Source organism: Anopheles darlingi, chromosome 2 (assembly GCF_943734745.1).
Source record: "Anopheles darlingi chromosome 2, idAnoDarlMG_H_01, whole genome shotgun sequence".
NCBI lineage: Eukaryota > Metazoa > Arthropoda > Insecta > Diptera > Culicidae > Anopheles > Anopheles darlingi.
The window spans coordinates 94,802,116-94,939,693 of NC_064874.1; the positions used below are offsets into that span (position 1 = coordinate 94,802,116).

A 137,578-nucleotide genomic window follows, 5' to 3' on the forward strand; every position below is an offset into this window, starting at 1 on the left:
GTTTTCGGGCAATTGCGATGTATACCTGCAAAGGATATGTCTGTTAGGTGTATTGTTTTCCTTCCTGTAGTGTCATGGATAGAATTCCAACACCCATAGCCGCTTAAGTGATCTTCATATCAATTGGTGCGTATGAAAATTTAACTCAACATGCTAATGAAGCGCCCAAAATTTACTGCAAATACATGCTAAAAGCACCACGATAGAATCCTGAACGATCGCTAATAATAATCATAAAATGATGATTACATGATAGTGGTTCATTGGGAATTAGGAGATAGAAAACTACTATCGGACTCCCGTCTTTTACATCTTCGCGGAGAGTTTCTGTTACACCCTAAGATGAACCCTAAGAGAACCAAAGACAAGGGTCCACTCTCAAGAAACCGCGGTTACGATGCCATGGTACGAAAACTGAATTGCGGGCTTTGGTAGGGCCCGAATTTAAATAACGCTTGCTGTTCTGTCGATACCACATTTTCACTGACCAACTCTACCGAATCTGGTGGTCAACGATCGATGGTCGAGGATTCGCCACGTAATCACCTCCAACATCATCGGCAGCGGGTGGCCCCAGCAGCTCAAGATTGGGAAAGGATTTTTTAATTTGATTTTTTGGTTGAACACAACCTCTCCGGTTGATCACGAGTTCGTCTAGATCGATTTCTTCTGGTTTCGGTAGTGCCCGCATGTGGTATTCATGAGCCCCATGATCGTGCTGTACCTGATTAATAATCAGCTACATAATCGTATACACATGCCGCTCGATATCAACGACACGGTGATATAGGATTGGAGAATATTCAATTTAAAGAATTTTGAGAAAAAAAATAGGAAAAATAACGAAATTTCACATTTACCCTTTCAGTTTATAACATTTTAAGAAATTAGCCAAAGCTTTGCGCATACACATTTTTCGCAACTGTCAATAGATGATCAAATATAACATTGACTATTCTTTATCATCTTAATTTTTCATGTGTGTTTTGGCTTGTGCAATCAATATACCAGGATACCATGAACTAAAATGGGGGGTCAGCAAAGTTTATCCATTACCTCTCACACATTTTGAACCGACTCTTCACCAAATCACGCTCATCACCTCCGCCGTCTCATGCAGTCAGTAAGTGCGGAAATCAACCTGTTCGTGGCCAATGACGAGCAGCAATCATTCGCAATGACGATGAGGAAGAGAAAAAACTGAAATTATGCTCGATCAACACAGTTCAACAAACAGTCCATTTTTGTCCAGCCTCAATGAGGGATAGTGCAATTGCCAGTCATAATGCTTAGGTAATGAGATAATTTTGAAATGATCAACAAATTATCTATCGTCTTTAGTTTTCCTTTTCCTCATTTGTTTCTTGATGCGTACCTATCGAACACAGAGTGGTATTTTCTCTCAATTTTCCACTCTCCGTTCTTTCGTCCTCAACGATTCTTCCGATTAGCAAGGCAAAGAGTTCCCATGAAGACTGAAAAATTGACGATCCACAATTCACTGACCTCACGCAATGCCGTCACGCACCGCAATCGGGTCGAGCGGTAACCTTTGAGACATCTTACCTGTGTGTGGTACACTTACGTTACTCCGAGATGTGTGTTCCCTTCTACTCCAAGACGTGTGGTCGATTGTCACGTAAGTGAGCTCTCTTTTTGGCGGTCAAAACAGCAATCAAACAATACCTGGCATTCGAGACGATGACCGAAATAATTTATCATAATTTTCTTTTTTGATTCAATTTTACGCCTTTTTGCTTTGTATGTGGTTTTGATTGGTACACACGCAACCTGTCACCTGAGGCATCCATTTTCTCGGCGAAGTGTCGCCGGATGCAAGATTTATGAACATTTAAGCTAGACAGCAACCAGAATACCCAAGATTGAGATGAACAGTTTTTTTTTAATTTTGGGATGTTTTTGTTCAAAATCGTATCCGAAAAGAAGAGCTTGAAAGTTATAATCATCATTATTTAGTCTTTAGTTAACCGTTTTACATATTGTTTACCTTATTTAACGAATTTTTATTTCTTGGTTCATGACAATCGGCCAAAGGCGATGTGAATATTATCTAATTGCTTTCAGGTTAGAACCCAAAGATAACAATCTAAAAATAACGTCGCCCACCAGTGCAACTCATGATTTGAGAGATTCAAACTGAAAATATGTGCGGCTGCTTCATATTCCCAGTTCTTGAGCAGTGCGAGTTGCACTCTGAAGAATGTGACTTTTTATATGACACGCAGAGAACGCATAAATAATACGCCAAATCAATCGTGCTATATACTTGATAAAATCAAACATTTGATAAACCAAATCCCAAGCAATTAGTTAAATCAATTTTTTAAAATCACATGATGAAGAATGAATGATTCCCAATAATGTTCCCAAAAAGACTGATCAAATTTGAATTCTGATTTATTTAAATATACAAGCTCAAATGTTTCTAATCATCACATTTGCGAGTAAATGCGATACGTGAAAGAGAAGTACTTTGTTAGATTATGTGTATATTGCTCTTTCTGCATAATTCAACATCGGTCACTGATTGAGCTCCCGAAATGAACTTTTGGGATTTATTGGGATTGTGGCAGTGGACCGGGAAAGGTCTTGTCTACGAAAAGGCCGCTCCATACAAAAATCCTTTCTTCCGAACCTGAGGTTACTATTGCTTAAATAGTCGATCAAAGGCCCGCTCACTCTAATTAAATTGTTTCTCTAACTCGCAATAGGATCACATCAACGGACGCTTCAGATCCAACCATGTGCTTGGTGAATGGCCTACCCCTTGCGATGTGCAAATGGTTGCTTTGGCTAATCATATTTCAGTTCCAAATTAGTATGCCTACACTAGCCCCTACCTAATTTCTCAACAGTGGATTTCCAAAAATGCGAAAGGTGAAATTAGTTTTGCTACACATCGTACAAGACCTGTCGTCGATGAACGCGATCGCTAGATGTAGACATTGTAATGGATTTGAAGGCTCAGACAGAAGTTGTTTCATTGTGGCCGTCGATTTATATTTACGTTTCGTTCGATACTTGGCCCGAGATAATGATCTCCAAAAACACCAAACAGAGGGAACGATCTGATCACCAGTGTACTGACTGTTCAGTTGTTTCAGTAATAACTTGTTCCGCCAATGATAGAAAAAAGCGTCTCAACCAAGTATTCCTGCATTGAGAAAACAAACAACTGAGTGAAGGTTTTATCAAATCTACCAGTGATTTGATTTAATGAAATGCATACAGCATACACAACTGGCTTCGGTTCCATCAGAATAGATAAGTTTGTTTTTAAACATATATGAGACTTGGCCTGTGTTTTGTGAAATGTTTTTACCTCTAAGATGGGAGCCAAGGTTTAAAAATAGGCAAGCCTGTGCCATTGGTCATGTAAGGCGGCAGCTATTCACACAGACTCACGCATTGAATCGCGATCGTCATTTATCACGATTTATAGACAGTTTAAATGTGATTTAGCATTTTTGACAATTGCTCCTTTACTTAGGGGTTCTACCAACCAACACTTTTCAATAGAGACCAAAAGACTGCTGCAAATCGACTTCACCGGAAGATTCAGACAAAAGCCGACGATCTGGTTGGACTTCATGGTAATTACATTAGAAACTCCAATCGTCTATTGAGTTGCCTTCTCAGGTGCTTGGTGTCGGAGCACACATTGTAACGGTTCAGTTCAGATTCACCGATGGGACTACGTAGCAGTCGGGTGTCTCGTACCTCGCTTATGCAAGCAATCAAACTGAATCAGCTGTTTCGTCCGAAAATTGTAGGTCCATGTCGGGCCACCCTAAAACATCAGTTTGCAATAGACGCCCGTAACAAGTAGATTGCAGGTTTGGCACCCCACCGTGACTGTCGAACCAGCTGAGCTGAAAGCAGAGCAAAGAATGTGAAAGGTCGAAAGGTCTCGGCGTTTTCGTAGCCTCCATGAACAGTATAACGGTTCCCGCGCTCAATTACCAACCAATCACCTACATTGGCGGCGAAATTTTCGGCAGATGGAAGAAAGTTGCATTCTTAATTAAACCTGCCATCGCGAGAATGCGTGTAGATGCAAAAAAACTAATACAATTTTTTTTGGGATTTCTAAATTTGGTTATGAGAAAATTATTTTATACACGAGAAGTTAATAAATTTTCCGTTATGATTATTCACTCCTTTTCGATTTACAATACAAAAGTTTTCTAGATATCGTGTACATATACGTCTTCTAGGTATCTTGAACATATACGCATTCCCCATTTTTACATCTAAAGTAATCTTAGTTGCAAAATGTAATTTTATACTTTCAAATCCGATAAATCTATATATATAAAAATGAATGTGTCTGTCCGGATGTCCGGTATAGACTCCGAAACTACTGGACCGATTGACTCCAAATTTGGTATGGGGGGGTTTTTGGGGCCGGTGAGTGCTATAGGCATGGTAAGAAACCCCCCGCTACCTTCCTTCATGCCCTTCTCTAACACTTGATTGTTAAAAACATTCATTACTCCGCAAGTTATGAACCGAATACCATTAAAACTTGCACAATTGTTGATGGTCATCTGAGAAACTATGGGACAAAATTTGGTCTACATCGGATGAGAGGAAAGGGGAGCTTCCATACAACCCCAATCCTTAAAATACGTCCTAGGGCAATATGGGTATCGTTTCCTAGGTTTTGATGGTCTCTAAATCGATTGGATTCACTTAATACTCTTTTACTTGCTTCTTTCACCTATCCACCATCACCACCCTCCATTCCGTACATCTTGCAGAGCAGAGTGAGGGGTGGGAAGGTTAGATAGTTGCATTTAACGTATCGGATTATGAATGGTAAACGATCGGAATTGCATGCACAAACATATAAAGCAGCAGTGACCGAATAGTTATAGAAAGCAATACCAACATATCCTATCTATCAAGAACAACTTGCGATTGGAATGATCACCGAGAATGTCGAGAGAAAAGAAAGACGTTGATTTGTAGTGCGGTGCTTTTAGTTATGATCTACCATGTGACTATTTAAATCATCGTAAACTGAATACCGGAAAAATGGATCAAGTGTGTCGTATTGTAATGCCGTTAAATACACAGCATTTGAACTTAACGAGCTATGTGCAAGCCGAATACTAAAGTCAAACTTTTTTTAAAAATACTTGGGAAAATATAATTCGTTGTTCCAAATGACGTCATTTAGCCCGAAAGGCAAAGCCTTAAAACTCAAACATCATGTTAACTGTCCAGCTCATATTTACAAGCACGTCGCATCTCTATTTCCAACATCACTAACGTACCTAGCTCTTTATTTGGTTCATTGATAAATCTAATACTACCAAATTATGGAATAGATAAAATTATATCTACTGAAATTTTAAAGTTCCTGTTTACGATAAGCCCACGAACGATCAAAGACAGTACGAAGTCTGTCGGGGCAGCTAGTATCGAATAAAACCTAATCTTTTTTTTAAATCTGAGGCAGTGAATAATCGAAAGTGCAAGAGGCAAAACAAATCAAAAACAAAAATAACCAAAATCAACGAAAGCTCTGTTCTTTGATTGGTCCACCATCTAAAACATTCGACAATCAGGGACGGTCACTGAATTAGGCGATCGCCGGCAAGCTATATGTAATATATGCCACTTCGCCACCGTGCACTATCGCTGGTCGCACATCAACGTCAACCTCTTTAGAGGACTATCACGATTCCAATTCTTCACAAGCTAAACACACCTACGCGTAAAAGTGTGGTGTTTGAGGATACACCCGTGCTGCAAAGTTAGCTAAACATTTCTATGCTAAATCTTACTTTCATCCGATTTGACTAAGCATAGAAGGCAAAGGGCGCGTAAATCGTGATGATCGTAAACTAAAATAAATGATCAAAAACGCAGCACGGGAGCTGTGTTTTGTTTCATATGAATTTATTGAAATAATATTTGAAACACGAACTGTGATCTCCACTGCGATAGTCACATCGCATATGCTCTGGACAAAGTCTAGCCAAGAGAAACAAACTTTAATATGTTAAATTCAATCTCCTTGCCTAGGCACATATTCACTATACACTCTCGTCAATCTCTTGAGGTCTGCCTCAATTCTTACCTAGTAGGTTTTTAATACTCATCCTATGAAAACCAAACATACATCAAGCAAATGCTTCTTAATAGGGAAACTTTATTCAACTAGACAAAAACACTGTTATAGTATGAGGTGAAACTCCTAGAATATGAAACAATGTGGTAGATTAATAACAAATATCTACATCTTTCAGATCGCTGTGCGTTAAAGTAAAACCAAAAAATAGGAAGAGAATTTTAAATTAAAGAACCCAACATATGTCAAACAACTATCACATATTGTGTTCACATGTTGGTAATCTTTGATATTCCCATCCCATAAAACAATCACATCCCATGGTCCTGGTGTTTGCTAAATTCCCTGAAACATTCATAGAAACATCTATCAGCATGATTCATGATTAATTTCTAGCATCTCATGTAGTTACCTCCTTACCGCAGCAGTAATATGTTACTGCGGGTATGCCCGATGACACCTGCGAAAGCCAAAACATTGAAAGGATCTATCGATAAATGGAAGATCAGTTTCATTCAGACCTTTTCAGTTCCTGTGCCAATTTCAGGAGCATTTTGCTACCGGCATTACCACCATGCATTGAAGTTCTGCTGTAAAATGATATGCTCGTTGTTTTCCGAATCTTTTTCCATTTTTTTTTTCTTTCCGACTGAGCGCTGACAACAACTGATCGAGGATGATTCTACACTAATTGTATCTCGTCGTTAATGCAGTCAACCTCTCAAACAACCTAAAAGCCGGTTTAAAAAGAGAGAACAGAATGAAATCAGACCAACCTGTGGATGTCAGCCTGACAGGGTCTTTGGCGCTTTAACTGCAAAATCATACGTCGGCAATGGCTTGGGTAATGTCTTATTTACTTTAAACGTCTTATTTAATTAAACAACGACGGTAACATGCGAATAAGCACCACAATTAAGCAAACAAAGATCCAGATTAAACTGGAACACTCCTTCTGCTGCGAGTAGTGATTCGAGTCAAACCCTCCAAAACCAGCCGTAATCAATTCATTCAATCAAAAGCATGTACTCGTCTTCGTCTTGGACGAGCAAATGTTACATTATTGTACATTGTTAATTCACCCACTCCGTCATTTTAATTAAGAGGTTAACATGTTCAATGAAAAGCAAATATACGAGCCAAATCTTTAAAACACAACCCACACTTTGAGTATGCAAAACCAAACTACAATACCCTATCCCTCTGCATACTACCCGCAGACCGATGCCGGATGGATTTTAGTTAAACATTTTTGGTGTGCCTGGCATATTTGATTAGGTGCAGTCCTTTTCATATCGCATTACCAAGAACCAACGACACGAATAATAAATCCATAGCACACTCAGCACGAAATAAAATGAGCAAGTAATGTTGAATCTGTCAAAATATTTAAAAAAAAACATAACTGACCCACTGCCTTATTTTGGTAATGGATGGATAGGATATGAATTTCAAGTGTCCCTTAAATAACGAATGATCTTATAAGATGAATAACAAAAGACAAAGATGAAGAATTCGAGAACCGCTATGTGTACCAGTGCATCCCCAGTTCAGTCTATTTGTATCCTACAGACGTGTATGGTAAATAAATCACAATAAAAAAAGACTTACATACAACAAATATACAAATAATAAAATATATTGGCACTATGATAGCAGTAGTAGTAACTAATGAAACAGCATGTTGGTCATATTTTTACAGTATGAAGAAGTTTCAAAAAATTCAAGGCAAAGTATTTGAATGCTTTGCTGTACCAATGAGTTGCACGCTCAAATAAAAATCAATATTATTCATCCTTTTTTTATCCTTTTAACCCTTTTAATTTTTATTATTGTACGGCTGTACCGAAACATTGAAAGATAATATAATTGCAGATCATCGTCTCCCAATAAGGTACTTGTTATTGCATCTTAACAACCAAACCTGTAGAAAACATTGACGGTACGCGATAAGATGTCGCCTATACTTAACTGGATACAGATAATCAATTAGCTTTGCTATGTCATAATCCCATACACAAACTATGTGATTTCTGCGTTGCTATCATCTATCATCTTTAATTTTTCTTGCGGAATGATCAATTGGGCTCATGCTTAATTCGGTGACAAAAAAATTTAAGTAGGTTTTAACACTTGATGAACAAAGTCGGTAGCTTTCATAAAGACTTCACACATATCTGCCTTCGTAAATTGTGCCTACCGCCCGATTACGTTATCGAATTCGATTCTCTGAATTCAAAAAAATCATCAAACGAATCATTTTTTTAAGCACAGCTAACCTCCACATTCCATTCACACTTTTTATACATTTTTACCCGCAAACCGTAAAAAAATTTCACGCCTTTTAGATAAATCTCTTAATTTAATTTATCTTTCCTCTTGACTCCGTAAGTTCCAGGCATCCACTCTCCACGTTAAATTGATGCGCACGAAAACAGCTAGATCATTTTATTCGGCTTCCGTACTGTTGGCTGCCATCAATCGACATTAGATCGGTATAAAAACCCAACCCTCTTCTTTTACGATATATTCAATTTAGCACACCAGCTAATGCTGATCCGGCGAATATTGCCACTGAATGGCCGAACATCGAATCGAAGACACCGCGAGCCGTGTTTAACTGTGAGGAGAGAAACTAAAACCACACCACCAGACCGCGGTGCGTTATCTTCTATATATATAAAAATCTCGTGTCACATTTTTTTGTGTCCAAACTCCTCCGAAACGGCTGAACCGATTCGAACCAAACTTTGTGTGTATCTTCTGTAGGTATCAGAATCGGATGTAAACTATATTTCATTCCCATTACTTAAGTTATTCAAAAAATAGAAAAATTATTTTCCGTAACTTTCTGTTAACCTTTGATTTGATATTTTTCTTAGATTTTTCATACAAAAAAACTAATACTCTCAAATTTTCATAGCCCTAGCTCAAACAGTTATTTTTTAATGATTTTTTGAAAATCCACTAAATCACCGAACTGTAGTTGCAATACTGAACGCCAGGGAGCGATGACAGCGCGAATTAATTCAATTGATGAAATTTTTATCCTAGAAGGCTTAGCTCAGACCGGTTTAAGCATACTCCGGCAATGTGCATAGTTAGAATTTTCGAAATTTCATCAAAGATCAAAAAATTATGTATAAAAATTTAAAATGTGCACACACATTACTAACAGCTCAGGATGTACTCGATTGCTCTTTTAGTAGGAGGTAAAAAAAATCCGCACTTTCCCTAAAGAACAATGATAATTGAAGTGCAATATGAAAAGTCCAGATATTTTCAATCGTCGAGTCAGATACCGATATCCGGCCGTATCGATGAAACCACGAAACATTCATATTCATGTTGAATTCTATAGTTTATTTGCAAGCATTATCATAAGTGCTGTTGCGCGGAGTCCAAACTCCAGGCGGTAACGTTAGAAGCTCAACTCAGTTATTGGAAAAATGAGTCATTACGTGTGTTCCCTAGAAGGACACCGGCAGACCCGGGCTGTAAAAGGGCAGGGGACTTGCGAATAAAGGGGAATCTGATTAGAAAACTCCTTTTTCGTCAGATTCCTTGCGAGACCAATAGTATCCCAAAAGCGAAGAGACCTCATTCCGAGGGCCTAGAACCCACGACAATAAACCTGAGCTCGATAGTCCCTCAAAAGCGAGGAGGAATTAAAGGCGACGGGATTACGTACCAGCCAGCCAAAAGGGAAACGTTCCAGCCGAGTATCAACTGCCAATGATAGTTTAGTAATTAACCTTGCTGATCAATCCATGAAATTCAAAAATACGCTCAAACCCATGGTTGGCGATCATGTAATCAAGGATGAAACATCGGCAAATATTAACAACCATCATAACACACAAAGTACAAACTCAAAGAAATAGAACATATCAGTAAAACCTAATCTTCTACGCGTAGCGACGCACGCGGGTCATGCTAGTCTATATATATAAAAATCTCGTGTCACATTTTTTTGTGTCCAAACTCCTCCGAAACGGCTGAACCGATTCGAACCAAACTTTGTGTGTATCTTCTGTAGGTATCAGAATCGGATGTAAACTATATTTCAATCCCATTACTTAAGTTATTCAAAAAATAGAAAAATTATTTTCCATAACTTTCTGTTAACCTTTGATTTGATATTTTTCTTAGATTTTTAATACAAAAAAACTAATACTCTCAAATTTTCATAGCCCTAGCTCAAACAGTTATTTTTTAATGATTTTTTGAAAATCCACTAAATCACCGAACAGTAGTTGCAATACTGAGCGCCAGGGAGCGTTGACAGCGCGAATTAATTTAATTGATGAGAATTTTATCCTAGAAGGCTTAGTTAAAACCGGTTTAAGCATACTGGGGCAATATGCACAATTCGAATTTTCGAAATTTCATCAAAGATAAAAAAAATTATGTATAAAAATTCAAAATGTGCACACACACATTACTAACACCTCATTAACATTTCCATGGGGGCTTTTGCGCGGGGTCCTAACTCCAGGTGGTAGCATTAGGAGCTCAACACAGTTATGGGAGAAATGAGCCGTTATGGGATGTATGTTCCGAAGAGGGATACCGTCCGATCCGGGGTGTAAAAGGGCAGGATATTTGCGAATAAAGGGCAATCTGAACAGAAAATTCCTCTTTTCGGTTAAATTCTTTGCGACGCCAAAAGTCTTCTAAAAACGAGGTGACTCCCTTCCGAAGGCATAGCACCCAAATCTCAAAGAAAAGAAATCCGAGCGCGAGCACCCCCCTCCCCCCCAAAAGCGAGGGGCAACTAAAGGCGACGGTATTGCATTCGAAACGAATCGTCCCCGTTACTCTGTACGCAGCAAAGCTGCCGATCCTTTGCGCACAAAACAGAAGCGTTTCATCCAAGTATTAAATGCTGATGATAATTTAGTAATTCTCCTCGCTGGCCAATCCATGAAATTCAAAAATAAGCTCAGAACCATGGTTGGTGTTCATGTAACCAATGTAAAATCCTCAGCAAATATTAACAACAATCATCACACACAAAGCAACAACTCAAAAAACATCTAATTTCAAATAACCATCCTCTTTTAAGCGTAGCGACGCACGCTGGGTCATGCTAGTAATAAAATAAGCCGCTTAGCAACGCCGCACAAGTGCCACTCGACGTCGCAGTGACCAATCTAAGCCACCAGCTTCCGAAGGCAGCATTTTGGCACTTGACCATCTCGATTCACCATGACCGACGTAGCAAACGGCATTTTGCGAGGCTGGACGTTTTATGATACACACGACATCGATGGTTTCCTCTTTGCTATCTCCGTATCTGTTTTCAGAAATTCAAGATATTTGCACAAAATTCACCGGCTTGGCTGGAAGTTTCATAAAATTAAATTATTATTAAATTAGCAAGGAAAATCTGATAGTAAACAGTTCACTCGTACCAATCGTAATTTGAGCTGTAATATTATCTTACACTAGATCAGCTATAGTCAAATCCCATTGTTTTCCAATGGTTCTACCAATAAAGTCTTCTTATGCCATGTGGATGGTGCATAGTTGGTCCAACTTATGTAGAATTGATGGAATGCCCACGTCACCGTATGGACAAATTCGTTTTTGTTATTCATTTTTGGACATGAATCTGAACAATTGTGAGGAGCAATGACATGTAAAGCGAAAATTCTAAATGTATATTCACAAAATTTAACACACAAAAGGATGTTTACTGTATATCGGTAATGATCAATAAATATACCGTTCTTCGCGTCATCATTCGTTTGAATTCGTAAGATTCGTTTGAAGATTTTGTTTCAACCGTCTTCAATCCAACAGATTCCAGACTACACGCATTGCATCGATCATCTTCTTTGAATGTTGGCATTTTACGACCTCACCACTCTTACCACCTCTCCTAAAAGAAAAGAAAAATCCCAAAAACTGTTTTGGACCCCTGCCTACTGCCATCAACAGCATCATCTGATCTGTAGTTCTACGGACACTCACGTTTGCTCTCCAGCCCATGAACGTTTATGCGTCTGGGCCGTGTGCAGAACAAGGTAATGTTGTAGCCATTTAACGGGATGTCGACCGAGACCATCATAACCTCCTCCAATTGGCAGCGGAACGGTAGCCAAACAGATCGACATCAACCAGTGCTTCATAACGTGGCGAGATGTAATCGCACAAATCAACAAAGTCTAGGCCTCAAATTATGCCATCGCATCTTCTGCCGTGGGCGTTAGAGGTGCTGGTCGAACAAAGACAGGCGTGTAACACACATGCACGGTGCACGCACGTGGGCACAATCGATAATTTGATTTTTTTTTATCTTCCGTTGGTGCAACCCAAACACACACACGATCGTCAAGACAGGTGACCGCTGTCGACCGGTTCGAATCGAAAGGACGATATCTACCTTCAACCGGGTGTGTAGGGCATGGTCTAACAATTATCATAATTTGTCCCCTTTGGAGCTTCTGTCCAACTAGATGCGATTGAATGGCTTCTACAGAAATGAAGCTTTTTGAGACACTGATTGCTGATCAGCAGAGATAATCTCACATTTTCATCAAAAGCTGTATACTCGAATGTCCAGGCAACTTATTTCACTTTTGTTGTTGCCGTCTCGAATTGGCAACATTTGGTGCCCACTAATGGATAATCTGAACTGCTTTTGCAAAGCAATTCAATAATAGAAGATGGTTGTGCAATCATACTAGTAATAAGTTTGACCTATTCAAATTCTTCATTTTTCCAAATTCACCGTTTTGGTGGTGAACGGTATGTTCACATACATATGTTCATTGTGAACATACATATGTGAACATACCGTTTATCATGTATGTTAAAAGTACTTAAAACATATTTTTCTCTCGGAGAATGTCAGAATTACTAACGACTCTTAACGATTCCTGAAACTAAATTATTCGACATGCACCGCTTGTTAGTTGAAAACAGCGAAACCTGACCTGCCAAGCACGAAGAAAGCATCAGGATTTGGAATCGCAACTAAAATTTAACAACGCGAATTTGCATGTAAATCAATATTGTTGTCTATTGTCGTGAGAGCAGCCTCTCAACGACATCGCCGGTGGTCGTCTCGACAATCGGTCATCATGGGAAGCAAATGGAAAAGTCTGATTCTCTCATGGTTAGTGAGAAAGATGACGCCTTTTTTGAGAAAAAGTGGCTTAGGCCAGGGTTATAGCCTTATAATGCTAGCGTGCCGATGCGATCTTAAAATGTCTGATCTTCGAGCAGGACTATTCCTCTAAGAAAGGCTGATCTCTGTACTTTCAGTCGGAGATCAAATGGCTTGCCACTATACCTTTCTAGTAAAGTTTTGGTCAAAGTTACGAAGCCTAAGACCAAACCCAGTTGCTCACAACTGAATGGAGTACTGTGGGAAATCCGTGGGAGATGTAGCAACAAATTCGTTTAAAGTTCATCTAGAAATTACACGGATTTGGGCAGCTACAATTTTATCGATTAAATTTCCCTTTCTGATGCTAACGATATATTGATGAGACCCGTCAATTACAATTCAAATCGTCTACTCAAATTGAACCCATTAAGTGATCCCAGCCCACGATATTCTTCGTCTGTGATGATGCTCTTTGGTGATGCTAATGAGCTTGGACTATAGACCACTTGCAGTACAGTCCACTCATCGATACCGTTGCTGAATTCTATTTATTATACGATGGCATAGTAAGTTTAAACAATTCATTTATGTTGCTGTTTAATAACATTGCCTTAAATCAAACACTGAATTTGTAGGAATACCTAAATTTTAAAATGGATATAAAATAATATTAGTAAATATACAATAACAGAATTAGAATATTTTGAATAGAGAAAATATTGTGAAGAGTTGGAAGAAGCTGTAAAATAGAGACAAAGGCTTCATATGGTAAGACTTTTCACCGATATAACTACTTTGGAATTAATGACAAAAATTTATGTGTATACATTATTCAAGATCAAATGGAAATTAATTTCAATAACTTCAAAAGCTGAATTCATTTATCTACGAAAAGTGTATTTTGTAATTACACATCGTATAGTGCATTGGTAACAAACAGTAGTGCAGCATCTCGTTTTGCATCGTCACTATTTTTTGCTTAACGATGACCATTCCCTACCACGTGGCGACTATTTAATTGAGCAAAGATAAGCTCGACCATGCCAGAAGTGCAAAGAATGGCACGACGATGTTCGTGCCCTACGTCGTCGTTTTTGTACCATCTGAGAAGTGACAGAGACAAGTAGGATAGACCATCATTCCAGAAAGGCAATAATTCCAATCCGCCAAACCATGGTGATCGGGTATTACACAGTCACACCATTCGCAGCACCACTTAGGTCACCGTCATCTTTCTGCAAACCTTGCCCACTAGTCCGTGAAGTTAACCGAGCGAACCTTTCGAAGGCTATGAAATCTCTTGACCTTGAACTATTTCGATGTCACCAACGAAGCCAGCGCAGAAGAACCGTCAATCTTGCGCTTCGGAGGTCTACCACCCATACGATCGAGATTAGCTACAGCAACAACGCAATCCGCATTAGACGGTCAACTTTGACTGCCACCCATCTTGAGTACGTTAAACTCCACCTTTTTGCTTCTATGCCTTCGTGGCCTGATCGGATAGTCTCGTAATCACTGCTTGAAAACGCTACATATGTGCTCCGTTTAACCTGCGAAGATCGCAACTATCGATAAAACGCCCCCAATAACCCAGAATACGGGAGTTTAAATTCATTAGAACCGTTTCTCAACTATCCTTCGGGACTCGATGGTGTCGATTAGCTACCAAGCAAAACCGACATACATGTTTTCATTGGCACCTCACTTCCCATACAGGCCCATATAAAATGTCTTTAAAGGAAGTTCGATTGAAAAGGGGTTAGAAGTCAACTACTATGCATTCGCGTCTCCGTTGTGGCACCTTCTTCACTTCTAGGAGGGCTTAGTCATTGAAGAAGCAGTGTTTATGTGGGAGAGTTGACTAAGTGAATAATATATACAGATCAATTGATCGCTTTTGTGTCGATCGATTGTTGGTTAACAGATAACCTAGGGAAACGGTGTTGTAACAATCACTGCCAGCGACAACACACACCACCACTTCCAAACAGAACACAAGATTACAATCAATTACTGTACATTGAATTAATTGAAATACAACCGACTCATTCAAAACGATTTGATCCCTGAATTGTTATTTACTGCAAGTAAAATGGCGATTCCTAAGATCAATTTGCAAGGGTAGTTCATTCGCTGCAGATAACCCATTCTACCCTGACCTATCCGTTATCCTACACGGTTAACGGTACACGATACACCTATCCTACACGGTTGGTCTAGCATTATATAACGCCTGTGATATAAATATGTGTTGTTGATCAACACACTAGTACATGTTATTTGATGGATGAGAATTTATGTCTAAAATCGATCATTAAAATCATAATGAAACTAGAATTGTTGATTGAAAATTAGTGCATTTCTCTTATACGATGCATCTTAAGTGCTTTACTTCTGCATTCTTCTTCGCTTTGAAGGAAGTGATGACCTCTCCTCTGAAACGTCACATCGTTCAACGTGACATCGTCTCATGCCGTTCTACTACATTTGTTCTCTACACTTGGATGCCCAAACGCGATTGTCATCATACATCACCAAGCCTTCAGCATCGTTCAGCCACCCTATTAGGTTTAGCAACCTGCTACCAAACAGCACACCCAACCAGCTGACCCATCTCGATGAAAATCATTCTTTGTCTCCTTAGCCTTCTCGAGAAACTCTTGCCAATTATTTTAAATTGTTTTACCATTAAAAATAAAGTATCCATGAACTATATTGTATACCAGCAAGGTTATGTGGATCGAAATAACAGCCCACCAGAAACCACTCAGCGACGTGACCATTTTTATTGCTATGCTTGTGGTGTATCATATATTGTATGATAGTATAATAACATGAAAGGGACCACTGTTTACGATGAGCAACTGTCAACCAACCACTGTATGAATCCTTTACGCAGTAAGCGCTTATCGAACTATCAAAAAGTTGGACCGTTGTCATTACAATTGAACTTCTTACAGGCCATTCATTTTTGTTGATGTCGGTCCCAGGTTGTGTGCTCGATATCAATTTGCATCGGTAGCTACCATGTACCAGTATGTTGTTTTTAAATGTAATAAAATGCAAGGGACAGTGTGCCATATTAGGCAATTTTCGAACAGAAACCATACGAAGCAACCAAATGAGGGAACAAAGAAGGCAATGTTTAACCATGCAATCAGTCGTTCATTTCATCATTTTACTTGCATAGATGGCAGCATATTTCAGCTACATGATCACAGTACCTACAGAATAAAATCGCTAAAAATAAGGTCATACTACTTTAATCATACTCCCCGCCCGTCAGTTATCAATAAAAAAAAATACTTTAATCAGACTACGGAAATCTTATATCAAATCTATTGCCCGATTTTTCACCGCATGACGGACGATTCTTCCATCAGCGATGTATTGCTTGATTTTTATTAACTTCAACGACATCGAGCATCTCTTTTGTTTTGGGAAAGAAAATCACTTTCTTCTGTAAAGTATACAAGCCATTTATCAAATAGAGAGCATAGTTCAACCTTTCACACATGCACCTTTACAGGCTAGTAAGAAAAACAATCAACCAGCCATTATGACCCACTCAAACGATGCACTTCGGCGTTGACTTTCGATCTTGATATAAATTGCATCGAGTATTACGTTCCCTTAAAATGCTTTGACGCGTGACGAGAATGGATGGGAACAATGTCGTTTATGAAGATCACGATCACAACACACTGGTTCGCTAAACATTCGCGTGGGTGCGCTTAGTGAATTGCAATTGCTGTACGTATGCTATACTACAAACACTATTCTGTTACTCTAGGACTTAAACGTCTGCAACTAACGTGGTCCGTTCAAACAATCTTTTTTCTGGAGCAAGATAAAAGATATCTAAGTCCCACTACCATTGCTAAATGCCTGATAGGCTCTGATTGTGAGACTCGATTATTCCGTGTCGTCTAACCTTTCAGACTAATACAACCGTGGGTTGTGCTACTCCTTCTTTTGTTCTGTAGAATACATAATCATTGCTCCTTACTTGCCTGGAAAATAATTATTTGCCAATTCATTTTCATTTGGATTTGGTCTAACTACAACTAGCCAATATCGTCTCATGATTTTTTCATCCCTTCACATTAAGCATATAGCCCCCCTACTGGAAGCGTGAAACCTAGCGTAAAAGCAAAGTGTAATGCCAAATCGTTTACGCTCCTGTTCTTTCTATGATTTATATCGACAGTATGTGTTCATTGTGAGTGTGTTTAAGTCTTTTCCTCCTCCAAAATATTATAACTTTGCGGGAAAGTCGCAAAACAAGAACAGATTTCGGTGTAAAACATTTTATATTTCAAGTCCGCCACACAAAACGTAATCGATTTGGTATTACACTTTGCTTTTACGCAAGGTTTTACGGTTTGAGTTACTCTTTTCCATAATGCTTTAGGAATGGAAAGGACAGGAAAAAAGAGCAAAATCTATAAACATAAACTTTATTTTGTGTATTTTAATAAAACATCGTTCAAACACAGGCAACTAGAATCGGGTAGCTGATAGACAGAGGTAATAAAATAGAATTATTGTATAAGAACACAACAGCCCAGCGACAACGGCGTTCAGGCGTGGATCCATTCTTTCCGTTCACGAGACCGCAGCCAACCAGTCTATATATGAAAGGGTGCAGAAAAAATGTATTCAAATATTATACGTTTGATAGTTCCCCACCCATATTGCTCAGTGCAAGTTCAATGGATGTACTGAGTCAAATTATAATGGAAAAACTAAGACAAGCTTGTTTGTCTGCCGCAGCAGGGTTTGTCGGAGGGAATTCTTATACCCCGTCGATTATAGGAGTACACGGAACAACAGGTTTACCAAACGGGGAGGCACTGAATCTCACGGGGTAGGTCACCTACTTGGGAGCGGTTGATTCAGCTCATTAGATCATAATCGGTACAATACGTGCAGCCAACAGGTCGAAGAAAACCGACATAGCAAAGAACGCCAACTCATGTGTGACACTGGAAGATGGGTTCACCATTTATGATTCAATGGGTTCTTCTCTCTTCGTCATTCCGCCTTTATTTCTCAAAAATTTTACCGCAATGCGACAACAATAGGTTCTCATTTTTATGCATCAACGAACAGGTTGATGCGATCGCGAGATGTGAATGAGAATGCTACGGTTCGAGTGCTCCAAGGTGATTTTATATCTTGAATGTGAAGCTTTAGCCGGGCAGCTGTTGGGTTTTGTGTGTAATATGTAAGAAATGATCAGGGTGATCACAAACAGACGCAATTATGAGTTCCGGAAGTGCACTCCGTTGGGTGCATGATTGAAGGGTCTTATGTCATACCTTCATCGTCGAGGGTTGAACGAACCACATCCTCATGGCAAGAATATGGTGGTATCCAGAGAAGACTTGATTTGCTTTTAAATGAAGATCTCCAAATTTTATCATACCTTTATGAGGTACACTGAAATTGGCTGTTTGGTGTAGCTATGCTTAATAAAGTCTGTATTATGTGCTATTAAAAATAATCATTCAGTAGTGACACATTAATAAATGAACTACGATCAGAAAAAAAAATTAAAACGTTTAAAAGCATAGCTTCAATTGTCAGTCGGATGCAATAGAATCAATACATATTTGATTAAATGCACATCTATCGCCCACTTCATCCTATGCTTGTAACTGGCAGGTCGATTACCCTAACTCATTTTTCATAACAGCATTTTTTTTTTTCATTGATTCCCACACTTTCTTTCCTTTATCAATCTGCTATACCCTGCCACACTACTTACCAGTCATGCCTTCACTGATCGAGATTCAGGCACGCTGATTTAGCGCTAACATGCCGGCGCCACCACCTGACCTTTCAATCAACGATTATCGACGAGCGGGAATCAACGGCCAACGGTACATTTTAATCGAGCTCCGGGAGTCCTTACGCAGGACCATGGTAAACAGCTTCCAAGCACAAGCTTCGGCTACCCATGCGGTAGAGACGATCTCGGTGGTGATGATGACTTAATTAGTTGCGCTTTGCCGATGCCGCCACCATCGGAACCATCGAAAAAAAAACCGGAACCGTGATGCGCAGAACACCTATCCTAGAGGTATGCATAGGGGCGACCTGTCCATTTCGCATTTTGCTTTTCACTCTGCAAGTCTAGCCAGCAAATCAAGCAGCGAGTCATAATTAAAACACATTCAAATTAGATTCAAATTAAGATATCTTCTTCGGGCAAGAAGTAGACAGCACCTTCCTCTATTCCGCTACTGTTGGATTCCCAAAAATAGGTAAAAGAAATATTTTACTCGTTACCGCTAGCGGTAGCTGTCGATCGCTAAGTTTTACGATCATCAGGAGCAGCTTCAGTAGCACTCCTGGATAGCGCGCGCGGTCGCCTGCGTAACTGGTTAGACCGGGGCCAGCAGGAAAGCAACAAACCATGATACCCACATGATAGCGTGCTGGTTGCATGACTCGCTTGTTGGCTGGATGTGAAGAGCGAGGAAATATCGATTACACTAAAGATTCATTAATCAAGTCTTATTTCTTCGTCCGCTCAATCTGTCTTTCCCTGCTACAGGATACCGCGTACAACCCTTTAAATCTCCACACCATACCATGTAGAGTTTGGCCGGATTATCTCATTCACCGAGCTAATGATGAAACTCGGATGTTTCGTTCCTCATGGCCGGAGTTTGCAGCTTCCTAGCATCAACATGCGGCCGTCCAAGCGCATTGAAATCGAAAACCAAAGAAAAATAACGTTGGAAATTCTCCGACGATCGATCCTTGAGGTCAGAAAGGGAAAAGCGACCTGTTAAAATTAACGTTTTATCCAGATAAATAGAAACAAGAAACGCAGGTTATGATTGTGTGGTAGATTTTCTAATTTCGTGAATTAAGGCAAAATAATTCTACGTGTTGATAGACAACACTTTCTATTTCGTCCCCTGTTCCTCAATTTATCAAAAAGTTAAAAATGATCAACAGACTACAAATCGAACGAATGCGCATGAATCTGTTCGACCAAAATCAAGATTTATCTTAATTCTTTAGTGTACATAGCGTAACAATGTTTGCCCGACTCATTCACCGGTGAGGCCTGGTAAAGCAGATTAAACCTGTTAATAATTATCACTCGTTAAACGATCGCCTACGGTGATATGAATTTCATAATGAATTTTTAATGAGACGTGCAATGGCCTTTCCCGCCCTTGGCCACGTCCTGACTTTGGGTGAAGAGCAAACTAACTATTAGTATAATGTGCCGTCCATACGACATGGTGTCAAAGCGGCCAATGCTTTAACTGAAAAAGGTCCGTGAATTAGATCTGAAAAAAGGAACTGAAAAAAGGCGGATAAGGAACAACAGAGAGACAGAGAACGTAAGAGAGAGATAAAAGGGAGAAAGAAAGAGAGTGTTGGATGATGTGAAGGGTTACTAATCCTTCTTTCCACTTTTGGTCAACCGCCCATAGCTGATGGTGTTTCAGGTGCTTCCATGCGGTCAGATGACTTCGATGGCAACGAAGGAAGCGACATAAACCCTGTTAATAGCTGTCAATTTGTAAAGTCACACAAAATCGGCCCCTCCTCACTTCTACCCTTCTAAGATCGCTCAGTGATCGGTTACGGTGGCCGTTGGCGATTTGCTTCATCTGTTGTTTTCTTGTGTGTCCTGCTTTCCGCTACCTCTAGCAAAATCCCCAACCGTTGTGGGCTTTATTTTACTCCTCTCGATGACCGCCTCCACTTTAGTTGCTTGATTTCAAATCGACAGTCCACCCACACCACGACTCGCGTTCGAGGCGCAATAACGGTTCCACGGCTTGGGATCCGGGAAGCCGTCCGTTCCAACATTCACAGCCTAATTCGGAAGACTTCAAGTGACCCCCACATTCTCCAAAGTCGGGAATCAAAAGTCAGGTGCTTCAGACCACCTGCGACTCTGATCGATTCTGCTTGATACTCTCAATCAACTGACCTGATTATCCATTGGTACTTGATTTGATGTTTGATTGGCTTGGGTTCGTTCGTTTTGTTCACTGGTGCGAGTCAATCAAAACTGCGAAATCTTTAAAAATCGCTGTATGGGCCACTTTGCGTCATATACAATTCTTGGTTTGGCCTGCGTGTTTGCGTTAGGCATGTGCCGCAGCAGTGTATCAAGCTTTCGTTTCGATTTCTTTTCTTTTAGCGAGCAGTGACCAAAGAAGCGACAGAGAGTCATCCGACATGGTTTGATGATGCCACTCCCAGATCTGGTCGCGGTTGAGGTTTCACGCCCGGTCATAAGTGCCACCCAAGCGTAGCGAAGCCGTCAGTAGCTGTTCCGAGTGGGAGCCAAAGCGACGATGGCGAATGGCTGAGATCAGAGTGTGGCCCATCGTGCACCAACCCCCTTAGCCTGTGAAGGTGCACAAAATGGAATCCGCTGCAAGTGGATTGCTTTGAGACCCCTTTGCTTGGAAATGGAAAATGGCTTAGCCTTCCGATACGCATGAATCTTGATTTAAAAAAATCAATGAGATTCGTACTATCTACGAGTTACTACTTTTCAACTTCATGTTTCAATTGTATGCCAGATTCTTACCGAAAAAGCTCTTTTGGCGAGTCTCATGGTTAAGGTTTTCGCAACAAATAATTTACAGAACCCTGCAAATAACTTCCATTCCTTTTCTTACTTTAATTTGACTAAAAAGACTGCTTTTTCTTCGGCATTATCACGTCCAACTATTTTTTGAGAATATTAATTAGTAGTTTTAAGGAAAACCCAGAAGTAATATATGATTAGTCTATCTATATATAAAGATATAGTTATAGATATATGAAGATTCGAACCAAACTTTGTGTGTATCTTCTGTAGGTATCAGAATAGGATGTAAACTTAATTTCGTCCCCATCACTTAAGTTATTCAAAAACTAGGACAATTATGTTGCGTAACTTTCTGTTAAACTATTATTTGATATTTTTCTTAGATTTTTCATACAAAAAAACTAATAATCCCACATTTTCAAAGTCCCAGCTCAAACAGTTATTTTTTAATGATTTTTTAAAAATCCGCTAAATCACCGAACAGTAGTTGCAATACTGAGCGCCAAGAGGCGTTGTGAGCGCGAATTAATTTAATTGATGAGAATTTTATCCTAGAAGGCTTAGCTCAGACCGGTTTAAGCATACTCAGGCAATATGCATAGTTCGAATTTTCGAAATTTCGTCAAAGACAAATGAGCTTAAATGAGTCTCACAAAAAGTTATGTATAAAAATTCAAAATGTGCACACACATTACTAACAGTTCAGGATGTACTCGATTGCACTTTTAGTAGGAGGTAAAAAAATCCGCCCTTTCCCTAAACTGCGTAACAATCAATGATGATGATTGAAGCGCGATATAAAAAAAGCCAATTATTTTCAATCGTTGAGTCTGATACCGAGATCTGGCCGTATCGGGGAAAACACGGAACATTCATATTTATGTTGCATTCTTTAGGTAATTTGCAAGCATTAACTACATGATTAGCTAAAAAATAGCATTCATGTGGAATCTTTACTGAAAGGTAATATATACCAAATATTAACATTTATAAAGAGCTGTTGGAAGGGTCCTAACTCCGGGGGGTAGCATTAGGAGCTCAGCTCAGTTATGGGAGAAATGATCGTTATGGGATGGGATGCGTGAATTCAATCTGATTAGAAAACTCCTCTTTTTGGTCAATTTCTTTGCGACGCCAAAAATCTCCCAAAAGCGAATCAAAGGCGACCTGAGGTGAGGTGAGGGGTCTGAGGACTGCTTGATTTTACCAACAAAATCACTTGTCTTTAATAACGTTCTGGATTACTGGAGTTCATGGTTCGCATAACTTCTAGTAACGGACACTTCGTGATTGCAGTACACGATGTTTTAATTCATGCAGCTACGGAATGCACCAATAATGTTTACATTCTCTAGGGCTAAGAAAAGTAAGTCCTAGAGAAAGGCAAAGAAAAAGAAAGTAGAAGATCCTATTGAAATAAACCATAATATTCGTAACAGTAGTGTCGTTTTCTTTTTCGTTGATCGCAATTGATACAAAACAACAAACAAAACTCACCTAAAGGAAACTAATCAATTCTTGGTTCATAAGCATTATTAACTGAAATGGTCATCATGTTGGAGACACATAACTATACTGGTAACATGTAACATACGCTGGCCTATATCAACAAATAAACTGAAACCAGTATGCCCTCATCCAACCTCATACACTATCCGCTTAAATTCCCACATTCTGAGTATTTAATTGATACTTGATACTAGCACTTCAACCACAAAGGAAACCGTTTCCTACGTATGGATTTTGTTCAATTGATCGTGAACGATCCTATACTACTCACCGTTCATTGTGCTTCTCCAAAACAGACTCGTTTTCGTTGGGATGGAATACCTGGAATAACTTGAAAATGGAAATTTAAATGGATTTTTTTTAATGGAAACTTAAATAAAATCTAATCAGGATTTTAGCAAACATGTTTGCAGCATGGCTATTAGCAATGTAAAACATCCCATACTGCAATTGGGCGGGTACCCTACCCGTTCCCCCATACATTATATTTTACATTTTATTCCACAATCATCCACTCGTATGTTTTGTGACAATAGACAAATCTGTAATAGGAAATGGGAATCCTTAGGCAAAGGTTAGAAATCTACAGAAAATAAGTTGAATGTATTTTCCAACTAAACTGTCTACCAAAAATAGTGAAAGATACTTTATATATTGCTGTAACATGCGTTTTAAGGAGATATTCGAGTGAACCATTGTATCATTACGGTTCGAATGACTTACTGTTTTATTCTAAAGTTTGCCATGAACCGTCAAAGGAGATTAGAAAAACCGAGGCATACGAATCATTTCTGAATAGTACGAGAGTATGTGTACATGAAATACAATTGTTTCAGAATGCTTTATTTATAACTAATCTTAAAACTTAGGTAATAAATTACCTCACTAGATATCTTAAGTTATTATTGCCCTTCATAAAAGTATATTCTTCTTAATACTATTAAAAAGCGTCTAGCTCTTTGTCAATCATTCATAGCCCTTACATATGACCACTAACCTACACTTTTTGGTATTCTTTATCATTTCTCTCAAATCGGCGCAGGTGTTACGTAATACATTCCCATATCGTTCATAGCTTGTTGCGGGACATGACTATAGAATGTAGGCTGATGCCCGGGAACAACAACTGATGAAGGATAATGAGGCTGAGGAATGGTAACCGAATACTGTAAATGGTGAGGATGATGATCTATATTGGAGTACTTTAGCGGCAGATAGTCGGACATAGTAGATGTTGGAAGCACTTGATGATTTACTGTCGTAGGGTTGTGCCGCGCGGGATGGTAGTTCTTACCTGTAGACCGAGATGTCTTGCTTGGTGAGCTCTTTTTACAACGATCCGGAAACTTGCGAGACAACTTCTGACAGAACAGGAGCCAGAGTGGGGTTGAGGAGGCCGCGATTGGGGGTGTCGGTTCCCGTCGTGGTAAAACCGTGCCCGGGTAGTTGGCTGATGATGCATAGTGATGCGAGTTCCCTTGATGCAGATAACCGGATGGCCCATGAGTAACTGTTGGATAAACCATCGGCAGGTAATGCTGATGTGGCGGTTTTTGCTGCAGTGTATAGTAGTAATTGGCCGGGTAGTAATGGTAAGGCGTTTGGCCAACTTGCTGAACATATTCGCCACTCCCCATAGGCATATGTTGAGGTAACTGATATTGCGCCTGGCCACATAATGACCCAGGCGATGTAACACCTACTGCTTCACACTTGTGATTACCATGACCACAGGCAAGATTCACACTGTAACCACTGATTTGCTGCTGGTGTGGCTGACATATTCTGTAGATTTCCTGCTGATGCTGTTGCATATACTGTTGATATGGTGTAGGTGGATTGAGGGTGGCCTGATTCAGTAGTTGATGCTCATGCCCATAACCCACGATGGGATAGTAGTACTGACGCATCCAAACCTGTGGTACTGGTGGATGTTTTTCCATCATCTTCTGCTTGATGTCCTCGGGCTTCGCGTACGTAAATGCCGGAAACCAGAAGGGAGTGCTGTTGCCGGATACCGCTTCCGGAATCTTCGCAATATACTGCGGCCGTACGCTTGGATTTTCTAGATCACGCTTCCATCGAGAATAGTACGGTCCGTCTTCCGGCTTATCTCCAACGTACAAGCAGCAGCGTTCTCGATGGTCGTGATCGCAGTGGAAACAGTACGCTGGACTCGGAGTGGAGCACCGAGACATCGGAATATTCTGGTTCAGACCAAGCATCAAACTCTCCATTCGCAGATTTTCCTCTACCCGTCGGATGTCACTGATGCGAGCATTCGTGGTTTGGACGGTCCCATCAACGTACGAATTGTGCAGGCGGGAATCCCCAAACGATGACCGATGTCTCGAGCGGGATTGTCGCATCGAAGCGTCTGAGAGCATCAACTGTTGACTCTGCCAGTTGTGGCCACTACCAGTGCAGTAGCCACTGAAGGCCTCACTAACGGGAACCGTACAAGAGGTAACGGCTCTGGAGAACATTTCCGTGACCTGTGGCTCAAACACCTCACCATTCGTCATGACGGCGTTATCGACGTGTCCTTCACTGTGAACTGGAAACTGATTACTTGCACACTTCACCACTGAACTGTTTCCAATGCCCATCTATGATTGATGGAAAACACAGATGAGAGTTGAAACTCGAACTGCAACACGTTGCGCGCGACACAATCACTGGACGAATGATGCTGTTCTTCGCTAGAACGTTCCCCTTTAAAACAAACAGATCATTCGACTACCTTAAAGACCCCGTACCTGTTCCGTCCTGTTTCAAGTTACATACCTTGGTCATGGAGGTAGATCAAGCTCCACAGTGACCTAGTCTTCTCGTTACCTGCCTTACGCAGCAAAGTGAGTTTTCCATCTACCAAGAATAACCAAAAGGGAGGTGTATTATCTCCGTTCTGCATCGTTACTAGCACACCCTCTGCGTCGCAAACTCATAAACGGTGATAAACAAGTTGCCAAATATTTGTCATTTTCTCTTCACTTGTGCCTATTCTCCAACAATGAAATATGCTTTCGGATCCTTCAACTTAGTGGGGGCGTTCCTTGGCATTAAAGTGACAATATTGAAAAAAGCTCATAACCAAAGGATTCGGCATGCTAATTGTGGGTTATTTTGTACATTTTTACTCTCGAATCGTTTTGTCGTTGGTTTATGGCACGGAGAAGTGGTGAATGATCGTTGTTACTGTTAGCGTCTGAATGCAAGCGTGTAGCCAGCACCACAAAGAACATTCGAAATCGGCACAGGTAGCTCTACACATTTCGGGGTCGTTCTATAATGGGACGAGAACGAATTTTAATGTAATAATCATGACATGCTTACTGAATATGAATACATACATGCTCTCCATGTTTTCTATTCCACAATTACCATGCTCGTTCCAGCCCCAACAGTACACATGTCCGCTGCTCGATAAAGCTACGCCATGCTCCGATCCCAGGCTTATGTCGGAAACTGCCTTCACATCCTGTATTTCTAATGGAAGCGGTTTAGACGAAGCTTCCCCAGAGCGTCCTAACTGGCCATGGTTATTCCGTCCCCACAATCGCACTTCGCCGCTACGCGATAGAAAGCCGGAATGAGTCCAACCGGATTCCAGTTTTAAAAGATCTTGTGCAGCGATGGGCCAAGGCTCGTCTATACACTGACTATGCTTATTGGATCCGAGACAAACTATACGGTTTGTCGCCAGCAATAGTACCAGATGATTCTCGCCGCTAGCAACATCTACGATCGAACCCTGGTCATCCACGCAACGTATCGTTTGATGACTACCATCGACTATCGGGTATTGCCCATCTAAGAATTTACACTTTCCCAGCACCCATAACTGGCCGGATTCCATCAAAACTGCCATATACTGGAGACCGAAGACAACCTTTTGCACAAGACCTTTGCAGGGTAGAGTCAATTTCTGTGGCTGTATTACCAATTTGACCTTTGGCTCCGCAATCTGCTGCCATACATTAGAGCCCCATACGAACAGCTCGCCTTGTCCGTTTATTCCTGCCGATACATCCCAGCCAGCAGCAAGACTAACAAACTCATACTCTCCAATCCGGCCGAATCGTGTGACATCCTGTGTGTGCTCCATTCCAAGCTGGCCCCGATTATTCCAGCCGCAGCCATACAATCGCCCATCGCTTAGCCCCAACAAGGTGTGTCCACCACCGGCGGCAAAGCAACGCAAGTCGCGAATCTCTCTGAAAGGCACATCGGCCACGAATTGTGGCGTTTGCTGCTCCGATGAATAGCCCAGTCCAAGTTGACCGTGACTATTGGCACCCTGAAACGGAAGAGGTTAGATTCACAATACCACCCATAATAAGCCGAGCATCGAGGACTTACCCAAGCAAACATTAACACGCGGATAATTTGAAACAAGGTGCAGGTGTAGTAATCCCAAGCATTGCCGAAAGTGCCGAAAGTGCCGAAAATGTTAAGGATTTCCCACTTTCCCCCCACAACGAAGAAAAATAGCAAAACAAGAATCGAGATCTGTTTATAATGCTCGATTCGTCGTTCGATTTTTTCTCGGATCAGATAATTTATAATAATTTTCAGTTATTGGTGTAGTTGGTTGGATAAATTTAGCATCTTCGTTTCCAGGACCTGCGGTTTGCCAAATGCGTTGCTTGTTTGAAGGATGCGAAAAACACGAATCCCTCCCAAGCAAAGGCCAAGGTGCGGTACGCTATTTCCCTTTTCCGGTGACGGATTACGCCTGCGATCGGCTGAGACAACTGGCACAAAAGCGGTTGTTCTGGTGGTGTCGAATATGTGGCGTTGATCAGACGCGAATACTGCATCCATTGTCGGTTTGCTCCAAACACTTCCTCAAAGGTAAATCATGAATATGGAATAATTTAAAAGCCATTAATCTGCCGACTTCCATCAACAGGTTTCTGCGCACCGCTATGGGATGTATTCGATCCCGATTGGATCCCGAGTTTATACATACCAGCAGGCGGCGCCGGTACGAAACGTTCCATACCATCGGCTAACAAGCTTAACGGGAACGATTTCATTGAAAACGAAAAAATGACCGTCGAAAGGATCACCAATCCATTTTGGAAAACGAGTCCCGATGCCACTACCATACGGAATGAACTGATCGATGAGATCATTTCCTATCCCATAGGTCGAGTCTATAGCATGTTAGATGAACAGAGTGATCTGCACAGAAACTATGGAGCCGCTTATGATGTTACTCATCTTCCGGACGAACTGAGAAATTGTCTTTCCCGCCACTCATCCTTACCGGGTGCAGCTCCGGAACTGTTTTCCTGCAATGCTAGGGCTGTAACACTTGTCAACCTGGCGATGCAACCAGTCTGGGAAACTGAGCGGATTATCATGAAATTACAGCACAGCGTTCTTGAGCTCATAAACCTGATGAATGAATGATGTTCAATCACTTTTTGTTTTGAAATCGAATTTCTTTATTTCACTATAAGTAAATTAATGAAAAATGCGAAAAAGCGTGAGTATTCATTTGTGCTCCATTCAACGAGTTGTTGCGCTACCGGGAGTATCGTAGTGTCCACAGTCAATAGATATTTAAGGTGGCTGGAATCTGCAAAGACGAACAACCATATGGTAAAAGCTCCCTAACGGAACCACTCATACACAAATGTACGCTAGCACAATCCGCCTACTCCAGCTATAAGAATCGGACGGTTTGGTCACACTGGTATGTTGATGGCAAGAGCACCTCCCAACCAAAGAGGCGAATCATATGAGAGCGGATCGGTGACCGTCTTAGAATACTTTCAATACACCACCCATCAACATTCGTTGGCTAGATCAAGACGCAACCTTTTCTCTTCGGGCTCAATAGGCTCTTCCTTTTTAATTTGTAGAGATAAAACCGTTTCCAGCGTTGCACCGTCGTCAGTCAGTTCGAAATCTGAATCGACAATCGGGTCCACTGGTTCTTGCTTTATCTCAGTTTCTGAAAGAGGCTCCATCTTCACGATTAACGTTTGTTGTTCCGCCGGAGCCAATTGACACTGGAGCTGACCATTCGTCTCGGCCGAAAGCCTTTTTTCCGCTCTTTCAAATGCTGCACTTTTGCCAGAAGATCTCGGAGTGATACTATACTTAAGAGTAAATCCAGCTTCCGGATTTCGTTGCCCATCACACAGCAATACACCGTCGAGAGATGCACTTTTCCTACCAATGCCAGCACTTCCATTTCGCTCGAGAATATCGCTTACATCGAGCGCTTCGTAGAAGCTATCATCCAGCGTCATGGTGCTCTCCTCAATCGGTGGGGAGCGATTTATGTTGATACTAGGCTCAATGTTTGCAATGTCCAGAAACTTTTCGTGCTCCAGCTTGTGCAGCTTCAAGCAGTCGTGGGAATAGAACAACTTCTCGCAGACTTCGCACTTGCCCACCGGTTCTTTCTTTACCTTGTACTTCATAGTGTACGTCTTCTCGCACTTGGTCCGGTCGAACGTGATGTCGAAGATGTCTTCGCCCTCCTCTACTGTACAGTCTAGCTGTACGATATGCTCCTCCTCGCCGTCCTCGTCGCCCTCGTCGCAGTCATCTTCAAAGTCTCCCACAAACCAAGCGTTCTGCTTCAGGTTCACTCTCTGCTTGCCCGATGCCGGTGTCTCCTGTCGCAGATCGATGTCACCTCCTCTACGAGGTTCCAGGTGAGATTCTTCGTGCATCTCAAGAAACTCTGGGTTCGCGAAACAGCTGCCGCAGTCGTAACACTTATAGCGTAATACATAACTCTTCTTTAGTCGAAGCTTCACTGCGTAAGTACGAACTTTCGTCCGGTCGATGCCTGTTTCATTGGCGGACTTTTGCATCGAAGCAATCTTCGCCAGTACTTCTGCCAATTTCTGGAGCAAGAAGTAGAGAGAAGCGGATCAAAATTTAGGAAGTACAAAGCAGACAAAATCCTGGACATTTCTCACCTCTTCGCCTGTTTTCAGCGTACGGTTACGGTTATTACGATACACGCGAATCGGGTTGACGAGCGGTTCGAAGCTCTCGAGCGATTCCATCCTCGAGCCGTCGTCTGGGATTATTTTCCGTTAACAAAAGTCCAAAAGTTGTTTAACGCCGCGGTGTTGTAATTCCCCGCCGTCTCTTGCTAGGAACAGCTCGGGGTCGATCACCATTTATCACAGACTTAAATCCCTATATATTGAAATTAATGAGAACGACACCGGGAACTGTTTACTGAGATGGCACGTCAACACCCAAAATGGTAATATCGTAAGAAATGTTGATTATTTTCCACTTTTTGAGGTTTTTTTTACAGATTTTACGGATTTTTCTCCCAACCAAAACAAAGACGGAAGACCCATGCAGCATACTACCCATGCAGCAGCGACTTCCACAAACTTCACTTCGCGTGCTGTTTACGAGACTTGCTTAAAGTGTTTGATTTTGCTGCGATTCTTCGGAAAAATCTTTTTTGCATTTCTGCGATCATCAAGACGAATAAAATCGAAACCGCATTTTGGGGTAAGTACCGAGAACGTGGAAACTAGAAATTGTGTGGAAGAGATCCAGAAAGAACTTGGGATATCGACAGAGAAGAAATTGTACAAAATCGTACATCTGCAAACTAGAGAAATTTGCAGGTTGCAGGTTGCAGGTTACCGCGCCTCATCGCAAAATGCCGGACTAGGTGGTTGATTTTATTTTTAATTACCGCCACTCAAACCTGCCGAGAATCATGAGCGGAAAATGAATCGCTTAAAAACGATGATCGCATCGGGCTATAAATTTTGTCTGTCCTTTATCGGACAACCTGAAAATGCGTTCGTTTCTTTTCGGCCTGGTCTCTACGCTCCGGATAATACTAACGGTATAGTACGGGCGCCATGACCGAGTTTCGGAGAAATCCGAAAAGAGACGCACTGCATTGATGCGTAAACCTTCCATTCGCACCCGCTTCGTACCGGTTGGTTAACTTTTTACTTATCTAATTCAATCATACAAATAATACTTTCACAGAAATGCTCTCTCTCAAGCGGTCCTAGTAACTCCAATTCCTCGATTGAAGATTCTACAAACGATTACCATCCTCGCGCAGCGCAGCACCAACAACTTACCACGTACCACGTTGTAAGTACGGTTGATCGCATCGGATCTAATGAGATTGATTAATTTGTAGTTTGGTTGGTTACAGGTAAAACTGGAGCAGCGGCAAGTTGCTTTAGATTCAGAAATATGAATGTAAATCGGTACCAAGCGGCCAAAAATTTGCAGCCGGCGCGATCGCTACGCACCCCAAATCTCAATTCGAACCGAAACGCTCTCGGGGACTATGGTTACGCGCCGCATCTAGCAGAACCATACCGTCCACAACAACCCCCTTCACGTGACGGTAGCAACTATGCCAACGGCAATCTAGCAGGATCCGCCCATCCCCCACGATCGAGCAGCCAATCCCGAAAACATGACGTTCTACGGACACCGGTTTCCGGAAATGTAAACTCAGGTGCGCCAGGATCATTGGCAGGCCGATCTACACCCACACTCGTAGCCACCGGGAGTCTCACGTTTAACGCGAGCTCATTATCCGTCGGTGCGAATTACGATGTTACCGTGTCCTATATCCAGAATGGACCAAAACAGTTCATGGTACAACAGCGATCAGCTGACGTTGCTCTGAAACAGATGATGAGCGCCTTAGCTCGCGTCCCTCTTCGAACCATCACCCGTAAGATGCAGCTCGGCATGCCTTGTCTAGGACGATACACTCCCAACTTAACAATCTACCGAGCACTAATAACGGCTATCGGTCGCGACGGTTTGTGCACCATTTCGTACGTCGATTATGGCCACACCGAAACGGTTCATCCGGCTAATCTCTACGAGATACCACCAGAATTCTTACGTTATGAGATTTTTTCGACGCGCTTTGCGTTGGCTGGCGTTCGGAAACTGGAGGATATCAATGCAGATGTTGCAGGTCTTTTCTCGCGCGTTGTGGCCGGTAAGCCATTGACTCTACGAGTGATGCCCCCGGATGGAGCTGCCTTCGTTTCGTACTGTGAGCTATACGACAATGGTGACAATGTATTCAATCGCCTACAGGCGCTGTGTCAAGCGAATTTGTACCGTTTTCCGGCTCCGGGAAGCTTGGTACGGGGAGCTAGTTATCCGGTTGTCATACGCTACATCGAATCTTGTGCGCAATTCTACGTTCACATGCTTGACAATGTCCACGCGTTCGATAAGATGATGGATGATCTGGCCGCCTATTGTCATAACGGTGGACATGGAACTGGTGGCGGTTCTCTGATCCCATCTGTAGTGGACATAGGAGACGCCGTAATTGTGGAGCTCGGTACAGATGATGTATATCGAGCGGTTGTAGTGGAAATTAGCCCTGTCCTTAAGGTGCGACTGATAGACTACGGTAACAGCCTGAAAATCGAACGTGGAATGCTACGACGTCTATCGCCTGCCTTTACACACCAGCGCCCTGAAGCATTTGAATGCTGTTTGGAAGGATTTGAAGGATCCATAGGGGATTCCTCGTCGCGTGAGGAGACCATTAACCTGTCTACGAAACAGCTCGAAATGTTATCGGAAGCAGCAGACAGCGAACGCAAACCATTCAAGTTGATCGTCTGTGATATACGTGAGGGCCTTACAATTGTCAATCTGTTCGACGAATCTCAAACGCCAGTGGCCAACATATCAAAAACACTTTTGAAACTGAAAAATCCCATCAAATTCAACAAAGAGTTGCAGAGCAGTCACCAAAAGTACCCGAAGCAGCAGCAAGTCAGTGTTTCCAACAGTCTTAACACAAAACTGTCTAACAGTGGCGAATCAGCTAAACTATTCTCCTCCAGCGGTGTATCATCGTCGGCAATAGCCAGTGACTACATCGATCTCACGACCGAAGAGTGGATTGGGCCTGTTCCAGGTAACCAAAGCTCCGGTTATGAGCAACAATTGCTTCAACCGCAACAGACGACTACGATAGCTAGTAATGAACTCTCACAGAGGAAGAATCGCGGTGGTGATAGTAACCGTAGCAGTGATAGTCGCGAATCGTCTTCAAGCGCAAACACAGGCAAACAGCAACCACCAGATATTTCTAAACAGATTTCAGTCAATGAATACACGCCAGCCTCCCAAACAGTAGCACGTAATGACATTCCAAGGTTCAGCAAGGAACGGTATGCCGAATGTAGACCACGTTACCTAGAAGCCTAGAATGTGTAATCAATGTTATTTCCTCATTTCTCCTCAGAATCCAAACCCCGTACTACTATGAGCATGATGATCGTGGCGGGCAGGAATCCGGTAGCGGAATCCAATCAAAGCATAAAGAAAAGTTGCAACCAGAAATTTTATTCGGGTCACTGTCTGATTCTGCTCAAATACATGCATCACCTGAGTTAGCCACCAACCACGAACAACAAAACATCGCTCCATCAGAAATCATCGAAAGGTGAGTTTGTTGCAATGTTACACATTTTGACAGTTTATTACATTATATGTTGCACCGTTTGTGGAGAAAAATATTTAAAAATTTATTCCTTCCTATCTTTTTTCCTAGCTATAAAGCGCCATCGGATGAATACTTACCATACAATAGTGCATTGCCAGAACAAATCGTCCCTTTAAACTGCAAGTTGGAGGTGATACTCTCATGGTGGCACTCACCGGAACAATTTTACGTGCGTTTGCGCATTGACGAGGAGCGTTATCAAGATCTCATGAAACAGCTACAGAAGCACTACCGCAACAAAAGTAACCAGCAACAGCACCATCAGAAACTGTTGCAAAACCAGCAACCAGACCCGAGGACATCGAAACTGCCCACCGGGTCTTTGGTGGTTGTACGACACCCAAAGCACAATACATACTATAGAGGACGCGTGCTGAAATACAACGAATCGAATCAGCGATACAAAGTAGAGGTCGTGGACGGTGGCAACAAACTCATCGTTTCACCGAGCGATCTCTGGATGGTGGAACGTCGCTTTGGGCGTTTGGCGCCATTAGCGATTTCATGTGCACTACCCGAAGTGCGGTTGCAGTGTGAGGTGAAGGAACTTCAGAACCGCATCGATAATTACCTGAACAATGATCAGTCGATCGAGGCTGTGTTTCTAGAGTTACGAGAAACCAAATATCACTGCAAGCTAAAATCCAAGGGCAACGACCTCAAGATGCAACTTATAAGCGATGGTTTACTTTCGCAAGTATTAATCGGTTGGTATTAAAATAACTGTTAAATCATTAACGCAACTACATTGAAAATGTATGAACACATTCTTATAATCTATTTACAGATGTTGATCTCTATCGCTTGAAAGGACAAACATTGAAGGTGCAGCTGATAGAATTAAAGAGCTTAACTAACTTCCGAGTGAAATTATGTGGCCATGATGCTATTTTCAATTGTCGTCAGGATGGCTGTGATGTTCACGCAGACGTTTCCAATATCGAGGATGAATTGCAAAGCATATACAAATACTGCACGGCCCAGGTGATTGATGTAACCAATGAAGAAAAGTAAGTTTATTTTAAATCCAAAAAAGGAAATCAATTGAAAGCTAACCATTCCATTTTTAAAGGTTGGTACTTTCGCTGCTTGTACCTTCACTAACGAGTCAAGCGCTTCCTACGATAACGCAAATGCCTATCCTGCTGAGCGAGTTCAATGTCTATGTTACTCACGTTGAATCATCCAACTGTCTCCATGTTCAGAATGTGCTGTGGAACGATCGTGTGACTAAGCTGATAGATGATCTATATGAGTATTACGAGTGTCAGCAACCGTCTGTTCCGTTAGCCGAACTTACTATGGGTGAAGTTTGTGCTTCACGGTCGCAGCATGATGGAAACTGGTACCGAGCAAAAATTGTCTCACTTCAGGATATCGAACAAATCGAAGTCCTGCTAGTAGATTATGGATCGCGTGAACATGTGAAGCATAGTGATCTTAAACGGTTGGCACCGCAGTTTTTAGAGTATAGTGCATTCGCTCATCGGATTTACTTACCGATGGCAGCTATTGCCGGTGTGGATGAGGAGCGAATCAAGCTAGAGATCACGCAGTTAACGGAAGGGTTCGAGTTGACTCTTAAGGTGATGGAGTTTCGAAATGATATTTGGATTGTGGACATTACGTCGAACGATTACAGCATCGTAAGCGTGCTGAAAGACAAGCAACTTGTCGCAGATTTGGAATACGAAAGCATATTTAATCAGCGTCAGACGGCCACACCAGTTCAAGGAGCTGTAGTGCGACCATCGGTCGAGGATCATGAGGGTAACACTCAAAAAAATCGCGCTCGTATTTGTCACGTGGATAATCCATGTCAATTGTTCATCCAGGTAGGCATGCACCCAAGAGACCATGCCAGCACAATGTTCAAAGCATTAATCAATGTTGTATTTTTGCAGCTCGAAAGTGACATGCGGGATTTGAATCAGCTACAGGAGACTCTTCAAATCATTTCCTCCTCCTTGCCGCCTTTGCGTGATTTTTCTGCTGATCGCTACTGCATTGCACAGTATTCCGTGGACGATCTATGGTACCGGGCTTTGATCATCGACAGTCATGACGATCTTATCATACAATTCGTTGATTATGGCCACACAGATATAGTAACAAGCAACAAAAAGAGCTCGCTACGCGATATAAATGATGATCTGATGCGTTGGAAAGTGTACGCCAAGCAGTGTGCTTTGCTCGTACAGCCAATGAGCCTAGAGTCCATGGCAGAAACGGGACGAAAGAAGAATACTTCATGGAAAGAGGTTGCGACAACAATCTTGCGCTCGTTGGAAGAAGTAGAGGTACAGTTCCTCGCAGAAGCGCAGGGTGTGCATTACATCAGCGTGCGATGCGGTGAAAAGGACATCGCGGAAATGTTGGTTGAGAAGAAATTGGCCGTACGCATGTACTACGTCCCATCCGGCCAGCTCTGCTTCACAAGTCACATCGACTCAATTTCCGAATTCTATCTACAGCTTGAGCGCGATATATATCCACTGGATACGATGTCCAATTATCTCTCAGATGTGAGCAAATTTCCTGATGTTGATCAACCACAAATTGGGATGATTTGCATTGCAGAATATCAAGACGATGAGCTGTGGTATCGCGCGAAGTTACTCTCTATTCCTCGTCCCGGAGAGTATGAGGTATTCTTCCTCGACTACGGCAACACATCAACCGTACGCAAACTAAAAGGGCTGGATTCATCGATTGCTGAATTGGCTAGACTTTGCACCAAGTGTAGCCTTCGTTTGCCAGAAAACGTTCGCAGATGGTCACCTGAAGCCGAGGAAAAGTTCCTGGAGCTTGCTGCTATGGGTCAAACCGTGTTCACTGTTCAGTTGTACAGCCCGGGACCGATCGCAGCCACTGTGGAATTGTTCCTCAATGGGCGTAACATTGTTGACCAGCTGGTAACATTATGTGAGAAAGGAAATCCCAATGGGGCCAGTGGTACGGATTCAATGAACTCCAGTTTCTATTTGCTATGTGAGGAAAACCGGCTTGATGATAGCTATCAACTTGATGATCAAGCCCATATTAGTCACGTAATCTCACCAGCCGAATTCTACATTCAAATCACAAACTGCTTCGATGCTCTGCGAAATATGGAAGAGTTGCTCGCGACTAAGGCGGCTCAGTGTGAGGTGATCACTGGTGAAGAAATCCATAATGGATTATTTTGTTTGGCTCAGCTGGCCACCAGTGGAAAGTATTGTCGGGGCCTAGTGCTCTCGGAAGTAAATGGTGGCCATTCAAAATACCACCAAGTACTACTGGTCGATTACGGCAACCGTGCTACGGCAATTGAGCTTCGTCGGATGCCTGAAGGCATCGAAGAAATCTCAAGATTGGCCAAAAAGTGTTGCCTCGAGCACTATTTGCCGACGGACGAGGAGGCACTAGGAACTAAGCGTTGGGCTCGTATTCGTAACCGTTTCATCGAGCTGACCGATTCGGGAAAGCAAGTGTTCTCATTCCAAATCGTACGCAATGATTGCGATCCAATGATTGTACGACTGTTCACATCATCCGGTGTCAATGTGGAGGATCACATAAAAGAAGGAGAAAGCACCGAGATGATGGATGCTTCTGTGGTGAATGTGTCCTCTGAGGATAATTCACTCAAGCGCCATAAACCCAAGCAAGCTTTCTTCCGAACTAATAGCGATTTGGATTTTTTGGAACACTGAAGCTTGGAGTCAATATCTTATGAAACGATCATAAACTCGTTCAATGTTTTTCGTGTTTTCTAAACGTACCGTACTTACGATGAACAAGAATGAAAGGGAAACGATACTTGACCGCCCATCAAACAAACGAATTATCGCTCATCTCATAGAACAGCAATTTTCATTATTCATGCTCCTTATTCAATGATTCAATTACATTGCTCTAGTGCTGTACAGTCGATTAATTTTCACCATGGTTTGCCACGCGAGCAATGTAAGCTAATTTATCAACAACAAAAACTTTAAGAACTTTTAGGGAAATAACTGATATCTTTAATTCTCTCTGGCGGTGCACTAAATAATGAAATCCTTAGAAAACTATTTTTATTACTTTCACTAATTGAATATTTGCAAGAATGGGGTGAGTGAGGGGTTTTTTTTCACTTTCCCCTGGTTTCGGTGATTTCGTGCGCCATTCATCAAAATCACTAAAGATTGCAAAAAGGGTAATAGAAGGAAAATACGAATTTAAATACAGGAATTTATTTTTCTCTGGTAATAATGGTTGTGCCTTTAAACAGCAGAAATGAAACTGATAGATTCAAGGGATATAATCCATACACATTCATCTAATACAATGGGATAATAGAAAAATTAATATTACCGTTTCGGGAAACCCTATTTCAAGCAATAGCCCAAAAAATACGAGTAAGAAAAGAGCGAATGTTAAAGAATTTATCAACGAGAGCAAGGGTTACTATATTTTTACACACCATAAAACGTTCACCAGTGTTTATCCAATAGAAATAAATGATAACATAGAGCAAATAAATCTCGCGATCTGTCGTTGAATATGAGACTATAGCTTTATTTACACAAAGACAAAGTTCTATGTAAGATTTTCCTATTACCATTCATCTTCGAAGTGAATGAGGGAGAGAATGGAATTGGCAAATAATAGCATCTCTGTCTATGCACATAAAATGTCTCAAATTTACTTTACTATAATTTATAAATGTGTTGCCTTTTTCGGGTTTGTCAATATCGTATTCTCGGTGCGTTTTTTTTTTTTTGTGTAAAAAGTCTAATTTGCGTTAACCTTACTCCTCACTGCCGTTCCTGAGGTTATAGAGGTTGCTGTGCTTAGTATCGTCCGTTTCAAGAGCCATTCGAATTGGCTACTCCGAGTGATCACTACCTTCTTCCTCCTCCTCATCACTATCCTCGAGTTCAGGCATTGGAAAACGAAGGATTGCCGCCACGCCGGTTAACTGTGCAAGTTCTGTAAGAAGAAAAATGCATAAATAAATTATTACGATGAGAATCCAGGTCCAGAACATCAAGAACTTACGTTCCCCAGAGACGTGCATACTGGAGAATATTTTGACTTCACCGCCGGAATCACGCACGGAATCAACGAGATGAACATATTCCTTACGTGCACCCACATCCTGGCATCTATGATATTTAATTGAAATGTATAATATTTATTCACACAGAATGTCGACATAACATCAATAAAGAGATGTTTTGGGCATCACTATAATCATTGTTAATGCCATTATGCCTAAACACTGTCTGTTGAGACTGCCGACAAGCATTTTATTAATAGACCAGTGGGACAAAGTTTCCACTACCGTTGCTTTCAACAAATCGCAGCCCGGCGATGTCGTTGAGATGATTCACGGTGCGTCGTTTTACTCGCACCGCGTACTTCAGTGAATAGGACGCCAAGAGGCAGCCAATGCATTTGAATTTAGGGTATGGAATTATGGAACATAGTGAAGTGTAATCACAATATTATTGTGTGAAAGCGGATCAAAATGTTAATACTATCTCCATCCTTCTATTCGTTTTTTAAAGATACTGATAACACAAATGTGTTGCAGCATGCCCACAATGCCCGCTAATGTTTATGCTCTTCCTACAGTATTAGAATTAGAATTCTTTAGTTGGACCAGGACCTCGTGAAGATTTATGCATCGTAAGAGAGAGGGATGGAACGACAGGATTCTATTTATAAAGATCAGCACTACTGGTGGCACTGATTTCGATCTCGGGTTTCGTTTTGACTGCTTTGCTGAAACCAAGAGACCATGGCATTATGGTATTATGCTAACCACTATTTAAATAGGAACAGTCGCACCACCATCTGCGGTAAGCAACTTCCAAATTGTGCATTCTCCGTCCATGGAATTGCACGAACAAATGGCAGAATCAACTACAGATCTTGAGAACGGGGCAGAGGAATATTTTGTTTACACTGAACTTTGATCAGTTATGTTATCGAGTGTAATGGAATTGACTGTAACCACATGCTGTTCAATGTTCCTTATAGATCAGCAAAATAGCACTCAAAGACAGACACTGAACATAATACTGAACTCATTTCCTCTTTTGTTGGTGACGATGAATAACGTTTCTCCAATCCGTAGGCGGGCAATTGACAAAAATGAACAATATTTTAAATGATATTTAAAAGACATGATATTGCATTAATCGAGGAATCGGTGTTTCGTTATTATTTATAGCGTGCCATCCATTTGAGCCATTCCTTGCGATCCTCAATCATTTCCGATCTTCATCAGATGACCATTTGACGAATCCTTACAACACGCGGCATACTGTATCATACCAATAGAAGTAACTCAATAATAAAAAGGTTCTTTGAGAAAGAAATGAGTTGTGCTTTGAAATTATCAACATGTTAACAAATATCCAACCAATAACATAAAGGCTTTGGATACCAAAATTCAGCCACGAATGCTAGAGGCCGAGCGAAAAAGAGAATGGGAGAGAAACAAATAAGTGCTCTCGAAGCGTGGAGAGTTCTCCGCTCGTTTAAATCGTGGAATAGTTTAACGGTTAATAAACGGAACCGTGGCGATTGCTACCAACATTTCGTGCCGAGTCGTCTTAAGAGCAGCATTAACGTTTGCTCCCTTGCTTTAGGTGGAAAACCGAATCACAGCATCCTCTGCATGGTTCCAAGCCCTTTCCAAACTATCTCTCCCTCTCTTTCGTTGTAGTAAAACCGGCTCAAAACAAGCCTAACCATTGTGTACGTCTGTAGAAAGTGTCGGCTTTTTGCCTTATCGCCTGTGAATACAAACTGAAAGTCGCGAGTGAAACACGATCGGGAATATTTCATTACGGTAAACAAAAAATATAAATCCGTTCTTTCGCTCTTCGATGAGCAACAGCACCCTACATAAGATGGAATCGCCCACAATCGTTGTCTTGAGTGAAAGTAGTCAAGTTCTGATGTTTTGTTTGTTGTTTTGTTTTGTTCTGAAGCTGGGAGGGTTGCTTAATATTATTCGAAATGTGTTGTGGTACGTGCTTAAATGACTCTCAAAGATGTCACAATGCGGAGCAAATGTTGATGTTTTATGTTGATGCAAGAGGGATGAAAGTCGCCTGCGCGACTGACTTGCATGGTTTGTCAAATATTTAATTGAAGAAGATTTTCTACAGGCCATATTTCATCTAAATGGTTCTTTACATTTCCTTTTGGCGCGTCTTAACATGAGGAATGTTTCAGTTGGGTAAAGACAAACAGTCTGCGAATAAAACAAAAAGTATGTCAAGAGATAAAGTGCACGTTTTGCGACAGATACGGTGCTTTACACCGGGTTTTAAAAAGACAGGATGTTTAAAAGAAGATAAAATGAAACGAGATCGTTTTCACCCTCCATTCGCCAAACGGTCGGCTACGCGTGTTTTGATGGATCATTATGGAGTGATCTGTATAGCGATGGATACAGATAACATAGCTAGCGGCTAGACCTGGAGGAGCTCAAATAAATTATTATGTGGCTGAGAAGGTGATCGATGGCAAAGAAATCCAGTTTCCATCGGTTTTGTTCGATACAAACTAAAAAGAGTAATGGCATGAAGGTGAAATGTGCCACGGTAACGGTAGGGCTATAAACTAGAATAGATTAATATTAGATTCATCTGTAAGTGTGCAGGTGCATAAACTACAATTGCTACTCAGAATTCAATCTTTTAGAAAACATTGCATCTTAGTAGGTATGGCTTTCAGAATTCTCGTGATGGATCACGATTCACAAAATGAATGTAATACGATCTCGCTGCTCTTATTTTTTTGCATTTTGCACCCGTGATCCGGTTTCGTCACCCACATACAACTGAGACAAGAGATCGAGATTATAGCAGAAAACCTGCTTGTATGAGTCCTCGATGCGTTGGTTGGAGAAAACCGACTGTCATCGAAACAAAGATGGATCTGAATTCCTATCCCGTGTAGCGGCCGTCAAGGTGTCCATTCACAGCATTGCTGAGTACTGAAAATTCCTCTTCCAACATTTCAGCTACTGGATAGTGAAAACTGCTGGTTAAAGCGGAGAAATAGTTGTGCAATAAATACATCCCCAGCCTATTCGGCAGGATCCGAATGTTTTAAATCGTTTGAACCATTCCGATAAACAGAAATGAAGAATTCCATTGCATACTGTCTATTACTGGATATATGCTATTAATGTATGATTGAAATTTTTTCGCAATGACGAATTTTTCGAAATAACGAAACGTTTTCCGTTTAAAGGAAAAATGCCTAGAATGTTACCCTCGTTGAAATTTTAAATCTTCAAGCTTTTCATTCTGTTTTTATCATAGTGTGTGTGCTTCCCGATAGAAGCACCTTAAAACAGAACTGAGGAATCGTTCTGGTCTTAGACCAACGCTCCCGTGGTGTGCCATCACGTAGAACACAGCAGCAGCAAGTCGATGACCTTGAGAAGAGTAGCAGTTACCAGAACAAAAAGCGAAAAGCAAACGTCTTGTGGAACCATTTGAATTTTTGCCGATCGATAACTGGATCTATGAACTGTGATGCTGGAACGAAAACCTGACTACTTCATAGGATCAAATGGGACCCCCGCTATGGAAACTCGCTGGAATAAGTCATCGACACATCGTTCACCAACTATTTCCAACAAGACATACTTTGCAGAAATGGGAATGAAAAACTACAAAACCGTGAAATGTGTAAGCAACATGGCAATCCAAAACGGACGACACATCCATAGCTCGATATCTCAAGCTCCCTCCAGTAGCAACCCCGGTAATAGCAGTATCATAACAACCGATAGCAGACGTTGGCATAATGCCAATGTATGTGATATAACATCAATCACCTCGACAAAGATCAAATTTGCAACCCATCGTAGTCCAGTACTATTGAAAACACCTTCACCAGTGTTACTTCGTCATCGAGCGAACAAACCACTTAATCACCGAAGTACTTCAACATCTTCCAGTCCGATGCACCGTAATACTGGAAACCTTCTAGTGCCGATTCCGTCCAAGTAAGTCATTCTGGTCCTAGTTCTTACCAATTTCTATAGAACAATTACAAAGACATTGGCCATCTAGGTCATTCAACAATTTAATTTTAAAAAAAATTCTAAAATAGAGGCTTGAAAATAAAACAATGATAAGTATAAAAGATTTGGGCTGTTGTAACACAGCACAACATTGCTGAGTATTGAAAATCACTTAAATACTGGCTCTGTTGTGACTATACCATGCAAATAGGTCAGTAAAGGGTGGTGTTGTCAGAGCGGTTGTTTAAAATGCCAGTTTTGCAAATTTCATATCGCATTAACTCTTTCTATTATTTTTTTTTATGTGTGGATTTTTTATATTTTTAGTCTACAATTTTTACTTTGAGCATTTAGTTTAGCGACACAAATAATAGCTATATATTTATATTTCTATATATTAATGAAGAATTCTTGTGTTGCTGTGAATGATCTTTTTTGATAAATGAAATCAGTCTTGTATGAAGTTGTGAATATAATATATCTGAACGCTGTGCTGATTGCTATAAGTACATCGACGTAATTTGTTGGCTAAATGTGAACAGTATTCAAATTACACGTGCGGGACATGCCTGTCCAATCACTGTTTGATTGATTAATGTGTACACCCCAGAAGATCAAAGTTCAATAACAGCCTCTAGCTCCATGTGTCGTTAAATAATTTAAAGCCACGCGATGCAGGGATGGCTGATATAGAATAGGAATTTCTATTTTGGAGGAGAAATCGCATTGCTTCCTTTTAAGGTCGTCGCTCAAGACAGTCAAAGAACAAGCGAAGGTGTCAAACGAAGAGTTGATAGCTCAAACTATTGTTAATACATTGTGGCTTGAATAACAATTGACATACCGCTAGGTTGGTACGCAAACAATAGTTACTTTTTGATAGTTCGTCTTACGCTAGTTCGTCGAATACGCTTAACGCAAGCTTTCACAAAACAATTGATGAAACGAAAGCAAAGCAGCACCACTTTTTCACATTCATAAAAACAACACCAATCAAATACCATTCCCACGATAGGACAGGCAGTGAACAAAGGCCAGTGACCGTATGTGCCAGATTGAAAATGTAGACAACCAGCAACCGCGTGTAGGTACCGCTAAACCACGGAAGGTCTTCACCATTCCCAAACCGTGGAAACCATAATCCGCCCATAATACTACGTTCGTAGTAATCTATCAATTAAACTAAACGGCCACTTCGGGCATCAGCTCTTCAAGAATCGGGGCAATCGCTGCATCGTTCGAATAGCGATAGATAAGTGTCAAATTACAGAGAAACAAAGTCGCTCGTCTATTTTCCGTAGAAATATTTTACGATTAATTACAATATTTTATTGCTCTCTCCCCCTAGGTGCTCCAAACCACACGCGCAATTAGATAATCGACTATCTAATCAACGAACTTATGATCGCCATGTTTTTGGTTTTTCTCAACAATCAGAGCAATTCGTGCTGCCTCCATTGCCCACTTGATTCATTTTGATTATACTTTCCTGTACGGTCATTCACCATTTCAAATAAGTTGTTATTATAAGTTCTCCAAACATGATTTGCCCGTGGTCGTGATAAAAAAAACCGATATCAATAAATAAATTTTATAAATTGTAATACCTCACTGATGACTTAAAAAAAAATAACTTACCTGAACAGATTGTCCGAAATCAGCAGAGTTTCTATCGCTTGAGCATCGGCTGCCTTGAGGATGTGTTTCCTTCCGTAGAATGCTTTTGCCGGTTCCAGTTGTAAAGTGGTGTAAAAGTTTTCAAGCGCTTTAACCTCGCCAGCTGCTTTCGTATCGGACATCTTCACTATCACAGCCGGATCTTGTAGAACCTCTACATATGAAAAGAAACAAATAGAGGATTAACAATCATGTTTGGAATCAACTGATATACAAATCTCACCTTTGAGCGAATGTTTGAAGCCCGAGGAAGCATGGACGAGCATAAATTTGCTTTTATTTTCTATCAGCACCTACCGTGAAATATAGACACCAATTTAAAATGCAAATAAGATCGATAAAGGAGTCCACTATACCTTGTTATCCGTTTTAACGGCCTGCTGGAACATGTATTCGTAGAACTGATCCTTCACGAAACCAGGGGATGCCACGAGGATGCATTTTACCACGTCAAAGTTCACGTGCCGTAGGATGCCTTGCATGACGGCTTCATAAAATTTGGTCAGTCCTTTTTCGTGTTGCTGTACAAATCCCTTTCGCTTACGTGGGATGGTCATATCGATCTTGCTGCGTACAAGCGTCATACTGGCCGTGATGAGGCAAACATGAGCAAGTCCATCCTGCATGATTACGGCGGCGACATCGGCATTCTGCGTCACGTCGCATGCCATCTCGATGCGCTCGAGAGCGATCGAATCCCATTCGGGTTTCATGAGCGTAAACGCGCGGTTCATTTCAAGATCAATCGTATGATAAGCACCCATCTGAAAGGGAAGTTTAATAAACGACCTGTACAGTTTTCACGCCGTCGCAAATATCTCACTTTCACAAATTGATTTTCCTCGATGTTGCGACCCTTGACACGTAGCATCTGAGCCTGTGTGTCGAAATCGATTGCCTCAACACTAATAGTAAGCGTGGTCCGAACTCGGCTACTGCTGGATGAGCCCGTCGAGGATTCATTTTGAACCTGAGCGAAATATAGCGTATAATATGATGATGCGATAACTGCTCAGTGTGCCTGTTTGTGGGATACTTTACGGGTTCGTCAACTCTATCCATATCAACCATACCATCGGCAGTGGCCAGTTGAAGATCACAACTCACCTTTCGGATGGTGCTTCCGCGCACTTGATCACCCTCGGCGATCAGATTGTAGGCGTGCCAAATATCTTCGGGTTGTTCGGGAACCAAGGTTACACTCCTGCAAGTGATGAAATTGATACCTTAATGGGACCGGCTTGGAAGTTCTGGTCTTCTTGCCCCTCACCCATCATTCTAGACTTACCCTTCTCCTGTTTTATCAACGTTTTTCCGCACCAGTTTCATGTCTGCGGCTTCTTCCTACGGAGCAATCCTGAGAGTCCGACGAAGCTCACTTTTTGGGCTCACATACGTTCAAGGTATTCTTCGCGCAAATTGGACATGATTTTTATCAGATCTTTGTGGTTTCTGATTTTTGTGGACAAATATGACAGGCAATTAATGCTGCTTGGACGAAGCGCAACCAGAATACAACCCTGGAAACTAGGCCGAGTCCACACCCGTAAGCAGGCTGCGTTCGAAGAATAAATTTCTAATGAGCTGCAACAAGCTCAAAATTGCCAACTAATTTTTATTTACAATTTTAAGATTTTTGGAGAATAGAAAACTTGGAATGGCATCAAAATGATCGCGACCAAAACCTCTGTGTAGCGAAAAATGTAATCTAACAATTTAACGGCTAGGAATCCCTTATTTGTAAAATATTGATGATCCTCGGTAAACTTTTCTATATAGTGCAGGAACCATAGCAGAATACGCGCCTTTTTGGCGGTTCGTTCGTTGCCGTTTTTAGCATTCGTCTGCGTGCGATCACCACTTTCGATTTGAATGTTTTTAAAAGGTCCGTGTTTTGTTTGAATGTTGCTGGCAACGTAGATGAGACTCCTTTTGTATAATTTTGAACCATTTTCGTCTGCACTGGACGGCAGCCGGGAAATCGGAATCCAAATAGTGCGCGCGGTTCCTGCGTAGTGTTAAAGGACGGTGATAAACGTTTCGGTTGAAGTTCTTCAAAGCAATCCGAATGCATTAAATGCGTTCTCTCTATACGACTGTTTGTACACGGTACTATTTTTAGTACGACTTTCGCCACCACTTTGTAGCATGTTTTCGCTGCTATGATCTTCAGTCTTCGCCGGTCGTACTTACGATATAATTTTTCAATGATTTCTATAAGTGAAGAAATACATTACGTAATGAATGTGATTAATATTTTCCAGCCGACACCACTTACGTTCGTAACTAAATAGAAACGGTTCCAGACTATCGCCACAAATATCACTCAGATATTCATAGAAAAAGATATCGGAACGACCGTTAAGAAATATACCAGCAGTCTGGAAAGAAAAACATTTTCTGTGGTTATTTGTTTAGTCAAATCGAAAACCAAACCTCCTATACGACTTACACTGAAGTGAGGCACTAAAGATTCCGGGATCGTTTGACTATCGATCTGGTAGAAGTAAGGTAGCAATTCGCGGAACGCATACTCACCAACAGCCCATAATCCTCGAAGGACTCGCAACAACCAATTCATATCGATCGATACCGTTTTACGTTCCTGGAAGTATCGCTGTAAGCGCTCGACCAACAGAAAGGTACATTCTTGTTCCACGAAACCCCACTTCCCAGCACACAGTCCAATAACACGACACACATCCTCAACCAGGTAATCGTCGCAGATCAGAGTGGTAATGTTTTCGCTTTCTAGCGTTGTAGAGTTGGGGTTGATAACCTCCTCTACTCCATCGCTGCTCTCGGACATGGGCTGGCTAATGTTTTCCTCGGGATCAACATCAAGCAGTGTCGGTGTGGGCCGAAGTGGATGTATCTCTTGCTTAGTTCTGTCTTCTATTCTAAGCGCACCACTGTTCAACATATCGTTAGTAAGCAAAGAATTAGGAACTGCATGCTCTCCATCTGGTATTGTCGCGACTGGTGTTGATTGTGGTAGTGATTGTTGTTGCGTCTGTTGAGCTATGAAATTTCCGGTCCCGGCCGTATCGTACGTATCTGGATCAAACGGGGGTTTTCTTTGGAACTGGTCGACAATGTTCGTCCCAGAAGTCACAGATTCAACCGGCCCCTCTTCCTGTTTGCCTAATCCTTGGACCATCGAAAACAAAGCCTCGTACTCGTCCTTAATGTTGATGTCAATTCCGTCAGCACCATGTTTAATATTTTCGATGCTTCGCAAAAGTTCCTCTGTAGCGTTCGAGTTAGAATTGTTAGAATCGTCTGCAGAAGGCAGATTATTCTCCAGTATGGCCATCGATTGATTAAACAGTGGCGAAATCGTTTCCAGCACTTGCTGTTGGTGTTGCTGATTAATAGACGATTCCATGCCGCCAGGTGTTTGTGTTCCTACCAGATCAGCGGCTGATGGAATTACTTTCGAGTGGACATAACCAACTGGTCCAAGCAGCAGATTGACGAATAATTGACTGAGCAAGCTTAGTTCAAGCGTAAGATCCGAATGAGCAACGTGGTAGTTCTCAACCAACGCTTCCAGATACTCCAACGTACGACGCAAAGTGTCCTCGGTGTACTCGAAGCCAAGCATTTCGATCGCCTTCGTAAGCAGCAGCTTCATCAGCGAGGGTATATGGTGATGACAGCGCAAAATATTGATTGCCATGTTGAAACAGTCCTCATCGCCTATAAAGATAGCTGTGAGGAACCATTCAAAGATTTATACAACTGAAAGAAGTAGCATTGCATGTTGACTTTTCTTACCATCGCAGACGTTATTATGCATTCCAATCAGATCCTCGGCAATTTCCGTTTCTGCCATCCAGGTGGTAGAAAGCAGACTAACATTGCACTGCTCCATTGTCACATCCTTAATGTACTCCTCGCGAAGGTCCAGAACCTCGTCCTATTTTGGAAAAATGGTATTATGACACTCTGGGTGATTGTTGGGACGCTGAAAAACGAACCGTATTGAAGAAGTAGGCCCCATCGTACTCTATCTTATCCCACGGTTGGCAGCTAGCACCAACGATTGGTGGAACATCGGAGTCCTTCAACACTTCATTCACCAGATCGTATGTAATTCGTCCGCTCGAATGCCGGCTGTAGGTTTTTATGTTCTGAAAACCAAAAAACACAAATTTATCATTTTTCGTACGTTCATTGAGCAAAGATCTTACGTTAACAAGCTCCCATAGTTTATAGGTTGTATCTTCAGCCAGCTTTTCGTACACTTCGGCAGATACTTCGGTTTCTTGCTTATCGTGCTGCTCCCAAGCAGTTCGCACGGAACGAGTGCTGAATCCAGCGTACGATTTGAAGGATGGCTACAAGGAGTGAGATATAATTAATGTAGGTATACTACGGGGCAGTTTGCTACCAAATACCTTCTCTTTGGGATCATTTCCAGATGAATCGCTGTGTGGAGCCGTTTGTTTTGGATGCAAGGATTGCAAAGTTTGTTGGAAATTATGGCAAGATCCTGCAGACACGGGATGTTGCTGATGCGTGCTATGACTATTATTGCTGTTGCTACTAGACGATTTCGTCCGTTGCTTCGCTTTTGATGACGATTTCTTCGGGCTTGGCTTCATGGTTTTTTCACTTTTACGATCGATCGAGGAAGAATACCTCTTCTTCTTCTTCTTCAAAGGAGGATTTACCCTAGTACGGCGAACAATACCTCCGGTGGACCGGATTTAACCCTTGAAGAGCTGTAAAAAATGTAAACAAAGCGATGTCATTCGATGTTCAAGGCTACTATTGCCAGGGTTAATACCGCCAATTAGAAGTGCTCGTTCTCCGGAATCGTCCTTCATTCATACCGAAACGGCATTGCTCTTAATGCTTCCACGAAGATTTTTATCAAAAAAGTGTATCGTTCCCACCGGTGCGAGTTACGACGCATAAAAATTGACCCCGGAGATCTGTGTTCACCGTACAAGTCGTCATGAGTGCCCGCGATCGAAGCTCCTCCAACGACCGGTCCAGACGAGATTCGAAGGAACGATCTTCCAGCAAATATCGTCGTAGGTCACCCTCCCGGCCGCCATCCCGACAGTCCCCACTTATACAAGGGGACCGTGAATCTAGAAATCGGAACTCCGATTGGAATGCCAGGTCCTTCAATTCACGCTGGGACAACCCCAATCCATCCAGTTCCAGATTCAGTAGCTCCGATTCCTACAGACGGAAAAATGGAAGGGAGTGCGTAGGCAGTAGCTTGAACGACCCGATAAACTCTACACAGTATGCATCTGGTAGTTACAACAATAGCAGCTTTGCAACAGGGTCGGTGGCGTAAGTTTTGCAAGGAACTAGTCTGATTTACACAACGGCCATGTCCGATCAATTTACGGTTCTTTCGCTTATTTATAGTACGCAACCAGGACTATTTCACCCACAGTATTATGATTTTGCGGCAGATTCTACGATGTTTCCGTTTCCCGGATCTTTCATGGTAAGCAGAATTCTGACAGAGGGGCCAAATGAGTGGTGATCCTTTCATTATCTTTTCAGAACTATGCGGATTCGTCAAAGAATGCTGTGTCCACGTGTACAAACGAGCTGATCGATCGGCTTATAATGGATGAAGCATACAGAATGATTTCGAATGCTGCCCGCCCGATGCAACCAACTTTGTACCCGTACCCTCCACCGAATATTGACCACATCCAGCCGCAGTCTCGGATAGCGGAAGTGGCGGAAAGAACTAGTACACCGCCTTCGAATATACCATCAATTGAAGTAGCTGAAAAACATGATAATGATTGTATTTCTACAGAGAAACCTGTAGTACCAAACACATCAGCCACTGATTTGTCGTTGAGTGCACCATCAACGATCGGTGAACGGTCAAGAGTTTTATTAGAACGGAGTGCTGAACAGGTTACTCGCAAACTAATTGATCAGCTAGCGACGATGAACAAATCAAACCTAAAGGAGATGATAAATAATCCTGGCAGTAAGTATGAAACGGCGCTAAAAAACCATGCCCGCAATAAGCTGCGAGCAGAGATCCGTCGCCAACTGAAGAACATTAATTTGACAACGACCTCCCGACCGGATGATGAAGTCGGAAATTTTCGACCCGACGAATCAATCGATGCTGACAAGATACCAGACGCGCTATTGCAACAGATTGGACAGGTGTTGGACTTTGAGTTTTTTAATCAGCTCGACCCAGAAACGGAAGAAACGGGGAACGATCATACACCGATAGTCATCGACATCTCGGATACGGTGGACAAGATCGATAATAAGCCCAAAACGCTGTGTGCAGAAGTCGACGATATGACTAATAGTCCGAAATCTAGTTATGGTTTTGTTCATCTGCTCAGTGATTCCGATGTCGATATGGATAATACCGCCGATAAAGCACTTGCTTTACCATCAGTCGAAGCAAACGTAGTATCTCGTCCAAATGGAATTAATAATCTTATGTCAAGCCACGCTCTACAATCAGTGACCCTATCATCTGAACTATTGTCAGAAATTATTTCCACGGCGAAAATTGTTGGATGCACATCCAATTCCAAAATGCAAGTACATCCAACACAATCCGCGCAGAACGTCGAGGCCCACAACGAGACCATTTCATTGTTATCTGACAAACAGCAGAACTTAAAAAAGATTAAAGATCCTATATGTACACAATCCCAAAACGAATACAGTAGCATGGCATTCGAAAGCGATATTCCTCCATTGTTAACACCAGACGCAAACCAGACGAAAACTGGTCAAAAGCTTAATAGTAAAAAAACACTCAAAGTGAAAAAAGGGATATTAAGAAATGATGAATCCAGTACAATCGCGGATATAAATGGTTCAGAAACAAATAATCGCAGGAAAATCTTACCTAACCCTACGAAAGATGAAGCACCATCAGCTCACACCATATGCCCCTTAACAAACGATGCGAATATCTTTTCGGTGACACCTCACAAGGACAATGAGTTGCGAACGAAATCACCTACCGCTGTGCCGATATTATGCGTTTCAACGAACCCTTCTAAAGCAGCGGTTGGCAGCAAAAACGGTTCCCGTGGAATTCTACAAGTTAAACCGAATCTTGCATCACGAAAAAGAACAGCACCATTCAATCGCAAACCTTCCGTCAGTAGCATACCTACGTCAACGCATGATAGTGAACTTAGAACAAAATCACCAACACCAGTAGCTATCTCTTCGCTGTCCACGCGGGAAACCATTCCGGAATTTAATTCAAATTTAAGACCGTGGGACCGGCATAACTCAAGACACTCATGGAGCCGCTATCCGGGATGGCGTAACAATGAGACAATGATCACGGACCCACCAAGATCATCAGTAGCTGGCTTTTTATCAACGAATGATAAACGACTTGATGCACGGGTTGGTGATCAATATATGTCTCTCGGTGGTTTCTCGCTAACGTACGAACATCAGTCTTCGGATAGACCAATCCGCGGTAAAACACGACATCCATGGATAGTGAAACCTAGTGATATTAGAGCATATCATCGCAATATTGTACCGAGCATTAACGGAAGCGATGCGGAGAGCATTTCCTCTGATCAATCTCGTCTTGCAGTTCATCAAGGTGTGTCAGAAATTTCCACCAATCATGCCGAATCATCTGATACTTCTAGTTTAAATGCAATACACTGTTTGCATTCAAACAATCCAATAGAAGGTGTAACTGGTTCTACAAACGGAACTAGAAAGCTTCCATCGAAAGCTGTACTACCTATCGTCGACGATGAACCATTGGCAAAAGAAATGAAGAATATTATAAAAGAGAAGTTACTTACCAGGCGCGACAAACTGCAATCTCATTCCCCCTCGCCAAAGACGGCTTATGTGCTTGCTCCATCGGACTCTCTTCTTCCGATAGAATCAGACCAATCGTCTTCTCCGGTAGAAGATGTACAGAAGGTTAAAATAATGCAAGTTGTGCAAACAAATAGGCAAAACAGGCACAGTTGCTCTGCACCAGAAGAACCACTGAGTCAGCGAAAAAGAGAAGAAGTTTTGCCTACTGACTCTAGCGCAGGAATTCAACGTATGACTCTAGAGCAGGAATTCAATGAACCAGTTCCAACCCCACAAAGCGATCATCAGCTACCAAATGAGCAGTGCTCAATGAAATTGAGAAATCAAATATATCAGCAGCCTAATGATATCGATGCTCTGACGCCAAGGGATTTAGATGTATCGCCGAGGGTAATTAACGAACCTTCGGCAATCGATGTGGGCGATAGCCACAATGATACCGAAACCTTTTCGTGTAGTATTTCGATTGATGATAATAGAAAGCAACAACCGCGAGGTACTGCAGCCGATAATCTATCTTACGGAAATGATATCAACATGTTAGAAAGAGCAGGTGTTGGAAAAGAAGTTGGGGTTGTTCCTAAAGATTCTAGTTTAACTGAAGATGCAGAAGAAGTAAGCCAAGTGCAGACTAGATTGTTCGAAAACGTGCAGGAAAATACTCCCCATTTGCGAACTGTTCCACTAGCCAGCCTTACCATAAATGAAACCAATATTCAAGAAAACACACAGCAGATGTGCAACGACTATCCGATGGTGTGTGTCCACTCCTGGGCTACGGAACAAGATTCACATCTGAGCCAAGAAACGGTTTCTTCGCAACGTGGTATAAACTCGCCATCTCCACCACGACCCATAATGGCTGACAATTCAAAGGAATCAGGTGAAATTGACTCCGAATCACCATATAGAATGCCACATAAGCTAACGCAATCCATAGCATCCTCACTGGATGGCATAGAATCGATCGATATGGAAACAATGGTGCTGCTTAGACGCAAGATGGATATCGATGCTGAGATCATGAAGCTAGATGCCGAGAGAATGAGCATTGATCAGCAGCTTATAAAGAAGCATAACGAACGCAGTAGGCAAATGAATCGGCTAAGAATGGCATTATTCACCTCGATTGAAGGGGACAATTGTCCCACAAATGGGACGGATAAGCAGATGCTAGCTTGTAAGGACGATGCGAATTCCCCACCTATCTGTACAAAATTGGGGGAAAGATCAATGCAAGTGGAAGATACTTCAGCCGGTCTCCAAGAAGCCCATCTAGCAGGCAGTGGTCAGGAGCGAACTATTAGACGTATTACACGACTCAGTGAGAACAGTGAGCTAATGCGAATCTTCAAGCGACGTCGACTATTATCAGAGCGGTCGTCTGATGATAATCCACTGACCGAGGATGGTTTGCTAATCGAGCAATGATCGGACAGATCACTAAGACAAATCCGTTTCAATGTGTCATTGCATTGCATTATAAAGAGTGATACAGTTATGAATTCTAGTGAACCGATGCCAGAGTTTAGATTTTAATTTTAACTAAGTAATTTGCATAGTACAATGTGTAACATAATAAAACTGTTCCAGCATTTTCTTACCAAAAGTATTCAATTTAAGTGTACTGTTTCACCACACTTATCAAATAAAATTTAGATTAGATGCTTCGTCCCATTTTAGTACGATTACGTTGCAGTGATAGTCAGTATAACGGAATTTTTTGCAGTAAATATGTGTTATTTAGATGGGTACCCCACGATGTCGCATCTCATCTGCACCATCTTAACTAACGAACAGCGGATCGATGTGCCGATTCTAGAGCCCGATTTTGCTGCCGTGCTGTGTATGTCTTCAAAGATGCACCGATTAAGCTGTAAGTAACTAAATCCTCTTCGGCTTCTAGACAAGAATGACCGAGCTCTTTTCTTATTCAGTAGAAGCAAACGAATGATCTCCGAATCAATTGAAATGTTGGTGCGTTCCAACGACCTGCTGAGTACAAATCAGAACATTCAACCGTTGTGTCATTGAGTTACGCCGAGCCTCGCAACCAGTCTCTTACTGCACAACAACTTACCTGTTTTATGATACTACTACTCAAGCACTAACCGTTCGATATAGTAGCATGGTTAAGCTACGCCGAAGATATCAATAGATGGCCTCACTATCTATCGGTGGAGAGCATAGAACATCAGATCCAAAACCAACAATTTATTTGCCGAGGGTTTGCTGGAATACTATGAAGCAATAATTGGATATGAGGGCTTTGTTTTTGGTTTTATTTTTCTCTTGCAAATCATCCTAGTGCCATAGTACAGACTTCTGCGTTTCTAGTGATATTTGTTTTATTTCGAGTAACATTAAATACTAATAAAAAGTTTGCGATTTACAAAGATAATCATCCTCCATTAAATCATCTCTTCATTCATTTTGCCCAATGCGATCGAGGAATGTGCGAAAGATCATCTGCTCCTCTTCCGGAACAACCTGTTGGTCAAGTGCCATACGGAGAGCATACCGACAGCTCTGCACATTGTATGTCGGTTTGTAGGGTTCTTCGCTCTTGAGCAACCCGAGCTGTATTAAAATAAAGTCCCGCAGTTTCGTCATTTTTTGGTTGGCCCTAGCGTAGTCAAATGCATCATGGTATAGTGCGATCGCAACCGCCAAAGCCTTTGGATGTTGTTCAGCCAACTCTGAGCATTTCAAAATCGTGAATGCCACGTGTGTCAGATAGTCATTATTCTGCGCTGTGGCCTCAGCAAGATATTCTCGAAACCCGGCTGCCAGATCGGTATCAGGAAGGCTAAGAAACATCGTTTCCGTGGGGAAATTGACGTGACAGAACGATTCAATGGTATTGGGTATCGTTGCATCCAGGTCGATAGAAACAGTCGATGTATCGTTGACGGTGTGATCTCGTCGGCGAATCAATAATGACTCCTCATCTTCGTCTTCGTGAGGTTGTTCATCATCATATCCTTCGGCAGTTTCCTCATCGGTCTCATCATTATCCTCGTCTTCGTTCGGCTCTTCTTCCTCCTCCTCTTCTTCGCTGACCTCTTCATCTTCGTCTTCATCATCTTCTTCATTATCTCCTGCATCTTCATCAAGCGGCCCGAAAGCATCCGCTCGCCCATAGTCGTCCATTAATTCTATCATTTGTTCGCAACATTCATCGCCGAATGCATTCCCATTTAAAACAATCGATCGAAGCCTTTCCTTGTTGGCGGCAGCGTTCACTAACGCCAGTCCACCTTCTGGTCCTATCTCATTGAAACCGAAGTCTAGAAGCTCGATCTGCAAATGTTCTTCGTGAAGAGCTTCTCCGATCAGTAGGGCACCTCGCGTTTTCAGCAAACAATCGCCGAAATTTATCTCTCGTAGTTGCTGCAGGTACACCAAGGCATCGGCTAGTGCAGCCGCACCACGCGGTCCGATGGTGTTGTCGTTCAAATTTAAAATACGAAGATTCGGATTCCCTTTGAACGCTTCCGATAGGGCCGTGATGCCCGGGTGGTAAATTCCGTTTTGTGGCATTTCAATTTGCTCGAGCGTTCCAATTGTGGCGAACATTTCTGACAGTGCTTTTGCTCCAGCATTCTCCAACCGGTTACGGCCTGCAATGAACACCTTGAGAGCTAGTGGTTTACCGGTAGCCTTGCTACCGGCATGTCCTTCAAGTAAGGCCTTTGCCAGCATGGTGCCGCCCTCGATGCCCAAGCCGCAATTGTTCAACTTCAGTTCCTACGGACAGGTATGACACATCATGTTGTTTAAACAGAAAGTTCGTAGCAGCATGAAACTACACGGAACAAACCTTTAGCGAATAGCAAGTGGCGCTCTTGAGTAGATCTACTAAACCGACCATCCCATTCGGACCAAGTGCGTTGTCCGAGCAATCGAGCACGGTTAGCTGTGCACCCGCTGTTATCATTCCCTGTCCAAGTGCCTTCAGGGCGATCGGAATCTCTTCCTTCATGCGTCCTGTGAACAGATCTTTCCAGAGTGCTTGCTGCAGCTCCGGATGCTTTTCCAACGCTTTGGCGATTGCGCCAGCGGCTTCAACGCCAAGTGTGTTTCCTTCGAGATTCAGGAAGCGAAGAATTTTACAACGATCGATGGCATCGATAAGGCCTTGGGCTGCGGAGAATCGCAAAATACGAAATAACAATAAAAATCTTTGCGATTGGAACGGCTTTTTTACACACAGCTTACCTTCGGCGGCAGTTCCCCATTTCGACGCCTTTCCAACCCAACGGACGCCGGACTGATCAAGATCGGAAAGTACATTTGTAATCGAACCGAAATCGAAGGCTAAGGCCATTTTTCCCCTTTAAATACCGGGCGAACTGTGAAAACCGCGAAAAAATCTGTGAAAACCGTGGATCTGTAAAAACCGCGGAAGAGCAGCGGCGCGCCAAACCAAACAAAAAAGAGGAGGTTATGTTGTTACGTTACGTGTGTTACAGAAATGTTTGTCCAATTGTACTCACATCTCGCCCACCGTGCCTACAAGGAACGGTGGGATTTCTTTGGTGAAATTTTTGGTGAAAATCAGTGATTTTTTAAGTAACGCAAATATATTTTTGGCCAGACTGCCACCTCGTCCACCGTGCCAAGCCACGTTTTCTGAAAAACGACCGGGTGCAGAAGGAAAAAGTTTCATCATCTTTATTTAAAGAATCCTCCGTGGTTTGTGAAAAATGGTGCTAGACCTCGATTTGTTCCGCAGCGACAAGGGTCACGATCCGGCCAAGATACGCGAGAACCAAACGCGCCGCTTCAAAGATGTAGCCCTGGTTGAGACGGTCATCGAGCAGGACAAGAAGTGGCGTGCCTGCCGTTTCAACATGGATAACTACAACAAGCTGAAAAACTTGTGCAGCAAGGAGATTGGCGAAAAGATGAAAAAGAAGGAACCGCAGGGTGACGAAGCAGAACCGCTGCCAGAGGAGGTGGAGAAGGAGCTGCGTGATCTTCAGCTTACTTCCCTAAAGTCACTGACAGTGCAGCAAATTAAGAAGGTTCGCTCTCGCATCGATGAAGCCGTACTGCAGAACGAGCAGCTCATGCGGGAGGCAGAAGCAAACCGGAACACGGCTCTACGTGAGGTTGGCAATCATCTGCACGAAAGCGTTCCGGTTAGCAACGATGAAGACGAGAACCGCGTAGAGCGCACGTTCGGAAATTGTGAACAACGTCAGCGGTACTCACACGTCGACCTGATAGTTATGATCGACGGCATGAACGGGGATAAGGGCGCAGTAGTTTCCGGTGGACGCGGATACTTCCTCACCGGCCCGGCCGTATTCCTCGAGCAAGCACTTATACAGCACGCTCTTCACAGTCTGTACACGAAGGACTACACACCTCTCTACACACCGTTCTTTATGCGGAAGGAAGTGATGCAGGAGGTTGCTCAATTGTCCCAGTTCGACGAGGAACTGTACAAGGTGGTTGGAAAGAGCAGCGGAGAGGAGGGAGCGACGGATGAGAAGTACTTGATTGCTACCTCGGAGCAACCGATTGCGGCCTACCATCGCGATGAATGGATCGCGGAGAGTACTCTGCCGATCAAATACGCTGGACTTTCAACCTGCTTCCGGCAGGAGGTGGGATCGCATGGGCGTGATACGCGCGGCATCTTTCGAGTGCATCAGTTTGAGAAGGTAGAACAATTTGTGCTTACCTCTCCGCATGACAACAAATCATGGGAGATGATGGACGAGATGATCGGTAATGCTGAGGCCTTCTGTCAATCGCTCGGCATTCCGTACCGCGTTGTAAATATAGTGTCCGGGGCGCTAAACCATGCGGCTGCAAAAAAGCTCGATCTCGAAGCGTGGTTCGCCGGTTCCGGCGCGTTCCGAGAACTCGTTTCATGCAGCAACTGTCTCGATTATCAGGCTCGTCGTCTACTTGTACGCTATGGACAGACCAAGAAGATGAATGCGGCAGTCGACTATGTGCACATGCTAAACGCGACGATGTGCGCGACAACACGCGTTATCTGTGCGATCCTGGAAACGCACCAAACGGAAACTGGCATTAAAGTAAGCGTAGTGCGTTTGGCGATCGCCTTGTATCAAATTAATTTTCCCCTTTCTGTATACTTAGGTTCCGGAAGTGTTGCAGAAGTACATGCCGGAGAAATACCGAGAAGAAATTCCGTTCGTTAAACCAGCACCAATCGACGTCGAACAGGCTGCAGCTGAAGCAAAGAAAGCTGCTGGCAGCAAGAAAAGCGGCGATAACAAGAAGTCTGGAAACGCCGCATAAGTTAAAGCGTTCAACAGAGGTAACAGCAGCTTCACAGTATACTACTCTCCCGTATGCTCGCTGACGAAGCAGTCGAAATGACGTCGTCTAATTTATTGTCTAATGTTTTTTCCACTTATATTATTGCAAGAAAGACATTGGCCCAGATGCATTTATAGATCAATGGTGCATTTTATCGCTATAGGGCGTTTAATAAAGATGCTTCACATCGTGTTCCACATATCGCGTGGAACGTCTGATTGATTAGCTTATTCGACAAGCAAAGCAAGAAATGACGATATATTGTGTATATAATTTATTTATTACAGTTTATCTTATTTCCCAATTTGCACTTTTGCGTAGCAATTGATACTAAGATGAAATGTGAAGATTCTATATAAATTTTATGGATTGCTACAGAGCTTGGAACAATTGTAGGGCCGACTCTTGATTTCTCGTGCACTGTAACTCATCAGCACTGATAATGAGTGAACTGTTGCTGGTTAGAAATACCCAGGCCTATTGAACAAGTACAGACGAACTTGTCTTACCAAGAATATCAAAACGAGTTTTGCTGCTTTCATGATAAGCGACATTTGGGTCCAATATTTTCGACATAATGACTCATAGCTTTCTGCATTCAGAATGTCGTTCACTGGAACACTGCATTCGCTGAATGTTGTTCACTGGAATTACCGCGAAACGTTAATTGTTAAAAAGAATAGTGTACATGATGCAAGCCATCAGTCAGTCGTCAAAAAGTTGCGAAACCAGTTTACCTCACGAGAACAAGAGAATGTTGGAAAACATTTGCATTATCGTACATGCCAAGTGACACATGGTACAGGTACAGTTTACGACGCTTATTCATCATTCTTTGAACAAATGAAAACGTGGTGCCATCCAATCTCATATTGAGGTTTATTTATAAATTAATAACTTTTGCTACCTTTCGCTATGACGGCGTGACAGTCGTCACGCGTAGTCCTCTCCTAGACCAATGTGCATCCGAAGTGTGCTGCAATCGAAACCAACTTGTACAACAATGTGTGCACGTTTTGTTGATTTGTTTTGCAGCGGACGGCTCTCAAAACTGATAAGAGCAGGGTTCAACATTATGATGGATCGAAGATCGCACCGTAAAAGAGCAGCATTTTTGTGGGATCGTGGCGGATTGCGATGAGAAACGGACCTTTCACACGGAAATTTACAGGTGGCAGGGATCGCTCCATCGCGGTGATCGTCACCGCACCCCCCTCGGTACCGCGCTCGTTCACTTCCAGATCGATCTTGTGCAGCATATCAGTGACGTATAGATTAGCATCGGTCTCGGGTACCGTCTTATCTGGCAGCAACGCTCGCAAATTGCTCTTTGAGCGATTGAACAACGTCCTCAATCCTAGCTGTTGTAGTACTAACTTCAAATCGTAGCTGTTGGTCACGTGTAGGCGGGGAAACTGAACGATAGCTTTTTGTAGTCGCATTTGTCCGATCAATCGATCAAGACTGGCGGAGTCGAGGCGGGTCTGGAGTTGGCGCAACTTGGCTCGATCGGACGAGTTCGGTAGAATTACATACATCGATGTAGTGCGGTTGCGATAAGGGAATCCCATTATCCTAGCATCCAGCTCGGTCGTGCTATGATATGGGAAGCAACCTGCCGTAAACATGGTGGGCACCATCACGGACGAACTTTGCTCGCCGTCCGGGAAGAACGGTTGTGGGCGAGTGTACTGTGGCTCATTGAAGAATGTCTCCCAGGTAGCTTTGAAATAAAGGGCATTTGCTATCACCATCTGGGTTGTCCGGTCGAAGGTATCTACGATTATCTCTTCGATTCGACCGCGTGTAGTCTCGTTAACCCATTGGTTAATAATATTGCGTGCCTCTTCTGGCTGCTCACGATAGTTTACATACGCCATTTGTGCTTGATATAGCTCTTTGGCCATTCGGACGAAGGTGGAGTTGTTCACCAGACCCTGCTGCAAAAATATTCCATTCGCCAACTGCACTACGTTCGGTTGGATCGGAGGATCGTCTAGAAATCTGAAGGGGATTGCTGAGTGTTAGACATAATCCTTGGACCTTAATCGCTTGAAGATCTGTCCTACAAAACATACTCATCATCATCATCGGTGTAATCGGGATCATCATCAATCATGGGATTACAGCTGCGGGTCGCCTGCCATGCCGGCACGTCAAGTAATATGCCTGGACCGGCAATATCGTGCGTAAATTCCTTCAACAAACGTCCAAAATTTTTAGCAATTGCACTGCCGCCAGCACGCTTACGATACGCTGATAACTGTAACGTATTGAAAAGCTCATCGCGCGTACCACGCTTTGAGGCACGTAAAAGCAGCAACATCATGCTGCCGATGCTGACCGGAGATAGCAATTCCGTCTTACTGGCAGGCGTTGCCAGTTTCTCACAAAGCAATTTGGCCAGATTATTAATCGACGCAACCACATCCTCACTCACAGTCTTTGACGGAGCACTTTGGGCGTATACTGATGGTGCACACTTTCCTATAAGCAGGGCGAGGCCAAGCAACAACAGGAACACGTAGCGGGTACGGCTCCTAAACGATTCTCTTTGCATTCTCTTGGCCGAGAACTCTGTCGAATTCACCGTGCACTGTAAGCTATCAGTAGCACCAGTTGCTTCACGGATCAGATCACAAATGAAACTTGGAGCTTTTGAAGAGAATCGATTCCAGCACTACCACTTAGAACATAAACTTAAGACGCCAACGTAGCGCTATTTCCAGTCAAGCGTTCCATACATTAACGACGTTAAAAGCAAACGCTATCGAACCAGGCGGTTGTTGATGTTGCTGCTACCAATGGATGAAGGTCGGGGAAGTTCAGCCTGTTGCTGATAATAACAATCACAATTCTGATGGTTGTAGTATGGTGTTTCACTTTTCGAGTTTTGGAACGGAATAACAACGCCTCGGGTCCCTTAGTTCTGTTCGCTTTAGCTACTGCTGCGGGTTGGAATAGTGGTGGGTCGATCTCGGAACTGGTTTGATCTCACGTTCCACTAAAGCAGCTGATGATGACCATGTGTTTGTGTTGTTTGCTTGCGTCGCCATCTTCATACGGAAAGGGGTGGAGAAGGTCTCTCTCTCTCGGATGATCTTTCACGTTAAAGCCGATCGTGACCGATCGCTTTGCGCTTGGAAACCGAAACACGTGGTGGTTCGGTTGCTGGATCTATTGGTATTGGAAAAGACGTTTGTTCTGTTTGTGGGATATATCTATGCTGTTTATTTATTTGCCATAACATGTTACTATTTCAATCATATTATACCCGGCATCCCCATAGCGAACTCGCAATCCGAACTAAATGCATGTCTTTCTGAATTAGACATTGAAAAAGAATAGACACCATATTTTATTTTATACTTCGAAGAGAAAATTGATAGTCTATTCAGCTGTTCCGAAATACTTCGGAGTGTGTCGAAGTGTCGTGTAAAATCATTTTGGAGTGGAGTGGAGTTTGTGTAAATTCATATTTGAGCAACTCTTTAATTTTTTATATTAAAGCTTATTATACGTGTTTATAACGTCCAAATATGTCGGGATCAAAGCCATTGTTTCCCACATCTGCAATTTAAAATTTATTGTAGGCATTTTTTTTTTAATTTGGTTTTCTTTTTCAATGATGCAGCACCCTAATATTCCAGTTGATAATATCTGGATTCCAGATGAGCTATAGAAGAAGCTTGTCTGGACAAGTAATTACGACCTGGTCGGGTATTTCCACCACTTCAGCGTTTTGTATGTCCATATCTGTTCTACGTTCATCTTCGGGAAGTAGGCGTGAATGCTGGGGGCATGTTTGTCGAACGGCTGTTAGCGAGCATTAGATATCTACTTAAATCATAAAATTTACCCATCATACTTGCTCATAACTGCTCTAACGCCTTCCAATTTTTTAAGAGACTTCGATGGATTTATACAATCGTTAATTGTATGTTGAGAAAAATTGATATATTCCCCTTTTTTTATAGCTAAACAAGCTTTTTTTTTTGGGCCTGTCTGAAACGGCTTTGCTGAAGTATTCTGATTTCTAAACCTGGTTTTTGCTAGAATGCTGCTGATCTTAAGATATAGTGTTTGGGATTTTTTCCGATTGTGAAAGAATTATTCGAATCAGAAGAACGACTACGATTAACGTTAAACCATCTGCTTTCTTGGGGGATTTGTTCCCGTTGGTATATTTAGGAGGAGCGTAAGAGTTGCGTCATTTGGAGGGTGGGGAAGAACTGGTTGAGTCAACACCAAGAAACAACTCATATCACTGTTCAAACGAAAGCGATCATTACATCTGCTGCGAATCAGATTTTTCATAATCTTCAAACAAACTTGGCATGCACTCAACAAAAAACACAACAATCAGTGGTTTTGTTTTCTTTTGGGTTCATTTTATTTGCTTTTAAAATAGATTTCTCACATTTCTGAGTCTCAATATCTGAGTGGTTTGTGCAACTTTCAAAGCGCCTTACAATTAAACATAAAATAACGTTATTTTGTGCTACATACGATCTGGAGGGTCTCGTCGATGATCTTTAGCTATCTACTATCAACCTGCGGTTGGGCTATGAAAGAGTTTCGACTTGGAGGATTTGCCAACTTATTCTTCAAGATGCTCCAGAATCCAGTCAACGTATTTATCCACCCGTGTATACACACCTGGAGCGCTTTTTTTGCCACAGGTGTTCAACCCAAATGACACGACGCCATATTGTACGAACTGTGCACTTTGACTGATCGTTTTTAGTGGTCCACCTGAGTCTCCGGAACAATTGTCACTCAGATTTGCTCCGATCGCGCACATTTGGCTATCCTCTACCTTAACATATGGATCCTCAAGACGCAGACGTTGCAAACACTGATCGTTAGGCATCAAAGTTAAAATAGCAAATTGTAGCTTGGATGAATAGTCGGCATTGTGGGTGCTACCCCAGCCCGCGACAAAATAGTTTTTCTGAGTGGTTCGCATCAGCGGTCCGACGGGTAAACAGATAGGCTTTACATCTATTGGAGGTATAAAAGTAAAGAATTTAGTCCTCCATCAAGCAGTTAGAGTCTATCTTTCATACTTACTGTCATTCAATGATGCCTTTTCTGCAAGTCGAATCAAGGCAATATCGTTACGCTTGAATCGACTGCTGTAGTTATCATGTATAATTACACGCTCAACAGGAATGTCTTGCACAGGTTGAGCACAATCTTGCCCACCCTTATCACAGTCGATCGTCTTGTTCAGATCGTACTCACCCAACCGCACCGAAACACTAAATTAAAGAACAACAAAACGAAAGATTATGGTTTTCCATCATCTGTTTCTAAACCATTCTAACTTACATGTTTTCATCGCGGACACAGTGGGCTGCCGTCAGCACGTATCGCTCGGCAATCAGTGTCGCTCCACACGGGAACTTCCCAATGTTGTTTTCCAAGAGAGCCATCCAAGGAAACATGTACAGTTTGGCGGTCTTCCCGTGCGCTATTCGGTCATCGGAGATTGAGCCACAGTCCTGAGTATTCAGCAGGTCCATGCCACGCCGACCACTAGTTCCACCACTATCACCGAGGTTTGTTGAATCCGAAGGACAGCAAACCTTAAATTTCTATGATACATTCGACGACACCACCGTTTATCTAAGATTCCAGCATCAATTTCATATGATTGCCGATACTTACATTACCACCATTCACTGACTCGCGTTTGCACACTCGTTTACCGAATTCAAACTTGAGATTGTCGGCCCACTTGGCTGGCTCCGTGAAATGTGGCCCAAACATGGCGCATTCTCGGATATCGATACAGTCTTTCTCCCTGGCGCACTGTTTAAACTCTGAAGATTTTCAATAAAAACATGTTAGCAATTTTGCTTATTACAATATTATTCTGTATCTTACGTCCAGTAACCGGCCGACAACAGGCCGCTGCCAGCACTATGATGATTGCGGATAGACAACGGATCGCGTTCATCGTTAAGAAGATCTGGTTCTTGTCTCCGCCTGACTTTATATTCACTGCCACAAAAAAGATCTTCCGATCGTGACTCGTCGTTTGTTGTGCGAGCACTTGATACCGTAGCAGCTACTTTTATAATCGAGCACGCGAACACAGAGAGAAGAACCGAGCCCGCGGGGACAAACCTGCTTCGGACATTCGGGGACCCCTGAGCCGGCGCAGCGACAGGCAGATGTATGTCGGTGTTTGTGGGTTTATCACAAAGCCTACGATTTAAAAAAAAACAAGCAACACTCGCACCACGATTCCCCTGAGTCGGCCAGCACTAATACTATATGGCTGGAATAGTTTACACTCTCTTTCTAATTAAGTACAAAACGTTAATGAACTATCTAACCCACAAGCCTCTGTACTCTTGGGTATATTCTTGGTATGGTTGTGTGGAGCAATTGAGACACTCCCTCGCAAAACTTTTAGCATTATAAGAACGAAGTAGTTCGTCGACTGCAACTTCGTGCTTCTCAAAAGACCCGATTAACGATCGATGGTTTGACAACCTGCTCACAGAGCATTAACGATTCAACTGACCGGAAATATGCAACAGGAATGTTTTAAGAGACCTAACGATTGACGGAGCGTACGCTTCTGGAGGATGACCGCCCATCGCCATCGTTATCTAGCCGCTCTCTCGCTCTCCACTCAAGTTCCATCACAATATAGTAGTGCGTTTGGCGTTGTTAATATAATAGCAGTTTGAAAAGACTAGACCACAAGAAGTTGACCGTGAAACGCAGAGGAGCTACGCAACACGGAAACGTGTTTGACAAGTTTTGTATCGACGCAGTTGTGGAGTTCATGCGATTTCCATAACGGAAGCACATGAAGACGCGACGTTAATGTTGTGGTAGTGTGGTTGTAATCATATGAGGTGCGTTATACGATAACATGTACGAGAAAGTATATCCATTGTAGATGTCCATTGGACTGAATATCGCATAAAGATGACTGTTTCTTGAAAGACCAGTTTACAAGTAGTCAGCTCGTTACCTCCGGAACCCGACCGGCCCACTTTCGTCTTTGCCGCTGACAAGATTTCGGTTGGTAAAACCCTCGCATCGTAAAACAGTTAATGATCCACTGGACTTCCGATGCTATCTGAATTTACAGTAGAGTCAAGTGCACGTATCCACGGGATTCATTAACGCAAGACTTGCGTTTGTCAAAAGGTTACCAATACATCTTAGCTACAGCTCTACGCGGGGAGAACTTATTGCTATGCTGTCGAATAATTTTAAGGAATTTCTAATGGCATAATTTATAATTCTAATGAACTTCTGCTTTGTTCTAACACAACTAATGGATTCGATCTTTGAAATAACAAGGTTGACTGGTTTGCTGTTGAATATTTATTTATTTTTAACAGATATAGCCTTTAGTTTAACCTAAAGTAAAAGTAGGGAAAAAAGTTTTCTTTTTTATGGAAAATCCAATCACGCAGTCCTTCCTCTTCAATTGACTTCAACATATTATTGAGCAGTGTTTCCTTTAAGCTTTTAAAAATAATTAAACAATACCTCCAAGAGCCATGAAATGACTGCACTCAACTCAATTGGTTAGTATTACAATCGTTTTGATGGAGAATACATGACTAAATTGGGCATTAAGATCTTCTTTCTTCAAGTCTTCATACTTCTCCGCAACACTTAACAAGTGTGAGTGATAACATTTGTCTAGACATTTGTTGTGTATAACGGCTTAGTTTCACTATAGATTTGTTTATTGAATGTTGTAAATTAAGAAACAGTACCGTTTTTACTAATCTTTTACTAATATCACAAAACTCACATTATCGATGATTTTTGTTTGATGGAGGCGCCTAGTAAGCGGTATATATATATATATATATATATATATATATATATATATATATATATATATATATATATATATATATATATATATATATATATATATATATATATATATATATAGGTTGATTAAAGATAGCATCTATAGATCTAAACACATCTATAGGGTGTTTAAAAATGCACATAATGTGATCAGAATTCTGAACCATCAAGGGAAGAAGAGCTTGATCAAAGAGTATGCACAATATATGTACATATTCTATGTTATTATGTACATACTATATGTTGCATAATTACATGCAGTGGTGTACTCTTTTATGTAGCGGAACAAAACATAAAATGGTTTGGCGCACTTTCGAGTCTACATGCTAGTCTTTACTGTCATCGGTAGGGGATTTTCTGGCCATCGGAATTACAAGTTTTCTCCATTTTTTTAGCGTCAAACATCCTCTTGGAAAAAATCAGAAACTCAAAAATCTAGACATTGCTAAGAGAGCGGCAAATGTCTTTAACTGTAGCATCGCCGCGCATTCATTAGCAGTTTGCTATTGATTTGTGGTTTTTCCCATGATCAGGATTCCTACCTGAAACTGGTAGCCCACCTTATGGCCGGTACTTTCCCAGCCCGCACTACCAACACACTTACTGTACCGGCATTTGTTAATGTATGTCTGCTCCGAAATACACCGGGGCCACATCGACCGACCCGACTGACCGGCGATGTCAGAAGGGTGTCTGCTAAACACTTAGCACCACCATTAACAGCATGATCGCTACGACAGGGCATATGAATCACCGAGATTCGTCTCAACCACGATTTCATTCACTGCACCGACACTAGCGCGAGGAGACGTTTTGTTCGCTCGGTTGTTCACCTACACGCCCAGAAGATTGTTTATCTCGTGGGTTCACCGTGTATATTTCAATCGGGGGTTGGATTCGCGAAACACCATTCCCGTGGTGGGGATTACTTGCTATTGAGCGTACCCGATTGTCGCTTAGCCTCACTCATACCCGATCTATCAAACGATCTCGTTCTCTTCGCTCAGTTCTGATCAGTTGTGTTGTTGCGGTGATATGGGGAAAGAACGCTCTCTTACCGAATACACCAGTTTGCTCTGGTAGACGAACAGTAAAAAGCAAAACAAACGTACCAAATCAACGTTCCACTCAAGGTAGAGTTTTTGCTAAAACGTCAACTCTTCGCCCTTTCGTAAATCCATCGATCGTTTCCAAAAGAGGAAGCATCGGAAGGAGGAGGGATCGAGGTTTTCGTCGTCACGTTTCGCTTGCAGTGTGCGTGTTAAGAGAACAAGCCAAAGCGGGTGTTGTTGGGTGGTTATAAAAGAGCACACCCTAGACACTGTTAAGTTCAGTGTGGTTGTGTATGTTGATCGTGCCGGATCGCGACTTGATCTGTGTTGTCTTGTTTTAGTAGAAATAAGCGATCCTTGTTACACGAAGATGGAAAGGAAAAGGCATTACCGATGTCTCAGTGTATCACGCGCAGTCATTAACGTTGGGGTGATGAGCTTATTGTTGCTGCAACCGTTCGCTTGTCAAGGCCAAACGTATCAGCCACAAGCCCAACAGACTTTAGAACGTGAACTGATCAGCGGCCAACAACAGCAGCAACGGCTACAACAGCAACCTCAAATGCCGCTTCAGCAACGACAGCAGGCAATATCTAGTCGGAGAACAGTATCTCGTGTAACAACTCCGGCAGCACAGCCGCCTGTGTCCGGTAATGTGCAGGGTAGGATATCATTCTCCTACAACCCAGCGTCGGCCGCCGTGACTGAGCTGGCACGAGTAATCGGTGCTATCATGGGTCAACAGAGCAATGCGGGAGTCTTTTCACCCGTCAGCATTGCTTGTGCTCTTTCATTAATGCTGATCGGCGCCGAAGGCGAGACAAAGCGTGAGCTGGTGCGAGTACTAGGTTTCCAGCAGTTCGAGAATAACCTGCAAAACATGCACCAACTTTACAGCCAGATGCTAAACGACCTAGCGAAGACACAGTTTGATGTGTATCCACCATACTGGCGAACTGCTAATCCGTGTTACGATGGCGATGATGAGGGTGGCACCGACTATGATGATGGGAGTTATGAACCGCCTGCTAAAGACATCATTCGAGTCACAAATGCCGTTTTCGTGCAGGATGGAGTGCAGCTAGATGGCAACTTTGGCTACTTCTCCAAACACTACTATAATAGTACAGCAGACAATGTACCGTTCGCCACAGATCCAGGCCGGGCAGCGAACTTAATCAATGGCTGGGCTGCTCGTAGTACCGAAGGTAAAATACGTGAAATTGTGTCGACATCATTTGCGGCCGAAACAGAGATGGTAGTAGCAAGTGCGCTCTACTTCAAGGGCCTCTGGTCGGAGATGTTCGAGAAGGAAGCAACCGAACTGAAGCCGTTCTATCCAGATGGGCACGAAAGACCTGCGAAACCGGTTCTAACGATGGCGGCCGTCGGATGCTTTCCGTACTACGATGCGACACGCGAGTTCGATGCGAAGATCGTTGGCCTGTCGTACCAGGGCAACAAATCGGCCCTGTACATTATCATGCCGAATAACTCGACCCGTCAACGAATGCAAGAATTCCAGCGTAATCTTACACCGGCCATGATCGGTGAGATGGTAATAAAAATGACGACACGCAAAATGTATCTACAGCTGCCCAAGATGCGCATCTCGAATACAATCAATCTGCGCGATGTGCTACAGCGACTCGGACTTCGAACGATCTTCAATGCTGGACAAAGCGATTTATCGGGCATGATCGCACGGCCTGTACCATTGAATATCTACGAAACACGGTTTGGAGGCTCCACACCAGACCCATCGTCAGTGGTGTTTCCGATTGATGACTATTATCCTCCGAATCCAACAGAAGGGCGCCGTGGCAGCGCAAATGCTGGCAACCAACCCTATGGGGCTCGTCCTATTACGGATAATATCCAGCCATCTAACATTTTCCGTGAATCCGCCAACGGGGTGAAACCGCAATCGGTCAAGACAGAAAAGCAATTGCATGTTAGTGAATTCATTCACAAAGTAGAGCTAGACATCAATGAGAAGGGTACAGAGGGTGGAGCGATTACAACGTCCACCATCTTCCGATCACTTCCATCAATACATTTCCGAGCGGATGCACCATTCCTATTACTACTTGGACACGATGAAACAAGACTTCCGCTATTCTACGGTTCAATATACGATCCTTCTCCTTAGAGAAAAGCAAATAGTCAAGATTCGGATCATTTGAACTACGGTTTTGTGTTAAGCTAATTTGCTGTAACTTGAGACACTACTATAGGCTGATCCTGTAATCAACTGAAACGCTACTCCAGACTGCTGATACATGATGTAGATAGATTTCACATGGCGCCATAGGCACCCGAGCTATACAGCATAGTATCCTGAATTGATGAGAGTCATCTGATGAGAAAAATCGCTGTATGCTTAGTTGTGGCTGCAACAAGCCCCGATCGTAATTTCCAGTAAAGACAAATTCAGCAAATGACGTTAGTTGGATCAACAGGTGTTCAATTGTGTTACACATTGAGCTCGTGTAACTTATTTATTGCGCTGGCAGCAGCGGTGCCCCCACAATGAATCTCTTCTTCAGGTTAAACTATACTGTGGTCGAGAAGACGAGTGTATCGAAAAGTACTCATACCGAACACTTTTCTAAAGTGTACCCTATTAAAAACTTAAGAAGAATAAACTCTATGTTACATATAACTGGCTTTCGATATGCTTTGTAGTGGTTCAATGTCTCGTATTATATCTATACTATCCCCTCGGTCTGTAATCTCTGAGTATAAATGTATAATATGTGTAGACCGAAACACACAAATGATTTACGCGAGACATGAAATTTAAAAAACAATTTAAAAATATTTCTTAGCAATGCATTTTTATTTCTATAGATGCTATATTTCATGAAAATTTGTGAAGATACGGACTTGCTTTCTTGGTTTTCTACGAGAGCCTCTCAGAATGTGCCTCTTTTAAATTCAAGCAATATCTAAAGAACAGGAGAATGGATCGCCGGAAAAAATAACTATTGGAATCAATAATTATACCTTCGGTGTACATAAAATTAAATATGATCTTATTAATTAATTTTTCGATAAAATCATTGTTCTATATCCAATTTTTTTTTCATCCTAGTCAAGTTTTGTACGTACGGGTGACGATCAATAGCAAGCATAACAAATCTGGCTGGAAGGAAAACATTTATTATCTATATCTCTAAGTTTGAATGAATTGACCAGGGAAACGATACGTAGGGTAAAAATAAAGTTAAGATGATTGACTGTTTGTCTTCTTCTAAATCAAACTTGAAAATTAGATTAATTTAAGATTGTTTGTAATAGCAATGAGTTAAAAAGGAATTGTTAAGGTCAGCGAGGCAACCAACCCCGCAAAAAAGATCGTACTTGAATGCAATTTGTTTTTAACAGTATGCAAGTTGAATGGGAATTATTCTCTGTGTCCGCACGGGACGCGATTACAGTCTCGTGTAAATACACGGATTTGATTTTCTCAAAACATTTTAATGTGAAGAAAAATTATTGAATAATTTTACTCATTTTGCTGAAGCCATGATAGCCGAGCCTAAAGCCGAGATACTAAAATTACATAAAATGTTATCAAGTGAAGTTAGAATTCGAAACAACGCTGCACTTCGCTGCAAGAACGTACATTTAAACAACTCAAGTGTACAGAAACCCTTAATTATACATAGTTCATCAATATACAATATATACGATGTATAACGCAATATTTCGCAAAATGTGGTAGCAAACAGCGAACGCACAGTTGTTTTTTTTTTTTTTCAAAATATGAATTGAAACTCAAAGAGCGAAGATAGTCCTGAACAGTTGCAAATGACAATTTTATACCTTTTTAATATTTCTATGCAGCTAGAAGCAGCTAGAGACAGAATTTCTGCACCAAAATAACCATTATTACAGAAAATGAGTTTACTATGCAATAAACTATGTTACAGACGTTCCGCAAAAGTAGCGATCGAAAAAGCGGTGCTCTATTGCCAAGATCCGCGCCATTATCCTTCGTTGTATGCTCGCTTGATTTGTTTTATTTTACAGTGTAGAAAATTAAACTGCTGTTACTGCATATTACTGTACTGTGTAAAATTTGAAAAAGAATGCGTCATCAATCAAATATAAAAGATAATTCATTTTTCGGAGAGCACTAATTCTAAATTTGAAATACAAAAATGTGTCACACTCCGCTCCTCTGATAATCAGTAAAATACAATCATCTACCAAACAGATGGTGGTGCGTCACTAAGAAACAAACACATTTCAGTTTTCTGTCATCTAAATGTGTTTGTCGTTCTGCTTGAGATACGTAAATATGACTCCGCTATGGTTTGACAAAAAACTTGAAAATTAGATTAATTTAAGATTGTTTGTAATAGCAATGAGTTAAAAAGGAATTGTTAAGGTCAGCGAGGCAACCAACCCCGCAAAAAAGATCGTACTTGAATGCAATTTGTTTTTAACAGTATGCAAGTTGAATGGGAATTATTCTCTGTGTCCGCACGGGACGCGATTACAGTCTCGTGTAAATACACGGATTTGATTTTCTCAAAACATTTTAATGTGAAGAAAAATTATTGAATAATTTTACTCATTTTGCTGAAGCCATGATAGCCGAGCCTAAAGCCGAGATACTAAAATTACATAAAATGTTATCAAGTGAAGTTAGAATTCGAAACAACGCTGCACTTCGCTGCAAGAACGTACATTTAAACAACTCAAGTGTACAGAAACCCTTAATTATACATAGTTCATCAATATACAATATATACGATGTATAACGCAATATTTCGCAAAATGTGGTAGCAAACAGCGAACGCACAGTTGTTTTTTTTTTTTTCAAAATATGAATTGAAACTCAAAGAGCGAAGATAGTCCTGAACAGTTGCAAATGACAATTTTATACCTTTTTAATATTTCTATGCAGCTAGAAGCAGCTAGAGACAGAATTTCTGCACCAAAATAACCATTATTACAGAAAATGAGTTTACTATGCAATAAACTATGTTACAGACGTTCCGCAAAAGTAGCGATCGAAAAAGCGGTGCTCTATTGCCAAGATCCGCGCCATTATCCTTCGTTGTATGCTCGCTTGATTTGTTTTATTTTACAGTGTAGAAAATTAAACTGCTGTTACTGCATATTACTGTACTGTGTAAAATTTGAAAAAGAATGCGTCATCAATCAAATATAAAAGATAATTCATTTTTCGGAGAGCACTAATTCTAAATTTGAAATACAAAAATGTGTCACACTCCGCTCCTCTGATAATCAGTAAAATACAATCATCTACCAAACAGATGGTGGTGCGTCACTAAGAAACAAACACATTTCAGTTTTCTGTCATCTAAATGTGTTTGTCGTTCTGCTTGAGATACGTAAATATGACTCCGCTATGGTTTGACAAATTATGATTTAGCTGGTGTGCGATGACTCAATTGATCGAACAATTAATTTTGCTGTCGTTGCTCAGAAGAGAAATATTCTTAACAATCATGTGGAAAGTCCATAACGAAGAGCGCTTCAAGATTCAATCGTTATAATTCATTGGTTATCATAAATTAGGGCAAATTACTTCTAATGAACCGTGGACAATGAAAACCGCCCCAATTATTCGTGTACATCTGTTGACGTTGTTGCTGAACCCCCAGCATGACTCATGACTTCATCTTAAAACTGTATTTGGCGATACCCTTTGCTGCAGTTTCTGTTCGGTTCCGCTCGTACTGGCACTGCATGACGATGGGATCTCAAAGTCCATTGGCGTCGTGCTGTTAGCTCACGATCCCCGTAGATGTTGCATGCTTTAAACATTTTTCGATGGCGTCATATTTGGTGGCGATTGTTCATCATTCACATTAATGAATGGATCATGTGGGAAGATGCTTCGTTGAAAGTGAAATTTCATATGTTCGTCACGTCATTATTAAATGATGTTGAGGATCGAATCCTGCGTTCGGTACAAGCTGAACTGGGTTTTCCTTTAATTGAACATCTAACCAGCATCTCAATCGTTCCCCAGTGCCGTAAGTTTGAAAAAAAAACACTTATGACGATGACAATGCAAAGTCATACTTCCGGAACGGTGTAAATCAGTAAGCTATTGCAATCCCTAACCCCTTTGCCTTGTCTCTTAAGACTATTAATAGATGACAGGAAACAGGAAAGCACTTAAGTTAGTTTCAACTTTACCTCTGAAATGTAGTTTTAAACCTTTTGTTTGACAAAGAGCTGATAAGTAGTAACATCTTTAAAGGATAATGTGCATTACTTACATATTAATTATACTTACAATTTCTAAAGTAAAAAAAATACTTGTTCACGGACACATTATACATCATATATGTTGTGATTGTGTTTTCCTAATTAAAAATCAGTATGGAAAGCTTTACTGGTAAATCCGAACGTGCTTATCGGTAATTAATTGTCGACTCAAAGGCGCAATTACAAATGGGTCATTCAGAGGCTCTTTTTTCTTCTGAATGCTTTATATTCTATTATGTTCTTCTCTCGTTCTTATCTCTACGTGCCATCAATTCTTTAACTCACATTCTTTCGCACTTCTTTAACTACAATAATACGTTGCATTAGTCTAAATTACAGAATTGAGCTAATAATGTTATCTATGTTTTAATTTATTTTTCTTGGAAGAAAATTACTACTACTACCACAAGTTGAATAACTATCGATGAAATATCTTCGAGCCGCAACTGTGAGGAGAATTGGCATTGTTATTTTTAGTAATATTCATTGCTATGTTTCCTTTTTCTTGGCGTTGCGATAATCTTACTACATCGGGTGCATCATCTTTTCACGATGACGTTATGAGAATAAAAGATAAAGCTTTTATCTTTTTACAACGTTGACCGGCGTTACCGACATCATGAGCCTCGGTGTAGAATACCATTATGCCGTAGAAGCTTATCAATGCAAATAGAGGAACCGCAATTACGTTCGAATGACTGCATCTGACGATGCTTAAGGTGACGGCTGTGTAAACGGGGTCTAGGGCACATTTTTGTACATAATTGGCGGCTTGAAATATGAGTCATCCTCCGCTACTAGTCGCTAAAAAATGGATTTGACAAAAAGTTTTGTTTTTAAAGAAAACTGAAAACAATAGAAAAAAGATATTTTTCTATAAATGAATTTCTTTCATTAAATTTTGTTGAAAAAGCTTTTAAATACATATTTTGTATACATTCAACTATAGCTTCACTGTTTAAACCAAGAGCGCGTCCGCAACAAACCCCTATGACATCATGAATGAGAGAATATGATATTCACACCAGTCTTCGTCTGATGTGTGACCCTACAAGAGGTCAACAACGCTAAAAGTCGGTGATCTACAAGAAATCTTGTCCACCTTAAAGATCAAATGGATTTTCCCTGGTTGACTGGAACCTATCAAGGAGATCAAACACTTCCGAGTATCCGGTCAAGGATATGAGAGCAAACCACGTTGATACCATGCGCTCTAATAGCCTAGCATTCCATAGACAGTTAATAACGTATCAGACGTAAGTCCTTTCATAACCTGAGACTACTATTGGGCTTCTATTGTTAGATCTTCTATCTCTCTGTATTGGATTTTTATTGTTGGATCTTTTATCTCTCTGGATTTGAGGGGATAAGTACGAAGCAACGCCGTGCGAGCAATCGCGCTTTGCGCGACACGGCGTCTGGCAAGTATAAGTGTACGAGCGAACCGCATTTCAGCATCAGTTGTAAGGCACAGCTTCAGCGTGATAGACACGCGGTCGCAGCATAAAACAAACTTTCCAACTCAGTGAGTGATCAAGTGCGGTTCTACAGACACACAGGAGCAGAATTGTTGTTAACTTGCCCTGGTGAGTTGCTTCTCGGTGTACCGGAGGGAAGCTAGCGCAAAGCTGCATTTGTGTGCGCATCGTACAATGGAACCTTGAATTACTGTGAGCCTGTTAAGTGCGCTTTTCAATTAATAGTTAATGAAAGCTGCTTTGTGATAGATTGCAATAACCTCAGGGTTATGGTGATAGTTCAAGTGACATCGGCTGGGCTCAGTAACGTTCGAATACCCATTATGTTGTAGGATTAGATCATTGCTCTATGTTATCAGTTTTCCAATAATAGAAACACATTTCATTAAGTGCACGATGAAACCATTCGCGCGGTCAATGGGCATGGGTTTTTGGTGACGGGTAGTGAGTAATTTCGAATCCATACCCAACCGCTTTTCCGGTTAGGGTTGGTTTGAACTGCGTCGCGTGCCTTTACGTTCTGGTCGTTTCTCATGAGTTGTATGCGAACAATAAGTAGTGATCAACAAAACTGTAGACTATTATGGCGCGTAGATTTAGTGAATTTTGTTAGTTGTTGAAATTAGTTTTTGAAATCAAACAGGAATCAGCAAAACCATGGCATGCTGCGCAGACAAGGCACCTATTTTGTCGTTATTTAAGTCGCTTCGCAAATTATCACCATTAACCGAGCAATTCACTTTCAAGGTCAGTGCTAAGAATAGTGCATTGAATATCATCACTAACGTCAGTCACATCTCTTGCTACACTGGGCATTTTTATACAGCGCTGATCGTGTTCGATCGTTTCATTGGTAATGCTTGTGGCGATCAAAGCATTTATTAATTACCAGGCCTACAATAAAATAAGTACGACTGGAAACTGAAACACGTTACTTCCCGATTGTAGATGAAACACGTTCTCAAGCCAATCGTGTTCAACATATCGTACATTTGATGCAAGTATCGATGTTATTGAATCCGTGAAGCAAACTATAGATTTGTTCTAGATTGCCTATTAACCTCACGACATCGACAACGTGTTATCAGATTTATTGTGGAAAGTTTTAGTATTGATTAGCTGGCTTGGCTACAACTGGTACGTTATCGATGATCATTTAGTATGTTTGAGGCATGTGTGTTGAGGTGTTTAAAGAGGATAAATACCACTTGAACAGTAACAATAATCAACAGAATCATAACAGGCATTAATATAACACCATGCTGCCTGTGAAAACATGAGCGCTGGGAAAACAAATCATTCCAAAGATACCACCAGAAAGATACTATATTAACGAAAACTATTTTAAAGGATTGAAGAATTGCATTTGCATAGTCTAATGCTTTACTGATGATCCAACTGCACATTGTTTGGCTGTTTGTGTGCCATGGTTCTCCACAATGAGGCTTCACACTAACTCACACGTTCCGAGACAAACAAAACCATAAAACTGGATCCATCCCGAGTGCGAGATCATTCACTTAGCGCTTCGTTTAAAAATGTGCATCAAATTATAGCTTAACACGTTTGCTACGTGCACGAAGTGTCTGTTTTGCCTCCATATGTTAAGGTGTTAGACAATTTAAAGCTGTTCAATGAAGGTTGGTTTTACGAAGAAAGCACGCTCGTTCTAGTGGTCGCTCATAAAACAATGGTTTTTAATTAAAAAGATTGTTTTAAATCATACACTTCATTCAATCTAGAACCATCTTTTAAAATGTCGATTCTGTACTTTGTCATGTTTATCTATAAAGTCATTTTATTAAAAACTGTGATATGTCCGTACTGATGACGATTTTTATCTAGAACTCTAATTTAATTAAACGAAAATTTCTCTCACGCAATTCGAAGACGTGATGAGTACTAACTATTAAGGAAAGAAATATATGTGAACAATTGTGATTTATATCAGCTGTTGTCATCCACCGATCACGATTCTCGCTATGGCCGTTATTCGTTAGGCGATTTATTTGTAGGCAAGCACCACAACCGCCAACCCTTTCGGCGTGTGGAAGTCGTGTATTTTCCAAGTTTTTTGGAATTTCCAACTCCCGATCACAATACCAGTTTGACGTAGACTATGTAACTGGAACGAGAGTGTTGTGAGTGGTGCGAGCATTGTCCATGCAGTTGATCACGATCGCAACATTACGTACAGGGTTATCGCTGCCGCTTATGTGGCCTGTGTTTACTTCTTCTTATGGTGGGTCGGTACTGGTTAGTGTTTGAAACTAACGCGTATTAATTTTTCTCCTTTTTTCAGCCAATATGAAGCTCTCTCCGACAACGTTTTTAGCAATATGCATGCTCTCAGTAGCAGTGATTCAATGCCAATGGACTCGACGCTACACAACTTCAGGCTACACCCCTATGGTACGGCAGACATCGCGTTTCGCGTCGAGACTAGGAGTCGATGCAGCTTCGAGCACAACGGCACCGGCCAAAGAACAGCCAGCCAGAAGCTTCGCTCAACCACCCCAAAATGATCCACGAGTTGCACAATCCGTCGTGGATTTAATGCTACGACTTAGCAATACGATGGTGCAGCAGCAGAGCAAAACGGAATTATTTTCCCCTCTCAGCATTTCAATGGTAGCCAATTTGTTGTTTTTGGGTTCAAAGGGAATCACGCACAGTGAGTTTAACAAGTTGTTGACACCGGCCGGTATGGATTGGAAGCAATTACATCGTAATTACGGAGGAGTACTGGCCAATATGATGGCAACGACGCCAATCGATAACCGGCGTGAACCTTGGCGTCGCCAGACGTGCCATGAGGAAGACGACTATGAAGATGATGTTGGGCAGTCGACAGTAGTTCAAAAGTAAGTTGCGGCAAAAAATGCTATGTAGACTGTGTGGATAACATTTTTCTCGTTTTGATTTTTTTATGCAATAGTAATCAGATCATACGAGTGGCCAATGCAATTTTCTACCATAACAACCTTCCCATCAGCCAGCAGTATGTTAAACTAGCTCGTGAATTGTATGGTTCATTGGTGTACCCATTGGATCTAAACGCAGACTCTTCAGCCGGTGTCATCAATCGATGGGTAAATGACATGACTGCCGGCAAGATTAGTAGAATGATCGAAGGACCGATAAGCAGCAGTGCTGGCATGGTGGTTGCCAATGCACTTTACTTCAAAGCTGATTGGAGAAGACAGTTCGATGGATACTCAACACGGGATGCAGCTTTCTTTTCGGACGGAATGGATAGATTGTCGTACAGCGTGAAAATGATGTTCCTCAGCGCTTGTCTTCCCTTCTATCGCACATATGATGCATCCGATGTAACCATTGTCGGGCTTCCGTATCGAGATAACATCACAACAATGTACCTGATCCAACCTGCAAACTCCAGCCGGACGACACTCCGTCGACTACAGGAAACACTGAACGTCAAAACGCTGGAAACTTGGATTGGACGTATGAAGCTGCAGAAAACAAGTGTTCGTTTGCCAAAAATGCACTTGCGCAGTAATTTAGACTTGTCGCAGTCTTTCCAAAGGCTTGGTTTCAATTCGATCTTTAGTCCAGCCAAGAGCGATTTCTCTAATATGTTTCCAGCCAACAGCGGTGGCCAAAAGCCGTATGTGAATCAAATAGTCCACAAACTGGACCTCACAATCGACGAGTCAGGTACTGAAGGCGCTGCTGCCACTGCGGCATTAATCGATCGTATTGGGTCGCCTGCATTTTTCAATGGCAACACACCGTTCCTGATATATTTAAGACACGAGCCTACCGGTTTGCCGTTGTTCTACGGTCCCGTGTTTGACCCAAGATAAACAGTATTTTGTTTAAGTACTATGTCTTTTAGGGCGTAGACCAAAGAAAGTATACATTATCATGTAGCATTAGGATCCCTTCTGTGTATTTATTTTATAACAATTTGGATGTTAGGCCAAGGCAGTTTGTCTTTTGTCATCGTTAATCCTAAGCTCTAACTTCTATTAACATAAAGAAATATGTTTTTAAAAAATGAGTTTCATTTTGATTGCAGTGTTGAACATGTAATGCGCTCTTCGAAATCAAATTAACATATTCAAGCACCCTCATTCCATTCCAGGTATCGGTTGTTCAGGTAAATATTTATTCTTACTACCAAATTTTCGTTTGATAAATTTTTGTAGAGTAGGATGGTAAATCAATTATATTAAATTAAATTTCGAATCACATTGTAATTGTACCTTGATTATATCACTCTAATACAGCTGTTTCAGCATAAATGACTACGAATAGCAATGAGCTATCGATTCTGATTTCCATTTCAAACCTGCTTTATAAGAATACTTTTGCAAGATATTCATGTGCGTGGCAGGGGAACAAATAATCCGCTTTGGTCTCGTCTAAACATACCAACGAGGTGAGTACAGACAGGCTGAACAAATATTACTGAATATCGTACATTGTTATGCATAACTCTACCGCGAGCAATCGACGGGTAAAACTGATTTGCCGCTTTACGAGAGTTTGAAGTTCAGTTAATGGTGACATGTTTCCAGTGAAACATTCCAGAGTGATGAGGATGGTAAAGATCGCATGGCAAGATCAACTGTTCGGTAAGGTGTAAGGGAGATGTAATGATAACGTTTTAACGAAAAGTCAATTCGGGTAATCCCCGAAGGGCATGTTTTGGACATAGAATGATCCTTGAAAGACGTCCACGGATCTGGTCAACTCAGTTCGGATCTCTTCGATCTCGGCACAGGTGCTGCTTGTTGAGCATACCGGCCAATCAAGACAATAGGATGGAATTTAGTGTGCTGTTTGTTGCACTCTTTGCATCATTTGCTGGGTTGGTTTGTAACAACTGTTGACAGTGGTAACCAGTATGGAACCTTTTCTGCCTTGAAGGTATCGAATAATTGTAAGGTTTATTATATCAGCTGTTTTTCGTGAATGTGTGGATCGCCAAAGCTGTGTACAAATTGCTCTTTGTGGTCAGTATTTACATGGTGAACGAACCACCAAAGAATTGGCCTCCTAGTGTTCGGCAAAAGGCGTTAATGCGATTATGCGACACACAAAAGAGCGTCAATGGTTCCAAGGTATGCGTCTTTTTATTGGGCCATGGTGTTAATCGTGCGACCCATTACGAATGCCATTAATTTTCAGATTTATTACATATGCTGCGAGCGAGAGGAGATCACGTGCGGTGTATCTAGAGTACAGTTGATCGCTTACGAACAGGAGACCAAGCCTTATGCATTTCCCTGGATGGCGCTATTGGAATCAACTATCAATGAGGAGCTTCCTTGTGGAGGAAGTCTCATTAGTGACCGCCATGTACTTACTGCCGCACACTGTGTAAAAGGGCGTAAAATGTAGGATTGTGAATAATCGTGCATTAAAAATAGTACCTCTAAGCAGTTTTCTTAATTACATCTGTGCAGTTTAAGCATACGTCTTGGAGTTCACAACCTAAATCGTGATCAATACTGTGATGAACAGCGCATTGGTTTTAAAGACAGCAACGAAGATGATTATTTGTCTAACTGTGGACCACCGGCTCAGCGCATCCCCGTTCAATCAATTTCCACGCACCCCAAGTACAGTCCCCGATTGAAACGCAACGATTTGGCAGTATTGCGACTCCGGTATCCTGCGGTCATCGGTTACAGTGAGTGTGTGGTAACGTGGTTTGAAATTCAATTCGTATCAAATGGTGTATTTTTCCAACAGGCATTACACCGATTTGTTTACCATTAACGGACGAACTGAGAATGTATCTACCGACGGATTCATTTGTTACCGGCTGGGGCATGACAGAGCAAGGGCACAGGTCATCGATTTTGCGTTATGCCGTTTTACCAACTGTACCCTCCGCCCAATGTGTAATGCTAATCAAAGAACTCGATCGAATGATTGTTCTTGATAAGGGACACCTTTGTACCGGTGGTAATAACAAAACGGCACGCTGCAATGGAGATTCTGGCGGTCCTTTACAGTATATATCGGACTCTAATCGTTTCGTTCTGCAAGGTGTCGTATCATTCGGCGTGAAAACATGTGGTACCAAAGTGGTACCGGGTGTATTCGCGAACGTGAGTAATTATATTGATTGGATTGTTGCAGAAGGCAAGCCACTTCCCTAGCAGACGCATAGAATAAATAAACTCATGTAACCACTGCTGTGTTGATGCCATTTAAAGTAAATTCAAGTAAGGTAGAAATGTTGTTTTGGGGTATTAAAAATGTACTTCAATATAGGACAGCGACGCCTTTACCTGGCACACTTTGTGCCAAATGAACGCTTTCAATTTTAAATTGGTGCAATGTATTTATACTTTTTTATATTAAATCTGATTTTGAAAATGTTGATTTAGGGAAAACCACTTCAAAGTTTTATTTAGCAAAATAATGCTAATTTATTTCACATGCTCTCGAAAGTGTCGGCATTCAGCGGAACCGGAAATCGCGGGCCGCGTGGTCGTCGCGATCGTGCGCGGTCCGTTTAGTATTTGGAACCACGGACGATGCTCTCACGGGACTGGGCGTTCATTTTTCCAGCTTCTCTTTGGCTCTCGCACGTACGCTTTCCTTCTGGCAAACAGTCCGCTGCGCTTCTGCTAAAATGTTCTGTTTTGCGTTGCTGTTTGCCGCCATAAAATAATGTTGAAAACTCCTTAGGTGGTGCCAGACGGAGCGTAAATTTACAAATTAATGCCAAAACGTTTACGCTTCGATATGTTTACGTGGCTGGGTTGAGGAAATTAAAATCGTTTTGTGGAAGAAAAGGATTGAACACACTAGCAATGATCACTATCTATCAATGTAAACCACAAATAGAACATATTGCGAGCCCTTCCGTTTGCAAACAGCTTTTACTCTAGGTTTTACGCTCCACGGACCTATAATCGTTTGACAGCATGTAAACGGCAAGCGTAAATGTTTTGCATCAGTTTATCAGGCTCTTTTTTCCAAAACCACTTGCAACGTTCTTCGTTTTGAAGCAAAACAATGACTCGAGGTTGTAGCCCACTTTTCACATCATTCCTGATTCTGATGAAAGTGTTTCTTTATTTGGGGCAAAATGCTCATGTTCTTTCGTGGATTTATCACGGATTAATCAGTTTATCAGGCTCTTTTTTCCAAAACCACTTGCAACTCTTTTCGTTTTACAGCAAAACAATGACACAGGATTGTAGCCCACTTTTCACATCATTCCTGATTCTGATGAAAGTGTTTCTTTATTTGGGGCAAAATGCTCATGTTCTTTCGTGGATTAATCACAGATTAATCAGTTTATCCGGCTCTTTTTCCCAAAACCACTTGCAACGTTCTTCGTTTTGAAGCAAAACAATGACACAGGATTGTAGCCCACTTTTCACATCATTCCTGATTCTGATGAAAGTGTTTCTTTATTTGGGGCAAAATGCTCATGTTCTTTCGTGGATTTATCACGGATTAATCAGTTTATCAGGCTCTTTTTTCCAAAACCACTTGCAACTCTTTTCGTTTTACAGCAAAACAATGACACAGGATTGTAGCCCACTTTTCACATCATTCCTGATTCTGATGAAAGTGTTTCTTTGTTTGGGGCAAAATGCTCATGTTCTTTCGTGGATTTATCACAGATTAATCAGTTTATCCGGCTCTTTTTTCCAAAACCACTTGCAACGCTCTTCGTTTTGAAGCAAAACAATGACACAGGGTTGTAGCCCATTTTTCGCATCATTCCTGATTCTAATGAAAGTGTTTCTTTGTTTGGGGCAAAATGCTCATGTTCTTTCGTGGATTTATCACAGATTAATCAGTTTATCAGGCTCTTTTTTCCAAAACCACTTGCAACCAAGGTACTTTAAAAAGACAGGTAGCATCTTAACCGCTTTGACAGGTCACCATTTTCAATTTGTTTGACATTCATAGCAGGGCGCTTTTTATCAACAAAACCACGTGAGTTTCAAGAAGAAGAAGAAGAAGATGTGGGCAAGTTTGATGGTTTTATCAGGGAAAGTACTTGATTTCACTCTTTTTCGAATGTTTAAATGATTCAGCTCTCTATTTAAGATCATTCGAGCGACCGAGTTATGTTTTACAGCGAGTGAGCACGGTCCAGGAACGCTAGCTAGCTCTTGTTCTAGGCCGGGTGGCAAGACCTACAGACCGATACCATATTGAAACACTAGGAAGAATTTTGAGAATATTTGCATAAACTTCAACTTTCGTGCCACTTTTCGTGAATTTGAACTGTCGTAATACCACAGAAAAGCGAAAACACCTCCGAAAAGAGCGTTCCCGAAGTAAACATCCCACCATCCCGTGAATGTCAAACTCTGAAGTTTTTTCTAAAATACGATCGAGGATTTGTTCTGGATAAAGCTACCTGTCTTTTTAAAGTACCTTGCTTGCAACGCTCTTCGTTTTGAAGCAAAACAATGACACAGGGTTGTAGCCCATTTTTCGCATCATTCCTGATTCTAATGAAAGTGTTTCTTTGTTTGGGGCAAAATGCTCATGTTCTTTCCTGGATTTATCACAGATTAATCAGTTTATCCGGCTCTTTTTTCCAAAACCACTTGCAACGCTCTTCGTTTTGAAGCAAAACAATGACACAGGGTTGTAGCCCATTTTTCGCATCATTCCTGATTCTAATGAAAGTGTTTCTTTGTTTGGGGCAAAATGCTCATGTTCTTTCGTGGATTTATCACAGATTAATCAGTTTATCAGGCTCTTTTTTCCAAAACCACTTGCAACTCTTTTCGTTTTACAGCAAAACAATGACACAGGATTGTAGCCCACTTTTCACATCATTCCTGATTCTGATGAAAGTGTTTCTTTATTTGGGGCAAAATGCTCATGTTCTTTCGTGGATTTATCACGGATTAATCAGTTTATCAGGCTCTTTTTTCCAAAACCACTTGCAACTCTTTTCGTTTTACAGCAAAACAATGACACAGGGTTGTAGCCCATTTTTCGCATCATTCCTGATTCTAATGAAAGTGTTTCTTTGTTTGGGGCAAAATGCTCATGTTCTTTCGTGGATTTATCACAGATTAATCAGTTTATCCGGCTCTTTTTTCCAAAACCACTTGCAACGCTCTTCGTTTCGCAGCAAAACAATGACACAGGGTTGTAGCCCATTTTTCGCATCATTCCTGATTCTAATGAAAGTGTTTCTTTGTTTGGGGCAAAATGCTCATGTTCTTTCCTGGATTTATCACAGATTAATCAGTTTATCGGGTTCTTTTTTCCAAAACCACTTGCAATGCTCTTCGTTTTGCAGCAAAACAACGACTCAAGGTTGTAGCCCATTTTTCGCATCAATCTTGATTCTGATGAAAGTGTTTCTATATTTGGGGCAGAATGCTCATGTTCTACCGTGGATTTACCACAGATTAATCAGTTTATCGGCCTATTTTTTCCAAAATCACTTGCAACGTTCTTCGTTTTGAAACAAAACAATTACTCAAGGTTGTAGCCCATTTTTCACATCAATCTTGATTCTGATGAAAGTGTTTCTATATTTGGGGCAGAATGCTCATGTTCTACCGTGGATTTACCACAGATTAATCAGTTTATCGGCCTATTTTTTCCAAAAATTGAGAAAATTTTGGAAAAAGTTCAAATTTTGACTTTCAACAACTTTAACTTTTTGATTTCAGTTGATGAACTCTCGGAAAAAGTACAAACTTGGGCTTGCACGCGATTTTCTGATTTCAAATAGATGCTGCCACACGGAGCGAAAATTTGCGCGCAAATTTGCACATTAATGCCAAAATGTTTTCGCTTCGTGTGGCAGGGGTAAAAACCCGAAAATTTATGCCGAAATGTCAAACGTATTGTTTTCATCTGTGTTTTGGCCGCTGAAGTTGATTTCCGAATAAATTTTGCAGTTTTTAACGATATTGTTGCTGTTGCTGTTATATTTATATTAAAAATGCAAAAACAATACGAAAAGAACCTACATTTTCGTAAATAAAGCGTTCGATAGCGTCAAGGGTTCAGCGAAAAAGTCCGCGGACGTATAAAAGTTTGACAGCGTGTAAGGGTTAAGCGAAACCGTTTTGACATTAATTTTTTCGTTTGCGCTAGAGTTTTCGCCCCGTGTGGCCACGGCTAATGAGTTAGAAAAAGTTCAAATTTTGGATTGCACGCGATTTTCTGATTTCAGATGAGTTGAGGAAATTTTGGAAAAAGTTCAAATTTGGGCCTGCAAGCGATTTTCTGCTTCCAGTTTAATGACCTGACAAACTTCAGTTTAATTGAGTAACTTTTGGAAAAAGTTCAAATTTTGGCTTTTAACAACTTCAACTTTTTTATTTCAGTTGATGAATTTTTGGAAAAAGTTCAAATTTTGGCTTGCAAGCGATTTTCTGATCTTAGTTGAGTTGAGGAAGTTTTAGAAAAAGTTCAAATTTGGGCTTGCACGCGATTTTCTGATCATAGTAGAGTTGAGGAAGTTTTGGAAAAAGTTCAAATTTTGGCTTTCAACAAGTTTAACCTTTTGATTTTGGGTGATGAATTTTTGAAAAAAAGTTCAAATTTTGGATTGCACGAGATTTTCTGATTTCAGATGAGTTGAGGAAATTTTGGAAAAAGTTCAAATTGGGGCCTGCAAGCGATTTTCTGCTTCCAGTTTAATTGAGAAATTTTTATTAAAAGTTCAAATTTGGGCTTGCACGCGATTTTCTGATCTTAGTTGAGTTGAAGAAACTTTAGAAAAAGTTCAAATTTTGGCTTCAACAACTTCAACATTCTGATTTCAGTTGATGAATTTTCGGAAAAAGTTCAAACTTTGGCTTGCAAGCGATTTTCTGATCTTAGTTGAGTTAAAGAAGTTTTAGAAAAATTTCAAATTTGGGCTTGCGTGCAATTTTCTGATCATAGTGAGTTGAGGAAGTTTTGGAAAATGTTCAAATTTTGGCTTTCAACAACTTCAACTTTTTGATTTCAGTTGATGAATTTTTGGAAAAAGTTCAAAGTTTGGCTTGCGTGCGATATTTTGATTTCAGTTGAGTTGACGAAGTTTTGGAAAAAAATCAAATTCGAGCTTGCTCGCGATTTTCTGACTTCAGTTTAATTGAGTATGTTTTGGAAAAAGTTCAAATTTTGGCTTTTAACAACTTCAACATTTTGATTTCAGTTGAGGAATTTTTGAAAGAAGTTCAAATTTTGGCTTGCAAGCGATTTTCTGATCTTAGTTGAGTTGAAGAAGTTTTAGAAAAAGTTCAAGATTTGGCCTTCAACAACTTCAACATTTTGATTTCAGATGATAAATTTTCGGAAAAAGTTCAAAGTTTGGCTTGCGTGCGATTTTTCGATTTCAGTTGAGTTGACGAAGTTTTGGAAAAAGTTCAAATTTTGGCTTTTAACACCTTCAACTTTTTGATTTCAGTTGAGTTGACGAAGTTTTGGAAAAAGTTCAAATTTTGGCTTGCGTGCGATTTTCTGATCTTAGTTGAGTTGGAGAAGTTTTAGAAAAAGTTCAAGTTTTGGCTTCAACAACTTCAACATTTTGATTTCAGTTGATGAATTTTCGGAAAAAGTTTAAAGTTTGGCTTGCGTGCGATTTTTTGATTTCAGTTGAGTTGACGAAGTTTTGGAAAAAGTTCAAATTTGGGCTTGCACGCGATTTTCTTATTTCAGTCGAGTTAAGGAAGTTTTGGAAATAGTTCAAATTTTGGCTTGCGCGCGATTTTCTGATTTCAGTTGAGTTAACGAAGTTTTGAAAAAAGTTCAAATTTGGGCCTGAACGCGATTTTCTGTTCTTAGTTGAGTTGAGGATTTTTTTCGAAAAAGTTCAAATTTGGGCTTGCCAGCGATTCTCTGATCTTGGTTGAGTTGAGGAAGTTTTGAAAAAAGTTTAAATGTTGACTCTCAACAAATTTTGGCTGTTAACAACTTCAACATTTTGATTTCAGTTGTTGAATTTTCGGAAAAAGTTCAAACTTTGGCTTGCAAGCGATTTTCTGATCTTAGTTGAGTTGAAGAAGTTTTAGAAAAATTTCAAATTTGGGCTTGCGTGCGATTTTCTGATAATAGTGAGTTGAGGAAGTTTTGGAAAATGTTCAAATTTTGGCTTTCAACAACTTCAACTTTTTGATTTCAGTTGATGAATTTTTGGAAAAAGTTCAAAGTTTGGCTTGCGTGCGATATTTTGATTTCAGTTGAGTTGACGAAGTTTTGGAAAAAAATCAAATTTGAGCTTGCTCGCGATTTACTGACTTCAGTTTAATTGAGTATGTTTTGGAAACAGTTCAAATTTTGGCTTTTAACAACTTCAACATTTTGATTTCAGTTGAGGAATTTTTGAAAGAAGTTCAAATTTGGGCTTGCAAGCGATTTTCTGATCTTAGTTGAGTTGAAGAAGTTTTAGAAAAAGTTCAAATTTTGGCTTCAACAACTTCAACATTTTGATTTCAGTTGATGAATTTTCGGAAAAAGTATAAAGTTTGGCTTGCATGCGGTTTTTTGATTTCAGTTGAGTTGACGAAGTTTTGGAAAAAGTTCAAATTTGAGCTTGCTCGCAATTTTCTGACTTCAGTTTAACTGAGTATGTTTTGGAAAAAGTTCAAATTTTGGCTTTTAACAACTACAACTTTTTGATTTCAGTTGATGAATGTTTGGAAAAAGTTCAAATTTCGGCTTGCAAGCGATTTTCTGATCTTAGTTGAGTTGAAGAAGTTTTAGAAAAAGTTCAAATTTTGGCTTCAACAACTTCAACATTTTGATTTCAGTTGATGAATTTTCGGAAAAAGTATAAAGTTTGGCTTGCTTGCGATTTTTTGATTTCAGTTGAGTTGACGAAGTTTTGGAAAAAGTTCAAATTTGGGTTTGCTCGCAATTTTCTGACTTCAGTTTAACTGAGTAAGTTTTGGAAAAAGCTCAAATTTTGGCTTTTAACAACTTCAACATTTTGATCTCAGTTGATGAGTTTTTGGAAAAAGTTCAAATTTTGGCTTGCAAGCGATTTTCTGATCTTAGTTGAGTTGAAGAAGTTTTAGAAAAAGTTCAAATTTTGGCTTCAACAACTTCAACATTTTGATTTCAGTTGATGAATTTTCGGAAAAAGTATAAAGTTTGGCTTGCGTGCGATTTTTTTATTTCAGTTAATTTGAGGAAGTTTTGGAAAAAGTTCAAATTTGGGCTTGCACGCGATTTTCTGACATTAGTCTTATTTAGTAAGTTTTGGAAAAAGTTCAAATTCTGGCTTTTAACAACTTCAACATTTTGATCTCAGTTGATGAGTTTTTGGAAAAAGTTCAAATTTTGGCTTGCAAGCGATTTTCTGATCTTAGTTGAGTTGAAGAAGTTTTAGAAAAAGTTCAAATTTTGGCTTCAACAACTTCAACATTTGGAAAAAATTCAAAGTTTGGCTTGCAAGCGATTTTCTGATCTTAGTTGAGTTGAAGAAGTTTTAGAAAAAGTTCAAATTTTGGCTTCAACAACTTCAACATTTTGATTTCAGTTGATGAATTTTCGGAAAAAGTATAAAGTTTGGCTTGCATGCGGTTTTTTGATTTCAGTTGAGTTGACGAAGTTTTGGAAAAAGTTCAAATTTGAGCTTGCTCGCAATTTTCTGACTTCAGTTTAACTGAGTATGTTTTGGAAAAAGTTCAAATTTTGGCTTTTAACAACTTCAACTTTTTGATTTCAGTTGATGAATGTTTGGAAAAAGTTCAAATTTCGGCTTGCAAGCGATTTTCTGATCTTAGTTGAGTTGAAGAAGTTTTAGAAAAAGTTCAAATTTTGGCTTCAACAACTTCAACTTTTTGATTTCAGTTGATAAATTTTTGGAAAAAGTTCAAATTTGGGCTTGCAATCGATTTTCTGAACTTAGTTGAGTTGAAGAAGTTTTAGAAAAAGTTCAAATTTTGGCTTCAACAACTTCAACATTTTGATTTCAGTTGATGAATTTTCGGAAAAAGTATAAAGTTTGGCTTGCTTGCGATTTTTTGATTTCAGTTAAGTTGACGAAGTTTTGGAAAAAGTTCAAATTCGAGCTTGCTCGGGATTTTCTGACTTCAGTTTAATTGAGTAAGTTCTGGAAAAAGTTCAAATTTGGGCTTGCAAGCGATTTTCTGATCTTAGTTGAGTTGAAGAAGTTTTAGAAAAAGTTCAAATTTTGGCTTCAACAACTTCAACATTTTGATTTCAGTTGATGAATTTTCGGAAAAAGTTCAAAGTTTGGCTTGCGTGCGATTTTCTGATTTCAGTTGAGTTGACGAAGTTTTGGAAAAAGTTCAAATTCGAGCTTACTCGCGATTTTCTGACTTCAGTTTAATTGAGTAAGTTTTGGAAAAAGTTCAAATTTTGGCTTTTAACAACTCAACATTTTGATTTCAGTTGATGAATTTTCGGAAAAAGTTCAAAGTTTGGCTTGCGTGCGGTTTTTTGATTTCAGTTGAGTTGACGAAGTTTTGGAAAAAGTTCAAATTTGAGCTTGCTCGCAATTTTCTGACTTCAGTTTAACTGAGTATGTTTTGGAAAAAGCTCAAATTTTGGCTTTTAACAACTTCAACATTTTGATTTCAGTTGAGGAATTTTTGAAAGAAGTTCAAATTTTGGCTTGCAAGCGATTTTCTGATCTTAGTTGAGTTGAAGAAGTTTTAGAAAAAGTTCAAATTTTGGCTTCAACAACTTCAACATTTTGATTTCAGTTGATGAATTTTCGAAAAAAGTATAAAGTTTGGCTTGCTTGCGATTTTTTTATTTCAGTTAATTTGAGGAAGTTTTGGAAAAAGTTCAAATTTGGGCTTTTAACAACTTCAACATTTTGATTTCAGTTGATGAATTTTTGAAAAAAAATTCATTTTTGATTTCAGTTGATGAATTTTTGGAAAAAGTTCAAAGTTTGGCTTGCGTGCGATTTTTTGATTTCAGTTGAGTTGACGAAGTTTTGAAAAAAGTTCAAATTCGAGCTTGCTCGCGATTTTCTGACTTCAGTTTAATTGAGAAATTTTTATAAAAAGTTCAAATTTGGGCTTGCAAGCGATTTTCTGATCTTAGTTGAGTTGAAGAAGTTTTAGAAAAAGTTCAAATTTTGGCTTCAACAACTTCAACATTTTGATTTCAGTTGATGAATTTTCGGAAAAAGTTCAAAGTTTGGCTTGCGTGCGATTTTCTGATTTCAGTTGAGTTGACGAAGTTTTGGAAAAAGTTCAAATTCGAGCTTACTCGCGATTTTCTGACTTCAGTTTAATTGAGTAAGTTTTGGAAAAAGTTCAAATTTTGGCTTTTAACAACTCAACATTTTGATTTCAGTTGATGAATTTTTCGAAAAAGTTCAAAGTTTGGCTTGCGCAATTTTCTGATCTTACTGTAGTTGAGGAAGTTTTGGAAAATTTTCAAATTTTGGCTTTCAACAACTTCAACTTTTTGATTTCAGTTGATGAATTTTTGGAAAAAGTTCAAAGTTTGGCTTGCGTGCGATTTTTTGATTTCAGTTGAGTTGACGAAGTTTTGGAAAAAGTTCAAATTCGAGCTTGCTCGCGATTTTCTGACTTCAGTTTAATTGAGTAAGTTTTGGAAAAAGTTCAAATTTTGGCTTATAATAACTTCAACATTTTGATTTCAGTTGATGAATTTTTGGAAAATGTTAAAATTTTGGCTTGCAAGCGACTTTCTGATCTTAGTGAGTTGAAGAAGTTTTAGAAAAAGTTCAAATTTTGGCTTCAACAACTTCAACATTTTGATTTCAAATGATGAATTTTCGGAAAAAGTATAAAATTTGGCTTGCGTGCGATTTTTTGATTCCAGTTGAGTTGACGAAGTTTTGGAAAAAGTTCAAATTTTGGCTTTCAACACCTTCAACTTTTTGATTTCAGTTGATGAATTTTTGGAAAAAGTTCAAATTTGGGCTTGCAAGCGATTTTCTGATCTTAGTTGAGTTGAAGAAGTTTAAGAAAAGTTCAAATTTTGGCTTCAACAACTTCAACATTTTGATTTCAGTTGATGAATTTTCAAAAAAGTTCAAAGTTCGGCTTGCGTGCGATTTTTTGATTTCAATTGAGTTGACAAAGTTTTTGAAAAGTTCAAATTTGGGCTTGCACGCGTTTTTTTGACTTCAGTTTAATTGAGTAAGTTTTAGAAAAAGTTCAAATTTTGGCTTTTAACAACTTCAACTTTTTGATTTCAGTTGATAAATTTTTGGAAAAAGTTCAAATTTTGGATTGCAAGCGATTTTTTGAAAAATGTTCAAATTTTGGCTTGCAAGCGATTTTCTGATCTTAGTTGAGTTGAAGAAGTTTTAGAAAAAGTTCAAATTTTGGCTTCAACAACTTCAACATTTTGATTTCAGATGATGAATTTTCGGAAAAAGTATAAAGTTTTGCTTGCGTGCGATTTTTTGATTTCAGTTGAGTTGACGAAGTTTAGGAAAAAGTTCAAATTTTGGCTTTCAACACCTTTAACTTTTTGATTTCAGTTGATAAATTTTTGGAAAAAGTTCAAATTCGAGCTTGCAATCGATTTTCTGATCTTAGTTGAGTTGAAGAAGTTTTAGAAAAAGTTCAAATTTTGGCTTCAACAACTTCAACCTTTTGATTTCAGTTGATGAATTTTCAGAAAAAGTTCAAAGTTTGGCTTGCGTGCGATTTTTTGATTTCAATTGAGTTGACGAAGTTTTGGAAAAAGTTCAAATTTGGGCTTTCAACAACTTCAACTTTTTGATTTCAGTTGATTAATTTTTAGAAAAAGTTCAAATTTGGGCCTGCAAGCGATTTTCTGATCTTAGTTGTGTTGAGGAAGTTTTAGAAAAAGTTCAAATTTGGGCTTGCACGCGATTTTCTGACTTCAGTTTAATTGAGTAAGTTTTGGAAAAAGTTCAAATTTTGGCTTTTAACAACTTCAACATTTTAATTTCAGATGATGAATTTTCGGAAAAAGTTCAAAGTTTGGCTTGCGTGCGATTTTTTGATTTCAGTTGAGTTGAGGAAGTTTTAGAAAAAGTTCAAATTTGGGCTTGCACGCGATTTTCTGACTTCAGTTTAACTTAGTAGCCGTGGCCACACGGGGCGAAAACTCTAGCGCAAACGAAAAAATTAATGCCAAAACGTTTACGCTTGCCGTTTACATGCTGTCAAACGATTATTGGTCCGTGGAGCGTAAAACCTAGCGTAAAAGCTTTTTGCAAACGGTAGGGCTCACAATATGTTCTTTTTGTGGTTTACATCGACAGTGAGTGATCATTGCTAGTGTATTCAATCCTTTTCTTCAAAAAAACGATTTTAATTTCCTCAACCCGGCCATGTAAACATGTCGAAGCGTAAAAGTTTTGGCATTAATTTTTTCGTTTGCGCTAGAGTTTTTGCCCCGTGTGGCCACGGCTAGTAAGTTTTGGAAAAAGTTCAAATTTTGGCTTTTAACAACTTCAACATTTTGATTTCAGATGAAGAAATTTTCGGAAAAAGTTCAAAGTTTGGCTTGCGTGCGATTTTTTGATTTCAGTTGAGTTGACGAAGCGATTTTCTGCTTCCAGTTTAATTGAGAAATTTTTATAAAAAGTTCAAATTTGGGCTTGCACGCGATTTCTGATCTTAGTTGAGTTGAAGAAGTTTCAGAAAAAGTTTAAATTTTGGCTTCAACAACTTCAACTTTTTGATTTCAGTTGATGAATTTTTGGAAAAAGTTCAAAGTTTGGCTTGCGTGCGATTTTTTGATTTCAGTTGAGTTGACGAAGTTTTGGAAAAAGATCAAATTTTGGCTTTTAACACCTTCAACTTTTTGATTTCAGTTGATGATTTTTTGAAAAAAGTTCAAATTTTGGCTTGCAAGCGATTTTCTGATCTTAGTTGAGTTGAAGAAGTTTTAGAAAAAGTTCAAATTTTGGCTTCAACAACTTCAACATTTTGATTTCAGTTGATGAATTTTCGGAAAAAGTATAAAGTTTGGCTTGCGTGCGATTTTTTTATTTCAGTTAATTTGAGGAAGTTTTGGAAAAAGTTCAAATTTGGACTTGCACGCGATTTTCTGACTTCAGTTTAACTTAGTAGCCGTGGCCACACGGGGCGAAAACTCTAGCGCAAACGAAAAAATTAATGCCAAAACGTTTACGCTTGCCGTTTACATGCTGTCAAACGATTATTGGTCCGTGGAGCGTAAAACCTAGCGTAAAAGCTTTTTGCAAACGGTAGGGCTCACAATATGTTCTTTTTGTGGTTTACATCGACAGTGAGTGATCATTGCTAGTGTATTCAATCCTTTTCTTCAAAAAAACGATTTTAATTTCCTCAACCCGGCCATGTAAACATGTCGAAGCGTAAAAGTTTTGGCATTAATTTTTTCGTTTGCGCTAGAGTTTTTGCCCCGTGTGGCCACGGCTAGTAAGTTTTGGAAAAAGTTCAAATTTTGGCTTTTAACAACTTCAACATTTTGATTTCAGATGAAGAAATTTTCGGAAAAAGTTCAAAGTTTGGCTTGCGTGCGATTTTTTGATTTCAGTTGAGTTGACGAAGCGATTTTCTGCTTCCAGTTTAATTGAGAAATTTTTATAAAAAGTTCAAATTTGGGCTTGCACGCGATTTTCTGATCTTAGTTGAGTTGAAGAAGTTTCAGAAAAAGTTTAAATTTTGGCTTCAACAACTTCAACATTTTGATTTCAGTTGATGAATTTTCAAAAAAGTTCAAAGTTCGGCTTGCGTGCGATTTTTTGATTTCAATTGAGTTGACAAAGTTTTTGAAAAGTTCAAATTTGGGCTTGCTCGCAATTTTCTGACTTCAGTTTAACTGAGTAAGTTTTGGAAAAAGCTCAAATTTTGGCTTTTAACAACTTCAACATTTTGATCTCAGTTGATGAGTTTTTGGAAAAAGTTCAAATTTTGGCTTGCAAGCGATTTTCTGATCTTAGTTGAGTTGAAGAAGTTTTAGAAAAAGTTCAAATTTTGGCTTCAACAACTTCAACATTTTGATTTCAGTTGATGAATTTTCGGAAAAAGTATAAAGTTTGGCTTGCGTGCGATTTTTTTATTTCAGTTAATTTGAGGAAGTTTTGGAAAAAGTTCAAATTTGGACTTGCTCGCGATTTTCTGACATTAGTCTTATTTAGTAAGTTTTGGAAAAAGTTCAAATTCTGGCTTTTAACAACTTCAACATTTTGATCTCAGTTGATGAGTTTTTGGAAAAAGTTCAAATTTTGGCTTGCAAGCGATTTTCTGATCTTAGTTGAGTTGAAGAAGTTTTAGAAAAAGTTCAAATTTTGGCTTCAACAACTTCAACATTTGGAAAAAATTCAAAGTTTGGCTTGCAAGCGATTTTCTGATCTTAGTTGAGTTGAAGAAGTTTTAGAAAAAGTTCAAATTTTGGCTTCAACAACTTCAACATTTTGATTTCAGTTGATGAATTTTCGGAAAAAGTATAAAGTTTGGCTTGCGTGCGGTTTTTTGATTTCAGTTGAGTTGACGAAGTTTTGGAAAAAGTTCAAATTTGAGCTTGCTCGCAATTTTCTGACTTCAGTTTAACTGAGTATGTTTTGGAAAAAGTTCAAATTTTGGCTTTCAACACCTTCAACTTTTTGATTTCAGTTGATGAATTTTTGGAAAAAGTTCAAATTTGGGCTTGCAAGCGATTTTCTGATCTTAGTTGAGTTGAAGAAGTTTAAGAAAAGTTCAAATTTTGGCTTCAACAACTTCAACATTTTGATTTCAGTTGATGAATTTTCAAAAAAGTTCAAAGTTCGGCTTGCGTGCGATTTTTTGATTTCAATTGAGTTGACAAAGTTTTTGAAAAGTTCAAATTTGGGCTTGCACGCGTTTTTTTGACTTCAGTTTAATTGAGTAAGTTTTGGAAAAAGTTCAAATTTTGGCTTTTAACAACTTCAACTTTTTGATTTCAGTTGATAAATTTTTGGAAAAAGTTCAAATTTTGGATTGCAAGCGATTTTCTGATCTTAGTGAGTTGAAGAAGTTTTAGAAAAAGTTCAAATTTTGGCTTCAACAACTGAAACAGCTTGCTCGCGTTTTTCTGACTTCAGTTTAATTGAGTAAGTTTTGGAAAAAGTTCAAATTTTGGCTTTTAACAACTTCAACATTTTGATTTCAGTTGATGAATTTTTGAAAAAAAAATCATTTTTGATTTCAGTTGATGAGTTTTTGGAAAAAGTTCAAAGTTTGGCTTGCGTGCGATTTTTTGATTTCAGTTGAGTTGACGAAGTTTTGGAAAAAGTTCAAATTCGAGCTTGCTCGCGATTTTCTGACTTCAGTTTAATTGAGAAATTTTTATGAAAAGTTCAAATTTGGGCTTGCAAGCGATTTTCTGATCTTAGTTGAGTTGAAGAAGTTTTAGAAAAAGTTCAAATTTTGGCTTCAACAACTTCAACATTTTGATTTCAGTTGATGAATTTTCGGAAAAAGTTCAAAGTTTGGCTTGCGTGCGATTTTCTGATTTCAGTTGAGTTGACGAAGTTTTGGAAAAAGTTCAAATTCGAGCTTACTCGCGATTTTCTGACTTCAGTTTAATTGAGTAAGTTTTGGAAAAAGTTCAAATTTTGGCTTTAACAACTCAACATTTTGATTTCAGTTGATGAATTTTTCGAAAAAGTTCAAAGTTTGGCTTGCGCGATTTTCTGATCTTACTGTAGTTGAGGAAGTTTTGGAAAATTTTCAAATTTTGGCTTTCAACAACTTCAACGTTTTGATTTCAGTTGATGAATTTTTGGAAAAAGTTCAAAGTTTGGCTTGCGTGCGATTTTTTGATTTCAGTTGAGTTGACGAAGTTTTGGAAAAAGTTCAAATTCGAGCTTGCTCACGATTTTCTGACTTCAGTTTAATTGAGTAAGTTTTGGAAAAAGTTCAAATTTGGGCTTGCAAGCGATTTTCTGATCTTAGTTGAGTTGAAGAAGTTTTAGAAAAAGTTCAAATTTTGGCTTCAACAACTTCAACATTTTGATTTCAGTTGATGAATTTTCGGAAAAAGTTCAAAGTTTGGCTTGCGTGCGATTTTCTGATTTCAGTTGAGTTGACGAAGTTTTGGAAAAAGTTCAAATTCGAGCTTACTCGCGATTTTCTGACTTCAGTTTAATTGAGTAAGTTTTGGAAAAGTTCAAATTTTGGCTTTTAACAACTCAACATTTTGATTTCAGTTGATGAATTTTTCGAAAAAGTTCAAAGTTTGGCTTGCGCGATTTTCTGATCTTACTGTAGTTGAGGAAGTTTTGGAAAATTTTCAAATTTTGGCTTTCAACAACTTCAACGTTTTGATTTCAGTTGATGAATTTTTGGAAAAAGTTCAAAGTTTGGCTTGCGTGCGATTTTTTGATTTCAGTTGAGTTGACGAAGTTTTGGAAAAAGTTCAAATTCGAGCTTGCTCGCGATTTTCTGACTTCAGTTTAATTGAGTAAGTTTTGGAAAAAGTTCAAATTTTGGCTTATAATAACTTCAACATTTTGATTTCAGTTGATGAATTTTTGGAAAATGTTCAAATTTTGGCTTGCAAGCGACTTTCTGATCTTAGTGAGTTGAAGAAGCTTTAGAAAAAGTTCAAATTTTGGCTTCAACAACTTCAACATTTTGATTTCAGATGATGAATTTTCAGAAAAAGTATAAAATTTGGCTTGCGTGCGATTTTTTGATTTCAGTTGAGTTGACGAAGTTTTGGAAAAAGTTCAAATTTTGGCTTTCAACACCTTCAACTTTTTGATTTCAGTTGATGAATTTTTGGAAAAAGTTCAAATTTGGGCTTGCAAGCGATTTTCTGATCTTAGTTGAGTTGAAGAACTTTAAGAAAAGTTCAAATTTTGGCTTCAACAACTTCAACATTTTGATTTCAGTTGATGAATTTTCAAAAAAGTTCAAAGTTCGGCTTGCGTGCGATTTTTTGATTTCAATTGAGTTGACAAAGTTTTTGAAAAGTTCAAATTTGGGCTTGCACGCGTTTTTTTGACTTCAGTTTAATTGAGTAAGTTTTGGAAAAAGTTCAAATTTTGGCTTTTAACAACTTCAACTTTTTGATTTCAGTTGATAAATTTTTGGAAAAAGTTCAAATTTTGGATTGCAAGCGATTTTCTGATCTTAGTGAGTTGAAGAAGTTTTAGAAAAAGTTCAAATTTTGGCTTCAACAACTGAAACAGCTTGCTCGCGTTTTTCTGACTTCAGTTTAATTGAGTAAGTTTTGGAAAAAGTTCAAATTTTGGCTTTTAACAACTTCAACATTTTGATTTCAGTTGATGAATTTTTGAAAAAAAATTCATTTTTGATTTCAGTTGATGAATTTTTGGAAAAAGTTCAAAGTTTGGCTTGCGTGCGATTTTTCGATTTCAGTTGAGTTGACGAAGTTTTGGAAAAAGTTCAAATTCGAGCTTGCTCGCGATTTTCTGACTTCAGTTTAATTGAGAAATTTTTATAAAAAGTTCAAATTTGGGCTTGCAAGCGATTTTCTGATCTTAGTTGAGTAGAAGAAGTTTTAGAAAAAGTTCAAATTTTGGCTTCAACAACTTCAACATTTTGATTTCAGTTGATGAATTTTCGGAAAAAGTTCAAAGTTTGGCTTGCGTGCGATTTTCTGATTTCAGTTGAGTTGACGAAGTTTTGGAAAAAGTTCAAATTCGAGCTTACTCGCGATTTTCTGACTTCAGTTTGATTGAGTAAGTTTTGGAAAAAGTTCAAATTTTGGCTTTTAACAACTCAACATTTTGATTTCAGTTGATGAATTTTTCGAAAAAGTTCAAAGTTTGGCTTGCGCGATTTTCTGATCTTACTGTAGTTGAGGAAGTTTTGGAAAATTTTCAAATTTTGGCTTTCAACAACTTCAACTTTTTGATTTCAGTTGATGAATTTTTGGAAAAAGTTCAAAGTTTGGCTTGCGTGCGATTTTTTTATTTCAGTTGAGTTGACGAAGTTTTGGAAAAAGTTCAAATTCGAGCTTGCTCGCGATTTTCTGACTTCAGTTTAATTGAGTAAGTTTTGGAAAAAGTTCAAATTTTGGCTTATAATAACTTCAACATTTTGATTTCAGTTGATGAATTTTTGGAAAATGTTATAATTTTGGCTTGCAAGCGACTTTCTGATCTTAGTGAGTTGAAGAAGTTTTAGAAAAAGTTCAAATTTAGGCTTCAACAACTTCAACATTTTGATTTCAGATGATGAATTTTCGGAAAAAGTATAAAATTTGGCTTGCGTGCGATTTTTTGATTTCAGTTGAGTTGACGAAGTTTTGGAAAAAGTTCAAATTTTGGCTTCAACACCTTCAACTTTTTGATTTCAGTTGATGAATTTTTGGAAAAAGTTCAAATTTGGGCTTGCAAGCGATTTTCTGATCTTAGTTGAGTTGAAGAAGTTTAAGAAAAGTTCAAATTTTGGCTTTCAACAACTTCAACATTTTGATTTCAGTTGATGAATTTTCAAAAACGTTCAAAGTTCGGCTTGCGTGCGATTTTTTGATTTCAATTGAGTTGACAAAGTTTTTGAAAAGTTCAAATTTGGGCTTGCACGCGTTTTTTTTACTTCAGTTTAATTGAGTAAGTTTTGGAAAAAGTTCAAATTTTGGCTTTTAACAACTTCAACATTTTGATTTCAGTTGATGAATTTTTGAAAAAAAATTCATTTTTGATTTCAGTTGATGAATTTTTGGAAAAAGTTCAAAGTTTGGCTTGCGTGCGATTTTTTGATTTCAGTTGAGTTGACGAAGTTTTGAAAAAAGTTCAAATTCGAGCTTGCTCGCGATTTTCTGACTTCAGTTTAATTGAGAAATTTTTATAAAAAGTTCAAATTTGGGCTTGCAAGCGATTTTCTGATCTTAGTTGAGTTGAAGAAGTTTTAGAAAAAGTTCAAATTTTGGCTTCAACAACTTCAACATTTTGATTTCAGTTGATGAATTTTCGGAAAAAGTTCAAAGTTTGGCTTGCGTGCGATTTTCTGATTTCAGTTGAGTTGACGAAGTTTTGGAAAAAGTTCAAATTCGAGCTTACTCGCGATTTTCTGACTTCAGTTTAATTGAGTAAGTTTTGGAAAAAGTTCAAATTTTGGCTTTTAACAACTCAACATTTTGATTTCAGTTGATGAATTTTTCGAAAAAGTTCAAAGTTTGGCTTGCGCGATTTTCTGATCTTACTGTAGTTGAGGAAGTTTTGGAAAATTTTCAAATTTTGGCTTTCAACAACTTCAACTTTTTGATTTCAGTTGATGAATTTTTGGAAAAAGTTCAAAGTTTGGCTTGCGTGCGATTTTTTGATTTCAGTTGAGTTGACGAAGTTTTGGAAAAAGTTCAAATTCGAGCTTGCTCGCGATTTTCTGACTTCAGTTTAATTGAGTAAGTTTTGGAAAAAGTTCAAATTTTGGCTTATAATAACTTCAACATTTTGATTTCAGTTGATGAATTTTTGGAAAATGTTAAAATTTTGGCTTGCAAGCGACTTTCTGATCTTAGTGAGTTGAAGAAGTTTTAGAAAAAGTTCAAATTTTGGCTTCAACAACTTCAACATTTTGATTTCAAATGATGAATTTTCGGAAAAAGTATAAAATTTGGCTTGCGTGCGATTTTTTGATTCCAGTTGAGTTGACGAAGTTTTGGAAAAAGTTCAAATTTGGCTTTCAACACCTTCAACTTTTTGATTTCAGTTGATGAATTTTTCGAAAAAGTTCAAATTTGGGCTTGCAAGCGATTTTCTGATCTTAGTTGAGTTGAAGAAGTTTAAGAAAAGTTCAAATTTTGGCTTCAACAACTTCAACATTTTGATTTCAGTTGATGAATTTTCAAAAAAGTTCAAAGTTCGGCTTGCGTGCGATTTTTTGATTTCAATTGAGTTGACAAAGTTTTTGAAAAGTTCAAATTTGGGCTTGCACGCGTTTTTTTGACTTCAGTTTAATTGAGTAAGTTTTAGAAAAAGTTCAAATTTTGGCTTTTAACAACTTCAACTTTTTGATTTCAGTTGATAAATTTTTGGAAAAAGTTCAAATTTTGGATTGCAAGCGATTTTTTGAAAAATGTTCAAATTTTGGCTTGCAAGCGATTTTCTGATCTTAGTTGAGTTGAAGAAGTTTTAGAAAAAGTTCAAATTTTGGCTTCAACAACTTCAACATTTTGATTTCAGATGATGAATTTTCGGAAAAAGTATAAAGTTTTGCTTGCGTGCGATTTTTTGATTTCAGTTGAGTTGACGAAGTTTAGGAAAAAGTTCAAATTTTGGCTTTCAACACCTTTAACTTTTTGATTTCAGTTGATAAATTTTTGGAAAAAGTTCAAATTCGAGCTTGCAATCGATTTTCTGATCTTAGTTGAGTTGAAGAAGTTTTAGAAAAAGTTCAAATTTTGGCTTCAACAACTTCAACCTTTTGATTTCAGTTGATGAATTTTCAGAAAAAGTTCAAAGTTTGGCTTGCGTGCGATTTTTTGATTTCAATTGAGTTGACGAAGTTTTGGAAAAAGTTCAAATTTGGGCTTTCAACAACTTCAACTTTTTGATTTCAGTTGATTAATTTTTAGAAAAAGTTCAAATTTGGGCCTGCAAGCGATTTTCTGATCTTAGTTGTGTTGAGGAAGTTTTAGAAAAAGTTCAAATTTGGGCTTGCACGCGATTTTCTGACTTCAGTTTAATTGAGTAAGTTTTGGAAAAAGTTCAAATTTTGGCTTTTAACAACTTCAACATTTTAATTTCAGATGATGAATTTTCGGAAAAAGTTCAAAGTTTGGCTTGCGTGCGATTTTTTGATTTCAGTTGAGTTGAGGAAGTTTTAGAAAAAGTTCAAATTTGGGCTTGCACGCGATTTTCTGACTTCAGTTTAACTTAGTAGCCGTGGCCACACGGGGCGAAAACTCTAGCGCAAACGAAAAAATTAATGCCAAAACGTTTACGCTTGCCGTTTACATGCTGTCAAACGATTATTGGTCCGTGGAGCGTAAAACCTAGCGTAAAAGCTTTTTGCAAACGGTAGGGCTCACAATATGTTCTTTTTGTGGTTTACATCGACAGTGAGTGATCATTGCTAGTGTATTCAATCCTTTTCTTCAAAAAAACGATTTTAATTTCCTCAACCCGGCCATGTAAACATGTCGAAGCGTAAAAGTTTTGGCATTAATTTTTTCGTTTGCGCTAGAGTTTTTGCCCCGTGTGGCCACGGCTAGTAAGTTTTGGAAAAAGTTCAAATTTTGGCTTTTAACAACTTCAACATTTTGATTTCAGATGAAGAAATTTTCGGAAAAAGTTCAAAGTTTGGCTTGCGTGCGATTTTTTGATTTCAGTTGAGTTGACGAAGCGATTTTCTGCTTCCAGTTTAATTGAGAAATTTTTATAAAAAGTTCAAATTTGGGCTTGCACGCGATTTTCTGATCTTAGTTGAGTTGAAGAAGTTTCAGAAAAAGTTTAAATTTTGGCTTCAACAACTTCAACTTTTTGATTTCAGTTGATGAATTTTTGGAAAAAGTTCAAAGTTTGGCTTGCGTGCGATTTTTTGATTTCAGTTGAGTTGACGAAGTTTTGGAAAAAGATCAAATTTTGGCTTTTAACACCTTCAACTTTTTGATTTCAGTTGATGATTTTTTGAAAAAAGTTCAAATTTTGGCTTGCAAGCGATTTTCTGACTTAGTTAAGTTGAAGAAGTTTTAGAAAAAGTTCAAATTTTGGCTTCAACAACTTCAACATTTGGATTTCAGTTGATAAAATTTCGGAAAAAGTTCAAACTTTGGCTTGCGTGCGATTTTTTGATTTCAGTTGAGATGACGAAGTTTTGGAAAAAGTTCAAATTCGAGCTTGCTTGCGATTTTCTGACTTCAGTTTAATTGAGTAAGTTTTGGAAAAAGTTCAAATTTTGGCTTTTAACAACTTCAACTTTTTGATTTCAGTTGATGAATTTTTGAAAAAAGTTCAAACTTTGGCTTGCAAGCGATTTTCTGATCTTAGTTGAGTTGAAGAAGTTTTAGAAAAAGTTCAAATTTAGGCTTCAACAACTTCAACATTTGGATTTCAGTTGATGAATTTTCGAAAAAAGTTCAAATTTGGCTTGCGTGCGATTTTTTGATTTCAGTTGAGTTGACCAAGTTTTGGAAAAAGTTCAAATTCGAGCTTGCTCGCGATTTTCTGACTTCAGTTTAATTGAGTAAGTTTTGGAAAAAGTTCAAATTTTGGCTTTTAACAACTTCAACATTTTGATTTCAGTTGATGAAGTTTTGAAAAATGTTCAAATTTTGGCTTGCAAGCGATTTTCTGATCTTAGTTGAGTTGAAGAAGTTTTAGAAAAAGTTCAAATTTTGGCTTCAACAACTTCAACATTTTGATTTCAGATGATGAATTTTCGGAAAAAGTATAAAGTTTTGTTTGCTTGCGATTTTTTGATTTCAGTTGAGTTGACGAAGTTTTGGCTTGCAAGCGATTTTCTGACTTAGTTAAGTTGAAGAAGTTTTAGAAAAAGTTCAAATTTTGGCTTCAACAACTTCAACATTTGGATTTCAGTTGATAAAATTTCGGAAAAAGTTCAAAGTTTGGCTTGCGTGCGATTTTTTGATTTCAGTTGAGATGACGAAGTTTTGGAAAAAGTTCAAATTCGAGCTTGCTCGCGATTTTCTGACTTCAGTTTAATTGAGTAAGTTTTGGAAAAAGTTCAAATTTTGGCTTTTAACAACTTCAACTTTTTGATTTCAGTTGATGAATTTTTGAAAAAAGTTCAAACTTTGGCTTGCAAGCGATTTTCTGATCTTAGTTGAGTTGAAGAAGTTTTAGAAAAAGTTCAAATTTTGGCTTCAACAACTTCAACATTTGGATTTCAGTTGATGAATTTTCGAAAAAAGTTCAAATTTGGCTTGCGTGCGATTTTTTGATTTCAGTTGAGTTGACGAAGTTTTGGAAAAAGTTCAAATTCGAGCTTGCTCGCGATTTTCTCACTTCAGTTTAATTGAGTAAGTTTTGGAAAAAGTTCAAATTTTGGCTTTTAACAACTTCAACATTTTGATTTCAGTTGATGAAGTTTTGAAAAATGTTCAAATTTTGGCTTGCAAGCGATTTTCTGATCTTAGTTAAGTTGAAGAAGTTTTAGAAAAAGTTCAAATTTTGGCTTCAACAACTTCAACATTTTGATTTCAGATGATGAATTTTCGGAAAAAGTATAAAGTTTTGCTTGCGTGCGATTTTTTGATTTCAGTTGAGTTGACGAAGTTTTGGAAAAAGTTCAAATTTTGGCTTTCAACACCTTCAACTTTTTGATTTCAGTTGATAAATTTTTGGAAAAAGTTCAAATTCGAGCTTGCAATCGATTTTCTGATCTTAGTTGAGTTGAAGAAGTTTTAGAAAAAGTTCAAATTTTGGCTTCAACACCTTCAACCTTATGATTTCAGTTGATGAATTTTCAGAAAAAGTTCAAAGTTTGGCTTGCGTGCGATTTTTTGATTTCAATTGAGTTGACGAAGTTTTGGAAAAAGTTCAAATTTGGGCTTTCAACAACTTCAACTTTTTGATTTCAGTTGATGAATTTTTAGAAAAAGTTCAAATTTGGGCCTGCAAGCGATTTTCTGATCTTAGTTGAGTTGAGGAAGTTTTAGAAAAAGTTCAAATTTGGGCTTGCACGCGATTTTCTGACTTCAGTTTAACTGAGTAAGTTTTGGAAAAAGTTCAAATTTTGGCTTTTAACAACTTCAACATTTTGATTTCAGATGATGAATTTTCGGAAAAAGTTCAAAGTTTTGCTTGCGTGCGATTTTTTGATTTCAGTTGAGTTGACGAAGCGATTTTCTGCTTCCAGTTTAATTGAGAAATTTTTATAAAAAGTTCAAATTTGGGCTTGCACGCGATTTTCTGATCTTAGTTGAGTTGAAGAAGTTTCAGAAAAAGTTCAAATTTTGGCTTCAACAACTTCAACTTTTTGATTTCAGTTGATGAATTTTTGGAAAAAGTTCAAAGTTTGGCTTGCGTGCGATTTTTTGATTTCAGTTGAGTTTTGGAAAAAGTTCAAATTTTGGCTTTTAACAACTTCAACTTTTTGATTTCAGTTGATGAATTTTTGAAAAAAGTTCAAACTTTGGCTTGCAAGCGATTTTCTGATCTTAGTTGAGTTGAAGAAGTTTTAGAAAAAGTTCAAATTTAGGCTTCAACAACTTCAACATTTGGATTTCAGTTGATGAATTTTCGAAAAAAGTTCAAATTTGGCTTGCGTGCGATTTTTTGATTTCAGTTGAGTTGACCAAGTTTTGGAAAAAGTTCAAATTCGAGCTTGCTCGCGATTTTCTCACTTCAGTTTAATTGAGTAAGTTTTGGAAAAAGTTCAAATTTTGGCTTTTAACAACTTCAACATTTTGATTTCAGTTGATGAAGTTTTGAAAAATGTTCAAATTTTGGCTTGCAAGCGATTTTCTGATCTTAGTTGAGTTGAAGAAGTTTTAGAAAAAGTTCAAATTTTGGCTTCAACAACTTCAACATTTTGATTTCAGATGATGAATTTTCGGAAAAAGTATAAAGTTTTGCTTGCGTGCGATTTTTTGATTTCAGTTGAGTTGACGAAGTTTTGGCTTGCAAGCGATTTTCTGACTTAGTTAAGTTGAAGAAGTTTTAGAAAAAGTTCAAATTTTGGCTTCAACAACTTCAACATTTGGATTTCAGTTGATAAAATTTCGGAAAAAGTTCAAACTTTGGCTTGCGTGCGATTTTTTGATTTCAGTTGAGATGACGAAGTTTTGGAAAAAGTTCAAATTCGAGCTTGCTTGCGATTTTCTGACTTCAGTTTAATTGAGTAAGTTTTGGAAAAAGTTCAAATTTTGGCTTTTAACAACTTCAACTTTTTGATTTCAGTTGATGAATTTTTGAAAAAAGTTCAAACTTTGGCTTGCAAGCGATTTTCTGATCTTAGTTGAGTTGAAGAAGTTTTAGAAAAAGTTCAAATTTTGGCTTCAACAACTTCAACATTTGGATTTCAGTTGATGAATTTTCGAAAAAAGTTCAAATTTGGCTTGCGTGCGATTTTTTGATTTCAGTTGAGTTGACGAAGTTTTGGAAAAAGTTCAAATTCGAGCTTGCTCGCGATTTTTTCACTTCAGTTTAATTGAGTAAGTTTTGGAAAAAGTTCAAATTTTGGCTTTTAACAACTTCAACATTTTGATTTCAGTTGATGAAGTTTTGAAAAATGTTCAAATTTTGGCTTGCAAGCGATTTTCTGATCTTAGTTAAGTTGAAGAAGTTTTAGAAAAAGTTCAAATTTTGGCTTCAACAACTTCAACATTTTGATTTCAGATGATGAATTTTCGGAAAAAGTATAAAGTTTTGCTTGCGTGCGATTTTTTGATTTCAGTTGAGTTGACGAAGTTTTGGAAAAAGTTCAAATTTTGGCTTTCAACACCTTCAACTTTTTGATTTCAGTTGATAAATTTTTGGAAAAAGTTCAAATTCGAGCTTGCAATCGATTTTCTGATCTTAGTTGAGTTGAAGAAGTTTTAGAAAAAGTTCAAATTTTGGCTTCAACACCTTCAACCTTATGATTTCAGTTGATGAATTTTCAGAAAAAGTTCAAAGTTTGGCTTGCGTGCGATTTTTTGATTTCAATTGAGTTGACGAAGTTTTGGAAAAAGTTCAAATTTGGGCTTTCAACAACTTCAACTTTTTGATTTCAGTTGATGAATTTTTAGAAAAAGTTCAAATTTGGGCCTGCAAGCGATTTTCTGATCTTAGTTGAGTTGAGGAAGTTTTAGAAAAAGTTCAAATTTGGGCTTGCACGTGATTTTCTGACTTCAGTTTAACTGAGTAAGTTTTGGAAAAAGTTCAAATTTTGGCTTTTAACAACTTCAACATTTTGATTTCAGATGATGAATTTTCGGAAAAAGTTCAAAGTTTTGCTTGCGTGCGATTTTTTGATTTCAGTTGAGTTGACGAAGCGATTTTCTGCTTCCAGTTTAATTGAGAAATTTTTATAAAAAGTTCAAATTTGGGCTTGCACGCGATTTTCTGATCTTAGTTGAGTTGAAGAAGTTTCAGAAAAAGTTCAAATTTTGGCTTCAACAACTTCAACTTTTTGATTTCAGTTGATGAATTTTTGGAAAAAGTTCAAAGTTTGGCTTGCGTGCGATTTTTTTATTTCAGTTGAGTTGACGAAGGTTTGGAAAAAGTTCAAATTCGAGCTTGCTCGCGATTTTCTGACTTCAGTTTAATTGAGTAAGTTTTGGAAAAAGTTCAAATTTTGGCTTTTAACAACTTCAACATTTTGATTTTAGTTGATGAAGTTTTGAAAAATGTTCAAATTTTGGCTTTTAACAACTCAACATTTTGATTTCAGTTGATGAATTTTTGAAAAAAGTTCAAAGTTTGGCTTGCGTGCGATTTTTTGATTTCAGTTGAGTTGACGAAGGTTTGGAAAAAGTTCAAATTCGAGCTTGCTCGCGATTTTCTCACTTCAGTTTAATTGAGTAAGTTTTGGAAAAAGTTCAAATTTTGGCTTTTAACAACTTCAACATTTTGATTTCAGTTGATGAAGTTTTGAAAAATGTTCAAATTTTGGCTTGCAAGCGATTTTCTGATCTTAGTTGAGTTGAAGAAGTTTTAGAAAAAGTTTAAATTTTGGCTTTAACAACTTCAACATTTTGATTTCAAATGATGAATTTTCGGAAAAAGTATAAAATTTGGCTTGCGTGCGATTTTTTGATTCCAGTTGAGTTGACGAAGTTTTGGAAAAAGTTCAAATTTTGGCTTTCAACACCTTCAACTTTTTGATTTCAGTTTATGAATTTTTGGAAAAAGTTCAAATTTGGGCTTGCAAGCGATTTTCTGATCTTAGTTGAGTTGAAGAAGTTTAAGAAAAGTTCAAATTTTGGCTTCAACAACTTCAACATTTTGATTTCAGTTGATGAATTTTCAAAAAAGTTCAAAGTTCGGCTTGCGTGCGATTTTTTGATTTCAATTGAGTTGACAAAGTTTTTGAAAAGTTCAAATTTGGGCTTGCACGCGGTTTTTTGACTTCAGTTTAATTGAGTAAGTTTTAGAAAAAGTTCAAATTTTGGCTTTTAACAACTTCAACTTTTTGATTTCAGTTGATAAATTTTTGGAAAAAGTTCAAATTTTGGATTGCAAGCGATTTTTTGAAAAATGTTCAAATTTTGGCTTGCAAGCGATTTTCTGATCTTAGTTGAGTTGAAGAAGTTTTAGAAAAAGTTCAAATTTTGGCTTCAACACCTTCAACCTTATGATTTCAGTTGATGAATTTTCAGAAAAAGTTCAAAGTTTGGCTTGCGTGCGATTTTTTGATTTCAATTGAGTTGACGAAGTTTTGGAAAAAGTTCAAATTTGGGCTTTCAACAACTTCAACTTTTTGATTTCAGTTGATGAATTTTTAGAAAAAGTTCAAATTTGGGCCTGCAAGCGATTTTCTGATCTTAGTTGAGTTGAGGAAGTTTTAGAAAAAGTTCAAATTTGGGCTTGCACGTGATTTTCTGACTTCAGTTTAACTGAGTAAGTTTTGGAAAAAGTTCAAATTTTGGCTTTTAACAACTTCAACATTTTGATTTCAGATGATGAATTTTCGGAAAAAGTTCAAAGTTTTGCTTGCGTGCGATTTTTTGATTTCAGTTGAGTTGACGAAGCGATTTTCTGCTTCCAGTTTAATTGAGAAATTTTTATAAAAAGTTCAAATTTGGGCTTGCACGCGATTTTCTGATCTTAGTTGAGTTGAAGAAGTTTCAGAAAAAGTTCAAATTTTGGCTTCAACAACTTCAACTTTTTGATTTCAGTTGATGAATTTTTGGAAAAAGTTCAAAGTTTGGCTTGCGTGCGATTTTTTGATTTCAGTTGAGTTGACGAAGGTTTGGAAAAAGTTCAAATTCGAGCTTGCTCGCGATTTTCTGACTTCAGTTTAATTGAGTAAGTTTTGGAAAAAGTTCAAATTTTGGCTTTTAACAACTTCAACATTTTGATTTTAGTTGATGAAGTTTTGAAAAATGTTCAAATTTTGGCTTTTAACAACTCAACATTTTGATTTCAGTTGATGAATTTTTGAAAAAAGTTCAAAGTTTGGCTTGCGTGCGATTTTTTGATTTCAGTTGAGTTGACGAAGGTTTGGAAAAAGTTCAAATTCGAGCTTGCTCGCGATTTTCTCACTTCAGTTTAATTGAGTAAGTTTTGGAAAAAGTTCAAATTTTGGCTTTTAACAACTTCAACATTTTGATTTCAGTTGATGAAGTTTTGAAAAATGTTCAAATTTTGGCTTGCAAGCGATTTTCTGATCTTAGTTGAGTTGAAGAAGTTTTAGAAAAAGTTTAAATTTTGGCTTTAACAACTTCAACATTTTGATTTCAAATGATGAATTTTCGGAAAAAGTATAAAGTTTTGCTTGCGTGCGATTTTTTGATTTCAGTTGAGTTGACGAAGTTTTGGAAAAAGTTCAAATTTTGGCTTTCAACACCTTCAACTTTTTGATTTCAGTTGATAAATTTTTGGAAAAAGTTCAAATTCGAGCTTGCAATCGATTTTCTGATCTTAGTTGAGTTGAAGAAGTTTTAGAAAAAGTTCAAATTTTGGCTTCAACAACTTCAACCTTTTGATTTCAGTTGATGAATTTTCAGAAAAAGTTCAAAGTTTGGCTTGCGTGCGATTTTTTGATTTCAATTGAGTTGACGAAGTTTTGGAAAAAGTTCAAATTTGGGCTTTCAACAACTTCAACTTTTTGATTTCAGTTGATTAATTTTTAGAAAAAGTTCAAATTTGGGCCTGCAAGCGATTTTCTGATCTTAGTTGTGTTGAGGAAGTTTTAGAAAAAGTTCAAATTTGAGCTTGCACGCGATTTTCTGACTTCAGTTTAATTGAGTAAGTTTTGGAAAAAGTTCAAATTTTGGCTTTTAACAACTTCAACATTTTAATTTCAGATGATGAATTTTCGGAAAAAGTTCAAAGTTTGGCTTGCGTGCGATTTTTTGATTTCAGTTGAGTTGAGGAAGTTTTAGAAAAAGTTCAAATTTGGGCTTGCACGCGATTTTCTGACTTCAGTTTAACTTAGTAGCCGTGGCCACACGGGGCGAAAACTCTAGCGCAAACGAAAAAATTAATGCCAAAACGTTTACGCTTGCCGTTTACATGCTGTCAAACGATTATTGGTCCGTGGAGCGTAAAACCTAGCGTAAAAGCTTTTTGCAAACGGTAGGGCTCACAATATGTTCTTTTTGTGGTTTACATCGACAGTGAGTGATCATTGCTAGTGTATTCAATCCTTTTCTTCAAAAAAACGATTTTAATTTCCTCAACCCGGCCATGTAAACATATCGAAGCGCAAAAGTTCTGGCATTAATTTTTTCGTTTGCGCTAGAGTTTTTGCCCCGTGTGGCCACGGCTAGTAAGTTTTGGAAAAAGTTCAAATTTTGGCTTTTAACAACTTCAACATTTTGATTTCAGATGATGAATTTTCGGAAAAAGTTCAAAGTTTGGCTTGCGTGCGATTTTTTGATTTCAGTTGAGTTGACGAAGCTATTTTCTGCTTCCAGTTTAATTGAGAAATTTTTATAAAAAGTTCAAATTTGGGCTTGCACGCGATTTTCTGATCTTAGTTGAGTTGAAGAAGTTTCAGAAAAAGTTTAAATTTTGGCTTCAACAACTTCAACTTTTTGATTTCAGTTGATGAATTTTTGGAAAAAGTTCAAAGTTTGGCTTGCGTGCGATTTTTTGATTTCAGTTGAGTTGACGAAGTTTTGGAAAAAGATCAAATTTTGGCTTTTAACACCTTCAACTTTTTGATTTCAGTTGATGATTTTTTGAAAAAAGTTCAAATTTTGGCTTGCAAGCGATTTTCTGACTTAGTTAAGTTGAAGAAGTTTTAGAAAAAGTTCAAATTTTGGCTTCAACAACTTCAACATTTGGATTTCAGTTGATAAAATTTCGGAAAAAGTTCAAACTTTGGCTTGCGTGCGATTTTTTTATTTCAGTTGAGATGACGAAGTTTTGGAAAAAGTTCAAATTCGAGCTTGCTTGCGATTTTCTGACTTCAGTTTAATTGAGTAAGTTTTGGAAAAAGTTCAAATTTTGGGTTTTAACAACTTCAACTTTTTGATTTCAGTTGATGAATTTTTGAAAAAAGTTCAAACTTTGGCTTGCAAGCGATTTTCTGATCTTAGTTGAGTTGAAGAAGTTTTAGAAAAAGTTCAAATTTTGGCTTCAACAACTTCAACATTTGGATTTCAGTTGATGAATTTTCGAAAAAAGTTCAAATTTGGCTTGCGTGCGATTTTTTGATTTCAGTTGAGTTGACCAAGTTTTGGAAAAAGTTCAAATTCGAGCTTGCTCGCGATTTTCTCACTTCAGTTTAATTGAGTAAGTTTTGGAAAAAGTTCAAATTTTGGCTTTTAACAACTTCAACATTTTGATTTCAGTTGATTAATTTTTAAAAAATGTTCAAATTTTGGCTTGCAAGCGATTTTCTGATCTTAGTTGAGTTGAAGAAGTTTTAGAAAAAGTTCAAATTTTGGCTTCAACAACTTCAACATTTTGATTTCAGATGATGAATTTTCGGAAAAAGTATAAAGTTTTGCTTGCGTGCGATTTTTTGATTTCAGTTGAGTTGACGAAGTTTTGGAAAAAGTTCAAATTTTGGCTTTCAACACCTTCAACTTTTTGATTTCAGTTGATAAATTTTTGGAAAAAGTTCAAATGCGATTTTTTGTTTGCTTGCGTGCGATTTTTTGATTTCAATTGAGTTGACGAAGTTTTGGAAAAAGTTCAAATTTGGGCTTTCAACAACTTCAACTTTTTGATTTCAGTTGATGAATTTTTAGAAAAAGTTCAAATTTGGGCCTGCAAGCGATTTTCTGATCTTAGTTGAGTTGAGGAAGTTTTAGAAAAAGTTCAAATTTGGGCTTGCACGTGATTTTCTGACTTCAGTTTAACTGAGTAAGTTTTGGAAAAAGTTCAAATTTTGGCTTTTAACAACTTCAACATTTTGATTTCAGATGATGAATTTTCGGAAAAAGTTCAAAGTTTTGCTTGCGTGCGATTTTTTGATTTCAGTTGAGTTGACGAAGCGATTTTCTGCTTCCAGTTTAATTGAGAAATTTTTATAAAAAGTTCAAATTTGGGCTTGCACGCGATTTTCTGATCTTAGTTGAGTTGAAGAAGTTTCAGAAAAAGTTCAAATTTTGGCTTCAACAACTTCAACTTTTTGATTTCAGTTGATGAATTTTTGGAAAAAGTTCAAAGTTTGGCTTGCGTGCGATTTTTTGATTTCAGTTGAGTTGACGAAGGTTTGGAAAAAGTTCAAATTCGAGCTTGCTCGCGATTTTCTGACTTCAGTTTAATTGAGTAAGTTTTGGAAAAAGTTCAAATTTTGGCTTTTAACAACTTCAACATTTTGATTTTAGTTGATGAAGTTTTGAAAAATGTTCAAATTTTGGCTTTTAACAACTCAACATTTTGATTTCAGTTGATGAATTTTTGAAAAAAGTTCAAAGTTTGGCTTGCGTGCGATTTTTTGATTTCAGTTGAGTTGACGAAGGTTTGGAAAAAGTTCAAATTCGAGCTTGCTCGCGATTTTCTCACTTCAGTTTAATTGAGTAAGTTTTGGAAAAAGTTCAAATTTTGGCTTTTAACAACTTCAACATTTTGATTTCAGTTGATGAAGTTTTGAAAAATGTTCAAATTTTGGCTTGCAAGCGATTTTCTGATCTTAGTTGAGTTGAAGAAGTTTTAGAAAAAGTTTAAATTTTGGCTTTAACAACTTCAACATTTTGATTTCAAATGATGAATTTTCGGAAAAAGTATAAAATTTGGCTTGCGTGCGATTTTTTGATTCCAGTTGAGTTGACGAAGTTTTGGAAAAAGTTCAAATTTTGGCTTTCAACACCTTCAACTTTTTGATTTCAGTTAATGAATTTTTGGAAAAAGTTCAAATTTGGGCTTGCAAGCGATTTTCTGATCTTAGTTGAGTTGAAGAAGTTTAAGAAAAGTTCAAATTTTGGCTTCAACAACTTCAACATTTTGATTTCAGTTGATGAATTTTCAAAAAAGTTCAAAGTTCGGCTTGCGTGCGATTTTTTGATTTCAATTGAGTTGACAAAGTTTTTGAAAAGTTCAAATTTGGGCTTGCACGCGGTTTTTTGACTTCAGTTTAATTGAGTAAGTTTTAGAAAAAGTTCAAATTTTGGCTTTTAACAACTTCAACTTTTTGATTTCAGTTGATAAATTTTTGGAAAAAGTTCAAATTTTGGATTGCAAGCGATTTTTTGAAAAATGTTCAAATTTTGGCTTGCAAGCGATTTTCTGATCTTAGTTGAGTTGAAGAAGTTTTAGAAAAAGTTCAAATTTTGGCTTCAACACCTTCAACCTTATGATTTCAGTTGATGAATTTTCAGAAAAAGTTCAAAGTTTGGCTTGCGTGCGATTTTTTGATTTCAATTGAGTTGACGAAGTTTTGGAAAAAGTTCAAATTTGGGCTTTCAACAACTTCAACTTTTTGATTTCAGTTGATGAATTTTTAGAAAAAGTTCAAATTTGGGCCTGCAAGCGATTTTCTGATCTTAGTTGAGTTGAGGAAGTTTTAGAAAAAGTTCAAATTTGGGCTTGCACGTGATTTTCTGACTTCAGTTTAACTGAGTAAGTTTTGGAAAAAGTTCAAATTTTGGCTTTTAACAACTTCAACATTTTGATTTCAGATGATGAATTTTCGGAAAAAGTTCAAAGTTTTGCTTGCGTGCGATTTTTTGATTTCAGTTGAGTTGACGAAGCGATTTTCTGCTTCCAGTTTAATTGAGAAATTTTTATAAAAAGTTCAAATTTGGGCTTGCACGCGATTTTCTGATCTTAGTTGAGTTGAAGAAGTTTCAGAAAAAGTTCAAATTTTGGCTTCAACAACTTCAACTTTTTGATTTCAGTTGATGAATTTTTGGAAAAAGTTCAAAGTTTGGCTTGCGTGCGATTTTTTGATTTCAGTTGAGTTGACGAAGGTTTGGAAAAAGTTCAAATTCGAGCTTGCTCGCGATTTTCTGACTTCAGTTTAATTGAGTAAGTTTTGGAAAAAGTTCAAATTTTGGCTTTTAACAACTTCAACATTTTGATTTTAGTTGATGAAGTTTTGAAAAATGTTCAAATTTTGGCTTTTAACAACTCAACATTTTGATTTCAGTTGATGAATTTTTGAAAAAAGTTCAAAGTTTGGCTTGCGTGCGATTTTTTGATTTCAGTTGAGTTGACGAAGGTTTGGAAAAAGTTCAAATTCGAGCTTGCTCGCGATTTTCTCACTTCAGTTTAATTGAGTAAGTTTTGGAAAAAGTTCAAATTTTGGCTTTTAACAACTTCAACATTTTGATTTCAGTTGATGAAGTTTTGAAAAATGTTCAAATTTTGGCTTGCAAGCGATTTTCTGATCTTAGTTGAGTTGAAGAAGTTTTAGAAAAAGTTTAAATTTTGGCTTTAACAACTTCAACATTTTGATTTCAAATGATGAATTTTCGGAAAAAGTATAAAGTTTTGCTTGCGTGCGATTTTTTGATTTCAGTTGAGTTGACGAAGTTTTGGAAAAAGTTCAAATTTTGGCTTTCAACACCTTCAACTTTTTGATTTCAGTTGATAAATTTTTGGAAAAAGTTCAAATTCGAGCTTGCAATCGATTTTCTGATCTTAGTTGAGTTGAAGAAGTTTTAGAAAAAGTTCAAATTTTGGCTTCAACAACTTCAACCTTTTGATTTCAGTTGATGAATTTTCAGAAAAAGTTCAAAGTTTGGCTTGCGTGCGATTTTTTGATTTCAATTGAGTTGACGAAGTTTTGGAAAAAGTTCAAATTTGGGCTTTCAACAACTTCAACTTTTTGATTTCAGTTGATTAATTTTTAGAAAAAGTTCAAATTTGGGCCTGCAAGCGATTTTCTGATCTTAGTTGTGTTGAGGAAGTTTTAGAAAAAGTTCAAATTTGAGCTTGCACGCGATTTTCTGACTTCAGTTTAATTGAGTAAGTTTTGGAAAAAGTTCAAATTTTGGCTTTTAACAACTTCAACATTTTAATTTCAGATGATGAATTTTCGGAAAAAGTTCAAAGTTTGGCTTGCGTGCGATTTTTTGATTTCAGTTGAGTTGAGGAAGTTTTAGAAAAAGTTCAAATTTGGGCTTGCACGCGATTTTCTGACTTCAGTTTAACTTAGTAGCCGTGGCCACACGGGGCGAAAACTCTAGCGCAAACGAAAAAATTAATGCCAAAACGTTTACGCTTGCCGTTTACATGCTGTCAAACGATTATTGGTCCGTGGAGCGTAAAACCTAGCGTAAAAGCTTTTTGCAAACGGTAGGGCTCACAATATGTTCTTTTTGTGGTTTACATCGACAGTGAGTGATCATTGCTAGTGTATTCAATCCTTTTCTTCAAAAAAACGATTTTAATTTCCTCAACCCGGCCATGTAAACATATCGAAGCGCAAAAGTTCTGGCATTAATTTTTTCGTTTGCGCTAGAGTTTTTGCCCCGTGTGGCCACGGCTAGTAAGTTTTGGAAAAAGTTCAAATTTTGGCTTTTAACAACTTCAACATTTTGATTTCAGATGATGAATTTTCGGAAAAAGTTCAAAGTTTGGCTTGCGTGCGATTTTTTGATTTCAGTTGAGTTGACGAAGCTATTTTCTGCTTCCAGTTTAATTGAGAAATTTTTATAAAAAGTTCAAATTTGGGCTTGCACGCGATTTTCTGATCTTAGTTGAGTTGAAGAAGTTTCAGAAAAAGTTTAAATTTTGGCTTCAACAACTTCAACTTTTTGATTGCGTGCGATTTTTTGATTTCAGTTGAGTTGACGAAGGTTTGGAAAAAGTTCAAATTCGAGCTTGCTCGCGATTTTCTGACTTCAGTTTAATTGAGTAAGTTTTGGAAAAAGTTCAAATTTTGGCTTTTAACAACTTCAACATTTTGATTTTAGTTGATGAAGTTTTGAAAAATGTTCAAATTTTGGCTTTTAACAACTCAACATTTTGATTTCAGTTGATGAATTTTTGAAAAAAGTTCAAAGTTTGGCTTGCGTGCGATTTTTTGATTTCAGTTGAGTTGACGAAGGTTTGGAAAAAGTTCAAATTCGAGCTTGCTCGCGATTTTCTCACTTCAGTTTAATTGAGTAAGTTTTGGAAAAAGTTCAAATTTTGGCTTTTAACAACTTCAACATTTTGATTTCAGTTGATGAAGTTTTGAAAAATGTTCAAATTTTGGCTTGCAAGCGATTTTCTGATCTTAGTTGAGTTGAAGAAGTTTTAGAAAAAGTTTAAATTTTGGCTTTAACAACTTCAACATTTTGATTTCAAATGATGAATTTTCGGAAAAAGTATAAAGTTTTGCTTGCGTGCGATTTTTTGATTTCAGTTGAGTTGACGAAGTTTTGGAAAAAGTTCAAATTTTGGCTTTCAACACCTTCAACTTTTTGATTTCAGTTGATAAATTTTTGGAAAAAGTTCAAATTCGAGCTTGCAATCGATTTTCTGATCTTAGTTGAGTTGAAGAAGTTTTAGAAAAAGTTCAAATTTTGGCTTCAACAACTTCAACCTTTTGATTTCAGTTGATGAATTTTCAGAAAAAGTTCAAAGTTTGGCTTGCGTGCGATTTTTTGATTTCAATTGAGTTGACGAAGTTTTGGAAAAAGTTCAAATTTGGGCTTTCAACAACTTCAACTTTTTGATTTCAGTTGATTAATTTTTAGAAAAAGTTCAAATTTGGGCCTGCAAGCGATTTTCTGATCTTAGTTGTGTTGAGGAAGTTTTAGAAAAAGTTCAAATTTGAGCTTGCACGCGATTTTCTGACTTCAGTTTAATTGAGTAAGTTTTGGAAAAAGTTCAAATTTTGGCTTTTAACAACTTCAACATTTTAATTTCAGATGATGAATTTTCGGAAAAAGTTCAAAGTTTGGCTTGCGTGCGATTTTTTGATTTCAGTTGAGTTGAGGAAGTTTTAGAAAAAGTTCAAATTTGGGCTTGCACGCGATTTTCTGACTTCAGTTTAACTTAGTAGCCGTGGCCACACGGGGCGAAAACTCTAGCGCAAACGAAAAAATTAATGCCAAAACGTTTACGCTTGCCGTTTACATGCTGTCAAACGATTATTGGTCCGTGGAGCGTAAAACCTAGCGTAAAAGCTTTTTGCAAACGGTAGGGCTCACAATATGTTCTTTTTGTGGTTTACATCGACAGTGAGTGATCATTGCTAGTGTATTCAATCCTTTTCTTCAAAAAAACGATTTTAATTTCCTCAACCCGGCCATGTAAACATATCGAAGCGCAAAAGTTCTGGCATTAATTTTTTCGTTTGCGCTAGAGTTTTTGCCCCGTGTGGCCACGGCTAGTAAGTTTTGGAAAAAGTTCAAATTTTGGCTTTTAACAACTTCAACATTTTGATTTCAGATGATGAATTTTCGGAAAAAGTTCAAAGTTTGGCTTGCGTGCGATTTTTTGATTTCAGTTGAGTTGACGAAGCTATTTTCTGCTTCCAGTTTAATTGAGAAATTTTTATAAAAAGTTCAAATTTGGGCTTGCACGCGATTTTCTGATCTTAGTTGAGTTGAAGAAGTTTCAGAAAAAGTTTAAATTTTGGCTTCAACAACTTCAACTTTTTGATTTCAGTTGATGAATTTTTGGAAAAAGTTCAAAGTTTGGCTTGCGTGCGATTTTTTGATTTCAGTTGAGTTGACGAAGTTTTGGAAAAAGATCAAATTTTGGCTTTTAACACCTTCAACTTTTTGATTTCAGTTGATGATTTTTTGAAAAAAGTTCAAATTTTGGCTTGCAAGCGATTTTCTGACTTAGTTAAGTTGAAGAAGTTTTAGAAAAAGTTCAAATTTTGGCTTCAACAACTTCAACATTTGGATTTCAGTTGATAAAATTTCGGAAAAAGTTCAAACTTTGGCTTGCGTGCGATTTTTTTATTTCAGTTGAGATGACGAAGTTTTGGAAAAAGTTCAAATTCGAGCTTGCTTGCGATTTTCTGACTTCAGTTTAATTGAGTAAGTTTTGGAAAAAGTTCAAATTTTGGGTTTTAACAACTTCAACTTTTTGATTTCAGTTGATGAATTTTTGAAAAAAGTTCAAACTTTGGCTTGCAAGCGATTTTCTGATCTTAGTTGAGTTGAAGAAGTTTTAGAAAAAGTTCAAATTTTGGCTTCAACAACTTCAACATTTGGATTTCAGTTGATGAATTTTCGAAAAAAGTTCAAATTTGGCTTGCGTGCGATTTTTTGATTTCAGTTGAGTTGACCAAGTTTTGGAAAAAGTTCAAATTCGAGCTTGCTCGCGATTTTCTCACTTCAGTTTAATTGAGTAAGTTTTGGAAAAAGTTGAAATTTTGGCTTTTAACAACTTCAACATTTTGATTTCAGTTGATTAATTTTTAAAAAATGTTCAAATTTTGGCTTGCAAGCGATTTTCTGATCTTAGTTGAGTTGAAGAAGTTTTAGAAAAAGTTCAAATTTTGGCTTCAACAACTTCAACATTTTGATTTCAGATGATGAATTTTCGGAAAAAGTATAAAGTTTTGCTTGCGTGCGATTTTTTGATTTCAGTTGAGTTGACGAAGTTTTGGAAAAAGTTCAAATTTTGGCTTTCAACACCTTCAACTTTTTGATTTCAGTTGATAAATTTTTGGAAAAAGTTCAAATTCGAGCTTGCAATCGATTTTCTGATCTTAGTTGAGTTGAAGAAGTTTTAGAAAAAGTTCAAATTTTGGCTTCAACAACTTCAACCTTTTGATTTCAGTTGATGAATATTCAGAAAAAGTTCAAAGTTTGGCTTGCGTGCGATTTTTTGATTTCAATTGAGTTGACGAAGTTTTGGAAAAAGTTCAAATTTGGGCTTTCAACAACTTCAACTTTTTGATTTCAGTTGATGAATTTTTAGAAAAAGTTCAAATTTGGGCCTGCAAGCGATTTTCTGATCTTAGTTGAGTTGAGGAAGTTTTAGAAAAAGTTCAAATTTGGGCTTGCACGCGATTTTCTGACTTCAGATTAACTGAGTAAGTTTTGGAAAAAGTTCAAATTTTGGCTTTTAACATCTTCAACATTTTGATTTCAGTTGATGAATTTTCGAAAAAAGTTCAAAGTTTGGCTTGCGTGCGATTTTTTGATTTCAGTTGAGTTGACGAAGCGATTTTCTGCTTCCAGTTTAATTGAGAAATTTTTATAAAAAGTTCAAATTTGGGCTTGCACGCGATTTTCTGATCTTAGTTGAGTTGAAGAAGTTTCAGAAAAAGTTCAAATTTTGGCTTCAACAACTTCAACTTTTTGATTTCAGTTGATGAATTTTTGGAAAAAGTTCAAAGTTTGGCTTGCGTGCGATTTTTTGATTTCAGTTGAGTTGACGAAGGTTTGGAAAAAGTTCAAATTCGAGCTTGCTCGCGATTTTCTGACTTCAGTTTAATTGAGTAAGTTTTGGAAAAAGTTCAAATTTTGGCTTTTAACAACTTCAACATTTTGATTTCAGTTGATGAAGTTTTGAAAAATGTTCAAATTTTGGCTTTTAACAACTCAACATTTTGATTTCAGTTGATGAATTTTTGGAAAAAGTTCAAAGTTTGGCTTGCGTGCGATTTTTTGATTTCAGTTGAGTTGACCAAGTTTTGGAAAAAGTTCAAATTCGAGCTTGCTCGCGATTTTCTCACTTCAGTTTAATTGAGTAAGTTTTGGAAAAAGTTCAAATTTTGGCTTTTAACAACTTCAACATTTTGATTTCAGTTGATGAAGTTTTGAAAAATGTTCAAATTTTGGCTTGCAAGCGATTTTCTGATCTTAGTTGAGTTGAAGAAGTTTTAGAAAAAGTTCAAATTTTGGCTTCAACAACTTCAACATTTTGATTTCAGATGATGAATTTTCGGAAAAAGTATAAAGTTTTGCTTGCGTGCAATTTTTTGACTTCAGTTGAGTTGACGAAGTTTTGGAAAAAGTTCAAATTTTGGCTTTCAACACCTTCAACTTTTTTATTTCAGTTGATAAATTTTTGGAAAAAGTTCAAATTCGAGCTTGCAATCGATTTTCTGATCTTAGTTGAGTTGAAGAAGTTTTAGAAAAAGTTCAAATTTTGGCTTCAACAACTTCAACCTTTTGATTTCAGTTGATGAATTTTCAGAAAAAGTTCAAAGTTTGGCTTGCGTGCGATTTTTTGATTTCAGTTGAGTTGACGAAGTTTTGGAAAAAGTTCAAATTTGGGCTTTCAACAACTTCAACTTTTTGATTTCAGTTGATTAATTTTTAGAAAAAGTTCAAATTTGGGCCTGCAAGCGATTTTCTGATCTTAGTTGTGTTGAGGAAGTTTTAGAAAAAGTTCAAATTTGGGCTTGCACGCGATTTTCTGACTTCAGTTTAATTGAGTAAGTTTTGGAAAAAGTTCAAATTTTGGCTTTTAACAACTTCAACATTTTAATTTCAGATGATGAATTTTCGGAAAAAGTTCAAAGTTTGGCTTGCGTGCGATTTTTTGATTTCAGTTGAGTTGACGAAGCGATTTTCTGCTTCCAGTTTAATTGAGAAATTTTTATAAAAAGTTCAAATTTGGGCTTGCACGCGATTTTCTGATCTTAGTTGAGTTGAAGAAGTTTCAGAAAAAGTTTAAATTTTGGCTTCAACAACTTCAACTTTTTGATTTCAGTTGATGAATTTTTGGAAAAAGTTCAAAGTTTGGCTTGCGTGCGATTTTTTGATTTCAGTTGAGTTGACGAAGGTTTGGAAAAAGTTCAAATTCGAGCTTGCTCGCGATTTTCTGACTTCAGTTTAATTGAGTAAGTTTTGGAAAAAGTTCAAATTTTGGCTTTTAACAAATTCAACATTTTGATTTCAGTTGATGAAGTTTTGAAAAATGTTCAAATTTTGGCTTGCAAGCGATTTTCTGATCTTAGTTGAGTTGAAGAAGTTTTAGAAAAAGTTCAAATTTTGGCTTCAACAACTTTAACATTTTGATTTCAGATGATGAATTTTCGGAAAAAGTATAAAGTTTTGCTTGCGTGCGATTTTTTGATTTCAGTTGAGTTGACGAAGTTTTGGAAAAAGTTCAAATTTTGGCTTTCAACACCTTCAACTTTTTGATTTCAGTTGATAAATTTTTGGAAAAAGTTCAAATTTGGGCTTACAATCGATTTTCTGATCTTAGTTGAGTTGAAGAAGTTTTAGAAAAAGTTCAAATTTTGGCTTCAACAACTTCAACCTTTTGATTTCAGTTGATGAATTTTCAGGAAAAGTTCAAAGTTTGGCTTGCGTGCGATTTTTTGATTTCAATTGAGTTGACGAAGTTTTGGAAAAAGTTCAAATTTGGGCTTTCAACAACTTCAACTTTTTGATTTCAGTTGATGAATTTTTGGAAAAAGTTCAAATTTGGGCCTGCAAGCGATTTTCTGATCTTAGTTGAGTTGAGGAAATTTTAGAAAAAGTTCAAACTTTGGCTTGCACGCGATTTTCTGACTTCAGTTTAATTGAGTAAGTTTTGGAAAAAGTTCAAATTTTGGCTTTTAACAACTTCAACATTTTGATTTCAGATGATGAATTTTCGGAAAAAGTTCAAAGTTTGGCTTGCGTGCGATTTTTTGATTTCAGTTGAGTTGACGAAGCGATTTTCTGCTTCCAGTTTAATTGAGAAATTTTTATAAAAAGTTCAAATTTGGGCTTGCACGCGATTTTCTGATCTTAGTTGAGTTGAAGAAGTTTCAGAAAAAGTTCAAATTTTGGCTTCAACAACTTCAACTTTTTGATTTCAGTTGATGAATTTTTGGAAAAAGTTCAAAGTTTGGCTTGCGTGCGATTTTTTGATTTCAGTTGAGTTGACGAAGTTTTGGAAAAAGTTCAAATTCGAGCTTGCTCGCGATTTTCTGACTTCAGTTTAATTGAGTAAGTTTTGGAAAAAGTTCAAATTTTGGCTTCAACAACTTCAACCTTTTGATTTCAGTTGATGAAGTTTTGGAAAAAGTTCAAAGTTTGGCTTGCGTGCGATTTTTTGATTTCAGTTGAGTTGACGAAGTTTTGGAAAAAGTTCAAATTCGAGCTTGCTCGCGATTTTCTGACTTCAGTTTAATTGAGTAAGTTTTGGAAAAAGTTCAAATTTTGCCTTTTAACAACTTCAACATTTTGATTTCAGTTGATGAAGTTTTGAAAAATGTTCAAATTTTGGCTTGCAAGCGAATTTCTGATCTTAGTTGAGTTGAAGAAGTTTTAGAAAAAGTTCAAATTTTGGCTTCAACAACTTCAACATTTTGATTTCAGATGATGAATTTTCGGAAAAAGTTCAAAGTTTGGCTTGCGTGCGATTTTTTGATTTCAGTTGAGTTGACGAAGTTTTGGAAAAAGTTCAAATTTTGGCTTTCAACACCTTCAACTTTTTGATTTCAGTTGATAAATTTTTGGAAAAAGTTCAAATTTGGGCTTACAATCGATTTTCTGATCTTAGTTGAATTGAAGAAGTTTTAGAAAAAGTTCAAATTTTGGCTTCAACAACTTCAACCTTTTGATTTCAGTTGATGAATTTTCAGGAAAAGTTCAAAGTTTGGCTTGCGTGCGAATTTTTGATTTCAATTGAGTTGACAAAGTTTTGGAAAAAGTTCAAATTTGGGCTTTCAACAACTTCAACTTTTTGATTTCAGTTGATGAATTTTTGGAAAAAGTTCAAATTTGGGCCTGCAAGCGATTTTCTGATCTTAGTTGAGTTGAGGAAGTTTTAGAAAAAGTTCAAATTTGGGCTTGCACGCGATTTTCTGACTTCAGTTTAATTGAGTAAGTTTTGGAAAAAGTTCAAATTTTGGCTTTTAACAACTTAAACATTTTGATTTCAGATGATGAATTTTCGGAAAAAGTTCAAAGTTTGGCTTGCGTGCGATTTTTTGATTTCAGTTGAGTTGACGAAGCGATTTTCTGCTTCCAGTTTAATTGAGAAATTTTTATAAAAAGTTCAAATTTGGGCTTGCACGCGATTTTCTGATCTTAGTTTAGTTGAAGAAGTTTCAGAAAAAGTTCAAATTTTGGCTTCAACAACTTCAACTTTTTGATTTCAGTTGATGAATTTTTGGAAAAAGTTCAAAGTTTGGCTTGCGTGCGATTTTTTGATTTCAGTTGAGTTGACGAAGTTTTGGAAAAAGTTCAAATTCGAGCTTGCTCGCGATTTTCTGACTTCAGTTTAATTGAGTAAGTTTTGGAAAAAGTTCAAATTTTGGCTTTTAACAACTCAACATTTTGATTTCAGTTGATGAATTTTTGGAAAAAGTTCAAAGTTTGGCTTGCGTGCGATTTTTTGATTTCAGTTGAGTTGACGAAGTTTTGGAAAAAGTTCAAATTCGAGCATGCTCGCGATTTTCTCACTTCAGTTTAATTGAGTAAGTTTTGGAAAAAGTTCAAATTTTGGCTTTTAACAACTTCAACATTTTGATTTCAGTTGATGAAGTTTTGAAAAATGTTCAAATTTTGGCTTGCAAGCGATTTTCTGATCTTAGTTGAGTTGAAGAAGTTTTAGAAAAAGTTCAAATTTTGGCTTCAACAACTTCAACAGTTTGATTTCAGATGATGAATTTTCGGAAAAAGTATAAAGTTTTGCTTGCGTGCGATTTTTTTATTTCAGTTGAGTTGACGAAGTTTTGGAAAAAGTTCAAATTTTGGCTTTCAACACCTTCAACTTTTTGATTTCAGTTGATGAATTTTTGAAAAAAGTTCAAATTTTGGCTTGCAATCGATTTTCTGATCTTAGTTGAGTTGAAGAAGTTTTAGAAAAAGTTCAAATTTTGGCTTCAACAACTTCAACCTTTTGATTTCAGTTGATGAATTTTCAGAAAAAGTTCAAAGTTTGGCTTGCGTGCGATTTTTTGATTTCAATTGAGTTGACGAAGTTTTGGAAAAAGTTCAAATTTGGGCTTTCAACAACTTCAACTTTTTGATTTCAGTTGATGAATTTTTAGAAAAAGTTCAAATTTGGGCCTGCAAGCGATTTTCTGATCTTAGTTGTGTTGAGGAAGTTTTAGAAAAAGTTCAAATTTGGGCTTGCACGCGATTTTCTGACTTTAGTTTAATTGAGTAAGTTTTGGAAAAAGTTCAAATTTTGGCTTTTAACAACTTCAACATTTTGATTTCAGATGATGAATTTTCGGAAAAAGTTCAAAGTTTGGCTTGCGTGCGATTTTTTGATTTCAGTTGAGTTGACGAAGCGATTTTCTGCTTCCAGTTTAATTGAGAAATTTTTATAAAAAGTTCAAATTTGGGCTTGCACGCGATTTTCTGATCTTAGTTGAGTTGAAGAAGTTTCAGAAAAAGTTCAAATTTTGGCTTCAACAACTTCAACTTTTTGATTTCAGTTGATGAATTTTTGGAAAAAGTTCAAAGTTTGGCTTGCGTGCGATTTTTTGATTTCAGTTGAGTTGACGAAGTTTTGGAAAAAGTTCAAATTCGAGCTTGCTCGCGATTTTCTTACTTCAGTTTAATTGAGTAAGTTTTGGAAAAAGTTCAAATTTTGGCTTTTAACAACTTCAACATTTTGATTTCAGTTGATAAATTTTTGGAAAAAGTTCAAATTTGGGCTTACAATCTATTTTCTGATCTTAATTGAGTTGAAGAAGTTTTAGAAAAAGTTCAAATTTTGGCTTCAACAACTTCAACCTTTTGATTTCAGTTGATGAATTTTCAGGAAAAGTTCAAAGTTTGGCTTGCGTGCGATTTTTTGATTTCAATTGAGTTGACGAAGTTTTGGAAAAAGTTCAAATTTGGGCTTTCAACAACTTCAACTTTTTGATTTCAGTTGATGAATTTTTGGAAAAAGTTCAAATTTGGGCCTGCAAGCGATTTTCTGATCTTAGTTGAGTTGAGGAAGTTTTAGAAAAAGTTCAAATTTGGGCTTGCACGCGATTTTCTGACTTCAGTTTAATTGAGTAAGTTTTGGAAAAAGTTCAAATTTTGGCTTTTAACAACTTCAACATTTTGATTTCAGATGATGAATTTTCGGAAAAAGTTCAAAGTTTGGCTTGCGTGCGATTTTTTGATTTCAGTTGAGTTGACGAAGCGATTTTCTGCTTCCAGTTTAATTGAGAAATTTTTATAAAAAGTTCAAATTTGGGCTTGCACGCGATTTTCTGATCTTAGTTGAGTTGAAGAAGTTTCAGAAAAAGTTCAAATTTTGGCTTCAACAACTTCAACTTTTTGATTTCAGTTGATGAATTTTTGGAAAAAGTTCAAAGTTTGGCTTGCGTGCGATTTTTTGATTTCAGTTGAGTTGACGAAGTTTTGGAAAAAGTTCAAATTCGAGCTTGCTCGCGATTTTCTGACTTCAGTTTAATTGAGTAAGTTTGGAAAAAGTTCAAATTTTGGCTTCAACAACTTCAACCTTTTGATTTCAGTTGATGAATTTTTGGAAAAAGTTCAAAGTTTGGCTTGCGTGCGATTTTTTGATTTCAGTTGAGTTGACGAAGTTTTGGAAAAAGTTCAAATTCGAGCTTGCTCGCGATTTTCTGACTTCAGTTTAATTGAGTAAGTTTTGGAAAAAGTTCAAATTTTGGCTTTTAACAACTTCAACATTTTGATTTCAGTTGATGAAGTTTTGAAAAATGTTCAAATTTTGGCTTGCAAGCGATTTTCTGATCTTAGTTGAGTTGAAGAAGTTTTAGAAAAAGTTCAAATTTTGGCTTCAACAACTTCAACATTTTGATTTCAGATGATGAATTTTCGGAAAAAGTATAAAGTTTTGCTTGCGTGCGATTTTTTGATTTCAGTTGAGTTGACGAAGTTTTGGAAAAAGTTCAAATTTTGGCTTTCAACACCTTCAACTTTTTGATTTCAGTTGATAAATTTTTGGAAAAAGTTCAAATTTGGGCTTACAATCGATTTTCTGATCTTAGTTGAGTTGAAGAAGTTTTAGAAAAAGTTCAAATTTTGGCTTCAACAACTTCAACCTTTTGATTTCAGTTGATGAATTTTCAGAAAAAGTTCAAAATTTGGCTTGCGTGCGATTTTTTGATTTCAATTGAGTTGACGAAGTTTTGGAAAAAGTTCAAATTTGGGCTTTCAACAACTTCAACTTTTTGATTTCAGTTGATGAATTTTTGGAAAAAGTTCAAATTGTGGCTTGCAAGCGATTTTCTGATCTTAGTTGAGTTGAGGAAGTTTTAGAAAAAGTTCAAATTTGGGCTTGCACGCGATTTTCTGACTTCAGTTTAATTGAATAAGTTTTGGAAAAAGTTCAAATTTTGGCTTTTAACAACTTCAACATTTTGATTTCAGATGATGAATTTTCGGAAAAAGTTCAAAGTTTGGCTTGCGTGCGATTTTTTGATTTCAGTCGAGTTGACGAAGCGATTTTCTGCTTCCAGTTTAATTGAGAAAATTTTATAAAAAGTTCAAATTTGGGCTTGCAAGCGATTTTCTGATCTTAGTTGAGTTGAAGAAGTTTCAGAAAAAGTTCAAATTTTGGCTTCAACAACTTCAACTTTTTGATTTCAGTTGATGCATTTTTGGAAAAAGTTCAAAGTTTGGCTTGCGTGCGATTTTTTGATTTCAGTTGAGTTGACGAAGTTTTGGAAAAAGTTCAAATTCGAGCTTGCTCGCGATTTTCTGACTTCAGTTTAATTGAGTAAGTTTTGGAAAAAGTTCAAATTTTGGCTTTTAACAACTCAACATTTTGATTTCAGTTGATGAATTTTTCGAAAAAGTTCAAAGTTTGGCTTGCGCGATTTTCTGATCTTACTGTAGTTGAGGAAGTTTTGGAAAATTTTCAAATTTTGGCTTTCAACAACTTCAACTTTTAGATTTCAGTTGATGAATTTTCGGAATAAGTTCAAAGTTTGGCTTGCGTGCGATTTTTTGATTTCAGTTGAGTTGACGAAGTTTTGGAAAAAGTTCAAATTCGAGCTTGCTCGCGATTTTCTGACTTCAGTTTAATTGAGTAAGTTTTAGAAAAAGTTCAAATTTTGGCTTTTAACAACTTCAACATTTTGATTTCAGTTGATGAAGTTTTGAAAAATGTTCAAATTTTGGCTTGCAAGCGATTTTCTGATCTTAGTTGAGTTGAAAAAGTTTTAGAAAAAGTTCAAATTTTGGCTTCAACAACTTCAACATTTTGATTTCAGATGATGAATTTTCGGAAAAAGTATAAAGTTTTGCTTGCGTGCGATTTTTTGATTTCAGTTGAGTTGACGAAGTTTTGGAAAAAGTTCAAATTTTGGCTTTCAACACCTTCAACTTTTTGATTTCAGTTGATAAATTTTTAGAAAAAGTTCAAATTTGGGCTTGCAATCGATTTTCTGATCTTAGTTGAGTTGAATAAGTTTTAGAAAAAGTTCAAATTTTGGCTTCAACAACTTCAACCTTTTGATTTCAGTTGATGAATTTTCAGAAAAAGTTCAAAGTTTGGCTTGCGTGCGATTTTTTGATTTCAATTGAGTTGACGAAGTTTTGGAAAAAGTTCAAATTTGGGCTTTCAACAACTTCAACTTTTTGATTTCAGTTGATGAATTTTCAGAAAAAGTTCAAATTTGGGCCTGCAAGCGATTTTCTGATCTTAGTTGAGTTGAGGAAGTTTTAGAAAAAGTTCAAATTTGGGCTTGCAAGCGATTTTCTGACTTCAGTTTAATTGAGTAAGTTTTGGAAAAAGTTCAAATTTTGGCTTTTAACAACTTCAACTTTTTGATTTCAGTTGATGAAGTTTTGGAAAAAGTTCAAATTTTGGCTTGCACGCGAATTTCTGATCTTAGTTGAGTTGAAGAAGTTTTGGAAAAAGTTCAAATTTTGGCTTCAACAACTTGATGAATTTTTCGAAAAAGTTCAAAGTTTGGCTTGCGCGATTTTCTGATCTAACTGTAGTTGAGGAAGTTTTGGAAAATTTTCAAATTTTGGCTTTCAACAACTTCAACTTTTAGATTTCAGTTGATGAATTTTCGGAATAAGTTCAAAGTTTGGCTTGCGTGCGATTTTTTGATTTCAGTTGAGTTGACGAAGTTTTGGAAAAAGTTCAAATTCGAGCTTGCTCGCGATTTGCTGACTTCAGTTTAATTGAGAAATTTTTATAAAAAGTTCAAATTTGGGCTTGCACGCGATTTTCTGATCCTGGTTGAGTTGAAGAAGTTTTAGAAAAAGTTCAAATTTTGGCTTTTAACAACTCAACATTTTGATTTCAGTTGATGAATTTTCGGAAACAGCTCAAAGTTTGGCTTGCAATCGATTTTCTGATCTTAGTTGAGTTGAGGAAGTTTTAGAATAAGTTCAAATTTGGGCTTGCACGCGATTTTCTGATCATAGTATAGTTGAGGAAGTTTAAGAAAAAGTTCAAATTTTGGCTTTCAACAACTTCAACTTTTTGATTTCAGTTGATGAATTTTTGGAAAAATTCAAAGTTTGGCTTGCGTGCGATTTTTTGATTTCAGTTGAGTTGACGAAGTTTTGGAAAAAGTTCAAATTCGAGCTTGCTCGCGATTTTCTGACTTCAGTTTAATTGAGTAAGTTTTAGAAAAAGTTCAAATTTTGGCTTTTAACAACTTCAACATTTTGATTTCAGTTGATGAAGTTTTGAAAAATGTTCAAATTTTGGCTTGCAAGCGATTTTCTGATCTTAGTTGAGTTGAAAAAGTTTTAGAAAAAGTTCAAATTTTGGCTTCAACAACTTCAACATTTTGATTTCAGATGATGAATTTTCGGAAAAAGTATAAAGTTTTGCTTGCGTGCGATTTTTTGATTTCAGTTGAGTTGACGAAGTTTTGGAAAAAGTTCAAATTTTGGCTTTCAACACCTTCAACTTTTTGATTTCAGTTGATAAATTTTTAGAAAAAGTTCAAACTTGGGCTTGCAATCGATTTTCTGATCTTAGTTGAGTTGAAGAAGTTTTAGAAAAAGTTCAAATTTTGGCTTCAACAACTTCAACCTTTTGATTTCAGTTGATGAATTTTCAGAAAAAGTTCAAAGTTTGGCTTGCGTGCGATTTTTTGATTTCAATTGAGTTGACGAAGTTTTGGAAAAAGTTCAAATTTGGGCTTTCAACAACTTCAACTTTTTGATTTCAGTTGATGAATTTTCAGAAAAAGTTCAAATTTGGGCCTGCAAGAGATTTTCTGATCTTAGTTGAGTTGAGGAAGTTTTAGAAAAAGTTCAAATTTGGGCTTGCAAGCGATTTTCTGACTTCAGTTTAATTGAGTAAGTTTTGGAAAAAGTTCAAATTTTGGCTTTTAACAACTTCAACTTATTGATTTCAGTTGATGAAGTTTTGGAAAAAGTTCAAATTTTGGCTTGCACGCGAATTTCTGATCTTAGTTGAGTTGAAGAAGTTTTGGAAAAAGTTCAAATTTTGGCTTCAACAACTTCAACATTTTGATTTCAGTTGATGAATTTTCGGAAAAAGTTCAAAGTTTGGCTTGCGTGCGATTTTCTCTTTTAGTTGAGTTGACGAAGTTTTGGAAAAAGTTCAAATTTGAACTTGCACGCGATTTTCTGACTACAGTTTAATTGAGTAAGTTTTGGAAAAAGTTCAAATTTTGTCTTTTAACAACTTCAACATTTTGATTTCAGTTGATGAATTTTCGGAAACAGCTCAAAGTTTGGATTGCACGCGATTTTTTTATTTCAGTTGAGTTGACGAAGTTTTGGAAAAAGTTCAAATTTGGGCTTTCAACAACTTCAACTTTTTGATTTTAGTTGATGAATTTTTGGAAAAAGTTCAAATTGGGGCCTGCAAGCGATTTTCTGATCTTAGTTGAGTTGAGGAAGTTTTAGAAAAAGTTCAAATTTGGGCTTGCACGCGATTTTCTGACTTCAGTTTAATTGAGTAAGTTTTGGAAATAGTTCAAATTTTGGCTTTCAACAAGTTCAACCTTTTGATTTCAGTTGATGAATTTTTTGGAAAAAGTTCAAATTTTGGATTGCACGCGATTTTCTGATCTTAGTTGAGTTGAGGAAGTTTTAGAAAAAGTTCAAAGTTTGGCTTGCGTGCGATTTTTTGATTTCAGTTGAGTTTACGAAGTTTTGGAAAAAGTTCAAATTTGGGCTTGCACGCGATTTTTTGACTTCAGTTTAATTGAGTAAGTTTTGGAAAAAGTTCAAATTTGGGCTTTTAACACCTTCAACTTTTTGATTTCAGTTGATGAAGTTTTGGAAAAAGTTCAAACTTTGGCTTGCAAGCGATTTTCTGATCTTAGTTGAGTTGAGGAAGTTTTAGAAAAATTTCATTAATTTTTGGAAAAAGGTATAATTTTTGCTTGCACGCGATTTGCTGATCTCAGTTGAATTAATTTTTTTGGGAAAAGGTATAATTTTTGCTTGCACGCGATTTGCTGATTTCAGTTGAATTAATTAATTTTTGGAAAAAGGTATAGTTTTTGCTTGCACGCGAATTGCTGATTTCAGTTGAATTAATTAATTTTTGGAAAAAGGTATTATTTTTGGTCTCAAGCGATTTGCTGATTTCAGTTGAATTAATTAATTTTTGGAAAAAAATAATGTTTTTGCTTGCACTTCACACCAAGGTGTGAACCTACCTTCACACCAAGGTGTATTAAAGACTCAGGTGGTTTCTTAACCGCTTTGACAGGACGCCATATTGGTTGTATTTGACGTTTGTGCTGCAAGAAACCAGCGTGCGTTTGAAGAAGAAGAAGAAGACACGGACAAATTCTTTGGTTTTATCAGGCATAGTATCTGTTTTCACTAATTTTTGAATGTTTAAATGGTTGATTTCTCTATTTTAGCTAAAACGTACTTTTGTACCGTCTTTTTTCAGAACACAACGGAAACCCGAATTTATTTTACACACATTTACCCGAATGTCAAACTCTGAAGTTTTTTCTAAAATTATATCGGGAATTTGTTTTGCATAAAGCTACCTGTCTATTTAAGGTACCTTGATTCACACACACGGCGCGCGAAGCAGTGACCGCCGCGGGTACGCAGTTTGCCACCAACCTCTCGTGTTTCAAGTCAGTGTGAAAACGTGGGGGCAAGCCGTCGCCCGTGCCGTGTTGTGACTTGAAGAAACGAGAGGTGGGGGCAAATTGCCTAGCTGTCTCCCTGTGGCGGTCGTTGCCGCGCGCATCGTGCACCATGTGAGAGGTGGGGGCAATTCGCCTAACTGACTACCTGTGGCAGTCGCTGCAACGCGCATTGTGTGTGTGTGAAAACGTGGGGGCAAGCCGTAGCCCGTGCCGTGTTGTGACTTGAAAAAACGAGAGGTGGGGGCAAATTGCCTAGCTGACTCCCTGTGGCGGTCGTTGCCGCGCGCATCGTGCACCGTGTGAGAGGTGGGGGCAATTCGCCTAACTGACTATCTGTGGCAGTCGCTATCACGCGCATCGTGTGTGTGTGAAAACGTGGGGGCAAGCCGTAGTTCGTGCCGTGTTGTGACTTGAAAACACGAGAGGTGGGGGCAAATTGCCTAGCTGACTACCTGTGGCGGTCGTTGCCGCGCGCATCGTGCACCGTGTGAGAGGTGGGGGCAATTCGCCTAACTGACTACCTGTGGCAGTCGCTGCAACGCGCATTGTGTGTGTGTGAAAACGTGGGGGCAAGCCGTAGCCCGTGCCGTGTTGTGACTTGAAAACACGAGAGGTGGGGGCAATTCGCCTAACTGACTACCTGTGGCAGTCGCTGCAACGCACATTGTGTGTGTGTGAAAACGTGGGGGCAAGCCGTAGCCCGTGCCGTGTTGTGTTTTGAAAAAACGAGAGGTGGGGGCAAATTGCCTAACTGACTACCTTTGGCGGTCGTTGCCGCGCGCATCGTGCATCGTGTGAGAGGTGGGGGCAATTCGCCTAACTGACTACCTGTGGCAGTCGCTATCACGCGCATTGTGTGTGTGTGAAAACGTGGAGGCAAGCCGTAGCCCGTGCCGTGTTGTGACTTGAAAAAACGAGAGGTGGGGGCAATTCGCCCAACTGACTACCTTTGGCGGGCGTTGCCGCGCGCATCGTGCACCGTGTGAGAGGTGGGGGCAATTCGCCTAACTGACTACCTGTGGCAGTCGCTGCAACGCGCATTGTGTGTGTGTGAAAACGTGGAGGCAAGCCGTAGCCCGTGCCGTGTTGTGACTTGAAAAAACGAGAGGTGGGGGCAAATTGCCTAGCTGACTCCCTGTGGCGGTCGTTGCCGCGCGCATCGTGCACCGTGTGAGAGGTGGGGGCAATTCGCCTAACTGACTACCTGTGGCAGTCGCTATCACGCGCATCGTGTGTGTGTGAAAACGTGGGGGCAAGCCGTAGCCCGTGCCGTGTTGTGACTTGAAAACACGAGAGGTGGGGGCAAATTGCCTAGCTGACTACCTTTGGCGGTCGTTGCCGCGCGCATCACGCACCATGTGAGAGGTGGGGGCAATTCGCCTAACTGACTACCTGTGGCAGTCGCTGCAACGCGCATTGTGTGTGTGTGAAAACGTGGGGGCAAGCCGTAGCCCGTGCCGTGTTGTGACTTGAAAAAACGAGAGGTGGGGGCAATTCGCCTAACTGACTACCTGTGGCAGTCGCTGCAACGCACATTGTGTGTGTGTGAAAACGTGGGGGCAAGCCGTAGCCCGTGCCGTGTTGTGTTTTGAAAAAACGAGAGGTGGGGGCAAATTGCCTAACTGACTACCTTTGGCGGTCGTTGCCGCGCGCATCGTGCATCGTGTGAGAGGTGGGGGCAATTCGCCTAACTGACTACCTGTGGCAGTCGCTATCACGCGCATTGTGTGTGTGTGAAAACGTGGGGGCAAGCCGTAGCCTGTGCCGTGTTGTGACTTGAAAAAACGAGAGGTGGGGGCAATTCGCCTAACTGACTACCTTTGGCGGGCGTTGCCGCGCGCATCGTGCACCGTGTGAGAGGTGGGGGCAATTCGCCTAACTGACTACCTGTGGCAGTCGCTGCAACGCGCATTGTGTGTGTGTGAAAACGTGGGGGCAAGCCGTAGCCCGTGCCGTGTTGTGACTTGAAAAAACGAGAGGTGGGGGCAAATTGCCTAGCTGACTCCCTGTGGCGGTCGTTGCCGCGCGCATCGTGCACCGTGTGAGAGGTGGGGGCAATTCGCCTAACTGACTATCTGTGGCAGTCGCTATCACGCGCATCGTGTGTGTGTGAAAACGTGGGGGCAAGCCGTAGCCCGTGCCGTGTTGTGACTTGAAAAAACGAGAGGTGGGGGCAATTCGCCTAACTGACTACCTTTGGCGGGCGTTGCTGCGCGCATCGTGCACCGCGTGAGAGGTGGGGGCGATTCGCCTAACTGAATGTTGGAAAAAGGTATAATTTTTGCTTGCACGCGATTTGCTGATCTCAGTTGAATTAATTTTTTTTGGGAAAAGGTATAATTTTTGCTTGCACGCGATTTGCTGATTTCAGTTGAATTAATTAATTTTTGGAAAAAGGTATAGTTTTTGCTTGCACGCGAATTGCTGATTTCAGTTGAATTAATTAATTTTTGGAAAAAGGTATTATTTTTGGTCTCAAGCGATTTGCTGATTTCAGTTGAATTAATTAATTTTTGGAAAAAAAATAATGTTTTTGCTTGCACTTCACACCAAGGTGTGAACCTACCTTCACACCAAGGTGTGAACCTACCTTCACACCAAGGTGTATTAAAGGCTCAGGTGGTTTCTTAACCGCTTTGACAGGACGCCATATTGGTTGTATTTGACGTTTGTGCTGCAAGAAACCAGCGTGCGTTTGAAGAAGAAGAAGAAGACACGGACAAATTCTTTGGTTTTATCAGGCATAGTATCTGTTTTCACTAATTTTTGAATGTTTAAATGGTTGATTTCTCTATTTTAGCTAAAACGTACTTTTGTACCGTCTTTTTTCAGAACACAACGGAAACCCGAATTTATTTTACACACATTTACCCGAATGTCAAACTCTGAAGTTTTTTCTAAAATTATATCGGGAATTTGTTTTGCATAAAGCTACCTGTCTATTTAAGGTACCTTGATTCACACACACGGCGCGCGAAGCAGTGACCGCCGCGGGTACGCAGTTTGCCACCAACCTCTCGTGTTTCAAGTCAGTGTGAAAACGTGGGGGCAAGCCGTCGCCCGTGCCGTGTTGTGACTTGAAAAAACGAGAGGTGGGGGCAAATTGCCTAGCTGACTCCCTGTGGCGGTCGTTGCCGCGCGCATCGTGCACCATGTGAGAGGTGGGGGCAATTCGCCTAACTGACTACCTGTGGCAGTCGCTACCACGCGCATTGTGTGTGTGTGAAAACGTGGGGGCAAGCCGTAGTTCGTGCCGTGTTGTGACTTGAAAAAACGAGAGGTGGGGGCAATTCGCCTAACTGACTACCTTTGGCGGGCGTTGCCGCGCGCATCGTGCACCGTGTGAGAGGTGGGGGCAATTCGCCTAACTGACTACCTGTGGCAGTCGCTGCAACGCGCATTGTGTGTGTGTGAAAACGTGGGGGCAAGCCGTAGCCCGTGCCGTGTTGTGACTTGAAAAAACGAGAGGTGGGGGCAAATTGCCTAGCTGACTCCCTGTGGCGGTCGTTGCCGCGCGCATCGTGCACCGTGTGAGAGGTGGGGGCAATTCGCCTAACTGACTATCTGTGGCAGTCGCTATCACGCGCATCGTGTGTGTGTGAAAACGTGGGGGCAAGCCGTAGTTCGTGCCGTGTTGTGACTTGAAAACACGAGAGGTGGGGGCAATTCGCCTAACTGACTACCTGTGGCAGTCGCTGCAACGCGCATTGTGTGTGTGTGAAAACGTGGGGGCAAGCCGTAGCCCGTGCCGTGTTGTGACTTGAAAACACGAGAGGTGGGGGCAATTCGCCTAACTGACTACCTGTGGCAGTCGCTGCAACGCACATTGTGTGTGTGTGAAAACGTGGGGGCAAGCCGTAGCCCGTGCCGTGTTGTGTTTTGAAAAAACGAGAGGTGGGGGCAAATTGCCTAACTGACTACCTTTGGCGGTCGTTGCCGCGCGCATCGTGCATCGTGTGAGAGGTGGGGGCAATTCGCCTAACTGACTACCTGTGGCAGTCGCTATCACGCGCATTGTGTGTGTGTGAAAACGTGGAGGCAAGCCGTAGCCCGTGCCGTGTTGTGACTTGAAAAAACGAGAGGTGGGGGCAATTCGCCCAACTGACTACCTTTGGCGGGCGTTGCCGCGCGCATCGTGCACCATGTGAGAGGTGGGGGCAATTCGCCTAACTGACTACCTGTGGCAGTCGCTATCACGCGCATTGTGTGTGTGTGAAAACGTGGGGGCAAGCCGTAGCCCGTGCCGTGTTGTGACTTGAAAAAACGAGAGGTGGGGGCAAATTGCCTAGCTGACTCCCTGTGGCGGTCGTTGCCGCGCGCATCGTGCACCGTGTGAGAGGTGGGGGCAATTCGCCTAACTGACTACCTGTGGCAGTCGCTGCAACGCGCATTGTGTGTGTGTGAAAACGTGGGGGCAAGCCGTAGCCCGTGCCGTGTTGTGACTTGAAAACACGAGAGGTGGGGGCAATTCGCCTAACTGACTACCTGTGGCAGTCGCTGCAACGCACATTGTGTGTGTGTGAAAACGTGGGGGCAAGCCGTAGCCCGTGCCGTGTTGTGTTTTGAAAAAACGAGAGGTGGGGGCAAATTGCCTAACTGACTACCTTTGGCGGGCGTTGCCGCGCGCATCGTGCATCGTGTGAGAGGTGGGGGCAATTCGCCTAACTGACTACCTGTGGCAGTCGCTGCAACGCGCATTGTGTGTGTGTGAAAACGTGGGGGCAAGCCGTAGCCCGTGCCGTGTTGTGACTTGAAAACACGAGAGGTGGGGGCAAATTGCCTAGCTGACTACCTGTGGCGGTCGTTGCCGCGCGCATCGTGCACCGTGTGAGAGGTGGGGGCAATTCGCCTAACTGACTACCTGTGGCAGTCGCTGCAACGCGCATTGTGTGTGTGTGAAAACGTGGGGGCAAGCCGTAGCCCGTGCCGTGTTGTGACTTGAAAAAACGAGAGGTGGGGGCAATTCGCCTAACTGAATACCTTTGGCGGGCGTTGCCGCGCGCATCGTGCACCGTGTGAGAGGTGGGGGCAATTCGCCTAACTGACTACCTGTGGCAGTCGCTGCAACGCGCATTGTGTGTGTGTGAAAACGTGGGGGCAAGCCGTAGCCCGTGCCGTGTTGTGACTTGAAAAAACGAGAGGTGGGGGCAATTCGCCTAACTGACTACCTTTGGCGGTCGTTGCCGCGCGCATCGTGCACCGTGTGAGAGGTGGGGGCAATTCGCCTAACTGACTACCTGTGGCAGTCGCTGCAACGCGCATTGTGTGTGTGTGAAAACGTGGAGGCAAGCCGTAGCCCGTGCCGTGTTGTGACTTAAAAAAACGAGAGGTGGGGGCAATTCGCCTAACTGACTACCTTTGGCGGGCGTTGCCGCGCGCATCGTGCACCGTGTGAGAGGTGGGGGCAATTCGCCTAACTGACTACCTGTGGCAGTCGCTGCAACGCGCATTGTGTGTGTGTGAAAACGTGGGGGCAAGCCGTAGCCCGTGCCGTGTTGTGACTTGAAAAAACGAGAGGTGGGGGCAAATTGCCTAGCTGACTACCTGTGGCGGTCGTTGCCGCGCGCATCGTGCACCGTGTGAGAGGTGGGGGCAATTCGCCTAACTGACTACCTGTGGCAGTCGTTATCACGCGCATTGTGTGTGTGTGAAAACGTGGAGGCAAGCCGTAGCCCGTGCCGTGTTGTGACTTGAAAAAACGAGAGGTGGGGGCAATTCGCCTAACTGACTACCTTTGGCGGGCGTTGCCGCGCGCATCGTGCACCGTGTGAGAGGTGGGGGCAATTCGCCTAACTGACTACCTGTGGCAGTCGCTGCAACGCGCATTGTGTGTGTGTGAAAACGTGGGGGCAAGCCGTAGCCCGTGCCGTGTTGTGACTTGAAAAAACGAGAGGTGGGGGCAATTCGCCTAACTGACTACCTGTGGCAGTCGCTATCACGCGCATTGTGTGTGTGAAAACGTGGGGCAAGCCGTAGCCCGTGCCGTGTTGTGACTTGAAAAAACGAGAGGTGGGGGCAATTCGCCTAACTGACTACCTTTGGCGGTCGTTGCCGCGCGCATCGTGCACCGTGTGAGAGGTGGGGGCAATTCGCCTAACTGACTACCTGTGGCAGTCGCTGCAACGCGCATTGTGTGTGTGTGAAAACGTGGGGGCAAGCCGTAGCCCGTGCCGTGTTGTGACTTGAAAAAACGAGAGGTGGGGGCAATTCGCCTAACTGACTACCTTTGGCGGTCGCTGCAACGCCCACCGTGTGTATGTGTGCATAAATGCTCATGATATTAAAACAGTGTATTCATGTTCGAATCAGTGGGTGACCGATTTAGTCATCGTTTTGTATGACGTGGAACCACAACGTGATCACTGAGTTGTTCCTGCCGGTATTACTAGTGCTCGTTTGCGTGCAGGTCAATTACAAATATCAGTTCATGTGACGAGCAGAACAATGTGACGAGGTTTTTCAATCAGTGCTGTATATTTGGAAAAAATGTTCTATGTATGGTACAGCTTGAAGGCAGCCTACAGCCTTTGAGCATTTGTTGAAGATGTGAACAGTTACCAACACCAATTTTCTGTGCATCGTACTAGTGTCGTGACCGATTTAGTCATCGTTTTGTCTCATCACACTGAGTTGTCTCATCACACTGAGTTGTTCCTGCCGGTATTACTAGTGCTCGTTTGCGTGCAGGTCAATTACAAATATCAGTTCATGTGACGAGCAGAACAATGTGACGAGGTTTTTCAATCAGTGCTGTATATTTGGAAAAAATGTTCTATGTATGGTACAGCTTGAAGGCAGCCTACAGCCTTTGAGCATTTGTTGAAGATGTGAACAGTTACCAACACCAATTTTCTGTGCATCGTACTAGTGTCGTGACCGATTTAGTCATCGTTTTGTCTCATCACACTGAGTTGTCTCATCACACTGAGTTGTTCCTGCCGGTATTACTAGTGCTCGTTTGCGTGCAGGTCAATTACAAATATCAGTTCATGTGACGAGCAGAACAATGTGACGAGGTTTTTCAATCAGTGCTGTATATTTGGAAAAAATGTTCTATGTATGGTACAGCTTGAAGGCAGCCTACAGCCTTTGAGCATTTGTTGAAGATGTGAACAGTTACCAACACCAATTTTCTGTGCATCGTACTAGTGTCGTGACCGATTTAGTCATCGTTTTGTCTCATCACACTGAGTTGTCTCATCACACTGAGTTGTTCCTGCCGGTATTACTAGTGCTCGTTTGCGTGCAGGTCAATTACAAATATCAGTTCATGTGACGAGCAGAACAATGTGACGAGGTTTTTCAATCAGTGCTGTATATTTGGAAAAAATGTTCTATGTATGGTACAGCTTGAAGGCAGCCTACAGCCTTTGAGCATTTGTTGAAGATGTGAACAGTTACCAACACCAATTTTCTGTGCATCGTACTAGTGTCGTGACCGATTTAGTCATCGTTTTGTCTCATCACACTGAGTTGTCTCATCACACTGAGTTGTTCCTGCCGGTATTACTAGTGCTCGTTTGCGTGCAGGT

General features: G+C 39.2%; 16 protein-coding genes across 25 annotated transcripts; 8 read left to right on the forward strand and 8 right to left on the reverse strand.

Moving 5' to 3' along the window:
- Window positions 1-24,210: 24,210 nt before the first annotated feature.
- LOC125949098 (uncharacterized) lies at window positions 24,211-26,244 on the reverse strand. The gene is made up of 2 exons (XM_049675795.1): window positions 26,104-26,244; window positions 24,211-26,031 (listed from the first exon to the last, which is right to left on the reverse strand). The coding sequence occupies exon 2, from the start codon at window positions 25,923-25,925 to the stop codon at window positions 24,345-24,347; it is 1,581 nt and encodes a 526-aa protein (XP_049531752.1). The 5' UTR covers window positions 25,926-26,031; window positions 26,104-26,244; the 3' UTR covers window positions 24,211-24,344.
- A 125-nt stretch (window positions 26,245-26,369) lies between these two features.
- LOC125949101 (secretion-regulating guanine nucleotide exchange factor) lies at window positions 26,370-27,869 on the reverse strand. Its single transcript, XM_049675801.1, has 3 exons — window positions 27,679-27,869; window positions 26,670-27,616; window positions 26,370-26,602 (listed from the first exon to the last, which is right to left on the reverse strand). The coding sequence occupies exons 1-3, from the start codon at window positions 27,688-27,690 to the stop codon at window positions 26,518-26,520; spliced, it is 1,044 nt and encodes a 347-aa protein (XP_049531758.1). The 5' UTR covers window positions 27,691-27,869; the 3' UTR covers window positions 26,370-26,517.
- Window positions 27,870-27,956: 87 nt separating this feature from the next.
- LOC125949103 (uncharacterized) lies at window positions 27,957-28,755 on the forward strand. Its single transcript, XM_049675802.1, has 2 exons — window positions 27,957-28,173; window positions 28,232-28,755. The coding sequence occupies exons 1-2, from the start codon at window positions 27,957-27,959 to the stop codon at window positions 28,735-28,737; spliced, it is 723 nt and encodes a 240-aa protein (XP_049531759.1). The 3' UTR covers window positions 28,738-28,755.
- Window positions 28,756-28,775: 20 nt separating this feature from the next.
- LOC125949100 (uncharacterized) lies at window positions 28,776-30,669 on the reverse strand. The gene is made up of 2 exons (XM_049675800.1): window positions 30,267-30,669; window positions 28,776-30,191 (listed from the first exon to the last, which is right to left on the reverse strand). Exons 1-2 carry the CDS (start codon window positions 30,354-30,356, stop codon window positions 29,118-29,120), a joined length of 1,164 nt encoding a protein of 387 aa, XP_049531757.1. The 5' UTR covers window positions 30,357-30,669; the 3' UTR covers window positions 28,776-29,117.
- A 651-nt stretch (window positions 30,670-31,320) lies between these two features.
- Window positions 31,321-38,493, forward strand: LOC125949093 (maternal protein tudor). Its single transcript, XM_049675789.1, has 7 exons — window positions 31,321-31,428; window positions 31,493-33,500; window positions 33,575-33,775; window positions 33,884-34,542; window positions 34,623-34,845; window positions 34,908-35,670; window positions 35,740-38,493. The coding sequence occupies exons 2-7, from the start codon at window positions 31,534-31,536 to the stop codon at window positions 37,528-37,530; spliced, it is 5,604 nt and encodes a 1,867-aa protein (XP_049531746.1). The 5' UTR covers window positions 31,321-31,428; window positions 31,493-31,533; the 3' UTR covers window positions 37,531-38,493.
- Window positions 38,494-38,534: 41 nt separating this feature from the next.
- Window positions 38,535-45,967, reverse strand: LOC125949099 (protein pelota). 4 transcript variants are annotated; one of them, XM_049675796.1, is made up of 8 exons: window positions 45,826-45,967; window positions 45,645-45,741; window positions 45,361-45,507; window positions 44,894-45,301; window positions 44,761-44,830; window positions 44,499-44,691; window positions 38,861-38,967; window positions 38,535-38,791 (listed from the first exon to the last, which is right to left on the reverse strand). In XM_049675796.1, exons 1-8 carry the CDS (start codon window positions 45,864-45,866, stop codon window positions 38,688-38,690), a joined length of 1,167 nt encoding a protein of 388 aa, XP_049531753.1. In that variant the 5' UTR covers window positions 45,867-45,967; the 3' UTR covers window positions 38,535-38,687. The 4 variants fall into 4 exon arrangements, with proteins under 4 accessions (XP_049531753.1, XP_049531755.1, XP_049531756.1 ...); XM_049675798.1 differs by lacking the exon at window positions 38,861-38,967; XM_049675799.1 differs by lacking the exons at window positions 38,535-38,791; window positions 38,861-38,967 and adding an exon at window positions 44,268-44,349.
- Window positions 42,325-44,349, forward strand: LOC125949104 (uncharacterized). Of its 2 annotated transcripts, none has more exons than XM_049675804.1 (2): window positions 42,325-42,842; window positions 43,876-43,973. In XM_049675804.1, exons 1-2 carry the CDS (start codon window positions 42,367-42,369, stop codon window positions 43,925-43,927), a joined length of 528 nt encoding a protein of 175 aa, XP_049531761.1. In that variant the 5' UTR covers window positions 42,325-42,366; the 3' UTR covers window positions 43,928-43,973. The 2 variants fall into 2 exon arrangements, with proteins under 2 accessions (XP_049531761.1, XP_049531760.1); XM_049675803.1 differs by lacking the exon at window positions 43,876-43,973 and adding an exon at window positions 44,209-44,349 and having other exon boundaries at window positions 42,327-42,842.
- A 335-nt stretch (window positions 45,968-46,302) lies between the features above and the next one.
- On the reverse strand, window positions 46,303-49,147 carry LOC125949095 (uncharacterized). The gene is made up of 7 exons (XM_049675792.1): window positions 48,941-49,147; window positions 48,734-48,880; window positions 48,521-48,673; window positions 48,318-48,459; window positions 46,990-48,251; window positions 46,816-46,918; window positions 46,303-46,751 (listed from the first exon to the last, which is right to left on the reverse strand). The coding sequence occupies exons 1-7, from the start codon at window positions 49,145-49,147 to the stop codon at window positions 46,309-46,311; spliced, it is 2,457 nt and encodes an 818-aa protein (XP_049531749.1). The 3' UTR covers window positions 46,303-46,308.
- On the forward strand, window positions 49,143-53,973 carry LOC125949094 (uncharacterized). Of its 2 annotated transcripts, none has more exons than XM_049675791.1 (3): window positions 49,143-49,844; window positions 49,932-50,013; window positions 50,073-53,973. In XM_049675791.1, the coding sequence occupies exons 1-3, from the start codon at window positions 49,504-49,506 to the stop codon at window positions 53,796-53,798; spliced, it is 4,149 nt and encodes a 1,382-aa protein (XP_049531748.1). In that variant the 5' UTR covers window positions 49,143-49,503; the 3' UTR covers window positions 53,799-53,973. The 2 variants fall into 2 exon arrangements, with proteins under 2 accessions (XP_049531748.1, XP_049531747.1); XM_049675790.1 differs by having other exon boundaries at window positions 49,145-49,853.
- A 370-nt stretch (window positions 53,974-54,343) lies between these two features.
- On the reverse strand, window positions 54,344-56,789 carry LOC125949097 (ran GTPase-activating protein). Its single transcript, XM_049675794.1, has 3 exons — window positions 56,589-56,789; window positions 56,191-56,513; window positions 54,344-56,117 (listed from the first exon to the last, which is right to left on the reverse strand). The coding sequence occupies exons 1-3, from the start codon at window positions 56,695-56,697 to the stop codon at window positions 54,792-54,794; spliced, it is 1,758 nt and encodes a 585-aa protein (XP_049531751.1). The 5' UTR covers window positions 56,698-56,789; the 3' UTR covers window positions 54,344-54,791.
- Window positions 56,790-56,958: 169 nt separating this feature from the next.
- Window positions 56,959-59,383, forward strand: LOC125951789 (serine--tRNA ligase, cytoplasmic). The gene is made up of 2 exons (XM_049680827.1): window positions 56,959-58,426; window positions 58,491-59,383. Exons 1-2 carry the CDS (start codon window positions 57,077-57,079, stop codon window positions 58,650-58,652), a joined length of 1,512 nt encoding a protein of 503 aa, XP_049536784.1. The 5' UTR covers window positions 56,959-57,076; the 3' UTR covers window positions 58,653-59,383.
- Window positions 59,384-59,533: 150 nt separating this feature from the next.
- On the reverse strand, window positions 59,534-61,679 carry LOC125951790 (serine protease inhibitor 28Dc-like). Its single transcript, XM_049680828.1, has 2 exons — window positions 60,752-61,679; window positions 59,534-60,677 (listed from the first exon to the last, which is right to left on the reverse strand). Exons 1-2 carry the CDS (start codon window positions 61,231-61,233, stop codon window positions 59,747-59,749), a joined length of 1,413 nt encoding a protein of 470 aa, XP_049536785.1. The 5' UTR covers window positions 61,234-61,679; the 3' UTR covers window positions 59,534-59,746.
- Window positions 61,680-63,024: 1,345 nt separating this feature from the next.
- On the reverse strand, window positions 63,025-65,411 carry LOC125949591 (serine protease grass-like). Its single transcript, XM_049676738.1, has 5 exons — window positions 64,566-65,411; window positions 64,347-64,501; window positions 64,008-64,273; window positions 63,747-63,937; window positions 63,025-63,677 (listed from the first exon to the last, which is right to left on the reverse strand). Exons 1-5 carry the CDS (start codon window positions 64,636-64,638, stop codon window positions 63,274-63,276), a joined length of 1,089 nt encoding a protein of 362 aa, XP_049532695.1. The 5' UTR covers window positions 64,639-65,411; the 3' UTR covers window positions 63,025-63,273.
- Window positions 65,412-67,347: 1,936 nt separating this feature from the next.
- On the forward strand, window positions 67,348-74,682 carry LOC125949589 (serine protease inhibitor 28Dc-like). Its single transcript, XM_049676733.1, has one exon. The coding sequence runs from the start codon at window positions 67,956-67,958 to the stop codon at window positions 69,735-69,737; it is 1,782 nt and encodes a 593-aa protein (XP_049532690.1). The 5' UTR covers window positions 67,348-67,955; the 3' UTR covers window positions 69,738-74,682.
- Window positions 74,683-75,290: 608 nt separating this feature from the next.
- On the forward strand, window positions 75,291-79,348 carry LOC125949590 (serine protease inhibitor 28Dc-like). 4 transcript variants are annotated; one of them, XM_049676736.1, is made up of 4 exons: window positions 75,293-75,429; window positions 75,965-76,068; window positions 77,624-78,185; window positions 78,260-79,348. In XM_049676736.1, exons 3-4 carry the CDS (start codon window positions 77,629-77,631, stop codon window positions 79,149-79,151), a joined length of 1,449 nt encoding a protein of 482 aa, XP_049532693.1. In that variant the 5' UTR covers window positions 75,293-75,429; window positions 75,965-76,068; window positions 77,624-77,628; the 3' UTR covers window positions 79,152-79,348. The 4 variants fall into 4 exon arrangements, with proteins under 4 accessions (XP_049532692.1, XP_049532693.1, XP_049532694.1 ...); XM_049676735.1 differs by lacking the exon at window positions 75,965-76,068 and having other exon boundaries at window positions 75,291-75,429; XM_049676737.1 differs by lacking the exon at window positions 75,965-76,068 and having other exon boundaries at window positions 75,293-75,513.
- Window positions 79,349-79,486: 138 nt separating this feature from the next.
- LOC125949593 (serine protease grass-like) lies at window positions 79,487-82,855 on the forward strand. Of its 2 annotated transcripts, XM_049676739.1 has the most exons (5): window positions 79,487-80,188; window positions 80,253-80,414; window positions 80,482-80,690; window positions 80,760-80,986; window positions 81,049-82,855. In XM_049676739.1, the coding sequence occupies exons 2-5, from the start codon at window positions 80,319-80,321 to the stop codon at window positions 81,459-81,461; spliced, it is 945 nt and encodes a 314-aa protein (XP_049532696.1). In that variant the 5' UTR covers window positions 79,487-80,188; window positions 80,253-80,318; the 3' UTR covers window positions 81,462-82,855. The 2 variants fall into 2 exon arrangements, with proteins under 2 accessions (XP_049532696.1, XP_049532697.1); XM_049676740.1 differs by lacking the exons at window positions 80,253-80,414; window positions 80,482-80,690 and having other exon boundaries at window positions 79,487-79,925.
- Window positions 82,856-137,578: the final 54,723 nt, after the last annotated feature.

Excerpts from the sequence above, each read along its gene's own strand:
- LOC125949593 (XM_049676739.1), top strand. The coding sequence starts at position 80,319 with ATGGTGAACGAACCACCAAAGAATTGGCCTCCTAGTGTTCGGCAAAAG. Across the intron at positions 80,415-80,481 it reads AGAGCGTCAATGGTTCCAAG|ATTTATTACATATGCTGCGA; the intron begins GTATGCGTCTTT and ends ATTAATTTTCAG. Across the intron at positions 80,691-80,759 it reads TGTGTAAAAGGGCGTAAAAT|TTTAAGCATACGTCTTGGAG; the intron begins GTAGGATTGTGA and ends ACATCTGTGCAG.
- LOC125949103 (XM_049675802.1), top strand. The coding sequence starts at position 27,957 with ATGCGTTGCTTGTTTGAAGGATGCGAAAAACACGAATCCCTCCCAAGC. Across the intron at positions 28,174-28,231 it reads CTCCAAACACTTCCTCAAAG|GTTTCTGCGCACCGCTATGG; the intron begins GTAAATCATGAA and ends TTCCATCAACAG.
- LOC125949097 (XM_049675794.1), bottom strand. The coding sequence starts at position 56,697 with ATGGCCTTAGCCTTCGATTTCGGTTCGATTACAAATGTACTTTCCGAT. Across the intron at positions 56,514-56,588 it reads ATGGGGAACTGCCGCCGAAG|CCCAAGGCCTTATCGATGCC; the intron begins GTAAGCTGTGTG and ends GATTCTCCGCAG. Across the intron at positions 56,118-56,190 it reads CCACTTGCTATTCGCTAAAG|GAACTGAAGTTGAACAATTG; the intron begins GTTTGTTCCGTG and ends ACCTGTCCGTAG.
- LOC125949094 (XM_049675790.1), top strand. The coding sequence starts at position 49,504 with ATGAGTGCCCGCGATCGAAGCTCCTCCAACGACCGGTCCAGACGAGAT. Across the intron at positions 49,854-49,931 it reads TTTGCAACAGGGTCGGTGGC|TACGCAACCAGGACTATTTC; the intron begins GTAAGTTTTGCA and ends GCTTATTTATAG. Across the intron at positions 50,014-50,072 it reads CGTTTCCCGGATCTTTCATG|AACTATGCGGATTCGTCAAA; the intron begins GTAAGCAGAATT and ends TTATCTTTTCAG.
- LOC125949591 (XM_049676738.1), bottom strand. The coding sequence starts at position 64,638 with ATGAACGCGATCCGTTGTCTATCCGCAATCATCATAGTGCTGGCAGCG. Across the intron at positions 64,502-64,565 it reads TTGTCGGCCGGTTACTGGAC|AGTTTAAACAGTGCGCCAGG; the intron begins GTAAGATACAGA and ends GAAAATCTTCAG. Across the intron at positions 63,938-64,007 it reads TGTGTCCGCGATGAAAACAT|TGTTTCGGTGCGGTTGGGTG; the intron begins GTAAGTTAGAAT and ends TCTTTAATTTAG.
- LOC125949093 (XM_049675789.1), top strand. The coding sequence starts at position 31,534 with ATGAATGTAAATCGGTACCAAGCGGCCAAAAATTTGCAGCCGGCGCGA. Across the intron at positions 33,501-33,574 it reads CCAAGGTTCAGCAAGGAACG|AATCCAAACCCCGTACTACT; the intron begins GTATGCCGAATG and ends ATTTCTCCTCAG. Across the intron at positions 35,671-35,739 it reads CATGTCAATTGTTCATCCAG|CTCGAAAGTGACATGCGGGA; the intron begins GTAGGCATGCAC and ends GTATTTTTGCAG.
- LOC125949099 (XM_049675796.1), bottom strand. The coding sequence starts at position 45,866 with ATGAAACTGGTGCGGAAAAACGTTGATAAAACAGGAGAAGG. Across the intron at positions 45,508-45,644 it reads GCGGAAGCACCATCCGAAAG|GTTCAAAATGAATCCTCGAC; the intron begins GTGAGTTGTGAT and ends TATTTCGCTCAG. Across the intron at positions 38,792-38,860 it reads TATGCACGTCTCTGGGGAAC|AACTTGCACAGTTAACCGGC; the intron begins GTAAGTTCTTGA and ends TTCTTCTTACAG.
- LOC125949589 (XM_049676733.1), top strand. The coding sequence starts at position 67,956 with ATGGAAAGGAAAAGGCATTACCGATGTCTCAGTGTATCACGCGCAGTC.
- LOC125949100 (XM_049675800.1), bottom strand. The coding sequence starts at position 30,356 with ATGGAATCGCTCGAGAGCTTCGAACCGCTCGTCAACCCGATTCGCGTG. Across the intron at positions 30,192-30,266 it reads CGCTGAAAACAGGCGAAGAG|AAATTGGCAGAAGTACTGGC; the intron begins GTGAGAAATGTC and ends TTCTTGCTCCAG.
- LOC125951790 (XM_049680828.1), bottom strand. The coding sequence starts at position 61,233 with ATGCAAAGAGAATCGTTTAGGAGCCGTACCCGCTACGTGTTCCTGTTG. Across the intron at positions 60,678-60,751 it reads TACACCGATGATGATGATGA|ATTTCTAGACGATCCTCCGA; the intron begins GTATGTTTTGTA and ends AATCCCCTTCAG.
- LOC125949101 (XM_049675801.1), bottom strand. Across the intron at positions 26,603-26,669 it reads ATAGAAAACATGGAGAGCAT|AACGACCCCGAAATGTGTAG; the intron begins GTATGTATTCAT and ends GTCCCATTATAG.
- LOC125951789 (XM_049680827.1), top strand. The coding sequence starts at position 57,077 with ATGGTGCTAGACCTCGATTTGTTCCGCAGCGACAAGGGTCACGATCCG. Across the intron at positions 58,427-58,490 it reads AAACGGAAACTGGCATTAAA|GTTCCGGAAGTGTTGCAGAA; the intron begins GTAAGCGTAGTG and ends CTGTATACTTAG.
- LOC125949095 (XM_049675792.1), bottom strand. The coding sequence starts at position 49,147 with ATGAAGCCAAGCCCGAAGAAATCGTCATCAAAAGCGAAGCAACGGACG. Across the intron at positions 48,674-48,733 it reads AACTATGGGAGCTTGTTAAC|AACATAAAAACCTACAGCCG; the intron begins GTAAGATCTTTG and ends TTTGGTTTTCAG. Across the intron at positions 46,752-46,815 it reads GTTTCTATTTAGTTACGAAC|AAATCATTGAAAAATTATAT; the intron begins GTAAGTGGTGTC and ends CTTCACTTATAG.
- LOC125949590 (XM_049676734.1), top strand. The coding sequence starts at position 77,485 with ATGCAGTTGATCACGATCGCAACATTACGTACAGGGTTATCGCTGCCG. Across the intron at positions 77,564-77,623 it reads TGTGTTTACTTCTTCTTATG|CCAATATGAAGCTCTCTCCG; the intron begins GTGGGTCGGTAC and ends TCCTTTTTTCAG. Across the intron at positions 78,186-78,259 it reads CAGTCGACAGTAGTTCAAAA|TAATCAGATCATACGAGTGG; the intron begins GTAAGTTGCGGC and ends TTTATGCAATAG.
- LOC125949098 (XM_049675795.1), bottom strand. The coding sequence starts at position 25,925 with ATGGGCATTGGAAACAGTTCAGTGGTGAAGTGTGCAAGTAATCAGTTT.
- LOC125949104 (XM_049675803.1), top strand. The coding sequence starts at position 42,367 with ATGCTGGAACGAAAACCTGACTACTTCATAGGATCAAATGGGACCCCC. Across the intron at positions 42,843-44,208 it reads CTAGTGCCGATTCCGTCCAA|GTGCTCCAAACCACACGCGC; the intron begins GTAAGTCATTCT and ends CTCTCCCCCTAG.